A 121123-nucleotide genomic window follows, 5' to 3' on the forward strand; every position below is an offset into this window, starting at 1 on the left:
TTACATACTCGTGCCAATGACCCTCCCCTCCTCCCTTGTCTGGAGAAGCCCCTGGGTCCCCCGAAAGCGGATCCCGCCCCCTGCTCTGGCTTTGACGAGCCCCTTTCGCTTTCCCCTGGGGGCCTTTACCTGGGGGCAGAACAGCCCCCCAGTCCAGCAGTGGGGGGGGCCTGCCCGCCAATCCTGCCCGTTGCATCTGCTGTCGTGGTGCTGGGGGAGGGGAGGGGGTAGTGGGGCGGGGTGGGGGGGGCCGTCCTGTCCCTTTAAATTCCGCCCGCCCCACTCCCGCATGGGACTTGTAAACACGCTGCCCCCGCTCGCCAGGGCCCCGCCCGGCTGCCATTGGCCCGGCCCCTCGCATCTCATTAGCATACATTACGGCTGGAGCAGCCCCAGTGCAGGTGCAGCCGGGCCGGGCGCGCAGCGGGTGCGATGGGGCCGGCGCGGTGGGGCCGGGGCCGGGACCGGGACCGGGACCGGGCGATGCTGGCGGCGCTGGGGCTGCTCTGGGCAGCCGGGCGAGGTAGGGGGGCGACCCGGGGGGGAGGGCGCGGGGGGCTGTGGGGCTGGGCAGTGGGGCGCAGCCCTCCTCCATTGGCCATGCCAGATGCGCGGCTCTCCGGCCCCCTAGCCCGCTCCCGGGGGGGGCGGGTCCCTTTGCAGCAGTGCGTGATGGGCAGTGGGGGGCCCCCAAGCAGCCGCGTTTTTTGAGGGGGGCTCTTGGCTCAACCCCCCCCCCCCAGTTCTGCAATGTGCGGGCCCCTGTAACGTTTGCAGCTGTTGCGACGTAGGGCTGGGGTGGGGGGAACAATGCCCCCCCCGCCTGCCATTCTGCAGCGGTGCCACCTCTGGGCTTTGTTAGATTCCCCCCCGCCTTCAAATGATCCTTCGTGCCCCCCCCCCCGCATGAGGCAGGTTTGTGGGATTAGACCCCCCCTCGCCTGGGCTGGGAGCCCTGTCTTACTCGCCCCCCACCCTCCTAGGCCTGCCTCTTGCCAGCTTAGCATTCAGAGCCCATAGCAACCCTGCCAGCATCCTTCCTGGGCACCCCACTTCCTGACTGTCTCCCATGTATCCCCTGCCTTGCATCCCTGTGCACCCCACTTCATTCCAGCATCCCCCCATGCACCCCCTGCCTTGCATCCCTGAGCACCCCACTTCATTCCAACATCTCCCCATGCACCCCTGCATTGCATCGCATCCCTGTGCACCCCACTTCATTCCAACATCTTCCCATGCACCTCGTGTATCACATCCCCATGAACACCTATTTTTGGCATGTCTGTGCACCCCACTTCAGTCTGGCATCTCCCCTCGCTGCTCCGGCCTCGGCCCGTCCCTTGTATTTCTGCGCCCAGACCGTCCATTCCCGATCTGCTTGTGCCTGGCTTGCTGGTGGGAGTTGGGTCCCGACCAGCTGCCGCATCCATCCCCACCCCCCTGCTCCCCCTTTCTTCCTCTGCCCTGTTCTGCTCCTGCCTCTGTCCCAGCCTGGCTCCATGGGCACGGAAACGGCCGAGCGATTTGTCCCTGGATCCTGCCGCGGCCCGGAGCCAGGGTCAGGGAGCCAGGGTCAGGGTTGGGGAGCCGGGCAGCCCAAGCGTTGGGCATTGGGTTATTTTCATACACGATTAACGGGGACGCTGAAAAGAAAAAGCGGGAGGAAAATGGCGTTTCTCCCCCCTCCCCCCTGAATCCCGCTGGCTGCAGATTTCCAGCCTTTGTTCTCCCGGCCCAGCGCAGGGCACCAGCCGCGTCTCCTGGCAGGGCCCAGCCCCCCCGGCTGTGGGTACCAGCTCCGGCTTTAACCTGGCTCTTTGCCCAGCTTCCCTGGCCCGTGGTAGCATTTCTGTGCCCTCTGGCCTAGGCCTGGCCCAGCCCTCTGCAGCCACGGTCCCGGTGCTGAGGGGGCTCCCAGCAGGTATCCCTCGCATGGCAGATTGTTCCCTGCCCCCCCCGCCCCATTGCAGCTGTGGGGCGGCTCCAGGATGGAGCATCGTGGGGGGGGGAACTCAAGCTGCAGGTGGGGGGGGGGTTAGTGATTATGGGGATCATCTTTGCCTTCTTCCTGTCCCCTAGCAGGGTTTTGGGGCTGAACTGGGGGGAAGTGGGACCCAGGTGTCCTGGTCCAGCTCCCCCAAGACATTCTGACACCTCCCTCCCACGGATTGTGTCAGCTGGAGCTGGAAGCCCCAGCTGGGCTGTGGGGGGCTCTGATCCCTGCCCCCCCCCACTTGTGTGGGACACTCTGATTATTTGAAGCCATAAATTGCTCCTGAGAGGCCGTGAATTTCCGAGCATCCGGGTTTGCTTTGGGAGGGGAAAATTGGGGGGAAGCTGCTCCAGGGTCAGCCCTGCGGTGTGGGGGGCTGGGCTCAGAGGAGAACCCCCCACTCCCTTGGGAGGTTTGCAAGATACCAGATTGGGGGGGGACATGTTTGCAGCCACATGGGGGGGGATCCTCGGGGTCCAGAAGGGCGTTTGAAAGACGCAGCCTCCCCCAGCAGCATGTGGAGATGTGAGGAGCAGGTGGTCTGCGACACAGTGGGGGGGGGCGTGCTTATCTTGCCGAGCCAGGCGTCCGTTTGGGGTTAGCGGGGGGGACGGGGACGGCCCACAGCACAAGGTGCATCTCCCCTGTGCAGCGCTGGGCAGGGTTTGGGGTGCTGGGATCCCTGCTTCGATCCGCATGGGGTATCTGGTGCAGGGCCTGGGCTCCAGGGGCTGGAGGTGTGCGGGGGTCTCTGCAGGCCTGGGTCCCCCGGCCCCAGGCCTGGCTGCTGGGCCCAAGGAGCCAGCCTTGACGCTGACCCCTGGGACCAGCTGTCGGCCCCTGGGTGTCACCCTCCCCCCGTGTCCCAGCCCTGTGAGCCGAGGGGGGGGAGCTGGAGCCCGGTGGGGTTCCTGCCCCAGCACTGGGGGGTTCTGGTAGGGCTGGCAGGTGCTGCTGATCTTGGGGACAGCCGGATGCCCAGACCCACAGTGAGAGATGGGCCCTGCCCTCAAAGGGCTTCCCACCCGGGGAGGGCCCATGTCACACAGCTAGTCAGTGGCAGAGAAGGAACCCGAGTCCCCGCTCTGGCCACTCGCTCCCACTCCCTCCTAGGGCCGGGGAGAGAACCCGGGAGTCCTGGGTCCAGCCCCCCCCAGTTCTAACCATCCCAGCAGGGGATGTTGTGGGGGGGCGGAGTGTGGGGGCTGTGGGGGGAAGGTTGCTGGCTCTGGGGGGCAGGGTGCTGGCTCCGAGGGGGCTCCCAGCAGGAGGTGGGGTGGGGGCTGTGGAGGCAGTGTGCTGTGGGGGGCAGGGTGCTGGCTCCGGGGAAAGCTTCCAGCAGGAGGGGGGTGGGGGCTGTGGGGGGCAGCACGCTGTGGGGGTTGGGGCGCTGGCTCTGGGGGGTGCTCGCCCTGGGGGGCAGGGTGCTGGCTCCGGGGCGTGTGGGGCTCTCTGTGATGCTCAGCGGGAGCCGTGCCCACTGGCAGCTCCTGGCGCGCGGGGCCAGCTCGTCCCAATTATCTCTTGTAATGAAATCGCCTCTGGGCCAGTGCCCGGCTGACACGTGCCACCCCCACACCTGTGCTGCCCCATGGTGCCAGCTCCCCCACCCTTGGGAGCCCTGCTGCCCCCACCCTGGCAGCCTTTCCCCGCTGGCACGCAGCGGGGAACCCGGCCTGAAGAGATGCTCGCTCGGCCTGCCAGCGCCCGGGGGCCAGGTCCAGCGAGCTCTGAACACATCTGCCATCTTCGGGGAGCTGGGACGCAGCCCCTCTGGGGTGGGGGGGCTGGTTATGCAGAGACTCCTTGCACGGCGCAGGATGTAGCCCCTCTGGGATGCGGGGGCTGGTTATACAGAGACCCCCTCGCCCGGCCCTGGGATGCTGCCCCTGTAGGGTCGGGGGGGAGGCTGTTTTGAAGGGGATGCAGGGGGAATATAGTCTCTGTATAAAACACCGAACTCCTGGTATGACAGGGAGCTAGTTGCTTAGAGCAGGCGGAGCTGGGAGCCAGGACTCCTGGGTTCTCTCCTGGGGGGTCACCTGGACCGGTCCGTGCCTCAGTTTCCATCCCCCCAGTGGTGTGTCCCCGGGGGCTGTGCCAGGAGGAGATGGCCCGTGTAGGCCGCGGGGCTGACAGGCGGCTCTCTCCCCGCCAGGCAGTGGAGAAAAGGCCATTGTCACCCAATGGCGCCAGCTCCCCCAGGCACTAGCCCTTCCTCTGCCCATCCCCTTGCTATGGCAACCGGCCCCCCCACTAGCCCACTCGGGGAGTTCATTCCCTGAACTCCCAACCCCCTTGCTCTAACCACTAGCCCCCCCACCTCCCAGATGCAGGGAGAGAACCCAGGAGCCCTGGCTCCCAACCCCCTTTGCTCTAACCATTAGCCCCCCACCTCCCAGAGCTGGGGAGAGAAGTCCTGCTCCAAGCCCCACACTGGTCTGACCCACTAGACCCCACTCCCCTTCCAGAGCTAGCAGGGGGCTGTGGGTCTGGACTGAGGGGCACTGGCAGAGGTGAGGTGGGGTGGGGGGAGTCCCCCCTTGTTTTACTTGGCTGCTTTGGCCCATGTGTGTGCATGGGGCAGCCTCAACTGGAGTTAGGGACCTGGGTGTCCTGGGGACGGAGGGGTCTGATGGGGATGCAGCAGCCTGATCCAGACCAAGGGACCCAGGCATCCGGGGTGGGGGTGGGATGCTGGGAGCTCGCTGGCAGTGGAACAAAGGCCCTTTGTCCATTCCCATCTTGGCGGTTCAGTGGGCAGTGGCGGGTGCTCCTGGCTTGGCAGGAATGTGTGGGTCAGGGCTGCACCCATGGGGGGTGCCAGCATCCCCCCCTCTGCTGTCCTGCAAGGAATCTGCCCCTGAAGGGGGTGGCCTGACATCCCTGGGCCCCAGGCCTCTATATGGGCCCCTGGGGGGTGGCTGGTCCTAGTTTCCCCTCCCCCCAGGGGTTGCTGGGGCACCAGGGCTGGATGGGGTCCAACAGCCTGGACCTGCTGCCAGAGCTGGAATGGCCTTGGCGCTGGCATAGAGCGGGGGACTGGGAGCCAGGACTCCTGGGTTCTCTCCCCAGCTCTGGGAGAGGAGTGGGGGCTGATGGGTTAGAGCAGAGGGGGCTGGGAGCCAGGACTCCTGGGTTCTCTCCCCAGCCCTGGGAGGGGAGTGGCGGCTGACAGAACAAGGAGCAAAGGTCTCCAGTTGCAGTGGGATCAGGAAACACTATTTCACGGGGAGGGTGCTGAAGCCTGGAATGGGTCACCGAGGGAGGGGGAGGAATCTCCATCCTTAGAGGTTTTTAAGGCCCGGCTTGACAAAGCCCCGGCTGGGATGATTTAGTTGGGGTTGGTCCTGCTTGGAGCAGGGGGTTGGACTAGAACCTCCTGAGTCTCTTCCAACCCTGATCTATGATGCATCAGAGTAGGGGCGCTGGGAGCCAGGACTCCTGGGTTCTATTCCTGTTATTGCCTCACTCCATGATCTTAGTGCCATGTGCCTCAGTTTCCCCACCCAGGTGGGGGCAGTGCTGGGCAGTGGCTGGAGGTGGATGGGAGCTGCAGACCGAAGGGCAGCTCTGGAGTGGGGGGTTTCACTGGCCCCGGGAGAGTTCGCCCCCCTGGGTCACGAGGGCTGAACTGATCCTCTCCCACCCAGGGGAAGGGGGGCTGGGAACCCGGGCAGTTCCTCTCTCTCCTTGTGGGGAAGGGGGCTTGAGCTGGCAGAAAAATGGGCCCCATTGTTGGCACTGGCAGAGGGGGGTACGGCCCAAAATATGCCAGGAATCCAGTGCTGGGTGGCTGGGCCAGCAGCACAGAGTTAACTTAGGGCATGGAGGAGGCCAGGACTGGGCTAGCAGGGGGCTGCGGGTCGGGAGCGAGGGGCACCGGCAGGGCCGGGGGGGGGCTGCGGGTCAGGAGCGAGGGGCACCGGCAGGGCCGGGGGGGGGCTGCGGGTCGGGAGCGAGGGGCACCAGCAGGGCTGGGGGGGGGCTGCGGGTCGGGAGCGAGGGGCACCGGCAGGGCTGGGGGGGGGCACGGGAGTGGTGACCTTGGTGGTGTGAGTGACCTTGACAGTCACAGCTGGCTGAACCGCCGTCGCCGTGGAAACCCTGCCGGAGGTGGGGGGGGCCTGGGGAACAAGCTGACACAGCAATAAACCGCCCCCCTCCGCACACCAGGGAGTCCTACAGTCTTGGTGCTTAGCAACGGGCGATGGGGGTGTTGCCACGGCAACCCTGGCTGGCATAGCTGGGATGGTGAGGACACAGCTGCATGGGGGCACGGGGGGCCCCCAACTCTGCTGGCCCGGTCGCCCCCAGCAGGGGGCGCTGGGGGGACGGGGGGCGGTGTTGGCTGCGAGGGCTGCCGTGGGGAGAAGGGGTGTGAACTACGGCCCCAGGGGTACCCTGCTCTGACCACCGGGCCTTGCTCCCCTCCCAGAGCCGGGAGAGAACCCAGGAGTCCTGGTTGCGGCCTCCCCACCCCCCCAGTAACAGCTGGTGTTTGCACAGGCCCCGTCCTGCCCCGAGTCCCATTCCCTGGCCCCTGAGCCAGCCAGTGCCCCCCCGGGCCGGATCGGGGCCAGCGCCCCAGAGGGGAAAGGCCCCGGGTCGGTTCAGTGGGACATGCAGGTGGTGGTGGCTGGAATATCAATAAGTCCCTGGTGGCGGGGGGGGGGGGGGGACGGCAGGCTGTGGGGGGGGCCTGGGGCCTTCCCCTTGGCTTTTCCAGGCTCTCTGCGTCCCTCTGGTCAGAGCCCAGGAGCGGGGCGGGAGCTGTATGGGGCACCCCCAGGCCTGGGGGGGGGACGCTCGTTGGGGGGCTGCAACCCCAGGCTCCCTGCGTTGTGCGTCGCCTTCATTCCTCTGGGTCCAGCTCTTCCGACCCCCCCGGGTCATGGTTTCCCTTTGCTGCTGGCTGCCTGGGGGCTCTGCCTCCTGTGCCTGCCCTGACCCCCGCCACAGTCCCCCCGCCTCCCCCACTTCCTTCCCATCTGCTGCCCCTCGGCTCTGGCCCCAGGAGGGACCCCTGGCTGGAGCGCGGGAGCGACTGGATGGAACCAGCGACGATTTGTCCATTCAGCCCTTCCTGCCCCCCCATTACCCCCTGTCCTGCCCCCCTGTACCCCCTCCTGCCCCCTGTATCCTCCCCACCTGTCCCCTTCCTGACATTTCTCCCAGCTCGTTCCCGTCCTCCATGGCTTCTGCCCCCTTTCTTCTCTGCTCCGGCCCCTTCGCTGGCCCGTCTTCACCTGCCCGCTGTGCCCACGAGCCACCCCAGTGCCAGGCCCCTCCAGTTACCCCTCACCCCACTGCCCCTGGCGAGCCACTCCTATGCCTGGCCCCTCCAGTTACCCCCCACTTCCCCCCAGTGCCAGGCCCCTCCAATTACCCCTCACCCCACTGCCCCGGCGAGCCACTCCTGTGCCTGGCCCCTCCAGTTACCCCCCACTTCCCCCCAGTGCCTGGCTCCTCCAGTTACCCCCCAGGCCACCCCACTGCCTCCCAGTGCCAGGCTTGGCCTCCGTCGAGGGGTGTTAACCTGGGGGGAGGGGCCATGTGGGTCCCAGGCCCCAGTTCTCTGCACCCCCCAATCTCCAGCCCCCTCCCCAATCTCCGCCTCTCAGCCAAATATTTAAGGACTCGGATATGCAAATCTTGGTGGCTGGCTGCCATGGCAACGCCTGATTAGCTGGAGCTGAATGGAGCGTGGGGTGGGGGATCCCAGCCATGGGGGCTGCAGCCCAGGGCCCCTCATCAGCCTGGGGATTACCCACAATTCTTCACTGATGCCGCCACTGGGGGGGGCGTTGCAGTCTGGTGGGGATCTGTGAGGGGGGGTCTAGGACCATGGGGTGAGGTTATTTGGGGGGTTCTCTCCCATCCCCCCAGCTGCCATTACCACCCCCTCCCCCGGCCTTTTGCCCAGGCCCCCCCACCTGGCTATCGACCCCCCCCAGCTCAATCCCCCACTGACAGCACCAGCTGATCAGAGCCGTTCCCATGACAACCCATTATGATATCAAAGGACGAGGAGACAAAACCTCAAGGGACTTAAAGGGGCTGCACAACCCACAGCCCCCCTCCCACAGCCCCCCAGCTCAACCCGCGCCCCCCACCCACAGCCCCCAACGCAACCCGCAGCGCCCCCCGCTCCCCACCCGCAGCCCCCCAGCTCAACCCGCAGCGCTCCCCACCCACAGCCCCAAATCAACCCGCAGTGCCCCTGCTCCTCACCCGCAGCCCCCCAGCTCAACCCGTGCCCCCCGCTCCCCACCCACAGCCCCCCCACAGCCCCCCAGCTCAACCCGCGCCCCCCACCCACAGCCCCCAACGCAACCCGCAGCGCCACCCGCTCCCCACCCACAGCCCCCAACTCAACCCGCAGCGCCCCCGCTCCCCACCCACAGCCCCCCCGCAGCCCCCAGCTCAACCCGCACCCCCCGCTCCCCACCCACAGCCCCCAACTCAACCCGCAGCCCCCCAGCTGAACCCGCGCCCCCCGCACTCCACCTGCAGCCCCCCGCAACCCCCCAGCTCAACCTGCACCCCCCACCCACAGTCCCCCAGCTCAAACCGCACCCCCCACCCGCAGCCCCTGCAGCTCAAACCGCGCCCCCCACCCACAGCCCCCCAACTCAACCCACAGCCCCATCCACAGCCCCCCAACTCAACCCGCAGTGCCCCCCGCCGCCCCCCAGCTCAGCCCACACCCCCCGCTCCCCACCCGCAGCCCCCCAGCTCAACCCATGCCCCGTGCTCCCCACCTGCAGCCCCAATATCGGCAGCCATGTTGGTCCGAGTTGCCAAGGAGCAGCCATGTTTGTCTGTGTTGCCAAGTGTCTGTGTCGCTAAGGGGAGGCCATGTTTGTTGCTAGGTGACTATAGCAAGATGGCAGCCGTTTCTGTTGACATGGCCCTTGGATGGCCATGTTTGTTGGAGCAAGTGAAGAGCAGACATCTTTCTGTCCGTCCCAGAGGGGCAGCCGTGTTTGCACGGATGGAGAAAGAGGGCAGCCACGGAGGGGCGGCCATGTTTGTTTCTGTTTCACAAGGACGAGGAAGCCATTTGTGTCTCGCGGGCGGAGAGCATGATAGGGCCGCCGTGTTTTTTTACATTGTGATGTTTGTTGACATCACTTGGAGAGAGAAAACGACCATTTGTGTTGACGCTGAAGAGACAGGGTGGCCATTTGGGTCAACGTCGCGTTGACAGAAAGGCGGCCATTTGGGTCTACATTGTCCAAAGGGTAGTGTGGCCATTTTGATTGATGCTGAAGAGACAGGGTGGCCATTTTGGTTGACATCACATTGAGGGTAGGGCGGCTGTTGGGTTGACGGACGTCGCGTTGAGGGAAGGGCGGCCATTTGGATCGACGTTGCCCAGCGAGAGGACGGCCATTTTGGCGGATGCGAGAGGTGGTGTGAGAGGTGTCGGCCATTGTAATTTACACTGCATAACGCACAGGCACGGGTGGGAGTGAAGCAGGAAGTGACACGAGGCATGGCTTCCTGGGTACGCACCGGGAGAGGGGTTGGGCCAAAGACAGGAAGTGGCCTCATGGCAGGGGTCAAAGGTCACATGACCGTTGCCATCGGCCTCTTTTGTGGGCTGGGAAAGCGGCGGAAATAGCAGCATGAACTGGCCCTGGGCTCTTTATGGGCCAATCGGGAATCAAGGATGTTTTAGCCCCACCTTATCCGTATAGGACACGCCCCTGTTCCAACAAGCCACGCCCCCTACTTCCGTGCCACATGTAACCAATCACTGCAAAATCTCGGAGGTGGGGAGCTGGCGGCCCTGGGTCTGGGTGGGGGCTGTGGGGGGGATCCTCTCCCCAGGGGCTGGGGTCATTGCAAACCAGGAGGCCTGCACAGTGGGGTGGGGGGGCACACGATGGTGCCCCCTGTATGGCGGAGATGCCACCCCCCTCCCCGGTCCCAGGCCGGCCCCAGGATCGGTTCCCCCGGCGCTACCTGCAGCGTGTCCCTCCCGGGCCGTTCACCAGCTAACGTTGGTGCAGCGCCGGTGCCAGGGGGCGGCTCAGGAGGGCAGAGGGCCCGGGCCCGTCTGTTCCACTCCACACACCCCGTACGGTCATCACCGCGTCGGGCGGGACCGGGTCAACCTGGACCAGCCAGGCAGGGGTTTGTCCCTAAACCCTGCAGTGCCGGGGTCTCACAGAGCCTGCACCGGGCTCAACGCCCCGGGAGCGGGAGGGTTTTTGCTAACGCCCTGCCTGGCTTGTCCTGCCGTGATCCCCGGCCTCACGAGAATGGCCCCCGGCCTTGGTGGACCAGTCAGCCGCCCGCTCGGCCAGGTGTGCCCCGGGATTTCCCCTTTGCTCCTCGGTCGGCTCTGAGCACTTCTGTTGCTTTCTGGGGACACTCTCCAGGGCTGTCCCCCTCCTCCCGAAAGCGCGACCCCCCCCATGAACTGGACCCAGGAGTCCGTCTGGGGCCTTGCCAGTGCTGAGCAGAGTGGGGGCAGCAACCTCCTGTGTCTCGCCCCCCTCTGCCGGTCTCAGCCTTGCTCCGGCGGCCTGGCACCGCGGGCGCCCGGTCAGTCAGCTCCCGTTCCCTGACCCCGGGCTGGGTTTGGCACGTGTCCTCAGGGAGTTGGTTTGGGCCCAGTTCTCCCGCGCGTCGAGGTCGTTGTGACGCTGGCGGGTTTGATGAGGTCCCTCAGTGCCATAGGGGTCCGTGGAGGGGTGTGGGAGTGTCCGCGTGGCAGCGTGGCTCCCCCCAGGTCTCTCCCTGACCCCCGCTCTCGCCCACCCAGCCCTGGCGCAGGAGGTGCAGACAGAGAACATGACGGTGGTGGAGGGCGGCGTGGCCGAGATCAACTGCCGGCTGCACCGGTACGACAGCTCCATCGTGGTGATCCAGAACCCAGCCCGGCAGACGCTCTTCTTTAACGGCACGCGGGGTAAGGGGCCGCCGGACGGGGTGGGGTGGGGAACACGGGGTAAGGCAGGGGGCGGGCAGGGGGCCAGGCATGCAGGTAAGGGGTTGCCGGGTGGGGGGGCCATGCACGCAAGGTAAGGGGTCACCGGCCGGGGGGGAAGTGGGGGGTCTGGGGGCAGCTGCTGAGCCCATCCCTGTCTCCCCAGCCCTGAAGGACGAGCGGTTCCAGCTGGTGGAGTTCACCCAGAAGCAGGTGCGGATCCTGCTCTCCGACGTCCGGCTGGAGGACGAGGGCGGCTATTTCTGCCAGCTGTACACCGAAGACACGCACCACCAGATCGCCTCGCTCACCGTGCTGGGTGCGCGGGGCCAGGGCTGGGCCGGGCGGGGTGGGCGGCTGTGGGGTCGGGGGGGCTGGGATGGGGAGGGGGTGTAGCTGGGGGCCCCGGGGTTTGAAATGGGAGGGGTGGGTGGCTGCGGGGTCTGGGGGGCTGGGACGGGGAGGGGGTGTGGCTATCAGCCCCTGGGGGGCTGTTTAAAAGGACAGGGACCGGCTGCCCTGGGAGATTCTAGGTAGGGATGGGGAAGCGGCTGCCCTGGGAATTATGGGAAGGGATCGGGGGTGGCTGTCCCAGGGGGAAGGGGGGTGCTATGCGAAGGGACAAGAAGTGGCTGCCCCAAGGGCCTCTGGGAAGTGATGGGGAGCGGCTGCCCTGGGGGATTCTGGGAAGGGATAGGGGGGTGGCTGCCCTGGGGGGGATTCTGGGATGGGACATGTGGGGGGTGGCAGCCCTGGGGGATTCTGGGAAGGGGCGAGGGCCCAGCCCCAGTGACCCCCCGTGTCTCTGTAGTGGCCCCCGAGAACCCCACGGTGGAGGTGAAGGAGCAGGCGGTGGAGGGCGGGGAGGTCGAGCTGACGTGCGTTGTGCCCCGGTCGCGTCCCGCGGCCACCCTGCGCTGGTACCGGGACCGGCGGGAGCTGCGAGGTGAGGGGGGCAAGGGGCCTATCCCCCCTAGGGGGTGTGGGCCGGCTGGGGGGGCCGGGGAATGGGGCAGGGGGCCTGTCCCCTCCGGGAGGAGGAGGCTGGCTCAGGGGCTTGGGGGTGGGGCAGGGCTGTCCCCTGCAGTGTGGGGGGCTGGCTGGGGGGCTGGGGGCCAGCTGGGGTCCCCCTGAGTTGCTCACCCCTGGGCGCGCCGTGGCAGGACTCAGCAGCCGGGAGCAGCTGGGGAAGGTTTTCCGGGTCAGCACGTCGGTGCGGCTGCGGGTCGAGCGCCGGGACCACGGCACCATCGTGACGTGCGAGGCCACGCACCCCGCCCTGCGCGGGCAGCGGAAGCAGACGCAGTACGTGCTAGACGTGCAGTGTAAGTGTGGGGGGAGAAACGGGGGGCCGGGTGGGGGGCAGGGCGCAGATGGGGGTGGGGGTAAGGAGAATGGGGGGTGAGGTGAGGGGAGTTGGGGCGAGGGGGTAAAGGGAAGGAGGGGGGAGAGGGGTGGAGGGCAGGGAGTGCCTGGAGATGGGGCTGCCCTGGGTGGCACATTCCTCATGTTACAGTCATGTGTAGGGTTGGGGTGGGAGCTGTGGCGGTGGGTCGGGGGCGGTGTGTGGCTGTGGGCTGCTTTGGGTTGTGAATGTGCAGAGGGACAAGTTGTGGGGTGGTTTTGGGTGCACGGGGTGTGGGGGGGGCTGGGGCTGAGTTGTGAGAAGCTGGAGCCATGTTGTGTTGTCCTGTGTGTGTTGGGTGTTGCAGGGGCAGCGTGTTGTTGTTTTGTGTGGGTTGTCGGAGGGTCATAGGCTGTCATGTTGCTGAGGGAGTTCAGGGGCTGATGGCAGAGGCGGTGAGTTGTCGTGTTGTGGTGTCATGCTGGGGGGCGCGCTGGGCGTGTGCAGGGGTTGTGCGGATGGAGTGAGCTGTGCTGTTTTGGGGGAGTGTCGTATTGCGGTGGTGTCGGGTTGTTGTGATGCTGGGGGTCACGGGGTTGTGGTGTTTGGGTTGCTGGCGGGGGGATGGGGGTGTTGCTGGGTTGTGAGGTTGTTGTGTTGTGATGTCATGCTGGGGGGCGCACTGGGCGTGTGGTGGAGTTGTGTGGCTAGGGTAGGCTGGGCTGTTTTTAGGGGGGGGGGTTGGGTTGTCGTGTTGTGGGGTTGCTGGGTTGTCAGGTTGCCCAGCTGCCGGGCTCCCCATGCAGCTGCCCTTGTCTTCTCCCCGCAGACTCGCCCACGGCGCGGATCCAGCCCAGCCAGGCCGTGCTGCGTGAGGGTGACACCCTGCTCCTCACCTGCGTCGTCAACGGCAACCCGCTGTGAGTGACCCGCAGGGGGCCACGAGCTGTGTGTCCCGGGGCACTGCTGCAGGGAAGCTCGCAGCGCCAGGGTCTCATCTGGGGGCACTGCTGGGGGGAAGTTTGCAGCACCAGGTGTGACCTGAGGTGCCTGGGGCAGCTCTCCCTGGAAATGCCAAGGTCAGGGCCTGGGCCCCAAGGTGAAGTCGGAGGGCTTCAGCCCAGGGCAGTGGGGCTCAGGCGGGTCCCGGGGTCCTTAGTAATTTTCGTTGTCAGAAGGGGCTCGCGGTGCGATGACGTTTGAGACCCCGTTACAGGAGAAAGAACAGGGAGACAGTTGTCAAATGATAAAGCAACCAGATACCTACAGACACTTCAGAGTCCCGAGATCAGGATCCCAGCAGTAGTGGTGAGTTTGCTGGCTTGCAGGTCCCTCTGGAACACAACCACACACAGCTGGGAGGGCTCGTTGAGTCCTCTGCTCAGAGCTCCCTTTGTAGAGAAGTTGCTCCGGTAAGACGCGGGACTGACGACAAGATGGAGAAGATGCAGCTGCCCTTTATATTTAGGGCCCTACCAAATCCAGGGCCACGTATCATGAAATCTGGTCTCCTGTGGGCTTTCACCCTATATGATACAGATATCTCGGGGGAGGCCAGCGTTTCTCGAATTGGGGGTCCTGACCCGAAAGGGAGTTGCAGGGGGGTCCAAAGGTTATTTTAGGGGGGTCGCAGTATTGCCACCCTTACTTCTGTGCTGCCTTCAGAGCTGGGCAGCTGGAGAGCCGTGCCTGGTGGCCAGACAGTGGTGGCTGGTGGCCGGGCGCCCCGCTCTGGAGGCAGCGCCCCACCAGCAGCCACGCAGAAGTAAGGGTGGCAGCACTGCACCCACCCCCTACAATAACCTTGCGTGCCCCCTCCAACTCCTTTTTGGGTCAGGACCCCAACAAGTACAACGCCGTGAACTTTCAGTAGTTGAAATCATGACATTTATGATTTTTAAAATCCAATGACCGTGAAATTGAGCAAAGTGGACCATGAAGTTGGGAGGGCCCCATTTATATTCCTTTTCCCGCGTGGCTGGCACTTCCTGTGTCCCAAACACAAGCTGCCCAGCACATGGCATGGAAAAGCCTGTCCACCGGACGTGCCTTGCTGACCCGTCACGTGTATCCCCGGCTCCTTTCAATGGGTTCATTGTGCAGCTGATGACCCTTGATGGGCCATGGAACAGGCTGGGCAGTGCTGATGTGTCGCCCAGAAACACAGCACAAGTTTGGAAATACAGCTATATCCTGTGTATCTATAACTCACACTACAAAGGTGATACAAACATAGAAACCAGATTGTCACACTTCGCAAATCATATCATTGTCAGACACCTCACACAGCAGATCTGGCACCAGTCATTGCAATGTTCTGACACTGGTATCAATAATATCATAAAGTGTCCCCCATATTTCATTCAGCGTCACACCAGAGTCTCCAGATGTGGGCACTGCTGCGGGGAAGCTCACAGTGCCAGATGTTCCCAGAGGCTGGGATATGGGGGGGCCGCATGTCTCAGTGCCGGAGGTGTGTGTGTCAGGAATCCTGCATCAGCCGGTGATCCGTGCTGCTGCCCATCACCCTGGTATGGGGCTGGCCCTGCCCGCTGGCGCCAGGGGACGGATCGCAGGTCTGTGAGCTGGGCCGGGCCTGGCCCAGCTCACCCCCTCCCCCCCCGGTGTCTGTCCCCACAGCCCCACTGAGATCACGTGGAGCCGGGCGAACGACTCGCTGCCCGAGCGGGTGCAGATCCAGGGTGCGGAGCTGACACTGCCAGCGCTGAACCCGGGGGACAACGGCACCTATGCCTGCCAAGCAGCCAACAAACACGGCCGCGCCTCCGACCAGTATGTGCTGGTGGTCTACGGTAAGGAGCCCCAGTGCCCCTCACTCCTGACCCACAGCCCCCCGCACCCCTCACTCCCAACCTGCAGCCGTTGGCGCCCCGCACTCCTGACTCACAGCCCCCCGTTGACCTGAATTTATGGGGCTAGCTTATCACGGCTCGCCAATGAGCTGACCAGAAGATATTTAGGTTCTTGTCCTGTTTCAGGCTGCAGGGTGGGAGAACACAGAGTTTTCCACATTGTGGGTGGGCTCTCGGGGTGTGTGGCCAGGACACTTATACTGAGGACAATACCAAAATTTCAAGATCTTTATTCAAATGAATGGAAGGGTAATCAAAGGTATAAAGCAATCACAAAGCAGTCACGCACTGCTGTGGGGCCTGTTGGGAACAGCTCTATTCTCAAAGGCGATTTAAACGAGCAAACTCACCCCCTTCCCTGGAGACCTGGTCGGGGCAGACAGAGGAGCAGCCTTGTCTCTGGCACAGCCGATGAATTCGATGGTCCAGGTTCCCCCAGTTGGCAGAGATCGGGGTCGAGTGGCTAAGCTGTATAGTCAAAGCTGAGCTAATAGCTTAGCAGAAGATAGAAAGAGCGACCCCTCGACATGGTTTTATAGGGTCCTGGCACTGCCAGGCCCAAAGCTTATATCCTCACCCAGCTAAATCTTTGGGGTCCCTTATTCTATAGGCTAACACATATTCATGCACATTAATATCGATTATCATCCCCGAAACCGTTATCTTTGGCCTAAACCATGATGACCATGCTCGGCGGTGTCCCCTGTGGTTACCGGTCTGTTCCAAACGCGTGGGAAACGCGTTCAGGTCTCTCTGCCAGTCTCCACTTCCCCAAACACAAAAGGGGAACCGAGGCTGTTTCTCTAGGCCAAAGGTTACAAACACTTCTACCGACTCGCTGGAGCTCAGGGGACAGGACACAGACCTGGAGGTTCCTTGTTTTACAGCCAAGTATTATGAGTAACAGATGAATTTGCAAAAAGAAAAGGAGGACTTGTGGCACCTTAGAGATTAACAAATTTATTAGAGCATAAGCTTTCATGAGCTACAGCTCACTTCATCGGATGAATTCGGTATAAACAAAACCCAAAGAAAATAACAATAGAATCAGTCAAACCAGTGAAGAAAACACATTATGCAAACTAGCCTCAATGGCTGGCCCCCCGGCGCCCCTCACTCCCGACCTGCAGCCCCTTGCCCCTCTGGTGCCCCTCACTCACATCCCGGCCCCCCAGCACCCCTCAGTCCTGACCCGCACCCCCACCAGCATGGCCGGTGCCCCTGATGTGCCTAGGGCACAGTGCAGAGCAATGGGGAGCTGTGGGGGGCAGCACCGGCAGGAGGGGGGCAGCCCGACACAGGGCGAGTGAATGGTGCCATGTAGCCCAGGCCTGCGTCTCCCCGACGGGCTCACTGCTGGGGACCCCCACCTTCCCCATCCTGGAACCCTGGGTTCTGCCCCCCCCGGACAGCGCCCGCCGGCCTGGCTCCCTCGCTGGCAGCGGCCCCGAGCCCGCAGGGCCAGACCCGACTCTGCACCAGTCGCTTGGCAGCGCCGGTTCCAGAGACCCAGGAGACGCCCCAGCCGGGGCCATGGGGCCTGAACTCCCCCTCCCATCTCCTGTGCAGAGTGGGGGGGGTCCAGGCCTGGTCCCCCCTGACCTCTCCTTCCCACCCCCAGACCCCGGAGCCATTGTGGAGGCCCAGACCTCGGTGCCCTACGCCATCGTGGGCGGCATCCTGGCCCTGCTGGTCTTCACCATCATCTGTGTCCTGATCGGCATGGTGTGGTGCTCCGTCCGGCAGAAAGGTGCAGGGCGGGGCACAGCGTGGGGCCGTGGGGGGGGCAGGGCAGGTGGGGGGGCAGGGAGGAGGATGAAGGGGGAGGGGCAGTGGGGGAGGGTTAGGGGGAGGATGAAGGGGGATGGAATGGGGTGTGGCATGGGGCAGTGGGGGAGGGGCGGGGCATTGGGGGTGGGGCCGGGGCCGGAGGGGGCGGGGCAGTGGGGCCGGACCGCCCCCCCCTCACCTCTCCCCCCGGCAGGCTCCTACCTGACGCACGAGGCCAGCGGGCTGGACGAGCACGGCGAGGTGCGCGAGGCCTTTCTCAACGGCGGGGGCAGCCACAAGCGCAAGGAGGAGTTCTTCATCTGAGCCGGGGGGCGCGGAGCCGGGGCGACTTTGGACCAGCCCATCGAGCTGCGGCCGAACCACGGGACTGGGGGGGGAGGGGTTGGTTTAATTTTTGAAACCGAGGCCTATGTGCCAGCAGCCTGGGGTTCAAGCCCTGCCCCTGGGCTGTGAGGCCCCGCCTCTGACAAGGAGCCCCGCCCCTATGCAGTAAAACCACGCCCCTGGGCTGTGAGGCCCCGCCTCTGACAAGGAGCCCCGCCCCTATGCAGTAAAACCACGCCCCTGGTCCGTGAGGCCCCGCCTCTGACAAGGAGCCCCGCCCCTATGCAGTAAAACCACACCCTTGGGCTGTGGCCCCACCCACCCTGTGTGAAGGTCCCCACTCCAGGGACCCCAAGTGGTGCCCTTTGCCCAGGCAGATGGGGGTCGGGTGGGGTGGGGGGGCTGAAGCAGGGGATTCTGGCCTTACCAACGATACAATTGGGGTGGCCATGCCCCTTTGATAGGGGGGCAGGTCTCCAGGGAAATGGGGAAGGGGTGGAGACCATGGGGTGCTTTTGTAAACAGCTTCACAATGGGGCCCGGACCCCTGGGTTCTATCCCCGGCTCCAGGAGGGCGTGGGGGGGGTTACTGGGGTGGAGGGGAGGGCTGGGAGCCCGGACTCCTGGGTTCCATCCAGGGCTCCTGTATTCCTGCTGTAGGCCTTAAAAGCAGGTTGGACTCTTTCTTTAAAGCCATGATTGTTCGGGGGGGGGGGGGGGGAGGGTCTCTCTGTCTGTCAGTGTCTGTCCGTCCTCGTCATGTGACATCCTCACCAAGCACAACAGCCTGAGATGGGGCCGGGGGGGGCAGAGGAGCTGGGGGGGCCGGGGCTTCTTGCCCCACCCCCAGGAACTCCCCTGCCATGGGGCACCTCCAGGCCCAGAGGGGGCGAATGGGGCAAATCCGGATTTCACCCTCCTGCCCGCCAGTGCACCAGCCCCTCGGATGCCCCCAGCACTGGGGGTGCTGCCGGGGTGGGGAACGCTCACCCCTCACAGGTGGGGCCACAGCACCCCCCCCGGCATTGGAGAAGCCGGACCCTGAATCCCCTGGGTTACATTGGGAAACAGCTTCCCTGTCACGGCCTACTGGCGAGCAGGGACCCCCCCCCTCAGCGAGGGGTCCCCCTATAACCTGCCCCCATCCCACCCCAGAGGGGCCGTGTCCTGCACCAGGCCAGGGGTCCCCCTATAACCCACCCCTACCCCAGAGGGGCCGTGTCCTGCACTGGGCCAGGGGTCCCCCTATAACCCACCCCTACCCCAGAGGGGCCGTGTCCTGCGCAGGGCGAGAGGGTCCCCCTATAACCCACCCCCAACCCAGAGGGGCCATGTCCCAGTGCCAGGTGAGGGGTCCTTGTATTACTAGACCCCAACCCACACCAGCGGGGCCGCGTCTGCAGCGTGGGCATCTCCTCCCCGATCCTCTCTGAGCCCCCCCACTTCCCTGACTTCCCTCCAGATCCTCATGTCCCCCCAGCCCCCCCCTTTGTCCGTAAGAACCCCCCGTTGGGTCCCAACCCTGTCTCTGGCTCGAGGTTATTTTCTAGCGTGTGTGTCGGGGGAGGGGAGAAGGGAAACGAATGGGAGAGATAATAATTAATATATAACTGGGGTGGGGGGAGGGGGCTCTGTGGGGGGGCCAGGTCCCCCCACCCCGAGACTGTTCCCCCGCCGCAGCCTGAACGTTAATATATATGTAAATATCTGTCACCTTTTAACCGCCTTTGATACTTCAATAAACTCCCCGATTAATTCTTTTAACCTGAGTGGGGGCAGAGACCTGGTTTGTCGGGTCCGTCCTGTGGGGCCCCTGTTCTGCCTTCAGAAAGTGTCAGAGGGGGGCCTAAAAATCACAGCTTGGGCTTGAGAAATGAGGGACGCAGGTTGAGTGAGATCGCGGGTTTCTTCGAGGCAAAATCCCGAGGGGGCTGAAGAAAAATCACAGGCTGCCCCAAAATCACGGGCCCCCCCTCCAGACTCGTGGGGGGCCAATGGGCAGAACCAGGCTGCACCAGACAAACGTGACCCAAGGTGGCCCTTCCTCGGGCCAGGGCAGCTTCCAGCGCTGGGGCCTGGCCTCCTACCCCACTGCCCCGCTCAGCCTCCCCACGCCCCCGGGGAGCAGCGCCAGGAGCCGGCTGGGTGACGGGGCTTGAGGCAGTGGCTGAGAACAGGAGTGGTGGGACCCCCACCCCAGAAACCCCCCCATGGTGGGGACACAGGGCAGGGCCCCAGCTAGCAAGGGGGTGGGGGGGCTTGGAGCCAGGACTCCTGGGTTCTCTCCCCAGTTCTGGGAGGGGAGTGGGGTCGAGTGGTCAGAATGGGGGCAGAGGTGGGGCTGGGAGCCAGGACGCCTAAATTCTCTCCCCAGTTCTGGGAGGGGAGTGGGGTTTAGGGGGCAACGACCGACTCCAGGGCTGCCCCACAGCCCTGCTGGTGCTCCTCAATCCCAACCCCCAGCCCCATGACGGGGGCGGGGGGTTATTCAAGCGCCAGTGCTCGTGTCCAGAGTTTTAAAGTGTAATTTTAATCACGTTTAAACCAGGGGCGCTGGCCCATGCTCCCCCCCCACCCCCCATTTAAAGGGCCAGGCCCCTCCCACAGAACTACAATCCCCAGATTTTAAGCAATAAGAAATGAAACCCCCCACCCCCCACCCTGCAGAAATAACACAGCCCCCGGCCCTGCAAGGATTTACACACAGAGATGAAATTAAAGGGCTGAGAGCAGATTGCAGGGAATCAGCATGGGGTGGCGCAGTTTAGGGGGACCCCCCTCAGGCTGCCCTAGCCCCTCCCCCACCACATTGATTATAGTCTCCCAATTAAAAACGCAAATTAAATCAGTTTAGATGTTAACGGGGGGGGGGGATCCAGGCCTCTGGAGATTGGGGGGGTCTCTGGTGACCCCTACAGGGGTGAATTTGGGGTGGAGGGAGGTTTGCATATTGGGAGGTTCCATGAACAACCCCCTGCCCCATAACAAAACTGGGGGTTGGCTCCCACCTCAAATGCCGATATCCCCAAAACCAAGCTCCCAGCCCCCTAAAATCAGAGCCCCCCCAATAGATCACCCGGGGGGGCTCTTGAACTGCAAGGGGAGTTGGGCTGGTCAAACTGCCCCCCAAGATCAGGGGAACCAGCGCCCCAAGATCCACCCCCAATCCAAAATGATACAAGCCCCCCCCATCCAAAGTAGCTCCTCACCCCCCATACTGTGCATCTACTAAGTATAGAAACTGCCCCATAATAAGCCTCCCCTCAGAAAACACAGCTAAGCCCCCAATAATTTCCTGCCCCCCCATAACGGCCCCCTGCTGATTCTAGAAGTGGCTGAATCTTGTCCATGATGACCGTTGCAGTTCTGCCTGGGGGGAGAAGAGAGAGATCAATGGGGGGGTGAGAAATTGGGGCCCGTGGGGGGGCTGCAGTCCCCAAAGGATTATGGGAGGAGCGAATCCCCTGCCCCGCTACCAACCTGTGGTGGGAGGCAGGTCCCATCTCACAGCACCAGGGGCTGCTGGTCCCCCACGACTGAGGGGACCGACTCCAGGCTGCCTTTGTAGATTGGGGTGCGCTGGCCGGGCTCCTCCCTGAAACCGGGGGACAGACAGACAGGGTGAGTGATACCTACAAACCAGCCCCCATCCAGGCAGGGGGGTGGCACCCCAAAACCAGCCCCTGGGATCCCAACATCCCCCATTCCACCTTCCCTGTGGGGAGACCCCCATTAGTTTCCCCTGCACCCCCCAAATCTTCTTGGGACTGAGCTGAGGGAGGGGAAATGAGAGAAGAACGCCCCCCACCCCCATGCAAACACCCGGATCCCCGAGGGGACTTTACATTGGGTGGGGGGGAAGAGGGGGCTTGATGCCCTGGAGGGCAGGGCCCATGGCCAGATCAGACCCCACTCCCGGTCCCCTGGAGGGCAGGCCCCACGCCCGGTCCCCTGGAGGGCAGGCCCCACGCCCGGCCCTGGCCGGATCAGACCCCGCACCCAGCCCCTGGATAGCAGGACCCATGCCTGGCCCCGGCCGGATCAGACCCGGCGACCCCTGGCGGGCAGGCCCCACGCCCGGCTCCCCGTACTCACCCGGCTGGGATCTTGGCGGCGTTGCGGTGCCGCAGAAGGAAGGCGCCGAGCCCCAGCACCAGCAGCAGGAGCAGCAGGGCCGGCAGCCCCACGGCCAGCAGCAGCATGGGGGTGCTCAGCCCCGGCTCTGGGGGCGGAGAGAGGGGTCAGCATGGGGCGGCCGGGACCCAGCCCGCCGGGGGAGGGCGGGGGGGACCCCCCGACTCACCCAGCTGGTAGCTGCTCTGCGCCCCCTGCACGTCCAGCCGCACGGCCCGGCTGCTCGCGAGCTGGGGCAGGCCCGGGTGCCGCGCCAGGCACATGTAGGTCCCGGCTTGCTCCCGGCTCACCTGGGGCAGGCTCAGCGAGCTGGACGCCACCACCCAGTCGTCGCCCTGCAACGAGGGCCAGACGCTTAGGGGGCAGGGCCCTCGCGGCACCCCTGCTGAGCCCCTGCCCCACAGTGCTCCTGACTGGGCCCCTGATCCCTGCCCCACGGCATCCCTGCTGAGCTCCTGTCCCACAGTGCTCCCGCCTGGGCCCCTGATCCCTGCCCCACGGCGTCCCTGCTGACCCCCTGCCCCACAGCGCCCCCCACTGACCCTCCGCCCCGCTCCCTGCCCCACAGTGCTCCCGACTGGGCCTCTGATCCCTGCCCCACGGCGTCCCTGCTGACCGCCTGCCCCACAGTGCTCCCTACTGAGCCCCTGTTCTCTGCCCCACAGCGTCCCTGCTGAACCCCTGCCCCACAGTGCCCCCTACTGACCCTCCGCCCCGCTCCCTGCCCCACAGTGCTCCCTACTGAGAGCCCGTTCCCTGCCCCACGGCATCTCTGCCGAGCCCCTACCCCACAGTGCTTCCTACTGAGCCCCCATTCCCTGCCCCACAGCGCCCCTGCTGAGCCCCTGCCCCACAGTGCCCCCTACTGACCTTCCGCCCCACTCCCTGCCCCACAGTGCCCCCCATTGACCCTCCGCCCCACTCCCTGCCCCACGGCGTCCCTGCCGAGCCCCTGCCCCACAGTGCTCCCTACTGAGCGCATGTTCCCTGCCCCACGGCATCCCTCCTGACCCCCTGCCCCACTGTGCTCCCTACTGAGCCCCCGTTCCCTGCCCCACAGTGCCCCCTACTGACCCTCCGCCCCACTCCCTGACCCACAGTGCTCCCTACTGAGCCCCCATTCCCTGCCCCATGGCGTCCCTGCTGACCGCCTGCCCCACAGTGCTCCCTACTGAGCCCTTGTTCTCTGCCCCACAGCGTCCCTGCTGACCCCCTGCCCCACAGTGCCCCCTACTGACCCTCCGCCCCACTCCCTGCCCCACAGTGTTCCTTACTGGGCCCCCATTCCCTACCCCATGGCGTCCCTGCTGAGCCCCTGCCCCACAGTGCCCCTACTGACCCTCCGCCCCACTCCCTGCCCCACAGTGCTCCCGACTGGGCCCCGATCCCTGCCCTATGGCGTCCCTGCTTACCGCCTGCCCCACAGTGCTCCCTACTGAGCCCCTGTCCTCTGCCCCACAGCGTCCCTGTTGCCCCCCCGCCCCACAGTGCCCCCTACTGACACTCCGCCCCACTCCCTGCCCCACAGTGCTCCCTACTGAGCCCCCATTCCCTGCCCCACGGCCTCCCTGCTGACCCCCTGCCCTCCAGTGCTCCCTACTGAGTGCCCGTTCCTTGCCCCACGGCGTCCCTGCTAACTCCCTGCCCCACAGTGCTCCCTATTGATCGCCCGTTCCCTGCCCCATGGCGTCCCTGTTGACCCCCTGCCCCACAGTGCCCCCTACTGACCCTCCGCCCCACTCCCTGCCCCACAGTGTTCCCTACTGAGTGCCCGTTCCCTGCCCCACGGTGTCCCTGCTGACCCCCTGCCCCACAGTGCTCCCTACTGAGCGCCCGTTCCCTGCCCCACGGTGTCCCTGCTGACCCCCTGCCCCACTGTGCTCCCTACTGAGCCCCCGTTCCCTGTCGCACGGCCTCTCTGCCGACCCACTGCCCCACAGTGCTCCCTACTGAGTGCCCGTTCCCTGCCCCACAGCATCCCTGCTGAGCCCCTGCCCCACAGAGCTCCCTACTGAGCGCCTGTTCTCTGCCCCACAGTGTCCCTGCTGACCCCCTGCCCCACAGTGCCCCCTACTGACCCTCCGCCCCACTCCCTGCCCAACAGTGCTCCCTACTGAGCCCCCATTCCCTGCCCCATGGCATCCCTGCTGACCCCCTGCCCTCCAGTGCTCCCTACTGTGCACCCGTTCCCTGCCCCACGGCGTCCCTGCTGACTCCCTACCCCACAGTGCCCCCTACTGACCCTCCATCCTGCTCCCTGTCCCACAGTGCCCCTTACTGAGCTCCCAGCCCTGCTTCTGTCCCACAGCACCCCCTGCTGAGCCCCCCGCTCCCTGCCCCATGGTGCCCCCACTGAGCCCCCCGCTCCCTGGCCAGGTCTACTGTGTTACACCCCATGTCTATCCTTGATATTTTGGGGTATGCTCCCCCTCATGGGTGGGGGTCCTGCCCAGCCCCTCACCTGGCGGCTCCACTCGTACTCGGGGGGCTGGGAGGCGTCCGCCGAGCACTGCAGCTCCAGATCCTCGCCCTCCATCACGGCCAGGGAGTCGCCCAGGGTCCCGCACCAGGTGTGGGCGCGGGTCACGTAGACGCTCCGCAGATCTGGGGAGGAAACATGGTGTCAGGCCCCGCTGGTGCTGCGCCCTGAAATCCTCTCTCCCGCCCGCCCAGCTGCTGGAGAGTTAACCGCCCCCCCCAATGGTGCAGGCACCTAGGGTTACAATTCGGGTGTCCCGCTGCACCCCACTCGGGTAGACACCCCCATCAAACTACCCCCTCCATGCTGGCCACTATACCCTTCCCCTGCCTGCCCCATAGACGTACCCCCAAACTGATGCTATTTCCCCACTCTGGGCTCCCTGCTGCACCCGTGACCCCCACCCCCTGTGTCCATCCCCTCCCACCCAGCCTGGGGGACCAAGGGGCAAATGGGGAGGGTTATGCTCAAATATGACCAGGGTTAACCCCTCATGGCCCCCCCAAGAGGCAGACACGTGTGTCCCCCCCTTCCACTGGCAGAGCCAGATTCACGTGTGTAATGAGGGGCCAGTTCTCAACGACAGCGTGTAGTTCTGGGGGCCGGGTCCCCCCCAAATCAGGGCCCGCTGCAGCGTGGGGGTTTAGGGGAGCCCAGGGTGGGCGCCACCCACACTCCACGCGCAGGCTGATCTCGGCGGAGGCGGTGGTGTTGCCGGTGGTGTTGGCGGCCATGCAGCGGTAGGCCCCGGCATGCCAGGACTGCAGGGCCTTGATGGCCAGCAGGAGGCGCCCGCCCGCCCGCGTCACGTTCACGTCGAAGAACCAGCAGCGCAGCCGGTCGGGTCGGTCCAGGGAGACCCAGGTGTGGAGCCACTGCGGAGAGACGCCCCCATGTCGCCGTCAAACCCCGATGGCCGGCCCCCCGCGGCAGGGACCCCCAGCACTGCCCCCTGCGGCACAGACCCCCGGCCTGCCCCCTGGCTCCCCCATGGACCCCGTGCCCTGCCCCCCATGGCATGGACCCCCGGTGCCCCCTATAGATCCCCAGCACTGCCCCCTGCGGCATGGACCCCCTACCTGCCCCCCAGCACCCCCTATAGAACCCCAGCACTGTCCCCTGCTGCACAGAGCCCCGGCCTGCCCCCCAGCGCCCCCACGGATCCACTGCCCTGACCCCCGTGGCAGGGACCCCTGGCCTGCCCCCCGGGCAACCCCACAGATCCACTGGCCTGCCCCCCAGGCGACCCCATGGATCCAGTGTCCTGGCCCCCCGTGGCATGGCCCCCCAGCGCCCCCTATAGAACCCCAGCACTGTCCCCTGCTGCACAGACCCCCGACCTGCCCCCCGATGCCCCCACGGATCCAGTTCCCTGCTCCCCATGGCAGGGGCCCCGGCCTGCCCCCCGGCGCCCCCATGGATCCAGTGCCCTGCCCCCCACGGCATGGACCCCCGGTGCCCTCTATAGATCCCCAGCACTGCCTCCTGCGGCATGGACCACCTGCCTGCCCCCCGGGCGCCCCCACGGATCCAGTGTCCTGGCCGCTGTGGCACGGCCCCCCCAGCGCCCCCTGAACCCCAGCACTGTCCCCTGCTGCACAGACCCACGGCCTGCCCCCCGGCGCCCCCACGGACCCAGTGCCCTGCCCCCCACAGCACGGCCCCCAGCACCCCCATATAGATCCCCAGCACTGCCCCCTGCGGCACGGATCCCCTGCCTGCCCCATGGTGGCCCTTATGGAGCCCCTGCCTGCCTGCCCTTCCCTCTGTGGCACAGACCCCTGCCTGCCCCACGGCATCTCCTGCTGACCCCGTGCTCTGGCCCCTGCGGCATGGACCCCTCTGCCTGCCGCCTGCCCCACAGTGCCCCCTGCTGACCCCACACCATGCCCCCTTCAGCTTGGCACCCCTTAGTGATGGGTGAGGGGCAGGTTCGTCCCTGGCGGGGCAGGGCTGGGGCTGGGGCAGGCGTCCTGACCCGACTGTATTTCTGGAAGGTGAATTGGCTCATGTCAGCTCCGTCCTCGTCCGTCAGACACTCCATGGTCACGTAGCTGCCCTCCAGGATCGGGCCCTCTTGGTCAAGCAGGCGGACGGTGGGTCTCTCTGGAACAGCCCATGGGGCAGAGTCTGAGCACCCCCTAGAGGGGAAAGGCCCCATTCCCTGCCCCCCTGAGCCAGCCAGTCCCCCGCCTTGGGGCCGAATGCCATGGGGGGAAAGGCCCCAGGCCCCATTCCTGACCCTGCCCCCCAACCAGCCACCCCCCCTGCCCTGGGGTCGGCATTCCCGAGAGGGGACAGGCCCCAGGCCCCATTCCCTGCCCCCCCTGAGCCGGCCAGTCCCCGCCCTGGGGTGGACGGGAGCCGGCGCCCCCTAGAGGGGGCAGGCCCCCCAGCCCTGCTGCCCCCAATCGCGGTGGGTTCTCCTGCCCCACCTGGGCCCGTCTGGCAGAACAGGGCCTAAGGGGGCGGGTGTTGGGGGGGAGGAGCCCCGGCCCCCCTGCGAGGAAGGGAGGCCGCAGGCCGGGGCGAGGGGCACGGCTCTGACCCACTCACCCCCGTGGGCCCAGCACAGGGCGAGGGCGGCGAGCAGGACCCGGGGGGCTGGCAGGGCCATGGCAGCTGGCGAGAGCCGTCCGGGCAGACTCTGGCCTCCCGCTTCCGTGTTGCAGCAGGAGGAGGAAGGCCGGGGGGGGAGCCGGGGTTCCGCCTGCCTCGCACCCTGCCTCTGAACGCACCTGCGGGGGGGGGGAGCAGAGACGCCAGGGCCCAGGCCCCTCCGGGGGCGGAAAGTCAATAAAAACCGCCTGCAGCTGACTCCCAGCAACCGCACGTGATGGTGCAATTCCAACACACAATGCACGGGGGGGGCAGCCCAGGGCTGGGGGAGCAGGGGGCTGCGGGTCGGGAGTGAGGGGCACTGGCAGAGCTGGGGGGCAGGGCTGGGGGGGCTGCGGGTCGGGAGTGAGGGGCACTGGCAGAGCTGGGGGGCAGGGCTGGGGGGGCTGCGGGTCGGGAGTGAGGGGCACTGGCAGAGCTGGGGGGCAGGGCTGGGGGGGCTGCGGGTCGGGAGTGAGGGGCACTGGCAGAGCTGGGGGGGCAGGGCTGGGGGGGGCTGTGGATCGGGAGTGAGGGGCACTGGCAGAGCTGGGGGGGCAGGGCTGGGGGGGGCTGTGGATCGGGAGTGAGGGGCACTGGCAGAGCTGGGGGGGCAGCGGGTCGGGAGTGAGGGGCACCGGCAGGGCTGGGGGGGCAGGGCTGGGCTAGCAGGGGCTGCGGGTCGGGAGTGAGGGGCACCGGCAGGGCTGGGGGGGCAGGGCTGGGCTAGCAGGGGGCTGCGGGTCGGGAGTGAGGGGCACCGGCAGAACGGGGGGGCAGGGCTGGGGGGGGCTGTGGATCGGGAGTGAGGGGCACTGGCAGAGCTGGGGGGCTGCGGGTCGGGAGTGAGGGGCACCGGCAGAGCTGGGGGGAGGGCTGGGCTAGCAGGGGGCTGCGGGTCGGGAGTGAGGGGCACTGGCAGAACTGGGGGAGCAGGGCTGGGGGGGGCTGCGGGTCGGGAGTGAGGGGCACCGGCAGAGCTGGTGGGGCAATCCGAGGACTCCTCCTCCCCCCCATGGGGATTTCTGGGGGGGGTGACCCAGGGCGTGGGGAAGGGAACCGGGCAGCTGCGGTCACCCCCTGCCGAGAACTGGCCGGGCGGGGGCGGGGGCGGGGGGGTGTAACTCATCCCCTCCCCCCAGCCACCTCCATCGCAGGGCGGGGGGCGGGGCCGCCGGCTGGACCGGTCCGGCCGGTTCCGGGCCCCACGGGGAGTGTTGGGGGCGGGGAGCTCAGCCCCAGTGGCATGGCGGGGGGAGGGGGAGGAGCTGAGCTGGAGGGATGGGCAGGGGCACTCGGTGGGGGTCTGGGGGTACCAGGCTGGGGGTGGGTGGGCAGGGCAGGGCAGGGGCACTGGGGGGGCAGGGGGCACAGGGGCTGGGAGACACCAGGCAGGAGGGATGGGCGGGGCAGGGGGCACCGGGCAGGGTGGGGCAGGGGGCACAGGGGCTAGGAGACACCAGGTTGCGGGGGGGCAGGGGACACAGGGGGGGCTGGGAGACATCAGGATGGGGCAGGGGGTACGGGGGGGGGGCTGGGAGACACCAGGCGGGGGGGGCAGGGGCATGGGGGGGCTGAGCTGGGGGGCAGGAAGAGGGTTACCGGACACCCAGCTATTGGGGTTCTGTCTGCAGCTATTGCCCCCCCTCAGCCCCCGGGGTCCGGATTTCACACTTGCTCTCTGGTTTCAGAGTAGCAGCCCTGTTAGTCTGTTTCCACTAAAAGAACAGGAGGACTTGTGGCACCGTAGAGACGAACAAATGTATTTGAGCATCAGCTTTCCTGAGCATCCGATGCAGGGAGCTGTAGCTCGGGAAAGCTGATGCCCAAATACATTTGTTCATCTCTAAGGTACCACAAGTCCTCCTGTTCTTTTTGTCATGTTTCTGTTAAACAGCCCCCGCACCCCACCCCAGAGGTGGCTGCATCTCTGCTCTGTACATTTCCTTGGGATCTTGAGGCAGGAAGGAGCTGTGGGAATATTTGTTTCTCTTATGAAGACAAACGCCTGGACAGCTAACGAGTGAAGCTTCTCTCCTGCCTCCTCCACTTCACGCCTCATCACCGGCCCTTTAAAACCAGCGGGAGGATTTGGTTTAAGGCTAATTGAACAAATGGGAACTAAAAGCTGATCCGTCCACTGGGTTGAAGTGTCACTGGGCTGCAGGCGGCCTCTCAACACGCACCCCCTCCCACCGATCTCCCCGCAGAGTGGGAAGGGGAAGGCCAGAGCTGGGTGGATGTGAGCCACGCCCAGGAAGCCCCCTTGAACTCCACTGCTCCGACCCACCCAGATTTCACCCCCCATCTCAGCTCCCGACTCCCCCATCTCTAACCACTAGCCCCCACTCCCCTCCTAGAGCTGGGGAGAGAACCCAGGAGTCCTGGCTTCCAGCCCCCTGCTCCCTAATTTACCCTAATTGTGAGCTTAACTGTACAAGGGAAGTGAAAGTTCGTTACACCAAGCTCCGTTGATGGGAAAAGGGGCCGAAGGGAGGCCAAGCCGGAATTAGCAGTAGTCAGGGGGCAAGTCACCGCTAATGGCCCAGCCAGAAGCTGCCTCGTCCCATTGGGGTCCAGCCCTTTAACTGTTCCCCGGCTGTGGGGACAGACCCGACTGGTGTTTCCAAGGTGCGACACTGGCTGACGTCTCTGCAGCCCAACCCTCTCCTTGAGCCCTGTTTGAAGTTGGACAGTTTCGGGCTCGTGTGAACACCTTGAACTCGGGCAGCTACTGCCCAGAAAGTGGGGTTCTGCCCCTCTGGCCGCTCGGGTCCAAGGAGCAGTGAAGCCAGCAGGGCGACGCAGTGGCTGGTGTCTAGCCTATAGGGTGAACTTCAGCAGCCAACCCCCGTTGAAAGCCAAGGTGCTGCCCTGGCACTGCTGATGTAACCCGGGATGGCTAACGCGAGAACACGGCCACGTGGCCACGCTCGGTGGCCGGGTTATAGCCAGGTGCTGGCCAGCAGCCATCTCCGCTGTGTCTGGTGAATACCCCGGATAACGGCATGGGCTTAAAATGGAGCTGCAACCAGGGACGCGGCCCGAGCAGGGTGTTTCCAGTGGATCCGGCCTGGGCCCTTCGCTAGTTACCATCTCAGTGAATGCTCTGGAAACCTACAACCTGCAGCGAACCCCTAAACTGGGGGAGTGGGAAATCCTGATGAGGACACGGCCCCGATACCGAGCCAGGCAGGTCACTTGGGAAACAAACAACGGGTCACGTGGGCTACAGCCCACGAAAGCTTATGCTCTAATAAATTTCTTAGTCTCTAAAGTGCCACAAGTGCTCCTGTTCTTTCCCGTAAGACCCCCACCCCCGCCCAAAGACCCAGGGCGCAGGAGGACCGAGCTCAGACAAAGTCAAAGGCTCAGGGGCTGTCAAGGGGATGGGGGGCTGGACAAATTGGGGGGCTGGGCTGTGGTGGCTGCTGCCGATCTGCCCTTGCCCAGCTGGCTGGGTGTGAAAGATAGTCGCAGTCCCTGCCATGAATGGAGAGTCTGGCACGGTGGATACTGAAGATGGGAGGATGGGCTGTGGACATGGGAGGGAGGGAAGAGGCCGAAGGGTGGCCCAGGGGGAAAGGGCCCGGGGGAAATGGGTCAGGGGCACGGAAGGGAACAATGGGGCCACTGGCACGGGAGGCGTTGGCTGGACGTATCTCTTCCCTGAGGCCCGAGATCTTGTCCTCCATCGGCCTGGCTTTCTCCACAAAGCCCTTCTGCAGCATGGCCTCCTGCTCCTTCAGCTTGCTCTCCAGCACCCGCTCTGCCTCCTGCCGGGCACTGGCCAGCTCCTCCGCCACCTTGGCCTCCAGCTGCTTCATGTTCTCCTGGTGGCTGCGCTCCTGGTCCTTCAGCAGCTGCTCCGTCTGCAGCCGCTTCTCCTCTGCCGCCTTCCACTGCTGCTCCAGCATCTCCACATCCTGCTTCTCCTGCACATTGGGACGAAGGCTTAAAACAAACAATCCCGATGTAAAGGCCAGTGAAACGGTGCCGCTCGCCCATCGCAGACACAACGTTTACATGAGAACGGGCAGCATTTGGGGCAGATCTGCCGGAGTCTGATTCTCAGACACCTGAAGATCCCCCATTTCCTGCCTACGTCCTGTTGGGCTTAGAGCTGCCACTGCCTGGAGTTGAGTGAAGAACTGAGTGTTTGGGGTGGGAGCCCAACCAAATCATCAAAAAGAAAAATTGTTTTGGATCAAAGTGGAACGAAAAACTTTCAGATTTCCCTGCAAAATGAAAATAGTTGGAAAAAAATTATTTGGGGTCAAACTAAACATTTCATTCAACCTGAAACAAATGTTTGTCTCTTTTTCTTTTTTGTTTCGTGTTGTTTTAAATTATTTTTAAAAATAAAATGTTAGTCCAGCCCAGCCCAACCTGCCCTTCTGAAACAAAAAGTTGAAATATTTTAACCTTTTTAGAATTGTTGTTGTTGTTAAGACCATAAGAGCGGCCAGACTGGGTCAGCCCAAAGGTCCATCCAGCCGAATGTCCTGGCTGCCGACAGTGGCCAGTGCCCGGTGCCCAGAGGGAATGAACAGAACAGGGCAATTATCGAGTGATCCATCCTGCTGTCAGGTCCCTGCATCTGCACTCAGAGGTTTAGGGACACCCAGAGCGAGGGGTTGTGTCCCTGCCCACCCTGGCTAATGGCCTTTGAGGGACTCATCCTCCAGGAACGTATCTAGTTCTTTTCTGAACCCTGGTATTCCTCTGCTCTTCACCACATCCCCTGGTAGTGAGTCCCACAGGTTGGCTAAGAGTTGTGTGAGGAAATACTTCCTGTTGTTTGTTTTAAACCTGCTGCCTGTTAATTTCATTGGGTGACCCCTGGTTCTTGTATTACATGAAGGAGTAAACAACGCTTCCTTCTTCGCTTTCCCCTCACCTGTCATGATTTGGAAGACCTCAATCAAGTCCCCCCTTCGTCGTCTCTTTTCCAGGTGGAACAGTCTCTGTCTTCTTCATCTCTCCTCGCATGGAAGCTGTTCCTTCCCCCTCATCATGTATGTTGCCTTTCACTGCACTTTTCCCAGGTCTAACAGCTCTTGTCATTGACCAGAATGATTTGCAACAAATTGGCCTAAATTACCACTAGCTTTGGTTGCCCTGAATCTGGGGGAAAAAAAAACTTTCCGCAAAAAATGTCTTCTAACTCTACTAATGTCTGCTAGTGAGAGCGGGGTTTCCCTGGTTGCCGGTGATAGGAGATCGGCAGCTGGAGGGAGTTCAACACGGAGAGCGGAGAGATTTTCTTGGGCACAGAGCCTGCCGGAGAGGCAGGCGTGGGGATTTATGAGGAAGGGAACTTCCTGCTGCTGTACAGGCCCCTGTGCCAATCCTTTATAAGGAAGCAAGAGGATACCAATTAATACCCCTGCAAGGTCAGGAATTCTGGCGAACCCCTGGGCCCAAAGGGCGACAATCTCTAATCTATCTCCAAAAAGAAAAGGAGGACTTGTGGCACCTTAGAGACTAACAAATTTATTTGAGCATAAGCTTTCGTGAGCTACAGCTTACTTCACTGGATGCATTTGGTGGAAAATACAGAGGGGAGATTTATATACACACACAGAGAACATGAACCAATGGGTTTTATCATACACACTGTAAGGAGAGTGATCACTTAAGATGAGCCATCACCAGCAGCAGGGGGGGAAGGAGGAAAACCTTTCATGGTGATAATCAAGGTGGGCCATTTCCAGCAGTTAACAAGAACGTCTGAGGAACAGTGGGGGGCGGGGTGGGGGGGAGAAATAACATGGGGAAATAGTTTTACTTTGTGTAATGACTCATCCACTCCCAGTCCCACCTTGCTTGTCACCATGAAAGGTTTTCCTCCTTCCCCCCCCTCCTGCTGGTGATGGCTCATCTTAAGTGATCACTCTCCTTACAGTGTGTATGATAAACCCATTGTTTCATGTTCTCTGTGTGTGTATATAAATCTCCCCACTGTATTTTCCACCGAATGCATCCGATGCAGTGAGCTTTAGCTCACGAAAGCTTATGCTCAAATAAATTTGTTAGTCTCTAAGGTGCCACAAGTCCTCCTGTTCTTTTTGCGAATACAGACTAACGCGGCTGCTACTCTGAAACCTAATCTATCTCCAGTGATCCTGCTGTGTGGAGCTTAGCTAAGGAGCTAAACACGGAAGTGTTATTGCTGCGGCATCCTGCCACAACCCGTGACCGGGGGTTCAGACTGTGTAAAATGATGCTGTAGCACATAGGACTAAGCCAGCCCCTCCACCCCTCCAAGACCTACATACGCGATGCATGTTACCTGTGGTCATTTGATGGATTGATCCATCCAGGAGACCAGTTGCCGGTTGGCTGGAGTTTATCAGACTCTGGGCTGGGGTTATCAAAATAGGCCCCTAAATCATTTAGATGCTTTTGAAAAATCTCACCCCTGGTTTTGATTTTTTCCCTGTACAAGTGAGCAGTGATTTGAAGTTGCTATGGGAATTTCGCGCCATTATTTTAGTTCCTGTGGGGCCTTACATTAAAAACGGATATTTTCCCCCTATTTTTCTTTTAAATTCTCCTGAGGCTTGCTTGGTTTTTGCTTCTCCTTCACACTATTTGAGTCTATGCCCCATAGTTCACGCGCGCTAGACTGCCTTGTGACAGGCAGCAAATAATTCAAGGATGAAGAGGTATTTAAATCCAATGCAGTATTGATTTATAGTAAGTGAATTTCACGTGGGTGGAAAATACTGGTTCAGTGACCCCTAAGAGACACACACACACACACACACACACACACACACACACACCCCCTTGAGTGTTTAATCTCTTTGGCCACTATTCATTCCGGCTGCAGGGGTTTTTTTAGAATGTTATTAGAGGTTTAACTGCCACCTTTTGTTTCAGATAGCTGCAAGAGACAGATAAGCACAAGTCATTGCCCGAAGCAACTCAGAAATTGCAAACATCTTGGCGGAGGGGCATCACTGAATATTGCTTTGGCTTAAGAGTCTGTGTGTAAGACATGGCAGAAGGGGAGAGACACTCAGAGACAGAAGGAGCAGAAAGCGAGACGCAGCCCGAACAAGCAACTGATAGCACAACCCTGAGAGAAGCCCAGAGAGGGAGCTTTTGGGCACAATACTGGCTGAAAGAGGCTTCGAATTGTGAGCAAGGAAATTGTCTCCTGTTAGAATCATAGAAGATCAGGGTTGGAAGAGACCTCAGGAGGTATCTAGTCCAACCCCCCGCTCAAAGCAGGACCAACAGCAACTAAATCATCCCAGCCGGGGGTCAAGCCAGGCCTTAAAAACCTCTAAGGATGGAGATTCCACCTCTTCCCTAGGGAACCCATTCCAGCGCTTCACCACCCTCGCAGTGAAATAGTGTTTCCTGATCTCCAACCTAGACCTCCCCCACTGCAACTTGAGACCATTGCTCCTCGTTCTGTCATCTGCCACCACTGAGACCAGCCGAGCTCTGTCCTCTTTGGAACCCCCCCTTAGGGAGTTGAAGGCTGCTATCAAATCCCCCCTCACTCTTCTCTTCTGCAGACTAAACAAGCCCAGTTCCCTCAGCCTCCCCTCGTAAGTCATGTGCTCCAGCCTCCTGATCGTTTCTGTTGCCCTCCGCTGGACTCTCTCCAATTTGTCCACATCCCTTCTGGAGTGGAGGGCTCTGTTTTTCAAGTCCTCCTGTGTTCAGGAAAACTGAATTTGGTCCATGCTTGGTAAATAAACGGGATTGTACCAAAGGTACCAGACTCCATCCTCAATTTCTCCTCCCAACTGGAACAACGCACAAGATTCCAAATTCTGGCGAGCCCCTTGGGTCAGCGAGGCTAACGCTAGGGACACAGCGAACTATTTAATCCTGTGCATGGGGCATCACAAGCACCATCACAACGCAGTGGGGGCGCGAGTCTCTCTAGTTTTGTGCTGCTAAAGAACCTCTCCTGCCCAATCCTTTGAAATAACCTTCTTCATGGAACTGAAAAATTGTTTCCTAAGACGGCGGAGGAAATGAGGGAATTTATAGGTCCCGTTCGATCAGAAATCCCCCAGGCTAGAGCAACGCACTGGATTTCTCCTCCTCTGCTTCCACCAACTTTTTATCTGCTCTGAGGACGGCGCCTGTCGCGGCCAGGAACTGGTCCAGCACCTCTTCTGCCTGGGAAGAAGAGATCACATAGTGCTGAATTATTCATGAGCTCTCATGAATATGCTAATCACCCAGGTCTCCCAGGGGACTGCGGCCAATAAAACAGGTTTCCTCTTAGCAAGGGCCGTTGCTGTAGTTTTAAAACAAACATCAGGGGGGATGAGGTAGGAAAGCCCTGCGGTGGATACAAGGGCGACGGAAGGTCACTAAAAGTGGGGGGGCCACCAGCGCCCGAACCGTGGCCCCGCCCCTGCACTACCCTTCCCCTGAGACCCCACCCCCACTTTGCCCCTTCCTTTTAAAAGTGATGGGGCTATGGCCCCCCAGCCCCCCATTCTGCCGCCCCTGTGTGGATAGTTACGCCCACTTTCCAATGAAGCGGTTGTCACCCACTCACCTTGACCCCATTGTTGGATTTTGCCCAGAAGTTCACCACGCGGCTCTGGTCTCGGAGGTCTTGGTAGCCGCCAGGTAGCATGTAAACCCCGTCCGTGTGCTTCTTCCACACAGCGGCTGAGAGCTCCTCCCGCAACACGAGGCAAAGATCCTTGGAGATGCTTCATTTCTGCTAAAGACGTTGCCAAAGGCCTAGCCAAGAAAAGGAAAAAACCTCATTTCTGTCCTCTGCAGCCTCCTCTCTGCTCTCGCCTATAGCTTGCGGGCGGCCCCTGCCCCGCTGGAGAGAAGGACACGGTCCTGGCCTTTCTAGCCCTTTTGCCAGCAGGTAACTTACTCCCACTGCTCGAGCCAAGCTCACCTCGAGCAGTGCGAGCTCACAGCGGTTTCAATCCTAGACAGGCCCCAGCACGGCTGCCCCAGGGGATTGAACCAGGGACCTCTAGAGCTAAAAGCACGACTGCGTTACCATAAGCTCTTGCTGATACCTCACCTTCTCAGCCTTGACGGAGCGCTGCATGAAAAGCTGCAGAGCATCCGACAGAGCTCCAACATGGTCGCCGGGAATGTCACCCGCATCTCTGTCTCAGCCACGTAGTAAGCCAGCGCCTCCATGATGCCCATCTCGTTCTCTGTAGCCATCATGGCGTCCTCCAGGCAGGGCACGTTCCCGCTGTGTATCGTGTCCACATAGCTTTTGACCAAGGCGCTGAGCACTGGGAGGAGAAAGGAGCAGAGGGTTAGGTCGCTGGGAGGCTTTTTCTGGGCCCTCCAGGGCTGATGGTCTATGCGGGGGACTGGTCCCTTCCTCTTTTGTCCCTGGGCCAGACAAGCAGCCCTTCGAAGACAGCAATGGACAGGAAACAACTGGCCCCTGCAGGGTGGGAAATGATCATGCGATTAGGAGAGGAGGTGATCCCACTATCAGCTGCCAACCCACTGGTAATCTGGCCCTGCACCAGGCTCAAACGGCTCATGCGATCCTGCCCAAACAGGGGAATCTCTGGAAAATGGATCTTACTCTTCATACCAGCATTAGCTGTTTTTAGCCTGAGTGGCTGGCCATATTTGGGGTCTCGTGTGTTGTTTCTGTTATGGGGGGGAACATTACTGATGGAATCAGGGTATTTCTTTGCTACTTCTTTATTTACACAGCAAGAGGCAGTTTTTTTTACTCACAATCCCAAGCCTCTTTCCAGCCAGCACGCTGGCCAAAAGATCTCACTTGCTCTTAGCCTTTTTCAGGGTCATGTTAGAAGCACATCTCTGGGGCTTGCTGGCTTCCTTCTGTCTCTGCTTCAGTGGTGATTCTGCTGCTTCTCTGCCACACCCTCCCCTCACACACACACACACACACACTTCCACCAAAAACAACACCCGTATAGCTCAGATTCCTGAGCAGCCTTGTATATGTCCCACATTTTAGGTGATGGCTTCTTTAGTCTCAGCTGCCTGGTTCCATAAAAGGAGGTGAATTGCTTCTTTGACACTTATCCTGATTGAAGGGCAGCTGTGACCCCACCGGGTTTCACCCTGTATACCAATGTTGTGTTTCAGAAATTTGCTACTGGGGCAGCCCCCAGGCACTCGGAGCAGGGAGCTTAGCTGGGCGCGCTCATTAGGGAGTACCAGAAAGCAAAGCGGGTGTGTGGGTCTGTGGCTTTCCAAAGGGGCTGCATGTGAAGCACCCTATTGATCCCTTTTGTTTCACAGCCCATTAATCGATCTGTTAAGCACCTGTATTAGCACAGCTCTTTGTGTCTGGCTGCTCTGCTGCAAACAGATCACTGGCTGCTCCTCTTTGCTGTCTCTGAGCTGGGACATGACACCACTTTTTGCACCAGGACATTCATTCTCTGTAACGGCTTCAAGCCAGTGGGTGCTGTGAAAGTCCAGGGGAGATTTATTTGCTACTCCTTTCTGCTAAGAATTGGCAGGGATGGGACTCGCGGCTGATTAGATTTCAGGTGACAGAGTTCGGGTATGTGGAAGTTGCTGGGCCCGAAACCCCCCCACGCAGTGCAAATAGCTCTGTGTCAAATGGAAACTAAAAGCAGGCCAGGAAAGCAGTCTCCCTTCGTATAACAGGAGCTGATGCTGGGAATTCAGCGTCATGCCGACACAAAGCCTGTCTTGTGTTTCACTCTAAGCTGTGGGGAAAAGGCACAGCACCATCCCATAAAGTGAGGCGTAAACAGTACCCTTCCTTTCCCCACAGACACTCGCAGGAGTTTTACTGCCCATGGGTTCCTGGGCCGCCCTCTCCACCCTTTTTAAATATTGGCATAAGAGCTTTTTCCAGTCCTCTGGGACCTCCCTTGAATGCCAATATGTTTTGCATATCAACATCAATGGTTCAGGGAGATCCTCGGCCAATTCTTTTGCTACTCTTCCATAAAGGGTACCTGGTCCTGCTGATTTAGAGATGTGTAACTTTAGCATCTGGTATTTAACATCCCCCCCAGTCACTGGTCGAACAGAAAACCTATTACTGCTGCTGGAGCTGAATGCCTTGGCCCCCTTCCTTCCACTCCAGGGCAGGAATATTCACAGAACCCGTCTGCCTTCTTCGCATCCCTCATGAGGCTTTTCCCAGCTGTGACTATTAGGGTGCCTGGGGGTCACATTTTGTAGCTTTCTCCACAGACATGAGGGCTCAAAGATTCCTTTTTCTTTAAGCCTGAAACCAGCCCAGATCTACCTGACTCCAGGAGCTGGGGCTTAAAGGAAAATGATAATACTCATAAGTATTGCCAGCACTGGTCCCTGCTGCCCCCTGGTACAACTAGCCGGGTGTATAAAGGGGCTGTAGCAGCTACGGGAAGGCCTTGAAAATAACAGGTTCAAAGGACATGGCATCCAGCAGGACATGCTTTTGGGGGGGGGGTGCCACGCTGGGGAGGTGGCTCAGGGGATAAGAAGCGTCTCTCTGGGGAAAGGGGCCTTGCCATGACCGAAGGCGGGTGTGATAAATGATGGGGGGTGGGGAGCTCCCTTTTATGGACACCCAGCCAGCCAGTAGCTATAAAGTCCTTCTGAGTAACTGTTCTCTAATTACTCTACCTGTAAAGGGTTAAAAAGTCTCACTGCTATGGCCTAGGTAAAAGGAAGTGAGTGGGCACCTGGCCAAACGAGCCAAGGGAAGGCTAGAACTTTAACAATTGAATGGAGACTCCCCTTCGGTCTGTCTGTGGTTGTTCTCCCGGGGAGAGGAGACAGGGCAGCAGCGATGCTATAAGACGCTTGGGGCCAGGTATGAAAAATCCTCAGTACCATACCTAGAAGCTCCTCATCTGAAACCCAGATACGTAAGTAGGTCAGGAAATGTCTCGGAAGACGTGATCAGGTTTATCCCTTTTTACTTCTTAATGGCTTGTGGACTCCTGCCTGCTAACACTGGGTGTTTTTGTTTTGCTTGTAACCTTTAAACTGGACCTCAAGAAAACTAGTTTTGGTGCTTAATCCTTGTAGTTACTCTTTTAAAATTTAGAAAATGCATAAATTACCAGATGAATTTTCTTTTCTTTTTTTTATTAATAAAACGTATCTTTTTTAAGAACAGGATTGGATATTTTTGTCCTAAGAGGTTTGTGCACATGTTGTTTAATTAGCTGGTGGCAGCAGCTGATTTCCTTTGTTTTCTTTCTCAGCTCTTCCCCAGAGGGGGTGTGAAAGGGCTTGAGGATACCCCCAGGGAGGAATTCCCAAGTGCGTCTTCCTGGTCTCTCAAAGGGGTTTTTTGCACTTGGGGGTGGCAGCATCTACCAATCCAAGGTCAGACACAAGCGGTGACCTTGGGAGTTTAATACCAGCATGGAGTGGCCAGTATTAATTTTTAGAGTCCTTGTGGGCTCCACCTTCTGCACTCAAAGTGCCAGAGTGGGTAATCAGCCTTGACATGGTGATAGAAGTGGGATCATTTTGAACCAGAGGCACAGACCTCAGGATTTTAAAAGGACACATTTTTCCTTTTTGCAGCCTGCAAAGCCAGGGAGGTTTTTTTCTTTCTTTTCCTTGCTTTGCTGCCTGAGGGGGACAGGCACACAGAGAGTTCAGCCTGCCAAGCCAGGGAGTCCAACAAGCATACTTTTTTTCTAGCTTCGTGGCAATGAAATAGCTAGGCTAGCGTTGGGCAGACTGAGCAGAAGGTTGCGGTCGGGCACCGACGGCCGAGAGAACCCAGTCTTCCCAAAGCGGCACGCCACGGAGCAGACAGACCCAGATCCAGCCCAGACCCCCCTGCAAGGGAAGGGTCAGCCCTCCCCTCCCTGGGATCCAGCTGCCAAGCGGGAGGGATGCCCTTAACCCAGACCAAGTTCTGACTGCAGAAGACAGGAATTTCTTCCCGCAGATGAAGCGCTTGGACGCGGAAGCGGAGGAGAAGCGCGTAGAGCTGGAAAGGGTGAAGCTGGGTCAACCAGGTAGCCCTACAGTCCTCCTCCAGGTACCGCTCTCAGCGGGTGTGATGGGCTGTCACCCCGGGATGCAGTCTGGGAGCCGTGGGAACAGCTGTTGGCTCTAACCCCCAAGCTGGGGAGGCCTCTCCCACACTGCTTTGTTGGAGATTCAGCCAGCCTCACCAGGCCCTGTTATCACCCAACATGAGAGCAGGTGGTGCCACATACCCAGCTCAGCGACCTGAGTGCTTTACCGCAGCCACTCAAGGACAAAGTGCCCATTTCCCAGCTCTCCCGCCTTGCACCCTTGCTGGAGTGTGACCCCGGAATCAGACCATCATGTACTGCACAGGGATCTGTACAATCTAAGCTCATTAATAATCCTCCCTCTCCCGCTCCAAACCCCTTGATCCCAGCCCGGAGCACCCTCCTGCATCCCAAACCTCTCATCCCCAGCCCCACCCCAGAGCCTGCACCCCTTTTTGTGCCCCGACCCCTTGCCCCAGCCCAGAGCCCCCTTCCACACCCTGAACTCCTCATTTCTGGCTCCACCCCAGAACCCACACCCCCAACCAGAGCCCTCACCCCCTCCCGCACCCCAACCCCAGTTTTGTGAGCATTCATGGTCCGCCATAGAATTTCTCAAAAAGAAAAGGAGTACTTGTGGCACCTTAGAGACTAACAAATTTATTAGAGCATAAGCTTTCGTGAGCTACAGCTCACTTCATCGGATGCATTGAGCTGTAGCTCACGAAAGCTTATGCTCTAATAAATTTGTTAGTCTCTAAGGTGCCACAAGTACTCCTTTTCTTTTTGCGAATACAGACTAACACGGCTGCTACTCTGAAACATAGAATTTCTATTTCCAGATGTGGCCCTTGGGCCAAAAAGTTTGCCCACCCCTGGGCCAGGCTGTCTCTCCGCAGACTGACTCGGGTTGCACGCTTCCTTACGGGGCCCCCGACCTGCCACCAGGCCCAGGAACCCCCCTGAGGATTTAAAGCTAACGCAGCATGGTACAAAGTGCCTGGGCCGGGTCTGCCCTGGCATGGCCAGTGAAATCAATGGGCATCTGGCCCCACCCGCCTCAGGCCGGGCTGAGCATCCCACTAAGTGCCTAAAGCCCTTTGGCAATCTGCCCCCTCGGCCTGGTTTAAGGGGTGGGGCTGAGCCCCCACAGCACCTGTCAAGTTGAAAATCAGCCCCCAAGTGCCTTAAGGGGAGAGGGGTCAGAGATGCCCCCAGGTGCCCTCTGCAAGCCAGCAGCTGGAGTGAACCTACAACTTGCAAATACCACAACCGATCCAGTTATTTCAATGTGCCAGTAGATGGTGGTCTTCACAGCAGGGCTCAGCCCCACCAGCAGCGGGCGTACCCACACACACCCACACACGCACACACACGCACGCGCACACCAGGCTCAACCGTGCACAGCTTTCAGTTAAAAGTCGATTTTTCAGCACGCTTGGCAGTGCTCGCACCCCGGCAGGTTGCCTCGCACCCGGCTCTGCAGCACAGAGTCCCTGGTGCACATTCGGGGTGTTCTGGTCAAAGCGGTACGAGTTAAATGCCCAGACTACGCCCCGCCCCTGCTCAGGAGTGGGGATCCTGCCGTCTGATGCCCCCGCGGAGTCCCTGTCTGTCTCGCCGACACACTTGCTGTTTGAACTTGGGAGGGGAAAATGGCAGCTGAGGAAAGGCTCAATGCTTGCTCAGAAAGAGGGCGACCGGGTGACTTGATCCCAATGTGTACGACTGGTCACAGGGAGTATCTCCCAGGCACCCGAGGGCTCCGTGAGCCGATGGAGAAAGACAGAACAAGAACTGCTGGCTGGGAGCTAAAGCCAGACATGATACAGCTGGAAATAAGACCAATATATTTAACCGGGCGGGTGATTAGCCACGGGAAGACGCTCCCAAGGGAAGTGCTGGATTCTCTAACTTTGCAGGGCCCCAGAGTCAGACCGGCTGCCATTCAGAAAGCTGCTGCTGCCCTTCTGGCCCATGCGGTTGGCTGATTATTGGGGCATCCCAGGGTTGTTTCTATTAAGAGGAGAAATCGAAGCTATGAGTCAGGTCTGTTCTTGGGTGTGATCCTGTGTCTTTACAACGAACGCCCACCCAGGCCTGCCTCCCGGACCGGAGGGGAGACGTACAATAGTGGAAAGTTTCCTTGCTCAGACATCCCCAGTGTGCCTCTCCAGCTGGATCTGTGCCTAAGAAGCTGTCTCTTTGCTTCCAGCTCGGGGTCACGCTCGCTCACCATTGCTTCTCTCCCTTTCGCCTGGATTTTCTGTACTAAACACCCACAGACACATCAGCCCAAAACCTCAGCCACTGCCTTTGCAACCAGGGAAACTACCTACCTTTAATTTTTGCTCTAGCCTCGGCCTGTGGCCCAGTGCCTTGGACAGTGGCTTCTGTAATTTCTGGCCATCTCACTCCATGAAGGGGCTAAATTGCTCTTTCCATTTAGCTCGGATTGTAGGATCTTCTCCATATCGGTATCTGTCTATGTGCGAGGGGGATCTAATGCTGCAAAGCCTCGTGGAACAGCTGCGTGGTTCCACTGGAGAAGAGAAATAGCCCCTCCAACTCTATGTTTTCTCAGTGTCGCTGGTGGAGGAAGAGCGACCGCAATCGACTCAAGAGTGTCAATACAGACACGGGGACAGGGCTGCTCCAGCAGATGCAAACCTGTTTAATTCATACCCGGGCTGCAGGGCACAGAGTCTCCTGGCGCAGGGAGATACAGGCGTTGGAGAGCTTTTAGCCACCTGCCGGCAGCTCCAGTTACAGACGGAGGGATAATGACCTAGCTCTCAGCATGCTGAGTCGGGGAAAGGAGACATTCCCACAGCTGCCTCACCCTAGACACACAGCAGCCCTGTTCCAGCGCCGGCAGGGGGGAGAGCCCTGGGAATGGGGTTGCATTTACACAGTTATAGGGGCACAGAGGGAAATCAGAGCCATTCGCTGGAGATCCCTGTGTTACCACTGTGCATATAGATAGCACCATCCGCTCAGCACCTAACAGACAAACAGCACTTTGTCCTCCCGACCCAGAGGGAAGGTCCCCATTTCACAGGGGGAAACTGAAGCACAGAACAGTAATGTGATCAGCACAAAGTTACAGAGAATTACAGTGCAGGAGGTGGGGAGAGAACCCAGACATCCTGGTTCCCAGCCCACCTGCTCTGACCACTAGACCCTGCTCCCCTCCCAGAGCTGGGGACAGAACCCAGGCACCCTGTGATTTCCTTTTGCAGACAGCTCCAGGCCGTGTTAGTAGCTGTGGGGGCTGGCAGATTGCAGGAATTAGTCAGAAGCAGCTTTTGATTCTAAAGGGAAGCAGCGTTTGTGGGACTTGCTGTTGGGGGGACCCCACAGGGGCCTGGCTACTTTCATCTCTGGGTTTTACTCGGGTTACTCGTCCCCTTCCCACGCTGGTGCCTGGATCTCAGGTAATCGGACACGCAGGTGACGGTTCTCAGCGCCTCTCTGATGGTGCCGAAAAGGTCTGACAGAAAATCAGTTTTGCTGGCAGAGCTGATCTCCCGCTTGAGCCCAGAGATCTTGTCCTCCATCAGCCTGGCTTTCTCCACGAAGCCCTTCTGCAGCATGGCCTCCTGCTCCTTCAGCTTGCTCTCCAGCGCCCGCTCTGCCTCCTGCCGGGCACTGGCCAGCTCCTCCGCCACCTTGGCCTCCAGCTGCTTCACGTTCTCCTGGTGGCTGCGCTCCTGGTCCTTCAGCAGCTGCTCCGTCTGCAGCTGCTTCTCCTCTGCCACCTTCCACTGCTGCTCCAGCAGCTCAGCCTTCTGCTTCTCCTCTTTGGGGGGAAAGAAAGGGGGAAATAGAGGCACAATCCCTCCCCAAACCGCCCGGAGCAGCCCCCGGCACCATGCAAACCCGCACCCCCGGACTAGGTTGGCATGAGACAGGGGTGGGTAACTAGGGAGCCATCCCCTTGCCACCAGCGTCTCAGCATGGGACCTACCTAACCACGTCTTGAAGGGCAGTTTGGATGGGGACCCACAGAGCCATGGGCATGGGGGGAGTAGGAGGCATGCAGAGCCCCGGGTGTAGGAAGACGTGATGGGCATTCAGATCACCTGGCATGGGAGGAGGGGCAGGGAGTTTAGGGAGTCTCTAAAATAAAGGGGGTTGGGAGGGGGCACCCAGGGAGTTAACTGGGGGAGGGGATGCAGGGAGCTCCTGTTGGGTGCAATGAGTTTGGCTGACAGATGCTTTGCAGCGTGTGACCCCGGTATTATTTGCAGTCTGCATGGCTGTAGCACCCAGAAGCCCCAGTCCTGGCCCAGGGCCCCGTGGCACCAGGCACTGCACAGACATGCTGCAGTGATGGAAACTGGTTCTGCTGCAAAGAAAAGGGGGCAGGGACTTGTTTGTGGGGTCTCACCGGCCACGTGCTTCTCCGCCTCCGTCAGCAGCTTGTCGGCCTTCAGCACGGCCTCCGCCTGGACCAGAGAAGGCCAAGGGCTGGATTGTTCATCCAATCGATATGCTAATGAGCTCCTTCCTTTCTCAGGGGAGCAGGCCTCTCAGGGGGACTCTATTCCGCCTCGGGGCAAAATGTTCTCCCCATGAAGCCGGGGGGATCGCAGGGGCCGGAGTCTGGGGTGGTGAGATGGGAGCTGAGCTGCAGCACAGGGGTTGATCCCACCTCTCTGTGGCCTCATCCCCTTGGCGGAGGAAAATCGATGCTTTGGTGGGGGTTTCCTGACAGTGCAGCAGACCTCCGGGTTAGAAAGCAAGTGACTGGGTTGAGAGGAAAATGCTCGCACCCGCTGGGGAATGTGGGGTGTTTCTCTGTGAGAGCTGCTCTCATTAAACAGGAATCGCTTCAGGGATGTCCTACGCCCTGTGCTATGTAGGAGGTCGGACCCACTAATTACAGGGGTCCCTCAGTGGGCTAAGAATTGATGAACCTTCTCCCGGAGCTGTGCGTGCTGTTGTGACTGCCAGGCTGGAGGTGGGATGGGGGGCTAATTTCAGACACTCACCTTGACCCCTTTCTTGGCCTTCGCCCAGTAATTCTCCACCACCCGGTTCTGGTCCCTGTCGTAGGCCTGGTACCCGCCAGGCTGGGAGTAAAGCCCAGCGCTGAGTTTCTGCTGCATGGCGGCTGAGAGCTCCTCCAGCAGCGCGCGGCAGGTCTGCTCCGAAACGGCCTCGTTTTCTGCAAGGAGGTTTCCGTATCGCTCCGTGATCCCGGCCTGGGCAAGGAAAGGGAGAAACCCCATCGCAGAGCCATGGCTGGGGCTGGATTCCGGTGCCATCCCGCCTCCTCCGGCTGACGCCTGCACCTGACTGTGGGTCACTGGCCAGTCGGGGGATTGGGGGAGCCGAAGGCTCACTGGCCACTCGGGGGATCAGAGGGTCACAGATTCATTGGCCAGTCGGGGGATTGGGAGTGCCAATGGTCCACTGGCCAGTTGGGTCACCCGGGGATTGGACGGTCCCTGGAGCAGGCACCAGGTTTCAGTTGGGTATCTGTACAGCACGTGGCACTACGGGGCCCTGACCCACCACTGGTGCCCAGCAGGCCCCCCTGCAGTGCAAATCCATCCCAGCAATGCTCTCCTTGCTGCTGAGCCTGGCTTGGGACCCCCCCACCTACCACCAGCTGCTTCTGGAACCCCTGCTCCTCGTCCTTGACGGAGCGCTGCATGAAGAGCCACAGGGCGTCCGCTTCGCACCTCCCGTGCAGCGCCGAGAGCTCACCCAGCTCCACCGGCAGCCGCAGCCCCCCCATCCCGTCCGCGTAGTGAGCCAGCGCCTCCCTGAGGGCCGCCTCATTCTCGATGGCGGCCTGGGAGGTCACCACGTTGTTCCCCTGCTTGTACCCATCCTGCTCCCTGTCAGCACTGTCCCCCACCAGGCACATGGGCACCTCCATGGCCACAGGCTGAAGAGAGGGAGCAGTGGAGACCCGAGCAGGAAGAGTGGGGGGGTATGTGAACAGCTGGTGTCCAAAGTGCTCCGCCCCAGAGGCGGACGCGAAGCGAGCATTTATCCCACAGCCCCCTGTCACAGAGTGTGGGGGAGTCCGGGGCCTGCACCCCTCTTCCTGGGATTCTCTGTGACTCTCAGCCAGCCAGTAAAACTGAAGGTTTATTGGACAATAGGAACCCAGTCTAAAACAGAGCGTGGGGGTACAACCAGGACACCTCAGTCAAGTCCTTCTGGAGGAGCAGGGAGCTTAGACCCTGGCCCTGAGGTTCCCTGCGTTCCACCACCCAGCCCCAAACTGAAAACTAACCCCCCCCCCAAGCAGGCTCCCTCCTGCAGCCTTTGTCCACGTTCCCAGGGCAGAGGTGTTACCTCCCCCTTCCCCTCCTGGGTCAGGTTACAGGCTCTCAGGTCTCCCATCCACAGGGAGTGCAACCCCCCCGCCACATTCCCAGGTCAACACTCCCCCTCCCTGCTGCATCCCATCTCTCCCCCCTTCGAGACTGAACTGAGCAGGGTCTCTCTGACCAGTGACCTGGGGAAGTTCAGGGCCCCCTCTCCAGGACAACGCATCCGCTATCATGTTGGCACTTCCCTTCACGTGGGGTCCACGTCATAATCCTGCAGGAGCAGGCTCCACCTCAGGAGTTTGGTGCTGGCTCCCTTCATCTGGTGCAGCCAGGTCGGGGAGAGTGGTCGGTGTATGCGGTGAAACGTCGCCCGAAGAGATATGGGTCTAGTTTCTTGAGGGCCCACACCATGGCCAGGCACTCCTTCTCGATGCCCGCGTAATGTTGCTCCCGGGGCAGCAACTTCTTGCTCAGGTACACGATGGGGCGTCTCTCCCCCTTTTCCCCCTCTCCTGCATTAATACCCCCCCAGTCCCATGTCTGAGGCGTCGGTGAACACCATAAAGGGTTTGTCAAAGTCTGGGTTTGCCAGAACTGGGCCACTGGCCAGAGCCTCCTGCCCTATAACAGTTCGAAAGGTGAAAATCCGGTAGACTCCTGGGGCACCTCCCTGTACGCGAACAGCAGGTGAGGTAAGTACTTGTCCCAATCCTGTGGGTGCTGGTTCATAAAGGTTTTCAGCATCATCTTTAGCGTCCCACTGAACCTCTCCACCAGCCCATTGGATGGGGGGTGATAAGCTGAGGCCCAGTTGTGCTGGACCCCACATTTCTCCCACAAGCACCGGAGCAGGGCCGACATGAAGTTGATTCTTGGTCTGTCAAGACTTCCTTGGGGAACCCCATTCGGCTGAAAATGGTCAGCAGCGCATCTGCCACGGTGTCTGCTTCAGTGGAAGCTCAGGGCTCTGCCTCGGGATAGCGGGTGGCAAAATCTACCACCACCAGAATGTATTTCTTCCCTGACTGGGTCGTCTTGCTGAGAGGCCCCACTATGTCCATGGCCCCCTTCTGGAAAGGTTCCTCTATGATGGGCAAAAGTTTCAAAGCCGCTTTCCCCTTGTCCCGGGCCTTCCCCACCCTCTGACAGGGGTCACAGGATCGGCAACACTGCCGGAGAGCGGTAAAGACCCCAGGCCAGTAAAAGTTCTGTAGCAGCCTCGGCCGGGTGCGCCAGATTCCCTGGTGCCCTGAGAGGGGGATGTCATGGGCCAGGTACAGGAGCTTGCGGCGATACTTCTGGGGGACCCACCAGCTGCCTCTTGACCCCACAGGACTCCACTTCCCCTGGGGGAGCCCATTCTCGGTACAGGAACCCCTCCTCCCACAGGAACCTCTACTGGCAACCTCTCCTCATGGTCTGTACTGCACTGAGGTCGGCCAGGTCCCTGAGCTTCCGCAAGGAGGGATCTTTCTGCAACTCGGCCTGGAACTCAGCGGCTGGGGAAGGGATGGGGCCCGGTTCCCTCTCATTGGCTGGGTCTGAGGCCACAGCCTCTCTGAGCCATGCCCCTCGGCGCTCCCTCCCCACCAGGGTAAGGTCCTGCACCTCCGGTGTGGTACCCTCCCCAAGGTCGGGGTGCAGTGCCCCTCGCCGGCTCTGGCTATGGGTCACAACCAGGGTGGTCTGGGGGTTGCTTGGCCAGTCCTCTAGGTCCCCCCCATCAAAACCTCAGTGGGCAAATGGTGGTGCACCCCCACATCCTTGGGGCCCTCCTTGGGCCCCCATTTCAGGTATACCCTTGCCACGGGCACCTTGAATGGGGTCCCGCCCACCCCCGTCAGGGTCAGGTAGGTGTTGGGCACCATCCGATCTGGGGCCACCACCTCGGGCCGGGCCGGCGTCACCTCCGCGCCCGTATCCCAGTATCCATTGACTTTCCTCCCATCGACCTCCAGGGGAACAAGGCCCTCTCTCCGGAGGGACAGCCCCGCGCCCACCCTGTAAACCGAGAACCCTGAGTCCAGAGCCTCCAGCCCTCTGGCGGAGCTGGCCTGGGGTACTCCCCTCCTCAGCAGGTGGTAAGCTGGCAGCCCCCCTTGCCTGGGCCGTCTGCCCCTCGTCCAGCTGGGTCCCTACCCAGTTAACCCTGGGTAGGTTGGGTCTGCTCAGTCTGTCCCTGAGCCTGCAGCACTGGGTCCGTACGTGGCCTCTCTGGCCACAGTGATAGCAGCTCAGGTCACATTGGTCCCCTCTAGCGGGTCAGAGGGTCCCAACGCCAGGCGTTTCCCTTGGGAGGGGGTTCTCCATATTTCCCCGCCAGAAGGTCCCATGGTGACTCTCTCTGCATTGTGGGGGGCCTGTTCTTTTGGGACTCCTCCCTGCTACCCCTGGACCAACTGTTCACAAGCTCGTTGGCCAGCTGCCCTGCATGCTGTGGGTTCTCTAGCTTTTTGTCCACCAACCGTAGCCTCCGGTCGGAGGGGCACCGTTCATACAGTTGCTCCAGTACGATTAGGTCAAGCAGGTCCTCTTTAGCGTGGGCCCCAGCTGCCCACTTGCGGGCATATCCCTGCATTTGGTTGACCAGTTTTAGGTATGTGACCTCAGGGGTTTTACGCTGACTCCGGAACCTTTTCTGGTACATCTCGGGGGTCAGCCCAAACTCACGGAGCAGGCCCTTTCTGAACAGTTTGTAGTCCCCTGCCTTCGCCCCTGTCATTCGGCTGTACACCTCCACGGCTTTGGGGTCAAGTAAAGGGGTGAGAAACTGGAGCTTGTCTGCAGGGTCAACCCTGTGCATCTCGCAGGCATTCTCAAAGGCCGTCCGGAAGTTATCTGTGTCCTCCCCGTCCTTACGCTGGGCCAGGAAGCACTTATCAAAGCTCCTTGTAATCTTGGGTCCCCTCTCACTCACCGCAGCTGGGGCCCCACTGCTCCTCAGCCTGGCCAGTTGCAGTTCATGCTGCCTCTGTTTCTCCTTCTCTTCCTGCTCATGCTGACGCTGCTTTTCATGATCCTCCAGCTCCTTCATTTTCATCTCCCTCTCCCATTCCAGCCGCCTCCACTCCAGGGTTGGGGAGTTCCGCTGGGAGGTTCCTCTGCTGGCTGCCGGGGTCAGGGTGCCCTCAGTATTCACTGGGCTTCCCCCAACCCCTCCCCCAGGCATAGGTAGGCAGGGTCTTGGCATGTCCTCGGCATCAGTCTGACCCCTCCCAGCCTAGTCAGGCCCTGGGGCCCACGCTGCATCCACCGGGCAGCTTCCCTCAGGGACAGGGATCGGGTCATCCAAGCAATCCCTCTCCTCCAACTGGGCAATCAGCTGTTCCTTGGTGGACCTCCCAATGCGCAGCCCCCTCTGCCTGCACAGCTCCACCAAGTCTCTCTTAAGGCGTTTAGCAAACATCTCCCTGCTGGCCACTCGCAGGCCTGGGCAGCTTTCCACGGTTTCCAGGGAGAACCCCTAGAGTGCCAGTCCTTATTGAGGTCACCCCCTCTTTGCCAGGGTCGAGCTGCAGACTCCTCCGCCCCTGGGACCACTCGCTGCAATCCCCCGGGGAACCCTATTACTGCAAAAGTCTTTCTCTCTAGTCACACACCCCCAGGGTTAACTGCCCCCGGAAACCGTCTCTCTCTGAATCTCCAGCATGCCTGGTCCCTGTCAATGCCCCTTCGTTTTACTGTTCCCAGTCACTTACTGCAGGAAGCGCCATTCACGGCATGCAGTAGATCCCACCGCTAACACCAGTTGTCACGGAGTGAGGGGGAGTCCGGGGCCTGCACCCCTCTTCCTGGGATTCACTGTGACTCTCAGCCAGCCAGTAAAATGGAAAGTTTATTGGACAATAGGAACACAGTCTAAAACAGAGCTTGGGGGTACAACCAGGACCCCTCAGTCAAGTCCTTCTGGGGGAGCAGGGAGCTTAGACACTGGCCCTGGGGTTCCCTGCGTTCCACCACCCAGCCCCAAACTGAAAACTAAAACCCCCCAGCAGGCTCTCTCCTGCAGCCATTTGTCCACATTCCCAGGGCAGAGGTGTCACCTCCCCCTCCCACTCCTGGCTCAGGTTACAGGCTCTCGGGTATCCCATCTGCAGGGAGTGAAACTCCCCTGCCACATTCCCAGGTCAACACTCCCCCCTCCCTGCTGCGTCACACCCCACCCCCCCAGCAACGAATGGCTCCAACCTTAAGTGCTACACCCGGGCTGACCGATAGCTGGAATGATCAGGAAAATGGGTCAGTGTGTGATCATTACGTTTCAGAGTTAACTGACTGTCACTAGAAATGGGGCAGTGGACGCCACTCACAGGGCTTTCGGCTGAGTTAAGGCTCTTTGCACACTGAGGCAGAAAATCCTGCCTGGAAGAGGTAACATTTGGAAGTTTTCTTTGCAGCCACAAAAGCTGGCAAGGCAGGGCTGGATTCTCACTGGTGCTAGGGCCCCTTTACACATCTCAGGAAGGACAGAGTGTTTTATTTTCACCCACTTCCACAGGGCCCCCATGTTCATGAGAATCTGGCCCCGTACTTCTACAGAACCTTCCCAGTGTGACCCGAATCCACCTGGTTTCCTGGCTGTGTCTGCAGGGAGCCAGACCCCAGTGTGAGTTGTGTCTTTCATAGCAATGGCATGTTACCCCTGGAACCTAATGATTGCTTTGTTATCTGTGTCACTGATTATCGTTTCAGCAGGAACACCCAGCTCCGGTGTTTATTCCGTGTCATTGTGGGAAATGGGACAGATCTCGGAGTCTTGAATGGAGCAGGCTAAACAACACATGGCCAGCTGGCGACAGCAAGGTGATCCCCCCCCCCCAGGACCCTGACCGGGTCGGGATTTCACACAGCAGGGGGCTTGGCTCCGTGTCCATTTCTTGATGCCCCCTGCCAGTGCCAGCCCATCCCACTGCTTAAACTGTCTGCCAGCATTTGTGCTGCTGGTACCTCCCTGGGTATTTCACTAATAAGCATGGGAGAACTCTATGCCCTGACGGGCCCTATCCTCGCGCCCAACGCACCTACTGTAACCACTAGACACCACACCCCTCCCAGAGCTGGGGATAGAACCCAGGAGTTCTGGCTCCCTGCCCCCTCCGTTGTAACTACTAGCCAATCTTACAGCACTGACCCTGCCTTGACAGCCCACATTCAGGGCAGCTAGGGCGGGTTCGCAGCTTGTCCCGGCACGCCGGCATCCGTCCCATGTTGCTTCATGTCAGGGGCGTCGATTCACGTCACCAGAGAGCAGCAAAGAGACCCAGACACGTGAGTGACATTCATGAGGAGGTTTATTTCAGTGCAGAGTTTAAAGCCGTGTGGCTGCAAGGCAGGGAGAGAGGCATCCTGCGCCCATGCCACCTCCCATCCCTCGGCCTGGGGCTGGGGAGGTACCCGGGGCAGAAGGCCGTCTCAGCTCTAGGTGTGGGCAGCATCTCACTCCCCCAGGGGGTGGTGTCCCGGTGGCCACCTCTCTTGGGTCCTGCCCCACAGACCAGGCTAATAGGCCCAACCATCCCGGTATCCGATGGTTGAGGACTTCAATAGCTCAGACACAGGTGAGAGGTTTTTTGCAGGAGTGGGTGGGTGAGATTCTGTGGCCTGCCTTGTGCAGGAGGTCGGACTAGACGATCAGAATGGTCCCTTCTGACCTTAATATCTATGAATCTATCCCTCTCCAACAAGTCCTCCGCATCTTGAGGTAGCACAGCTCCCACAATGCACCCTCCCTGCAAGGCCCTGTGGGGTAAGATATTTCTTCCTGACCCCACCAGTGGGGTGGGGGGATAGCCCAGGCCATGAAGCGTGGCAGTTGGGAGCCCTCAGTGTTGCAGTCAGAATCACCCAATGCTTTGCTGGACGTTACTAAGTTGCTCGCTGGTGGCGCATCCTGTGGCGGGGGGTTCCGTGGTTGAACAGGCGAGCGGGAGGCCAGAGGCCCCTCAGAACAGGCGCCGGACAAGGTTGGTGACGACCCCGGCAGCCTTGCTAGCGAAGCCGGGTAGCATGAGGGAGGCCACGTCGCCCAGCATCCCCAGTGCCGATTGGATCCATGACGGCTTCTGGATCTCCTCGTTTTGCTGCTGCAGGCCCCGGATCTCATTCTCCAGGCGTCGGGCCTCCTCCCGGAAACCCTCCCTCAGGAGGGCCTCCTGCTCCTGGGGACAGCGACAGCGTGAGGGGGATCCCCAGCCCACCCCATGGGACAGCTCCTGCCCCATAGGCGGGGGGGGCAGGGATCCTGCCCCTTGCCTGCCATTTGCTAGTGCCCCAGCTACCCCATGCATGGAAGTCCCACCCCTGGGCAGGCTGAAGCTGGTGGCAGGGGCGCCCTTTGCTGGGCTGTGCCCATCCTGTCCCCCCAGAGCCAAGCCCCCACAGCCCCCACGGGTACCTTCAGTTTCTGATCCATCATTTTGCCCTGCTCCTCCAGCAGCTTCTTCCTCTCGTCCTCCAGCTTCTCCTCCAGCTGCCGCAGGTTCTCCTGGTAGCTGCGGTCCTGGTCCTCCAGCTTCTGCTGCAGCTCAGCCTCCTTCTGCTTCAAGACCTCCTGCTCCCGCTCAGCCATTTCGGCCCGGGCTCGCTCGGCTGGGACCGGGAGAGGGAGGTGGGTCGGCACCGGGAGGGCCATGGTGACTCTGCCGGCCCGGGCTGCAGCCCAAGCACCCCCCCCACCCCGCCCCAGCGGCGCGACGTCCTAAGGTGGGTACCTGCCGTCTCCTTCTCCTTCTCCGTCAGGGCCTGGTCCGTCTGCAGGATGGTCTGGGCCACGGCCTCCTTGGACTGGAGGAACTCCTGCAGCACCTCCTCGGCCTGGGGATGGAGAGTGAGAGCCACAGGGTCAAGGGGGTTTGTCCTGTGGGGCTGGATCCAGGTTGGGATTCTGGATCGCGGCACCGGAGAGTAATGGGGCTGGCTAGGCAGCGGGGGGCTGGGAGACAGGACCTTTCCCGTCTAGGGGTTGCTGGCTCTGATCCCGTCTCAGGGCAGGGGACTGGCTGGCTTAGGGGGGTTTGGAAGGGGGCAAGGGGCCTTTCCCCTCTAGGGGACACCAGCTCCATAGTTAGCATGTCCTTCCCACTCGACACGCTCGGCGCCTGTTCCGGATGGGCTGGGGGCTGAACCCGGTTTGTAACAGAACAAACGGCCTCATCACCTGGACACTAACTGGCCCCCTGCCAGCAGCCCCAGCAGAGTGGCTGAGGACTGGGTTGGCCACGGGAACCTGGCCGGGGCCACGCTGACAGCGGGGGTGGGGGCGGCTATGAGGGTGGGGTAGACGCATTCTGATGCTGCCCCGATCCCTGGTTCTCAGCAGGGCTTCCTGGGCTGCAGAATGAGGGGACGTACAGACAGACAGAGCCAGGCTCCAGCCCTCTCCTACCTTTACCCCCTTCCCTGGCACCTGCCAGTATCTCTCAACCACACGCCGCTGGTCTTCCAAAAAGCGCTGGTAGCCCCCGGGCACCAGGTAAACTCTCTGGCCGATCCAGTCACCCAGCTTGTCAGACAGCTCCAGCAGGGTGGCCGTGCAGCGATCCAACGACGCCAGCTCATTGCGCCGGCAGAGCTCCTGCTTCTGCTCCTCCAGGCGGTGCTGCCAGGTTGGGCACAGACAGGGCAGGGGTGAGCGAGGACAGGGCCCAAATGGGGCAGGGGTGTGAGCCAATCCGCATGCAGCTGGGGCTGGAGATTAGGCCCGGTCCCCTTGGCCTTGCATCTTTGGTCTCCAGCTAAGCAGGGGCCGGGGTTGGGAGATACCCAGTATCAGGGGAGCCCCATCCTCGCCCACCTTGCAGAGGGGCAGCTATCCCATAACCCCTGAGGCCAGCGTGAGGGGCCGTACCATGAGCTCCCCTTGGAAGCTGCGGTCGTCGTCCTTGAAGGCGCGCGCCATGAACGCCCGCAGCGCTTCCCGCTCGCACTGGGCGTGCAGCTCCAGCAGCTCCTGCACGCTCTCTGTGGGCAGCGCCGCCCGCAACCCCAGCTGCTCCTCGTAGACAGCCACGGCCTCCCCCACCGCCGCCGAGTTCTCGATCTGTGCCAGGGCCAGCACCGCGCTCTCCATGCAGGGCACCACCCCACTGCGGATGGCATCTACCTAGGTCACCGCCAGGTTCCCCAGCACTGCCGGAGGAGCAGGGTCAGTGCCAGGGTCCCCAGCACGGCCGGAGGGGGGCAGTGTCAGAGCCAAGGTGCCCAGCACTGCCGGAGGGGCAGGGTCAGCTCCAGGGTGCCCTGCCCCTCCCAGAGCCTCCCCACAACCTCCAGGACCCCGGCTGCTCCCTCCCAGATGTGTACCAGTCCCCCCATCCCAGTCGGAAATGCACCCCTGTCCCCCTGAGCAATTAGTGCCTCATCTCTCGGGAGGCGCTTGGCTTCACCCCCACCCCTACCCCAGCCGCAGGGCCCTGCTCTGCCTTTCTCTGCAGCCCAAACGGCCCTTTGGGACCTGGGTGTCCCTCCCCGGGGAGACGTGCCCACCCTGCTATCTAGGCCTCTCCCATTTCCCCTGGGATCCACTAACCAGATCTGCTCTTTTGGGCTCCTCCCGACCCGGGCCGTCTCCCGCTGCGGGTTGTTTCCGTGGCTTTGTTCCACCTCTTGACAATTTTCCAGCGATCCTCCTAACCGCACACCCCAGAGCTCGGCACAGGCTCCAGCGTTGGCCCCACCAGTGCTGGCCATAGGGGACCCCCTCCCGGCTTGGTTCATCCCACCCACGAGCCCCGTTGGCCCCAGCATCGCATGGGGAGCTGGTGACCCCGTAATGAAGTAGGTTTTTCCTCATTATGTTGTATGTGAGCCTATGTGAGCCTGACTGTTTTCCATGAATGTTGTGTGTGCCTCAGTTTCCCTGTGTATTGCACCAATGCCTCGGTGGTGGGAATAAGGGTGTCTGACTTTTGCTGAGATCCTCGGGGCAGGTGAAGCGGCTCCAGCTGCCTGCATGTAGGCGATGGCCCGTGCCCTTCATAACCTGAGACCCAAGAGGGGGATGCAACCAGGTGACACTGTGCCTGGGGGGGGGCAGGGCCCTTTGGCTGCGGGGACTCGCTGCAGGGAGAACAGAGGGCTGAATGCTCCGAGGTCAGACCCAGGAAGGCCGAAGCTGTGTAGCCTTCTTGCCCGGGTGACAGAGGCTCAAACAGAGTCCTGGCTGGCTTCGTTCGGAGCAGTTCCAGGGCATCGGCCCTCTGACTCCGGGACAGCCCCGGCCCAAGGGTTATGGACACTCACTGGCCCCAGTCACCGCGTGGCCGCCTGGGATGGTCTTGGGCTTCAACGTCTCCCAGACGTGGTGGCAGAACCGGGCCACCTGCTCTGAGAACTCAGGCTCCAGCTCGTCCTCCTGCAGCTCCTCCAGCCGGGGCAGGTCCCTCCTGCCGGCCGGTGGGACAAAGACGAAGCATTTCCGGGCCGGGAAGAACTGGCGGATGCACTCGCGGGGCAGGTTGTAGAGCTGGGCTCGCTGGCTGCTGCCTGGGGAGGAGAAGGAAATGGGCATCAGCCCTGCGCTGACAGGTGGCTGCTTCTGGGGGGCAGCACGGCGGCTGTTGGACAGATTCCCCTGTGGGAAAGAGACCCCAATATCCACAGGGGATTGAGGGGAGCCGGGGAACTGTCCAAGCTGGAATGTGGCTGGGACAGCGAACGCCCCAACTCCCAGAGACCGGTAACACCCACAAGGTGTCAACAGACTGGGTTTGTGTCTCAAGCAAAAGTCACCCCCTCTGCAAGCACGGTGCCCCCCAGTGCCACCCTGGGGCCAGCCCTGACTGCCAGGGGAGAGCCTTGTCCCTCCCCCTGCAGCACGGCGCCCCCAGCGCCACCCTGGGGCCAGCACCACTGCCCTACCTGGCTTTAGTTTCAGGGCGTTCTCCAGATACTCGTCCTCGGTGATCTCCTGCCCATCCAGCTCCAGCTGCAGCGCGAAATCCCGCACGGCCCACACAAAGAACCGGGAAGAACCGCAGGAACTCGGCCGAATCCTCCCCCTCCTGCCGGCCGCCCTCGCCTGCCGCCTTCACCTTGATGTGCTCCGTCAGCTCCGTCACATAGCTGGGGGCCGGTTAAGGAACTGGACACATGGTGCCCCCCGAAGGAGGGTCCCGATCCCTCAGGGCCCCCCAACCCACATGCAATGGGGGCTCAGAAGGGACCGGGGGAAGGGGAGGATATTCCATCACAACACCAGGAAGCAGGGCCACCACCATCACCACGAACCCACCACCTCCAGGGTCCAGAGCAGCCCCCTGCAACACTGCAGCTGAAGCAGTGACTCTGCCAGCTGGTGGCAGTAGTGGGTTGTTACCCTCCACGCAGAGAGGCCGCTAGAGGGGGCCGTGGTGCACACCCTGCCCGTGGGTCATGATTTCGCTGGGGGTGATGAATTTGGATGGAACCACGGGGCTGTTCTCCGGGGACATGGGGCCCCCCAGAAAAGGATACTGCAGCTGGTCCATGGCCTGCTGGTTGATGGTGCCTTGGCTGTTATAGACCAGGGTGCTGCTGAGCAGTACGGCCAGTGCGAAGATCCACGCGTCGTTCTTCGTGTTGCCCTGGAATGACACCCACCATCACTGGCCCAAGCGCGTCCCAGCCACAGAGCTCACAGACCATCGCAGAGCATGGCGGGATCCCCAACCCCGTGGTACAGATGGGGAAACTGAGGCATGGGGGGATGGCCAGTAGAACAGCTCCCAGCTCTCTGGAATCCCAGTCCAGGCCACAATGAATTCCCATTCTTGGAGCCAGGAGAGTCGCTATTTGGGGTTGGCATATTCCCCTCCCCCACCCCATTAAATCCGCAGCTCCCGGATGCACGGGATGGCGCAGGAGCTCCCATTGCTCTTCTTTTACTGAAGTATGTTTCTAACCCACGTGGTTCCATTTAAACTTTGGGAAGGCGACAAGCCCCTCCCGTCATTGGGTCCAGCTGCTCTCATGCATTTTTTGGATCCCAACTTTTTTTTGCCCCCTGGTGGCTGGCGATGCCAACTCTTCCCTCCACCTACAGCAGAGCGATACCGACATATAAACTGAGTCCAAGGTCACACCGGGGGTCTGTGGAGCAGGGATTTGAAGCAGGCTCCCCAAAATCCCAGGCCTGCCCTCCCCAACTAGAAGGGGGCATGAAATTGTCACTGGAGACCGTTGAATTGTTGACACCAAATCACTGGTGAAACAGGGTCGGTTAAGGTGAATTTCCCGACTTGAAAAATTATTGGGGGAAAAATTTCAGAATTGTGGAAACGGCCCGACTGGCTGTTTGTCTAACTGAAAACTGGCCGTTTCTCAAGGCAAAGTGACGTCTTGCTGCCAACATTTTGGTAAATTTAGACCCAGTTAAGAAAGAAAGAAAGAAAGATGGAAAATCAAAATGTTTGAAAATGATCCAAGTTTTTGCGTGACCTGGATCCAGGACACGTTTCCAATTTTCAGGCCCTGGCACTTCCCCCCATTTTGACTTTTCATCACGATTCGGGACAGGAAACATTTTCGCTATCTCAACAGTTTTCCCCGGCCACGACAGATGTTTCCAACCATGCCCCTGGGCCTCCCTTCCCAGCCCCACCACGGCATCCCCAGCCCTCCCGGCGTTGGCACTGCCCCCCTCAGAGGGTGTCAATCCTACATCAGACAGCCCCTCCTTCCCCTACATGGGGCTTCTATGAATCTGGCCCTTAGCAGAGAGAGCTCCTTAAATACTCCATCCCCTTTCCCAGCATGCCTTGCCCTGAACTACAATGCCCAGCATCCCTTGGGAACTATAAGTCCCAGCAGCCCGTGTGCCGAGGGCCGTTCCATCCTGCTCTGCAAATTGGCTGATTGTTATACACTGCCCCCCGCCCCCACTCACCTTCTCCACGTCCCCCAGCCCCTCGGTGTCCAGCAGCACCAGGGTGTGGCCGGCCCGGTAGGGATAGGGCAGGCACCACATCCAGATGCCCTTGGTGTGAGACTGCACCGTGGTGCCCAGCGAAAACCCTGGGGAAAGAGGGGCGGAGCTGGGACAGACGCAGAGCCATGGAACCCAGGAGTCCTGCCTCCCAGCTCCTCCCCCCCCGCTCTAACCACTAGACACCACTCCCCTCCCAGAGCCAGGGAGAGAACCCAGGAGTCCTGTCTCCCAGCCCCCCTGCTCTGACCCACTAGACCCCTTTCCCCTGCCGGCGCCAGGGAGAGAACCCAGGAGTCCTGCCGCCCAGCGGCAGGGCTCACGTCTCTCACCTGTTCTCTGGCCAGCCAGTTTGTTCATGAGATAGGACTTGCCGGTGCGGTACAGCCCGGCGATGGCCACCACCACCACGGGCTGGGAGATCTCTGCCAGCAGCTGCAGCGCCTCCTGCTGCACCTGCAGCTCCCCGTTCGGGCTGTTCTCGATCAGGCAGATGGGGGCCAGCATGGGGATTTCCATTGCGCTGTGGGGGGCAGCCTGCGGGACACAGAGCGGGGAGGGTCAGTGCTGGGGGGAGGGTGAAACACGGGGGGTGGCCCAATGAGACACAGAGCCAGGCCCCAAACTGTGGGAGACCCTTCCACCTGCCCCGGGTACAGCGTATGGACCCCAGCATTGCCCGTGGCAGCTCACCCTGGGGCAGACAAGCCCTGGCGCTCCTGGCCATCGCTGCAGACCTCCAGCTGGTGCCCTTGTATCACACCTGGCGGGGCTGCTGCTGGACAGGTAGGACAGTCCAGTGGTTACAGCAAGACTCCCCGCCACTTGGGCTAGGTTTTGAAAGGTGTTTTAGCATTGCTGCACTCAACATTGCAAGGCCTGACCATCTCCGGTCTCAACTGCTCTGTGCCTCAGTTTCCCCGTCCGTACAATAGGGATGACAGCACTGCCCTGCCCCCCTAGGTGAAGTGAGGGTCAATACATGAGGCTGCGGTGATGGGGCCCCTAGAAGGACCATAGAAGGGCAGCCAGAGCCACGGGGATGGAGCCATGGGGGCACGTGGAGGTCTCTTGCCTCAGTTGCACCCCATTTCCAAGCTCTCTCCAGCTGCCCGGAAGCCGTGGGCTGAGCTAAGGTCGATTTTTTTTGGCCAGAAAATCCAGGGGAAAGAATTGTTTCGACTCCATCCAAGAGGGGAACGTGTCTGGTGGTCTTGCCGAAGCAAAACCCTGCAAAATAAATCCGTCTGGGGGCTGAATGAAATGTTTAACCTTTTTAATTTTTTTTTAGAAGAATCTCACCCGTTTGCGAACTTCGGTTCCAAATGAATCCCTTGATCCCAAACTGCCCCCCCCCCTTTCCATGGCATTTCTAGGCAGTTTTTTTTACCCTTTCTGGCCCTTTGGTTTTAGCACAACCCAGCTCCGTTTGGACACAAACTGGCCTTTCGAAACAAAATGCTGCCATCGTTTTCCCCTTCGGTTTTGTTCCAGCTGAAAATTGTCGGTGACCCTCTGACACTGCACCCCGCAGTCTTCACAGTGATATTATGATGATAGGATTATGGCATAATTCTGATGCATTTTCTACAAGTCATGTGAGGGGTCATTGGACAAGTGATGGTTTGCTGAACAGGATTATCCTATTTGTGTGCATGTAACGTTTTGGTACCTGAACTTATAAATATTGACTATGTGTCTGTACATCAAATGTAGTTACAACTGGGGAACGCCCACTAGGCAAGATAGCTGGTGGGGAAGGGCCTATTCAGAGCAATGGGCCATTAGGAAAAAACAACCTGGGGAGCCTTCCTGAGAACACCACAGACAGCCTGGGAGTGATGGCTGTTATGACTCTACAAGGACAGGTGACCAGGCCACATGATTCTGGACTCCATCTTGGGATGTCAGTGTTTTCCCACAGACTGGTCTGGGAACCATGTTTTGGAACAAAGGGCTCCCGCCAGATGTAAAAGCTACATAAAGCAGGGAGTGACGTCATCTGGGGTTCTTCACTCCCCACCCAAAAGGACTCCTGGAAACACCTGAGGAACAAAGACTGAACGGGAGGACGTGCTGGACCCAGGCTAAAGGGATTTCTAGCCTGTGTATGAAACACCTGGGTGCAGCTTTCCCCTTACAAATCTGCAGCCTGCTTGTATCATCCATCAGGGTGAGAATCTGCTAGTTCATATCCTCTTTCTTAAACTTACTTTGCGTTTTTTGTTTATTTGCCAGGTAATCTGCTTTGATCTGTTTGCTATCCCTATAATCACTTAAAATTGATATTTTGTAGTTAATAAACTCATTTTATGTTTTAATCCAAACCTGTGAGCTTTGCCTGGAGTGCTTGGGGAAAATCTCGGCTTGGTTTGCATAGGTGTGCATTGTTCTCTTCACATTGAGGGAGAGGCAGACGGGGTGTTAAACCCATATTCTGCCCAGATTTGACCAGGGCAGAAGGGCAGTGCTCTGAGGCCCCAGGCTGGGAGGCTGGTGGTGAGAGACCCTGCGTGTAACTGCCCCTCCCTGTGTGAATGCTGATGAAAGTGAAGCTGGAGGACTTTGCAGCTTGTCACAGCAGTACAGTGCGAGGGGGAGCCCAGGATGGTGGGTCAAGGGGCTCAGTGGTACCCCAGTTCCAGGTGGCTCCCTAGGGGGAACCTGTCACAATCCCAACCTGCATTTCCAGCCAGAACCATCCCCCAGCTTGAGCCAGGGCTCTGCTTGTGTGGCCTGACGGCCCCGCAGCACTGCTGGACCAGGACAGCCCAGCCTTGGCACCCGCGGGCATTGAGCAGAGCCGTCCAAAGAGGGGCAGAGCCCAGGGAGATGGCGCAGCAGCAGGGGCTTTGGGAAGGAAGCGGGTTTCACTGCAGACGCAGCCCCCAGCAGCAGAGAAAGGGGCACTAGGGTCTGCGGGCCCATTCCCAGCCATTGTGACGGAGTTAGGGCTATGGGGTTAGGGCTATGGGGCTAGGAGTACAGAGTTAGAGCTATGGGGTTAGGGCTATGGGGTGGGGACAGAGTTATGGGGTTAGGGCTATGGGGCGAGGGGTACGGTGAAGGAGGCTAGGTGAGTGTCAGAGGTTAGGGTTGAGGTCTGAGGGCCAGGGTCAGACCCTGCTCTCCACCCCCTCCCCCAATGCTGACCCCACCCGCTGGCTCATCCAGTCCAGATCGACCTTGGGCCCCAGCCCCGTGCTAGCAGCGGCTCCCTTTGCTCTCAGCTCCACACCCAGGCGATGGCCCCTGCCCGGGGACGCCAGCCCCGTGCTTTGAGCCGAGCCGATCTGAGCCCCAGGGGGGAACAGGGGGGCAGCCGGGGCCCTACCTGCCCTGGGGCGAGGGTGGCCAGCTGTGCTCGGTGTCCGCTCGGTCTCCCTCCCGCGCCCTCCGTGTGGCTCAGAGCTGGGCTTTCCCCGCAGCTGGTCCAGGGAAAGGGGGACAAGTCAGATGGAAACTGAAAGTGGAGGCTGGCGCTGGTTTAACTGCTTCAGACTCAGGGCTAGGCACCCCCACAGGGACCCGCGGGATCTAGTCTGACCCCCTGCACGGTGAAGGCCACAGCCCCTCACCCAGCCCCCCGTAACAGGCCCCGACCTCGGGCCGAGACACTGATGGCCCCAAATGACAGGTTATGGACTCCAAGTGACGGAGGACCCACTGTTTACACTAGTTCAAACCTGCGAATGCCCCGTACCCCGGGCTGCAGAGGAAAGCAACCCCCTCCCTGCCCCCCACTGCATTTCCCAGAATCAGCCCCGGGCCAGGAAAGGCTCTGACTGCTTTCGGTTTCCATTGGACTGAGGTGTTCAGGGGATTTAGAGCTGCCAGCCCCAGCTCGTCCCCCAGCCCCAGTACGTGGGTCGGCACCATGGACAGTTGTCTGACAGAGGCGGTGTACGGAGAGACAGACAGAGAGCGGCAGTGTACGGGGATAGGCAGGCAGACAGACAGACAGGCGGTGTCTGGGGATAGACAGAGGCGGTGTACGGGGACAGTCAGACAAACAGATGCGGTGTACGGGGACAGACAGACAGAGAGCAGCGGTGTACGGGGACAGACAGACAGAGTCGGTATATGGAGACAGAAAGACAGACAAGCAGACAGAGGCAGTGGACAGGGTTAGCTATGTGGATGGTCACCCACTAGCCAGCACACATTGGTCACAGGTTGGACAAACCCCCATCCCGGTCGCTCTCGGTTCCTGGCCCTGCCTCCGCGCCGGGGGCTGCACGTGACGACCCCGCGAGGTCCCTTCCAGCCCCACGTTCCTGAGGCTCGATAACAGACTCATGTGCCCCACTGTGAGTGAGCTGCGGGGGGTTCACGGCTGGCCCAGAGGGGGAGGTGAAGGATCCCGGACGGGGTCGGGAAGCAGAAGGTCTCTCACCTGTTCTCCTGCCGGCCAGCTGGTTCGGGAGGTAGGACTTGCCGGTGCGGTACAGCCCGGCCACCGCCACCACCACCACGGGCTGGGCCACGCCGCGCAGGGCCTCCAGCACCTGCTCCGTCCCCTCCAGCCCCCCGTCAGCCGGGTTGGCGATGAGGCACACGGGCTGCTCCATCGCTCACCTGTGGAACGGCAGGCGCAGAGCTGGAGCCGGGGGGAAAGTGGGGGAGGGCGGCTCTGGCGCTTCCCTCCGGCCCAAAGCCCCGTTCTCAGGCCGCTCCGCAGGGGCCGCAGCCCCCAGCGGGAGAATCATCGTCAGACACGCGACCGCGCACCGGCAGAGCGCTGCACGAACGCTGCCTCGCGACCCTCCCCAGGGAGACGCTGCCTCCCTCTCACCCCGGGGAACCCAGGCCCTGCGGGGGGATGTGACTTGCTGAAGATTGCATATGTAGTCAGTGGCACAACAGGGACAAAACCCATGAGTCCTGGCTCCCAGTTCCCTTGCTCTAACCCATTAGACCCCCCTTCCCTCCCAGAGCCAGGGAGAGAACCCAGGAGTCCTGGCACCCACAGTTCTGCTTTAACCACATCCTACCTTAGGAAATTAAGGTGGCAAGAGATAAAACTTTCCCTCCCCCTTGTTCTTTATTCCATCAGACCCCCCCGAGACCTTTATTCCAGACACTTCTCTGCACTTCCCGCTTCCTTCCCTTTCCACCCCATCAGCTCCATGAGCTACTGACCAGCCCGGCTGGGATCCCTCAGCACAGAGAAGCTGCTGATCAAATACTGGAGCGTGACTGGACTGGTCACAGAGCAAGAGCATCCCCTGCCCTAGGAGGGAAGCAAGGTCTAGTGGTCAGAACGGGGGGGAGGGAGGGGGCTGGGAGCCAGGACTCCTGGGTTCTATCTGAAAGCCAGGACTCTGGCCAGCTGCTCCAAGGCAAATGAGCATGCCAGAGGCGCCAGGCCCAGCTCAGGGCTTCTGCTAGCACACACAGGGTCCCCCGAGCAGCCAGCCTGAGGCCCCCCAGTGGCAATGCCCTCGTCACCTGGTCGGCCCCCTATGGTGGGCATGTTCCTTGCTGGTCTGGAGCCAGGCCATGTTAGTATCTGGCACCCAGGGTACTGCACAGCTGTGTCCCCTTTCCCGGGCACCGCCGGGTTCCCCACAATCCTCCTGGGCCAGGGGCCAGACTGCTCCGAACAGGGACTTTCTAGAGCGATCTGGATGAGAGCGACCCCAGCTCCTGCCTGAGGCATGGCAGGCCCGAGCGCAGGGCCCTTTGCCACCCAGCCAGCTCGCTCGTGGTGTGTCGTGCCCCCAAGCAGGTGCCCGACTCCCACCCTGCCAGCACATCACAGGCCCCTGGAATGTGGCATCCTCCACTGTGAGCACTTGGGACCCATGCACCAGCTCCCCCTAGTCTACAGACTGGTCCATTGCACCGCCGTGCATTGCACCAGCTCCCCCTAGTTTACAGACTGGTCCACTGCGCCGCTGTGCGTTGCACCAGCTTCCCCCAGTCTATGGACTGGTCATTGCACCGCCGTGCGTTGCACCAGCTCCCCCTAGTTTACAGACTGGTCCACTGCACCGCTGTGCATTGCACCAGCTCCCCCTAGTTTACAGACTGGTCCACTGCACTGCTGTGCGTTGCACCAGCTCCCCCTAATCTACGGACTGGTCCATTACACTGCCGTGCGTTGCACCAGCTCCCCCTAGTTTACAGACTGGTCCATTACACTGCCGTGCGTTGCACCAGCTCCCCCTAGTTTACAGACTGGTCCACTGCGCCGCTGTGCGTTGCACCAGCTCCCCCTAATCTACGGACTGGTCCATTACACCGCCGTGCGTTGCACAAGCTCCCCCTAGTTTACAGACTGGTCCATTACACCGCCGTGCATTGCACCAGCTCCCCCTAGTTTACAGACTGGTCCACTGCGCTGCTGTGCGTTGCACCAGCTCCCCCTAATCTACGGACTGGTCCATTACACCGCCGTGTGTTGCACCAGCTCCCTCTAGTTTACAGACTGGTTCGTTGCACCAGCCCCTAATTTATGGACCGGTCCTTTGCACCCCCAGTGGTGCATTGCACGAGAGCCCAGATCTGGACCATTCCAAGTATCAGCCCTAGATGGGGGGGGAATAGAGATTATTCCCTCCACAGCAAGGGTAAAATGGCATACTCCGTTGCGCATGCGCAGAACCCTCCATGGGGACCAAGTCGCTTCTGCTTCACCTCCTCCACACGGCGCAGGCGCATCGACTCAGGCGAGACTTCGCGTGCGCAAAGCCCCGAAGTTCGACTCCCCTCATCATTGCGCATGCGCAAGACCTCGCGACCAGGCCGCTCCGGCCCAGGGCGCAGACGTAAATGGGCGGCCCGCGCACGCGCAAAGACCCACGTCGGAGGCGCTGCCGGGGCCCCGCCCCCCGCCTCGCTCCCACTGCGCCCGCGCAGCTCGGTCCTGCCGCGGCGGCCAGACGGGACCGGCTCAGGCCCGGAGGAGCCGGTGAGCGACGGGCGGCGCGGTGCATGGCGGGATAGGGCGGGCCTCCTGCCCCTCCCCTCGGGGCACAGCGCCCCGGTGCATTGTGGGGTCGGACCCCTCGACCCCCCCCCGGTTCTTTTAGCCCTAGCCCAGTGCATTGTGGGATGGGACCCTCCTCCCCCCCGCTCCATATACCCCCAGCCCGGTGCATTGTGGGATGGGACCCTCCTCCCCCCCGGTCCATATACCCCCAACCCGGTGCATTGTGGGATGGGACCCTCCTCCCCCCCGCTCCATATACCCCCAGCCCGGTGCATTGTGGGATGGGACCCTCCTCCCCCCCGGTCCATATACCCTCAGCCCGGTGCATTGTGGGATGGGACCCTCCTCCCCCCCGGTCCATATACCCCCAACCCGGTGCATTGTGGGATGGGACCCTCCTCCCCCCCGGTCCATATACCCCCAACCCAGTGCATTGTGGGATGGGACCCTCCTCCCCCCCGGTCCATATACCCCCAGCCCGGTGCATTGTGGGATGGGACCCTCCTCCCCCCCGGTCCATATACCCCCAACCCGGTGCATTGTGGGTTGGGACCCTCTCCCCTAGTCCATATAGCCCCAGCCCATTGAGGCAGTGTCCCCCGCCCCTTGGTCCATATAGCTCCAGTGCAAGGTAGGTTTGGATCCTCACATTTCTCCTAATCTGTGTAGCCCCGGTGCATTGTGGCGCATTGGGGGGTCGGCTCCCCTGTGACAGAGCAGGGACTCCACGAGCGAGGCTCTCGCCCAAGCCAGGCTGATCACCGAGGGATGATGTCTGAAACACACAAGCACGCGGACGTGGGGGGGAGCGAGGACGTGATCTTTGAGGAGGAGGATGGGACTTCAACTGGTGAGGGCAGGGTAGCTGCTGGTGGGGTGGCTTAGTGGGGAGGGGCATTGTGGAGGCTGGGATTCACACTCCCCCTCCCCCTGGTCTTTATAACATCAGGCCCAGTGCCTTGTGGGCTTGGAATTCCCTGTCCCCTGGTCAATATAATGCCAGTCCCAAAGCATAATGGGGTTGGAATTCCCCCTTCCCGTGGTCCTGAGCTGCTGGGAGGGTGGTCGCACACAGGAGAGGGGCCCAGTGTGCTGTGATTGGACAACCTCTCATGCTAAACAGGGTCAAGCCTGGTTATGATTGGGGTGGGAAATCTGCCGTTCAACCCAGGGTGATGCTGGGTATATCCGTGTGTGTCCTGGGCTTCAGTCTTTTGTTTTTGGTCCTAAATCACCGTGCTGTGTGGTGGTTAAACACCCACCGTGTCCCACCCCAGAAGGGCCACATCTCAGTGCACAGCGTTCACCTAGTGCTTTAATAGGTCTTTGTCTCCACCCCTTTCCCCGGCTCTCTTTTGATTGGTCCCTGTGCTGGAAGGGGTGGAGCCCAGGGGTTGCTTGGTGTTGAAGCTCTCTGGTGCCATTAACCCTTTGTGCTCCCTGAGTAGCTGCCTGAGTGTGTGGGGAGAAGGGGGATTAGCTGCATCTTCCCCGTGCACAATCTCGTGCTTCCCAGAACAAGGGGCTCTGGGGAAAACGCCTATAGCTCAGGGACTGAGGGGCATGGGCAGAGCTGTGGGGAGCCCGGGGCTGTGGGTTGGAGTTGAGGGGCACCGCCAGTGGGTTGGGTGGGTGGGAAAAAGCAGCCTCTCACCTGCAGTGGATATTGCAGGCGTCTCCACGGTGCAGGAGGAAGAGGATGAATCGGAAGCAACCTCAGTGTCATCTGGAGAGAGCCGTCCATCCACGCCCTCTGCCAATGGGTACCCAGGTAGGTGGGCGGCTCTGCCTAGGGCCGGGCATCTCATGCTGTGGAGCTGGGAGCCAGGACTCCTGGGTTCTCCTCCGACGGAGATTCAGCAGAGTATTGCTACTAGCCAGACCCCTGTCCGGCGGCCCAGCAGACAGGCTCAGGGCTGGATGGGCCATGTAGGTCAGCCCCTTCTCTAGGGTTGGGGGGTGCTGGGGTGTGTGTTCTGGGGCTGCCCGAAGGCTGTGGCCATGTGGATCAGGGACAGTTTGCTGACACCCCCCCATCTCTCTCTAGGTCCCAGGAGCAAGGAGCTGAGGTCAGCAGTATCGGAGCCCCAGCAGGAGGTGGCGGCAGAGGAGGGGGATGCTGGCCAGGGTCGCTTGGGCTCCCCGCAGACCCCCAGCCCCGAGTGGCATGAATGCCCCGAGTGCGGGCGCGGCTTCGGCACCTCGCGGGCCCTGAAGGTCCATCGCAGCTACCACGTGGGCCGGAAACGGCCGCACACCTCCTCCAAGCCGCCCCCGCCCCGGCCGGCCCCACCCTCTGCTGGGGATCCAGAGGGCCGTGACGCCAGGCCTGTGCCCCCCTCACCCCGAGCTGGAGCCTTCCACTACATCTGCGCTGAATGTGGCCTGGGCTTCGCCTCGCCTGCCTCCCTGGAGGCTCACCGCTGTGAACATGGCTGGCGCCGCAGCCCCCCGGCCCCTCCCCGCAACAAGGGGCCTCCCGCCCCACCCCGCGAGGCCAATGGCGCCCGGGACACCGAGGGGGCAGACGGACCTTACCACTGCACCGAGTGCCCAGGCGAGTTCGGCTTGGTGGCGGATTTGCATGAGCACTACATGCTGCATGCCCGAGGGGAGCTGTAGCCCCCTACCTTGCTGTGGGGCCAGGGGGTGGGGAAAGTGGGAGTGAGATGGATGGTGACAGTGGTGTGATCTGTGGGTTGGAAGGTGGCGGCAGTGGGTTCCACAGGCTGGGGGTTGGTGTTTGCGGTGGGATTTGTGGGTTGGATGGTGGCTGGATGGGGATCTGTGGGAGGATATGAGAGAGCCAGAATGGTGGTTGTAGTGGGATCCACAGATGAGGGTTGGTGGTTGCCGTAGGATCTGTTGGAGTAGAAGAGAGGACGGTGGGTGCCGTGGGATTCATGGGTTGGGTGATGTTTGCAGTGGTTTCTGCAGGCTGGGGGTTGGTGGCAGTGATGGGATCCGGGGTCCTGAGCCTCTGAGACAGAAATGGGGGCAGGGGACCTTCCCCTCCCCTTTCTTTATTCTAGTTGATTTGTAGATTCAAGTGAATCTGACCAGGGCCCCAGCCACCCTAGCCCCATCTTTGCCTCCCCCCCAGAGCGGGGCCTGTTATCATCCCTCCCAACCTGCCCCCCAGACCTCAGAGCGGGGAGCCCCATCAGGGGCTTAGACCTGGCAATCTCGAATCACCCTTGGGGCTGCAAGATTGTGGAGCTGGAGGGCCCCGGACCCCCTTTCCCCTCCCTTGAGGGCCGTAGAGGGGGAAGGCCCCATCACTCATTTCCTGCCCCTCTGCCCCACGCAGATTAGGCCGGCAGCCACTCAGGTGCCTCTTCCACTAGCCCCGGGCGTGTTTGGAACCCAGCGCCCCCAAGGTTTTGGGTGGGACAGATCCCTCCTGCACTCCCTGTCTGCTTTGCCTTGGAGAGAGCGGGTTGTGAGGGGGCGAGCCATCAGCAGATTGATGAATATTAACGAGCTCATTGAAATAGCTGGGGGGGGTGGGGACCTTGTTTAATAATAAAAGTGATTCTGTATCTCTGCCGTACTCTGTCCCCTGCGCCGGTGTCTGTTGGTCTGTCTGGCCTGCACTGGGGGGGGCAAGTTGGGGGGACACCTGGCATCAGCGGCAGGGCTGGGGCAGGAGCGTGGGGAGGAGGGGGACTGTCTCCCAGGATATTTGGGCCTGTGCTTCCACTGTGACAGCGTCACGGCATCACCCTGCCGATGGGTAACAGCGGTGGGGACGCTGCACCTGGCTGCCCCCCTGCCAAGCTGGTGGTCAGGTGGGTGACAACAGTGGGCAGGCCTGCCCTGTGGCAGTGATACCGTGCCCGTGAGTGGCATTTTATTCAGGGGTGGGAGGGCCTGGGGCCCTGTGATGATGTCAGAACCAAGGCTGTAGCCCCTGGCTTCACTGAGAACTACAACTCCCAGCATGCACCTGGCTGGGCATTGTTCTGGGCTGAGAACTGCAAATCCCAATGTGCCACTCACCCAGCCTCTGCTCCTCTGAAAGAACTTCAACTCCCAGACTGCATTTGGTTCGGTCATTTCTCCGCTAAAAACTACAGCACCCAGCATGCACGTGGTTTGGGGGCGAGAGTGAGCGAGCACCCCTCAGGTGTGGAGCAACTGCCCCCCTGGGGGTGGGGGGGATTTGTGCACCAGGGGGCCCTGAAGCACCAGCTCTAGGTGCGGGACAGGGGTCCTTTCCCCTCTAGGGGGGACACCCTAGGCTGTGTGTCTAATTCATCTCTCCCCTCCCCACTGCCCAATCCCAGGGCTCCAGCCAGCCCCCTACCCCCTCTCCCCACCACTGGCCCAGGATCTGCCCTGGGAGATGGTGGCTAGGGGTGGCCCTGGCCAAGCTGCTTTATGGGGGAGACAGGCTGGATGGGACTGTTGTGCAAGACATGGGGCCAAGGCCACACATCTGGGGCAGAGCGTTCAGCGACTGAGTCATCCACTGCTGGCCCCTCCTAGCTTGTCACTATTCTGCTGGCTGCCCACCCTATGGCCAAGGTGCCCCCTGGGCTGCCCCATGCCCCCAAAGGGGGGAGGAGGAGGGACTGAGGGAGTTGGGGCCTAGGGATTGTCACTCTGTGGGGTCTCATTCAGGGCCTGGGCCCTACAGGAAGTCCATGATCCTATATAGCGCTTCAGGACCGAGGGCCCCCCTGCCCTATGGACCCAGTGCAAGGGCAGGGCCTGTGGGGGCAGCAGCAGGGCCAAGTGCAGTGACCAAGCCATGAAACCCTCCCTCATGGTTATGGAGGGGCCCAGGGCCCGTCTGCGCAAAGTCTAGGAGCATCAGAGCCTGAGGCTGCAGCTCCAGAGATAAGGGGTGGGAGAAGCTGGAGTCACAGCCCTGAGGTCCTCCAGATTGTGGGGGGACAGTTTCAGCCCCATGGGCTGTGGGGAGAAGCAGAGGCAATGAGACAAATCCTGGGATTGGTACATTGTCAAGAAAGGAAAACAAACCGCCCCGAGATTTTTCTTTAGAGGGGTAGAAGATGGGTCAACTGGAGGGCCGGATGAAGGGGCACCAGCTGAGCTGGTGGGGCAGGGCTGGGATGGCACCAGGCTGTGGGTTGGGATTGATGGGCACCCATAGAGTGGGGGGGCAGGGGGCAAGGCTGGGCCTGATGGAACATTTTGATTTGCTGTAGCTGAGATGGGGGGGGAGCACTTTGTGACAGGAAGTGAAGCTGCGTTCTGGACCAACACACATCCCTCAGCAGCTGAGGCCATCATCCCAACACCGCTGATCAGCTGAGCAGGGTCCTGGTGCCACGGCCCCTGTGTCACCGCCCTCACCCCCACCCCGCTGTGGGGCAGAGCTCACAGCTGGGAACTAGAGCCCTTGAGTTCTTGCTGCATCCCAGCCTCCTGCCCCGGGGCCAGCGCCCCCTAGAGGGGAAGGGGAAAGGCCCCTGGCCCATTCCCCTTCCTGATTTTGAAATCAGGATTTGCGGTTCCCACGTGCCCCCAGCAGCTGAAGGCAGAGCCTTTCCCATTCCCCCAGCCCTGGGGCTACGTGCACACACCCGCTTGTAGCCTTCCCCTGCCCTGCGGCCAGACCCGCCCAGCTCCAGTCCACCCCAGGAGACAGACACCCTGTCCTGTGCTCAGCTTCCAACTCTTTATTGTTTCCATATGAAAAATAGGACCTTCCCCTCACCCCAGTGCCCCCGCAGCCTGGTGGGGGAGCCTGGCTCTTTTCACCACCCCATGTCTCCCCCCTTCCGCTCCGAACTGCCGCCGAAAGCTTCCTTCCCATGGCTGCCCAGCTCCGCCCCAAAGCATGTAGTGAAGATGCACGCCCCCTTGGGGAGCGGTCAAGTGCCCCTGGCATCAGGTCTATGACCCTGCAGCACTGGACAGTTATACTGGTTAGCTTGGTGCCCACCCACTGGCATAATGGCCCTTCGTACTGGAGTAAGTGCCTCCATGCCAGGGGCTGCACTGGGATGACCATAGCAGGGTAAAAGTCACCCCCCCCGCTGACACGGCTTTTCCAGGGTAAGATCTGGGGATCCAGCTACACTCGGGAAGTCAGAGAGATCACGCCACTCTGCAAGGTAATGGCCCAGGGACCGGAGACACGGGCTCTGGAAAGCAGCCCGCCGCCCCAAGCACAGAAAGAGGACATGTTCAGGTTAGGTCCTCTCCTGCCAGGACTCCAGTGGGGGGCACTGCAGACTCCACCCGGGCTAGGGAGTGACGGCCAGTGCCGTGGAGTGCTTGGCTGCAGGGGAGGCGCGAGGGGTTTATGGGAAGAAGAGCAGGGTGTGTGGAGAGAGATGCTGTGAGGTGCGTGTGTCGCACACTGACACAGGGGGAGGGGGAGGCGTTTCAGAGGTACAGCCTGATCTCTGCAGCCCCTGAGCCAGCTAGGCCTCCCGCCCTGGGACCGGATAGGAGCCTGTGCTCCCTAGAGGGCACAGGTCCTGTGCCCCATTCCCCGCCCCCATGAGCTAGCCGGATGGGGCCAGATGGAGCTGGTGCCCTCTAGGGGGGAAAGGCCCCAGGTCCTGCTCCATCCAATCCGCTCAGTCCCATCAACGTCCTTCCAGTCCCATTCTAGCTCCACTTCCTGCCAGGCGGCGCCTGCTGTCCCAGCGCCCGGAGCCGATCGGAGAGGGCTTGGTGGCAGAAGAGGGGGACAGTCTGCTGCGGTCCCAGCTCTCCCCACTGGGGCTGGAGGGGGCGCTAGAGCTCGCCACGGGCGTGCCGGATGTAGTGTTCGTGCAGGCCGGCCTCCTGGGCGAAGCTCTCGCCGCACTCCGTGCAGGAGTAGGGGCGGGAGGGCAGCAGCTCCAGGGGGCGCTGGTGGGAGGCCTGGTGGCGGCGCAGGTTGGAGAGCTGGCGGAAGCTCTTGCCGCAGTCGGGGCACTGGTGGGGCAGGCTGCGGCCGGCGGCATGGCCCAGCTGGTGGCGCCGGTAGCTGGCGAGCTGGCCGAAGCGGCGGCCGCAGTGGGGGCACTGGAAGGCAGGGTGCGGGCAGTCGGGGCAGTCGGGGGGCGGGGCGGGGGCGTGCCCGCGCTGGTGGCAGATGAGGGCGCGGGAGCTCTGGAAAGCCTTGCTGCAGACGAAGCAGACGAAGAGGGCGTCACGCAGATTCTCCTGCACAAAGTCCTCGGGGTGCTCCCGTTTCATGTGTCGCTCCTTGAACTTCTCGTCCGGGAAGGTGATCAGGCAGTGGAAGCACTGGTTGGAACCCAGGCGATCTGGGAGCAAGGGGCGGGGGGAGGGAGGGAGAGCTCAAGGCTCCAGCCTGGGCTGACCCCCACCTGCAACCCCCTGCCCAGGCTGGGCTCCCCACGCCACCCTCCGCTGCCAGGATCCCCAGCGGCTTCCGACCTGCACACCCCAGCAGTGGGAAAAGGGAACGGGGCTCCCCTCCCTGAGGGAAGAGCCGGAGCCCTGGCATGGGGGGGATCTGGAAGCTGGGGTGCGGTTCCCCAAGGGAAGGGTCAGGAGCCCTGGCATGGGGGATCTGGAAGCTGGGGTGCGGTTCCCCAAGGGAAGGGCCGGGAGCCCTGGCATGGGGGGATATGGGGGCTGGGGTGCGGTTCCCCAAGGGAAGGGCTGGGAGCTCTGGCATGGGGGGATCTAGAAGCTGGGGTGCGGTTCCCCAAGGGAAGGGCCGGGAGCCCTGGCATTGGGGGGGATCTGGAAGCTGGGGTGCAGTTCCCCAAGGGAAGGGCCGGGAGCCCTGGCATTGGGGGGATCTGGAAGCTGGGATGCAGTTCCCCAAGGGAAGGGCCGGGAGTCCTGGCATTGAGGGGGATCTGGAAGCTGGGGTGCAGTTCCCCAAGGGAAGGGCCGGGAGCCCCGGCATGGGGGGATCTGGAAGCTGGGGTGCGGTTCCCCAAGGGAAGGGCCAGGAGCCCCAGCGCTGTGGCATTTAAAGCCCTAGAGAACAGACACAGGGAAAGGCTGTGAGCACCCCCGATACTTACAGACAGGGCTATTGCTGGAAGAGGCCTTGACCTTCCCCTTGGGGCTGGGCTGGGCAGGTTCGTCCTCAACGCAGATCGGTTCCAGGTCGGAGCTGGGGCACCGTGTCCGGGCCGGGGCAGCCTCCTGCTTGGCAGGGAGCGCAGGCCGCGCCGGGATCTCCTGCGGGAGCGGTTCAGCCAGGGGCTGCTTCTCTGCTGTGACTTCAGACATCTTCTCTCTGCGAGGGGAGGGGTGAGAGCACACTCGCCCCCTGGATCAGCCCTGTGGGCCCAGCTAGCTCCATTTCCCACCCCCTTCCTGTCCCCCCCAGCTCAGACCCACAGGCCCATCTAGGCCCCATCCAGCCCCCGCCCTGCCACCCCGGATCAGCCCCATGGTTTCTTCACCCCTCACCATGATGCACCTCAGCTTCCCACAGGGCCCCTCACTGCAGTGTCTTGGCCCCTTGCTCCACCAACCCCCTGCATTTCCTCCCGTCGCTCCCCCCAAAGAGCCCCCTACTGTCCAACCCTCTCTCAATGCAGGCTCCCAGCTGCCCCCCCCCCATGCAGGCTCCCCCACTCCACATGTACTCCAAAGGCTCCCCACAAGAAGCCACTACTGCCTGTGGACTCCTCTCCACAGGCCTCCCCTCCACATGGAGGCCCCCCCAACTTCTTTCCCCCCTACAAATCCTTCTCCCTCCCCCCACATGGAGCCACCCAAACTCCCCTCAATTCTTCCCATGGACCCCTCCTCTTCCCACCTCCCATGGAGTCCTCGCTGTCTAAATCCCCCTCTCATGGACTCCTTCGCCACCTTCATGTAGAGCCCCCGGCCCCTCCCCCCACAACACAAAGCTACCCTCCCCATAGCGCCTTTCTCACAACCCTCATGTGCAGCCTCCCAAAGCCCCTCAACCCTCCCCTCCCAAAGCCAGATCCCTATGGACCCCCTCAGCCACCCCTCTCCCCATGGAGACCCCCCTCAGCCTGCCCTCCCCCCACGGACCCCTCCCAGCCTGCCCTCCCCCCACGGACAGCCCCCTCAGCCACCCCTCCCCCCACGGACCCCTCCCAGCCTCACCTCCCCCACGGAGACCCCCCTCAGACACCCTTCCCCCCACGGACCCCTCCCAGCCTCACCTCCCCCACGGAGACCCCCCTCAGACACCCTTCCCCCCACGGACCCCTCCCAGCCTGCCCTCCCCCCACGGAGACCCCCCTCAGCCTCCCCTCCCCCCACGGACCCCTCCCAGCCTCCCCCCACGGAGACCCCCCTCAGCCACCCCTCCCCCCACGGACCCCTCCCAGCCTCCCCCCACGGAGACCCCCCTCAGCCACCCCTCCCCCCACGGAGACCCCTCCCAGCCTCCCCCCACGGAGACCCCCCTCAGCCACCCCTCCCCCCACGGACCCCTCCCAGCCTCCCCCCACGGAGACCCCCCTCAGCCACCCCTCCCCCCACGGACCCCTCCCAGCCTCCCCCCACGGAGACCCCCCTCAGCCACCCCTCCCCCCACGGACCCCTCCCAGCCTCCCCCCACGGAGACCCCCCTCAGCCACCCCTCCCCCCACGGACACCCCCCTCAGCCACCCCTCCCCCCACGGACCCCTCCCAGCCTCCCCCCACGGAGACCCCCCTCAGCCTCCCCTCCCCCCACGGACACCCCCCTCAGCCATCCCTCCACGGACCCCTCCCAGCCTCCCCCCATAAAGATCCCCCTCAGCCACCCCTCCCCACATGGAGACCCCCCCTCAGCCACCCCTCCCCCCACGGACCTCTCTCTCTCTCTCTCTCTCTCTCTCTCCTCCGCCCTCGGCTGTTTCGCCTTCCTGTTTCCGATGCCCACCCAGCCAGGACCCCTCCCTGTTTCCGGTGGGGCTGCCCCTGCCCGCGCCTGACCCAAGCTACCACCCCCCGGGACTGCTCCCTTCCCTTCCCCTCTTACCCCCATGTGGGCTCCCCCCCAACCCTGCCCCCGGATATGGGTAATTTTACTCAGGCATTCATCAGGGCAACCCAAAAGACAGGAGGACGCGGGGTCCTTCTGTCCCCAGCGTCGCGCTACTCCGGCAGGTGCGTGCGCATACGCGTTGAGACTGGCGCGAGGCAAGTGGACTGCGCATGCGCAACATAGATCGTGCGCCATGGCTCCCACGCTTATAGGTTCCACTCATTGCGTCGCGGCAACGATGCTAAGACTAAAGGTCTGCGCATGCGTGATACTTCTTGGGGGCCGTTAGTCACGCGCATGCGCAGTCCGCCGGGAAAGCATCTCCAATGAGGGGCGAGACAATTTAGGGGCAGCTGCAGGTTACGGGCTCCTGCGGGAGGCGACCCACCATGATATCCCAGGGTGCACCGGGGCATGGAGAGGCCTCGTTCCCAGCGCGCACCGAGGCATCCACCCCCCCAAATTCCCATGATGCACCGGGGAATGGCGTGCCCCCATATTCCCAGAATGCACTGGGGTGTTCAGCGCCCCAACTTCCCAGAATGTACTGGGGCATGGAGATCCCCAAATTCCCAGGGTTGACTATGGTGCCAGGACCCCCAAATTCCCATGATGCACTGGGGCATAGAAAGCCCCAAATTCCCAGGGGGCACCAGGGTGTCCAGAGCCTCAAATTCCCAGGGTGCAGTGGGGCATCCACTGCCCTGCTGCAGGGTGGAGGTCAGCAAGGGCGCCCCCTTTCCTCTCCCAGGCAGGGCCAGCCCCAGTGTGGCCCTGGGGTGGCGCGGCGCTGCCAGCAGTGCCCCAGCCAGCAGCCACGCTTTCATCGTTAAAATTTTTCCATCAACACAGAGCAAAGGTCCTGTCCGAGGCTCCATTTTATTTCTGATTGAAGGAAAATAGACAAGAAAGAACTAATACGAAGTCTGCACTGCGGAGGGCCCCGTGTGTGTGACCCTGGCTATAACATCAGCTTTGTTGAGCTCAGTAGGGCACCCCTAGATGGGCAGGTCGCACCTTATTCTCACTAGTGCAGGACACAGGAAAGAACCATGCAATGACATAGCTGTATAATCACACTCAGCAACCCCTGTGTCACACAGCCTCCCTGGCTGTCTCTCAGCACCAGGAGAGGGATCCCCACATAAACAGCCCCTGAGCCCCACCCCAGAGGGGGCTGCATCTCAGCACTGGGTGAGGAAATGCTCTACAAACAGCTCCCTCCCCCTACTCCTTGGCATAGGCTCGGCGCAGCATCCGCTCTGCGTCCTCTGTCATCTCTACCAGAGCCTGTGTCAGCACCCTGTAGGTGGCCTCCAGGGAGATCTCGGGCTGCCCCGCGGCCCCGTGGCCCCAGTAGGGCACCAAGCTCCACATCCGGGAGGAGAAGGGCACTGGCTTAGTGATCTGCTTCAGCACCTGCTTCGGGTCGGGCTGCTTGAGCCAGGGGCTCCGGATCTCGGCCTGGAGCAGTCTGGCGGGCTTCCCTGTGGCTTTGGCCACCTGGGCCAAGGACTCCTCAACCAGGCCCAGCTCGATGGAGAAAGCCGAGGCTGCGTTGATGAGGCTGGTGGCCACGTCTGGGCCAGGTATCTCTGCAGAGTAGAGGCAGCTCTGCAGGGTCTTGTGCCAGACGTCCTTCATCAGTGCCTTGCTCTTCCTCCTCACCAGGCGGCTCAAGGCCATGGGGATGGCCTTCTCCAGTGCCTCCCTCTTCAAGGCTGGGGCATCGTTCTCTAGGGCCGCCCGGAGGGCCGGCAGGTCGTAGGCCTCGCGGAGAAGGCTGGAGACGAGGAAGACCCTTGGGGAGCTCATGCCATCCTTCTGGAGGGCGTCCACGCAGCTGCTCCGGATCTCCTCCACGGGGCCAGGCTCGGGGCCAGGTTGGGCGTCCACATCCACCTTGGTCCTAATGAAGAAGAACCGCTTCCCGGCCGCGCTGACGGCCCGGGCGAGCTGGCTCTGGGCGTGGCGGTAGCGCTCCGAGGCTGTCAGCAGGAAGAAGTCGTAATGGGACAGATCCAGCCGCCCCACGTCCTCCTCCGTCACCCCCACTCCCGGCAAGTCCCACAGATACAGGTTGGGCACAGTGGGGTGGGCGTAAGCTGTGGCTTTCTGGGTAGTGGCTGTCACCCCCATGGGGGCTGCCCCTGGCTCCCTGCAGCCCACCCCCCTCAGGGCGTTCACCAGCGCCGACTTGCCCGAGCCGGCCTCCCCCAGCACTGCCACGTCCAGCCGGATCTGCGAGGGCTCCTCCAGTGCTGAGCAGATGATGGCAGGCACCTCTGTTAGTCTCCCCGTGGCGCAGGCCTGGTACAGCTCCTGGATCTTCCCCGGGCTCACGGCCCTCAGGTCCTCCAGCTCCCCATCATGGGCCCTGCACAGAGAGGACGGGACAGGGGGATTGGAGCCCCTCTGCTGTGCTTTGGGTAGAGAGGAAGCTTGTACCTGGTGATAGCGGAACCCAGGACACTGGGGGTCTGGTCCCAGCTCAGCCACAGACTCCCTGTGAGTCACTGCCTCTCTCTGGGCCTCAGTTTCCCCACCTGTATAATGTGGGAGAAGGAGCCTTCTTTTGTCTATGCAGATTGGAAGCTCCACCTCTTGGAGGACATGGGGCAGGGACTATGTGTTGGGCGGGGTCCATGCAGCGCCCCCCAGTGGAGCCCCTGATCCCGGGCGGGGTCTGTGCAGCGCCTGGCACAATGCGGTGGGGGGGTCTGTGCAACACTTACTGTGATGAGGCCCCTCAATACCCAGTGTGGAAGTTTTACTGCAGTTTCTGTTAAAAAGCTGATTTTTCAAAGTGCTGTAAAATTTTCCCAACTCCCCTTCCAGAGCCAGAACCCAGGAGTCCTGGCTCCTGCCCCGCCCTGCCCCGCTAGACCCCACTCCCTTCCCCAAGTTGGGGAGAGAACCCAGGAGTCTTGGCTTCCGGCCCCCCTGCTCTGACCTGCTAGACCCCACTCCCCTCTGAGAGCTGGGGAAAGAACTCAGGAGTCCTGGCTACTAGCCCCAACCCGCTCACCTCTTCAACTGGATTAGCTCCTCCTCCAGCTTGTCCTGGAACTGGCTGAACTGGTACCTGTCCGTCTCCAGGCCCGAGACCAGGAAAACCCTGCCGGTCTCCAGCCCGTTCTTGGCCAGCGCCTCGGCCACCCCCTTCCGGGCCAGCGCCAGTGCCTCCGCCGAGCTGTACCGGGCCCGGAACCGTCTCTTGGCCGTGTGCATGTCCAGGTCCACCTTGGTGCGCACCACATAATAGGGCTTCCGCTTCTTCTGGAAGGCCTTGAGGAGCTGCAGGTGGGGATCTGCCGGGCTTCCCTCGGCCACCACCAGGACCAGGCAGCCGTACTTCCCCAGGTCCCCCAGCCGCTTCGTGTAGTCGCCCGGCTTCTCTGGCTCCTGGAAGCCCGGGAGATCCCACAGTGCCAGGTTGGGGTAGGTGGGGTGGGTGTAGCCGGCCGGCTGCCCTGGGGGCTCCGGCGCCTGCTGGAAGAAGGCCTGGGGGTCGTCCAAGCCGGGGCGTTTTCCCATGAGGGCGTGGATCAGCGTGGTGACCCCGGCGCCCCGGCGGCCCACCACAGCCACGTCGGCCTTCAGGGCATTGACCGAGTCCACCAGGGTCTGGAGGCGGGCAGCAGCCGTGCCGGGGTCCTGGGCTTCGTAGTGGGCCTGCAGATCCCGGAGGAAAGCGTCGTCCAAGCCCGCCGGGGCTGCCATGGCCACAGCTGCGAGGAGAAGCAAGCTGGAGTCAGGACTCCTGGGTTCTCTCCCTGGCTCTGGCAGGGGAGTGGGGTCTAGTGGTTAGTGGGGTCGCTGGTGGTTGGGGCGGGGAGTTAAAGTGGGGTCTAGTGGTTAAAAAGGGGGCAGGGAGGTGAGCCAGGACACCTGGGTCCTCTTGGGCTCTGGGAGGGGTATGGGGTCCAGTGGTTGGGGGGGACGGGCAGGGAGCCAGGACGCCTGGGTTCTCTGGGAGGCTGGTGGTCAGGATGCCTGGGTCCTCTCGGGCTCTGGGAGGGGAGTGGGGTCCAGTGGTTGGGGGGGGGGGGGTGGTCCAGCCGCTCACCCGCAGTGGGTCTCTCCAGGCCGAAGGGACAGCGGGGCCGGGAAACAGAAACCGACACTGCGGCTCCTCCCCGGGGGCCGGGCCGAGCCGAGCCAGGCCGGAGGGGGAGGAACCGGGAGAGACGCCGGCGGAGCCGTGAGTGCGGGAGGGAGCCTTCGTGTGACTCCCCCACCCCGATCCATCCCCTGCACCCCCTCCCCTGCACCTCCTGCCCCATCCCCCGACCCCCTAATCTGTCCCCTGCACCCCCGATCCGTCCCCTGCACCTCCTGCCCCATCCCCCGACCCCCTAATCCGTCCCCTGCACCCCCGATCCGTCCCCTGCACCTCCTGCCCCATCCCCCGACCCCCTAATCCGTCCCCTGCACCCCCGATCCGTCCCCTGCACCTCCTGCCCCATCCCCCGACCCCCTAATCCGTCCCCTGCACCCCCGATCCGTCCCCTGCACCTCCTGCCCCATCCCCCGACCCCCTAATCCGTCCCCTGCACCCCCGATCCGTCCCCTGCACCTCCTGCCCCATCCCCCGACCCCCTAATCCGTCCCCTGCACCCCCGATCCGTCCCCTGCACCTCTTGCCCCATCCCCCGACCCCCTAATCCGTCCCCTGCACCCCCGATCCGTCCCCTGCACCTCCTGCCCCATCCCCCGACCCCCTAATCCGTCCCCTGCACCCCCGATCCGTCCCCTGCACCTCCTGCCCCATCCCCCGACCCCCTAATCCGTCCCCTGCACCCCGATCCGTCCCCTGCACCTCCTGCCCCATCCCCCGACCCCCTAATCCGTCCCCTGCAACCCCGATCCGTCCCCTGCACCTCCTGCCCCATCCCCCGACCCCCTAATCCGTCCCCTGCACCCCCGATCCGTCCCCTGCACCTCCTGCCCCATCCCCCGACCCCCTAATCCGTCCCCTGCACCCCCGATCCGTCCCCTGCACCTCCTGCCCCATCCCCCGACCCCCTAATCCGTCCCCTGCACCCCCGATCCGTCCCCTGCACCTCCTGCCCCATCCCCCGACCCCCTAATCCGTCCCCTGCACCCCCGATCCGTCCCCTGCACCTCCTGCCCCATCCCCCGACCCCCTAATCCGTCCCCTGCACCCCCGATCCGTCCCCTGCACCTCCTGTCCCATCCCCCGACCCCCTAATCCGTCCCCTGCACCCCCGATCCGTCCCCTGCACCTCCTGCCCCATCCCCCGACCCCCTAATCCGTTCCCTGCACCCCCGATCCGTCCCCTGCACCTCCTGCCCCATCCCCCGACCCCCTAATCCGTCCCCTGCACCCCCGATCCGTCCCCTGCACCTCCTGCCCCATCCCCCGACCCCCTAATCCGTCCCCTGCAGCCCCGATCCGTCCCCTGCACCTCCTGCCCCATCCCCCGACCCCCTAATCCGTCCCCTGCACCCCCGATCCGTCCCCTGCACCCCCTCCCCTGCACGTCCTGCCCCGACCCCCTAATCCGTCCCCTGCACCACCCTCTATCCGCCCCTTCGCCCCCGTCCCCTGCACCCCCAGATCCATCCCCTGGGCCCCACTCTGTCCGCCTGTCCCCCTGGGTCCCCCGATCTTTCACCTGATCTTTTCACGATCAGACCCCCCTCCGTCTGCCCCCTGGACTCCTCTGTCCGCCCCATGCACCCCCGCCCTTGCCCCTCCCCTGTCCCCCTGCACACCTGATCCATCCCCCTTCATCTCTCTTTGTCTGCCCCATGCACGCCCCTATCCACCCCCTGCTCCCTCCTCTGTCCCCCTGCACCCCCCGTCCGACCCCAGGCACCCCCTATCCAGCCCCCTGGACCCCCCGATCCGTCTCCTGCACCCCCCCAATCCATCCCCCTGTACTCTCCTCTGTCTGTCCCTGTGCACCCCTTATGTAACCCCCTCTGTTTGTCCATCCTTGTGCACACCTCTCTATCTGGTTCAAGAGAGGGGCTGGGATCAGGGCGGGGTGGGTCAGGGTCAGGAGGGGATGGGATGTCAGGGGTTGGGAGCGTCGGGGTAGGGGACCGACCCCTGGAACCACCCCCCTGACAATCCCGTCTCCTTCTGTCTCTGCAGCACCCAGATGAACGAAGCCCCGGACCCCGAAATGCCCCTGCAGGCCCCGACGGACGCCTCGCCGGGCTCCCCAGACCGGGGCGATGTCTCGGTCGTGATTGTGGGAGTGCCGGGCTGCGGCAAGTCAGCCCTGCTCAACGCCGCACGGGGCCTGGCGGAGGACGACGCCCGTGCGGCCCCGCTGGGGGCCCCGGCTAGCTCCGGGGGGCCCATGCTGTACCCTGACCCAGCCCAGCCCAACCTGCTCCTCTGGGAGCTGCCCCTGACGGAGGGCGAGGGGCCGGCGCGCTGGCTGGCCGAGGGGGACGTGGTGGTCCTGGCCACCGATGGGCTCTTCAGCGCCAGCCACGTCCGTCTTGCCCAGGAGGCCCGCGGTGCCGGCAAGACGGTCCACTTTGCCCGCACGAAAGCTGACCTGGACCTGCACACCCTCCGGCGGCTTCTGGGCGGGCGCTACGACCGGGCCCGGGCCCTCAATGCCCTCCGGGCCGCCTGCACCCAGTCTCTGGTGGCCCATGGCCTCGGGGAGCCCTCGCCCGTCATCTTCCTCGTCTCTGGCCACGAGCCCCAGGAGCTGGACGGGCCCCTGCTGCGCCAGGCTTTGGTGGGAGACGTCAGGGTGTACGAGAGGTGCGGCTTGTTTATTGTAGGGTCTCCCTGGTGGGCTGCTAGAGTGGGCATGCTCGGGGGAGGTAGGGCTGGCTTGTTATTGTAGGGTTTCTTGAGGAGGCGGCTTTGGTTGTTGCCGGGGGAAGGGCCTCAAGTGGGGTTTTATTGTAGGGTCTCTTTAGAGGGCTGCATGCAGTGCTTGGGTTCTTTTTATAGGGTCTCAGGTGGTTTGTTATTTTAGGGTCTCCCAGAGATTCCAACACCCAGACAGTCCCACCCATGTCTCACACTCACTGGTCCCCCCACTCCTCACCCCAAGTCTCCCCTGCTCTGCCTCCCCCCCACTCCAGCCCCTCTCCCCGTACTCCCCGGTCCTTTCTTACTCTGTTCAGTCCCCCCCAGCATCTCATGCCCCTTATATCCCCCCCCGGTGCCACCATTGTCTCACGCCCCCATGCCCCCCGGTGCCACTCATTGTCTCACGCCCCCTGTGCCTGCAGGGTGCTGCACCCGGTGCTCTCCGGCTTTGAGCAGATCAGCGAGCGGGAGGTGGCCGAGATCCAGGAGGCCTATGAGCTGGGTGGCCTGGCAGAGGTGGTGACCCGGGTCCAGTGCAGCCTGGAGACCCTCTGGAACGCCCGGCTGGATGTGGCCATCACCGGGGAGTCGGGGGCCGGCAAGTCCACCTTTGTCAATGCCCTGCGAGGCCTGGGCGACGAGGACGAGGGGGCGGCCCAGACCGGTGTGACTGAGACCACGGCCCAGCCCACGGCCTACCCCTACCCCGGCTACCCCAACGTGACGCTGTGGGACCTGCCCGGCATTGGGACGCCCAGCTTCCGGGCCGACTGCTACCTCAAGGCCGTGGAGTTCCCTCGCTACGACTTCTTCATCATCCTGGCCTCGGAGAGGTTCAAGGAGAACCACGTCCGCCTGGCCCAGGCCATCGTGGAGCAAGGCAAACGCTTCTACTTTGTGCGTGCCAAGGTCGACAACGACCTGGAGGCCACGCGGAGGAGGAAGAACCCACCCGAGGAGGAGGAGGTGCTGGAGGAGATCAGGAGGGACTGCCGGGAACGGCTGAGCCAGGCCGGGCTGGGCGACACCAAGGTCTTTCTCCTCAGCAGCTTCAAGATAGAGAAATACGACTTCCAGGCCTTCGAGGACACCTTGGAGCGGGAGCTGCCTGGGCACAAGCGTCACGCCTTCCTCCTCTCCCTGCCCAACCTCTCGGGGGCCATCATCGAGAAGAAGCGGCAGCTGCTCCACCAGGAGGTCTGGAAGGTGGCCTTGGTCTCCAGCCTGGTGGCCGCCGTGCCCTTGCCGGGGCTGGCCTTCACCTGCGACGTCTCCATCCTGCTGAGGAAGCTGGCTGCCTACCGGCAGGATTTTGGGCTGGACGCGGCTTCCCTGGCCCGGCTGGCGGAGAGGGCCGGGAAGCCGATGGAGGCGCTGCGGGCCGAGGTGCACAGCGTGCTGGGGCGCGGCATCAACAAGGAGGTGGTGATTGGGCTGCTGGGGAAGGCCACCGGTGGGGGCTTGGTGGTGGTCAACTTCTTCTTCCACCGGATCCCCATCTACGGGGCACTGGCCTCCGGGGGCATCTCCTTCCACACCACCTACTCCATGCTCAGCCAGTGCCTGGAGGAGTTGGCGGCTGACTCCCAGCGGGTTCTGGTCAAGGCCTTCGACAGCGAGGTCTGAGGGGGCTTCCAGACAAACTAGGCGATCCCCTCCCTCAGTTAAGGCAGAATGGCCATGTTATTGTAGGGTCTCTTGGGCAGGCTGGGGCCATGTGCATTGCTTGGTTATTGTAGGGTCTCTCAGGCGAGCGGGGGGCCGCGTGTACTGCTTGGTTATTGTAGGGTCTCCTGAAAGGGGCCTCCACTCCCAATCCTCTTCTGAAATCTGTGGTTCTTCCCCCCCCGGATTCCCATGGCTACCGTCTCAGCCCAGCCACCCTTATAGCAACCGCCTCGCTGGGTCAATGGGCCATAGCTCCACTGTCGTCAATGGGGCCAGGTCCCCAGCTGGCCCCGATTCCCTAGCGTGGTGCTAGGGGGTGCTGTGCTGCCGGGGGTGGGGTTGGGGGCGATTCTCCTTGCAGTTCTCCCCCCACAGCACCCGAAATCCCCGAGGTCGCTAACACAGACCCCGTCCCTGCCCTGCCCCATGGCTGCTCCGGCTCATGCAGGGATCTTGGTGTGAAGCAGGCCCACGGATGAGGCCTCTCCCAGTCCAGGGGTGGGTCTGACCTGGCTTGTGGGGCTTGGGTCCAGCCCAGTTCCCTGGCTTTTGGGGGGCACTGGGACAGCCCTGAAATTCGGGGGGGGTGTTCTGCATGGGGTCCTGATGGTCCTTGAAAGGGGCAATGTTGGGGGGGTGATTCCTTCCATAGCTCTGCTAAGAACACCTGTACGGTGTATGGAACACCTGTACAGCACCTAGCACTACCGTAACGCTCCTAATAAATAGCAATCGTGATATACCACAGCCAGTGCTACTGTACTGCACCTAATACAGTGGTTTTCAAACTTTTTTTCTGGCAACCCAGTTGAAAAAAACTGTTCATGCCCACGACCGAATGGAGCTGGGGATGAGGGGTGGGGTGTGGGAGGAGCTCAGGGCTGGGGAAGAGGGTTGGAGTGCAGAGGTGGGGCCAGGAATGAGGTGTTCAGAGTGTCGGAGGGGGCTCAGGACAGGAGGGTGGGGTGGGGAGAGGGTCAGCGCTCTGGGCTGGGGCCGGGGATGAGAGGTTTGGGGTGCAGGAAGGGGCTCTGGGTTTTGGGGGGCTCTGGGCTGGGGCACGGGATTGGGGCACGGGCTTACCTTGGGCGGCTCCCGGGCAGCGTTGCAGCTGGGGTGTAGAGGCAGCTCTTCCCAACTGTCTTGGCACCGTGGACCACACTGCTCCCCAGAAGCAGCAGGTCCGGCTCCTGGACGGAGGCATGCAAATGGCTCCGTGAGACTTGCCCACAGGCATTGTCCCCCAGCTCCCATTGGCTGGGAACCAGTGCGGAGCCGGTGCTTGGGGCGAGGGCAGCACGCGGAGCCCCCTGGCCCCGTCCCGCTACTTAAAGGGCGCAGGGTGGTGACAGACCAGGTAGGGACTAGCCTGCCTTAGACGGGCAGCACCGCGACCCAGTGCCTTCCATTTCGTGACCCAAACCACTGACCGAAAAAATAGCAATCGGGATGTACCGCACCCAGCACTACCGTAATGCACCTAATACATAGATGCTGTACAGCACAATGGCTAGCACCATGGGTCCTGGGCCTGGACTGACGCTACTGAATGCTACCGTAATGCACCTAATAATTAGCAATGGTAATGCATGCCCTCCGTCTGCGCAGGGGCTGGATCCTTAGCCCCAGAGAGAGACAGAGTCTGGTGCCCGGTTCCTGTGTGTAGGACAAAGGTCACGTCATGGAGAATCCTCCCTGCCCCTGGATCTCTGCCTGGCTCCTCAGCCAGGACTCCTGGGTTCTCTCCCCAGCTCTGGGAGGGGAGTGGGGGCTGGTGGTTAGAACAGGGGGGCTGGGAGCCAGGACTCCTGGGTTCTCTCCCTGGCTCTGGGAGGGGAGTGGGGGCTGGTGGTTAGAGCAGGGGGGCTGGGAGCCAGGACTCCTGGGTTCTCTCCCCAGCTCTGGGAGGGGAGTGGGGGCTGGTGGTTAGAGCAGGGGGGCTGGGAGCCAGGACTCCTGGGTTCTCTCCCCGGCTCTGGGAGGGGAGTGGGGGCTGGTGATTAGAGCAGGGGGGCTGGGAGCCAGGACTCCTGGGTTCTCTCCCCAGCTCTGGGAGGGGAGTGGGGGCTGGTGGTTAGAGCAGGGGGGCTGGGAGCCAGGACTCCTGGGTTCTCTCCCCAGCTCTGGGAGGGGAGTGGGGGCTGGTGGTTAGAGCAGGGGGGCTGGGAGCCAGGACTCCTGGGTTCTCTCCCCGGCTCTGGGAGGGGAGTGGGGACTGGTGGTTAGAGCAGGGGGGCTGGGAGCCAGGACTCCTGGGTTCTCTCCCCGGCTCAAGGAGGGGAGGGAGGAGGAAGAAGGAGTCACTTGCAGTAAAGAGCCACATTGTGCCTCAATAAACTGACCTTCCCTGAGACTCAGGCTATTTTTAGGCTGCTCTTTCCTGTGGGGGGAAGGGGGAGCAGTTCGCACACATCTGATGGCTGAATTACAATCGGCCCCACATCACCTTCCCTGCCCCACTGAGCCACCTACCCAGTGCCCCCTAGCACCGGCCTGAAGGCCAGGGGACAACCCCCCACTCCACTCCCTGCAGCACAGAGCCCCTGAGGGGACTGAAATCAAGGCCCCGATTCTGCTCTGATTCCTGCTAGACCAGTCTGCCCAGATTCTTGGCATCACCTGGGGAGCAGCCGTGCCCTTCTCGCCTGGCACCATGGGATGCTGCTGTGGGTTTGACGTTGCATGCGGGGGTTGGGGACAGCGAATCCCAGCAGCAGCTCCTGCCTCTGGGTGCTCAGCCAGGCCCTGTTCCCCAGCCAAGCCCCCCTGCTCTAACCACTAGTCCCCACTCCCCTCCAAGAGCTGGGGATGCAACCCTCCATGGCATTGGCCCAGGCTGCCAGGAGCTTCCCCAGCTGCCCTGCAAGGTGCCCCTGGTGCAGTTATGGGCCCCACCCTGGGTGTAGCAGGGATAGGGTTAAACACGCCTAGGACCCAGGTTCTGTATTTGCCTGATATAGGATCTGGGTCTAGTGGTTAGGGAGGGGGGCTGGGAGCCAGGACTCCTGGGTTCTCTCCCCAGCTCTGGGAGGGAAGTGGGGGCTGGTGGTTAGAGCAGGGCGGTTGGGAGCCCGGACTCCTGGGTTCTCTCCCCGGCTCAGGGAAGGAGTGTAGTGGGTTGGAGTTGGAGGCCTAGATGGCCAGGCCTGGAGAATGACTAAGGGGCATGGAGCTGTGGGGAGGGGGAGGGCTGGAATCCTGGGGGCTGCAGATCGGGACTGAGGGGCGCCGGTGGGGGCTCTGCTAATTCCCGTGGTACAGGTCCATCGCCCTGGGCCTTGGGTCTCTTGCTCTACGGCTTCTGGATGACACAGTCGCTGCCTTTGGAACAAATCAGCCACGCAGCGAGGGGCAGCCAGTATGTCTCTGTTCACACCTAGCCCTGGGTGCAGCCAGTGCCACTGCCCAGCCTACCGCTGCTCTAACCCATGAGACCCCACTCCCCTCCAAGAGCCGGGGAGAGAACCCAGGAGTCCTGGCTCCCAGGCCCCCCACAAGCCACTAGATCCCACTCCCCTCCCAGAGCCGGGGAGAGAACCCAGGAGTCCTGGCTCCCAGGCCCCCCACAAGCCACTAGATCCCACTCCCCTCCCAGAGCCGGGGAGAGAACCCAGGAGTCCTGCCTCCCAGCCCCCCCCAAACCACTAGACCCCACTCCTCCACTGATCTTCCCTACAGAAATACCCCTAAGTGCTGCGAACTTTCCCCCAGCAGTGCCACCGGCCTCTCAGACCTGTGGAGGTTGAGTACATTCCTGTGGTGGGGCTGGGGGATTGAATTGCACCGGGGGCGGGGGGGGGAACAGGTAGAGCCGGGCCCCAGGAGTTTTCCAACCAAGCCCAGCCCAGCCCGGGGCCGCCCCTGGGTCTGCCGGCCCAGCCCAGCTCTATAACAGCCCCCAGAGGCAGTGCTGGCCCCACAGCCGGCCCGAGCCTGCGAGACAGCATGGGGGAGTTGCCGAGCCTCTGCGTGCTGGTTGCACTGCTGGGCACAGGTGAGTGACTGGGGGGCCGTGCACACTCCAGGGCACCCCTGTCTCCTGCCCCAGGGACACCTCAGCCCCCAGGAACCCCTGTCCCCTGCCCCAGGGACACCCCTGTCCCCTCCCCCAGTCCCAGGGCACTCCTGTCCCCTGCCCCCAGGGCACCCCTGTATCCAGCACCCATAGACACCCTCCCATTACCCAGCCCTCAGAACACCCCCCAATCCACAGCCATCGGGCACCCCTGTACCCAGTCCCCAGCCCCAGGGAACCCCTGTCCCCAGCCCCAGGGACACTTGCCAATGCCCAGCCCCCAGGAATCCCTGGACCCAGCCCCAGCCCAGCCCCGGGGCACCCCTGTATCCAGCACTCATGGACACCCCCCATTCCCCAGCCATGGGGCACCCCTGTACTCATCCCCCAGCCCCCAGGAACCCCTGTACCTAGCCCCAGGCTCCCCCTATACCCAGCCCCCCAGCCCCCGAGCCCCCCTGTGCCCAGCCCTGGGGCACCTTGTACCCCTGCACCCATCCCCCAGGGCCACCCCCTGTACCCAGCCCCCAGGGCACCACTGTACCAAGCCCCATGGACACCCCTCCCCTCCCCGCTACTCAGTCCGTGCACCCCAGAACACCCCTGTACCCATTGTCAGATCGTCATAGACACTCACTATCTATCCCCCATCTATCCCCATACACATGATCTAGCTAGCCCCACAGATACCTCCTCTAGCTACCTACTGGGGGGAGGGGTTGCGTGGGGATAGGTATGGGCAGGGGAGAGGATGGATCCTGTTGCCACTTCACCCAGTGAATTTTGGTTATTTAATGTCTAACAGATCCCCAGGTCTGGGAGGGGAGTGGGGTCTAGTGGTCAGAGCAGGGGGGCTGGGAGCCAGGACTCCTGGGTTCTCTCCCCAGGTCTGGGAGGGGAGTGGGGTCTAGTGGTTAGGGTGGGGGGGCTGGGAGCCAGGACTCCTGGGTTCATTCTGGGGCCATCCGTCGGTGAGAAGGCATGCAGCGATACAGGCTGAACAAGTGATTCGTTCCCCTGGCTGCAGGGCCACTGTGTCCATGGGGGCAGGATAGAATTTCCCCAACACAGGCAGGTTGATGGGCCCCTGGGGCCGATCTGGGGGGTGGGGGGGCCCGGAGGCGGGATGCCCGGTGAGATGGGCCCGTTGGAGGGCCTCTGACTGCGCTTCCCTCCCCTGTGCCTAGGGAGCGCCATCTCCTGCTATAACTGCACCAGCTCGGAGGGCTACAACTGCACCACGGACCAGGCCACCTGCCCGGGCACCGTCAACAGCTGCATCACCATCGCCTGCGTCGAGGAGCACGGTAGGGCCTGGCCTGTGGGGCTGGGGGAGTGGGGACAGCAGCGCTGCGAGCTTCCCCCCACCAATGCCCCCTGGAGCTGCAGGCCTCCCCTGACAGCAGTGCCCCCCAGCACTCCAAGTTTCCCGTCAGCCGTGCCCCCCGGCTGCTGCGAGCTTCCCTCCAGCAGTGCCCCGTTTGACATTGTGGACACCTCCCCAGCAGTGCCCGCCCACCCCAGTGCTGCGAGCTTCCCCCCAGCAGTGCCCCCCCAATGCCATAGGTAGACTGAGGGGGGTGCGGGTACAAACACCGCGTGTGGCCTAGCCTCTTGACTGCTCCATCCCAGGGGAATTCTCCCCACAAATCAGGGCTTGCACGATCCCTGTACCCCTCGCCTCACCCCCGGTGCCTGCCATGTCCTTCCAGGGGACGAGGACAAGGAGAAGACCATGTATGAGAAGAAATGCAACTCAGACGACCGGCTTTGCAACCAGTTCTACGGGCTGACGGCTGGCGCCTACCGTCTGCGCTGGAACTCAACTTGCTGCCGGGCGGACCGCTGCAACCTGCCCGAGATCACCGGTAGGGAGTCTCCTGGGCAGCGCCAGGACACCTGGGTTCTCGCCCCAGCTCTGGGAGGGGAGTGAGGGCTGGTGGTTAGCGCGAGAGGGAGGCTGGGAGTCAGGACTCCTGGGTTTTCTCTCCAGCTGTCAGAGGGGAGTGGGGTCTGGTGGTTAGAGATGGGGGGCTCGGAGCCAGGACTCCTGGGTTCTTGCCCCGGCTCTGGGAGGGGAGTAGGGGTCTAGTGGCTCAGAGCAGAGTGGGCTGGGAGCCAGGACTCCTGGGTTCTCTCCCCGGCTTGGGGAGGGGAGTGGGGGTTAGTGGTTAGAGCGAGGGGAAGGCTGGGAGCCAAGATTTGTGGGTTCCATCCCCAACTCTGGGCAGGGAATGGGGCCTCATCGTCAGAGTGGGGCTGGGAGGTGGGAGCCAGGACTCCTGGGTTCTATTCCTGGCTCTGGCAGGGGAGTGGGGTCTGTGGTTGGGGGGGGCCGGGAGCCAGGATGCCTGGGTTCCATCTCCAGCTCTGTCTCACCCCTTGTTGTGTCTCCTTCCCACAGTGCAGCCCAGCTCTGCGGTGCCCAACGGGCTGCAGTGCCGCTCGTGCTTTGCCCGGGGTTCGGATGTCTGCGTGCCCAGTGAGGTGCTGAACTGCACAGGCCTGCAGACTCAGTGCATCCAATTCGCAGCCACCGCTGGCGCAGGTACCGGGGCGGGCACTCTGCTGGGGGAGGGGAGTTGAGGTTCAGTCGTGTGTGTTTGGGGGGCTCTTGTGCCTATGAGGGGTCATGGCCATGGCGTGGCTGCGGGTCTGTTGCCCATGGGATGGTTGGTGGGCTGGTGCACATGGGGGGCTGGTGCCCAAGGGGTAGTTGCGGGGTTGTGTGGGGCGCTGGTGCCCATGGGATAGTTGGGGGGCTGATTTCCAAAGGGCAGGTGGGGGGCTGGTGCTCATGGAGCAGTTGGAGGCTGCATGGGGGGGAAGGTGCACATGGGGGGTGGTGCCCAAGGGGTGGTTGGGAACTGAGTGGGGGGCTGGTACCCATGCGGCGGTTGGGGGGCGGTGTGGGGGGCTGGTATCCATGCGGCGGTTGGGGGACTGTGTGGGAGGGTTGGTCCCCAGAGCGTGGTTGGGGGGCTGTGTGGGGGGCTGGTGTCCATAGGGCGGTTGGGGGGCTGCATTAGGGGGTAGTGCCCAAGGGGCGATTGGGGGGCTGTGTTGGGGGTCTCTTTCACCCCTAACTCTCTCCCCTCCCCCCAGGGTTCGAGGGTCTCCGCGTGGCCTTCATGGGCTGTGCCACCCGCAGCCTGTGTGACGTGGGCGCCATGGCCCTGTTCGCCCCCCAGCGCCAGGCCGTGCTCAAGACCAACCTGTGCAGCGCGGGGGGCCTGCCCTGGGGGAGGCTGCCCCTCCTTGGCCTCGGGGGGCTGCTCCTCTGGGCGCTGCGCCCCTGAGTGTATCGTCCCCTCAGTGCAGTGCCCCTCCTTTGGTGGGGAGCTCCCCCCCGATTGACCTCCCCCCCGCATAGGTCTGGGAAGTAGCCCATTCCCTGGCTGTGGCTCCCGGTTATCCTCCCCCCAGCCTGGCACTGCCCCCCATCACACCCCCAAAGCTGGGTGCTGCCCCCTTAAATGCAACCTGTGGATGGAGCTACGCCCCTCCTCACCTGCCCCAGCGCTCCCCCCCATCATCCCTCCCCCGACACGGTAGTTCCCACGGCCCAATTCTGTGTCCTCTTCCCTGGGTTGGATCGGGGCTGGAGCCCCCTAGCGGGGACAGGCCCCATGCCCGCATCCCCTGAGCCAGCCAGTCCTGCCTTGGGGCTGGATGGAGCCAGCACCCCCTAGAGGGGACAGGCCCTGTGTCTGTTCGCTGGCAGTGATTGCTAACCCACTGCTTGCAGGAGTTTCTTTCTGATCCGGGATCCGGATTGATTTTCCGGTTTCATTCTCTTCTCACCAATCCAGCTCACGCACTGGGAATGGCCATTTTGAGCCAATAATGCAGTTGCAGAGTTTTATATAATAAAGTTACAAATATGAACAAGTTTGTGTTTGTGTAAGCGGGGGAATAGTCCCGCTCTTGTGGGGAACTTTCCTGGCTTCTGTACGACCCCGGTGAAGTGGGCTAGCGAAAGGATCTGAGTCCTCGCTCCCAATTCCTTTACCCAATGGCCTCCCTGCCCTCGAGGACTCCCCTTCCCCTCTCTCGCCTGGCAGAGTCCTCGTAACCCCGACAAGGCAGGGCCCAGGATTCCTGGGGGGCTCGTCCCCCAACCCAGCTGTGGTCACCTAGGACAGGGGCTAGGGTGTCACCACTCCGAGGGGCTCTCTCTGCACTGGGCACTTCTCACCCACTGACCATTACATACAAGTTAAAGCAAATGCAAGTTATTTAATCGACAATTAATGTTAAAAAGAGTCAAGGGAAATGGGAAGGTTAAAGGAAACCCATCACCCCGCTCGGTGGCAGGGAACATCACAAACCGTGTCTCTGGAAGGTCAGGGCAGTTCACAGTCTGCTCCTTGTAAGCCCCAGGCCTCCTGCTCCGGCCCTGGCTGGGCTGCAGGGATGCTGTGGGCTGGACACTCGCTCTGGGGGTGGCCACAGGCTCTAGGTGGCAGGACCCTTCTTCCCAGCGTCGCCCCTGCCCTGTCGGGGTTACCAATCCCTTCTCCCCAACTGAATGTTAGTAAGGGGGCAACAGTCCCCTTACATTTAGGTGCAGGAGGGGTGAGAGGTCGGTTTTTGGAAGGGCGTTTAGGTGTCGGAGGGAGTGCGGGGGGCAGGCTCTGGGCTGGGGCAGAGGGTTGGAGTGAGGGAAGGGGTGCGGGGGGCAGGCTCTGGGCCAGGGCAGGTGGTTGGCATGAGGGAGAGGCTGAGGGGTGTGGCGACAACCTCCAGCGGCTCCCAAAAGCGACATGCACACCCCTCTGGCAGCGGCTACTAGTCAAGGGGCCTGCGGGGTCTCTGTGTGCTGCTGCCCGCAGGCAATGTCCCCGCTGCTCCCATTGGCTGCAATTCCCAGCCAATGGGAGCTGCGGAGTCGGCACTCAGGTTGGGAGCAGCGCGTGGAGACACTCCCCAGCTCTCCCCGGCAGGTGGGGCCCGGAGACACTCCAAGGGAGGAGTGTCAGGGCAGCAGGCAGGAAAGGGGCGGAGACCTGGCCCCGAACATTGGTGGAGCTGGGTCCCCAGGCCCTGAATATTCCTGGAGCCTGGGCACCACAGGCCCATATAACTTGCCGCCCCTGGGGGGGCCTGGGGGACAGGTGGATAAGATGTGGGGACTTGGGGGAGAGGCTGAGAAGGGAGCCGGGCGCCGGGGTGGGAGGAATTCCCCCGGGGAATGTGCCACTGCCAAAGGCGGATGCTGGGGTCAGGATGGAATTTGTGGCTAACACCAGCGAGAGGAAAACCTGGTGCCACATCCCCCGGCTGACTCGGGGAGAGCGGGGATTGGAGCCTGGGACTCCCACAGCCCATGCGAGGGGCCTGGCCAGCGGGCTGTGGGTCAGAATGCGGTGTTGGGTTAGGGTCTGAGTCCGTCTTTCTTCCTCCACCTCGATCCTCCTTCACTTCTGACGGGGCTTGGGGTCATCCTGATGAGGAGCAGGAAATGTTTGGAAATCACAGAAAATTCTCAGGAGCCAGGAAAACCGTCCCCCACCCTTGTAATCCTGCTTGGAAATGTTCCCCTGCCCCAGCGCTGAGATTCTTGCCAGGACCCCTGGGTTCATTGCCCGCCTCTGGGAGGGAGTGGGGAGTCTCTTCTGGGATGTATGTACCCCATGCTGGCCCAGCGAGTGCAGGGAGAAAAGGGCCGAGCAGCAGAGAGGGTTTTGCAGATCCTGGGCACAGGGACTAGCGTGAGGGCCGCGCTGAGCTGGGTGAGCTGGGACTGCAGCGTGCTTGGCCAGGAGGAGACACTTTTGCACCATCGCACTGACTCACATGGTCTCATTTCTGGGAGGCAGGACTCCTGGGTTCTATCCCCAGGTCAGGGACGGGGTGGGTCTAGAATGGGCTGGAAGGCAGCAGCAAGTGGACTCCTTGGTTAAAAGAACAGGAGTACTTGTAAAAAAGAAAAGGAGTACTTGTGGCACCTTAGAGACTAAAAAATTTATTTGAGCATAAGCTTTCGTGAGCTACAGCTCACTTCAGCGGATGCATTCGGTGGAAAAAACAGAGGGGAGATTTATATACACACACAGAGAACATGAACCAACGGGTTTATCATACACGCTGTAAGGAGAGTGATCACTTAAGATGAGCCATCACCAGCGGGGGTGGGGGGTGGGGAAGGAGGAAAAGCTTTCATGGTAACAAGCAAGGTGGGCCATTTCCAGCAGTTAACAAGAACGTCTGAGGAACAGTGGGGGGTGGGGTGGGGGGAGAAATAACATGGGGAAATAATTTTACTTTATGTAATGACCCATCTACTCCCAGTCTCTATTCAAGCCTAAGTTAATTGTATCCAGTTTGCAAATTAATTCCAATTCAGCAGTCTCTCGTTGGAGTCTGTTTTTGAAGGTTTTTTGTTGAAGGATAGCCACTCTCAGGTCTGTAATCGTGTGACCGTAGAGATTGAAGTGTTCTCCGACTGGTTTTTGAATGTTATAATTCTTGTTATAACATGGCTGTTACTCTGAAATCTGACTCCTTGGTTGTATTCGTGGCTCTGAGTCTGACACCACCTCTTTGTGCCTCAGTTTTCCTGTTTATAAGATGGGGGATGTGACGAAGCAGGACTGTTCTTAATGTCTCCTCTGAATATTGTGGGGGTGCCTCAGTTTCCCCTATGCAATTCTTAAGTATCTAGGTGGTGGGATAAGGGTGTATGATCCTTGCAGAGCCCTAGAGGGCAGGTGTGTGCAGGGGTCTGGACACAGAGAATGGCCGACACCCTGTTTCCTGGCACCTGATGGCCTGGGCCCTTCCCCCCTGCAAGGTGAGAGCTAAAGGGTTGGAGAACAAAGGAATCAGGTGCCCTCCTGGCCTGGGAAAGGGACAAGGCCCAGAGGAGGGGGGGCTGGAGAGAGTTTCAGTTTGGGGCTGGCTGGGGACATGGAGTGAAGTGCAGACGTGGTTGTCTGGCTCACTGCCCCCCAAAATGGACCCAGCTGAGGGCTCCTATTCTCTGCACCTCCAAGCTCTGTGTTAGACCATGTTCCTGTCGTCTAATAAACCTTCTGTTTTACCAGCTGGCTGAGAGTCCCGTCTGATTGCGGAGTTGGGGGGGCAGGACACTCTGGCCCCCCCAGGACCCCACCTGGGCGGACTCGCTGTGAGAAGCGCACGGGGGGCAGAGGATGCTGGATGCTCCAAGGTCAGACCCAGGAAGCGGGGAGCCGGGTGATCTGTGTGTCCTGCAGACAGGCTGCGCCCAGAGAGGAGACTTCCCCAGAGTCCTGCCTGGCTTCGTAGGGAGCAGCTCCAGAGCATCACCTGGGGACTCCGTGACAGGGATAATGTTCCCTTCCTCCCACCTGGGACTCTGGCAAAGGCAGAGAGAAGGCATTTGGAGGCTGAAGTGATGTTTCCAGAGGAAAGCTCTGAAAAAAAAAAACAAGTGGACCAATTCGTTTTCTTTCTTTCTTCAATTAAAAAATTATGTTCACTTACTGAATTGAAACTCTCCCAAGCTCTGGACAGGAAAGAGTTAAGGATCATGAAAAGAAAAGGAGTACTTGTGGCACCTTAGAGACTAACTAAGGATCATGGGATCTCTTCAGCCAGCCCAGAGTTTTTGCATGCATGATGGAGGTGTGAAGCCATCAGTGGCAAGGGTTAATGATCACCAAACAAATTCGGAAGAAGAGAGTTGAAGTCGACACTTTTCTGGTGCTAAAGTTCTTCATTAGCATCCCTGGGCGTCTTTGCTGGGTCACTGAGTCCCAGGGCTGTGCTCAGGGTGAATGTTTCTTATTCCGTTATAACAGCAGATGGGGAAAGGAAAGCCATACGATGGCTCATTGGTTTTCATGAAATCGAAACTCCAAACACACTGTTCTCCCTTCGCCAAGCCTTTGATCTAGGCCAGTGACTCTCAACCTTTCCAGACAGCTGTACCCCTTGTGGGAGTCTGATATGTCTTGGGTACCCCAAGTTTCCCCTCACTTAAAAGCTACTTGCTCACAAAACCAGCCATAAAAATGCACAGTGTCACGGCCATACTGCTGCTGACAAACTGCTTCCTTTCTCATTTCCACCATTATAAAATAACTCGGCTGGAATGCACTATAAATATTGTACTTGAATTTTAGTGTCGATATAGAGCAATATGAACAAGGGGTCGACATTTTAGCTCGTACTGACTTCACTAGTGCCTTTAATGTGGCCTGTTGTAAAAGGAGGCTAATATCTAGATGAGCTGATGGACCCCTGGAAGACCTGTGCGTTCCTGCAGGGTACACGGACCCGTGGCTGAGAACCACTGATCTCCACTAATGCACAAGTGAATTGGTCTCAGTACATATTGGCATCACCTCATCAGCCAGTGTCACATGCAGGGCTGTGAAATCTGCCATCTCCGGGCCCATCAGGATGTCATGGGGCAGCCCCAGCTGGTCCCTCAGGGGGCAGGTATTTGCCAACCTGTGTGATAAAACCACAACCAGATGCTTTGTTGCTATTCTGCTCACTGCAGCAAATCCCCGGGCACCGTGTGGGTGGCTCTGCCCCTTTGCCTGCTGTCCGTTCTCCTGGCCTCAGGTGGGTCCCATCCGTCCCCAGGCACAGGGAGCCAGGTGGTGGGGGCAGGAATTCAGCTGGGGAACGTGCCGCTGTCGATGGCGGATTCTGGGGTCAGGATGGAATTTGTGGGTAAAACCAGCAAGAGGAAATCCCGGGGCCACATCTCCCAGCTGACTCGGGGAGAGCAGGGATCGGAGCCTGGGACTCCCACAGCCCACGCTAGGGGCCTGGCCAGCAGGTCTGAGTCCGTCTGTCCTTCCTTCTTCTCGTTCCTCCTCCAGCTCTCGCCCGGGCTTGGGGTCATCCCGATGTGGAGCACCACCCCTGTCCACATGTAATCCTTCTTGGAAATGTTCCCCTTCCCGTCAGCGCTGAGATTCCTGCCAGGACTCTTGGGTTCATTTCCCGGGTTTGAAAGGGGAATGGGGGTGCAACGGGTGGGGGCTGGGAGCCAGGAACCTTTGCTTTGAACTCACTTAGCTTGTGAAGGGAGCGTCGCTTGCCTTTGAGCTTTGATTTCTTTGTACCTATCTTGGGGCATATGCACCCCATGGTGTCCCAGAGACTGAAGGGTTAAAGCGTGCCCTGCTAACCACAGCTGGGAGGAATAAAGGGGCTGGGAAGCCATGGGGCAGAGCAGCTGCAGCTGCCAGAGAGGAGGGAGCAGCTGGCTGCAAGCCGCAAAGGTTCAGGGACGCAGAGCCCTGGGGGGAGGTAGGGAGGTGCTCAGGGCTCTGGCAGGGTGGGAGGTCCTCTGATCCCGTGTATTTAGTTGGAGGGCACTGAGCCGGCCCGTCAGAGGAGTGGGCAGGCCTGGGATCCCCCCTGCCCCGATTGGGCTACGTGAACCATGGGGCTGTGCCACATCTGACCAGAGGGAGGCGCTGTCACTCCCCTCACATGGACCATTTCTGCCTTTTATGGCTTGTAATCACTTAGCACCTGCCCTTCCCTGGTTCTCAGTGTTTGATCTAAACCATGGTGTGTCTGGGACCTTCCCTTGGGCTGACAGGATCCTAACGCCTCCTTTCAAGGAATCAGCAATGGACTTTCTAGGAGCTTGTGTTGGCCAGGAGGACACTGGGAGTTCTGGGTTGGGGGGTTCGCTGGTCTGGGGGGTTGGCTGGTGTCGCTCTGCAGTGTGATTCTCGGGGAGTGGGGGAGGGGGCTGGCTGCAATATAACTGGGAGTGATTTACAGGCTGGAACAGCGGTGGGCAAACTTTTTGGCCCGAGGGCCACAACTGGGTATGGAAATTGTATGGCAGGCAATGACTGCTCATGAAATTGGGGGTGAGGGGCTGAGGGCTCTGGCTGGGGATGAGGGGTTGGGGGTGCAGGAGGGTGCTCCAGGCTGGGACCCAGGAGTTAAGACGGAGGGACGGGGATCAGGGCTTGGGCAGGGGGCTTGGGTGCAGGTGGGGTTCAGGGGTGCAGGCTCCGGGCAGCGCTTACCTCAAGCAGCTCCCCGAAGCTGTGGCATGTCCGCACTCTGGCTCCTACACCGAGGCTCTGCGCGCCACCCTGTCCACAGGCGCCGCCCCTGCAGCTCTCATGGGCCACAGTTCCCGGCCAATGGGCACTGCGGGGGTCCCTACGCATAGGAGCTGGAGGGGGGACCTGCTGCTGCTTCTGGAAACAGTATGGAGCGGGCCAAGCCCCCCAACCCACTCCCTGGCTGGAGCACCAGAGCGGGGTAAGCCCTGGACCCCACTCCTCGGTGGGGACTCGAGGGCTGGATTAAACCATCTGGAGGGCTGGATGCGGCCCCCGGGTCGTAGTTTGCCCACCCCTGGGCTGGAGGCTGGGTGTGAGCAGCACTCGAGTGGTGGCTCTAACAGTGAATCTCCCTGGGCTGGAGAACTGAGGGGCCATGGCAAGTCATGGGTCCAGACTGTAGGCTGGGGAATGTCCCAGGGACGCCCTTTGCACGGAAGGATAAAGAGGAGAAAGAACAAAGGAGACCCCTTCCCCCTCCCCGCCTCTTTAGTCTCTGGGAGCTGAGGCTGGGATATTGGATTAAGCTCGGCGGAGCTTAATCCAATATCCCAGCTCCCAGAGACCGGGGGTGTGTGTGCCAGGACACCTGGGTTCAGTGCAGATGCGGGCAGCGGTGTGGCAACTTGTCCAAACACACACACGCACTCTGGGGAATTTAAGTTTAGGACCCGACTTTATTCAGTGCCTTGACTTCTGGAAATACACAGCGTTAAATCAGGGAGTGCTGGGTGTCAGGGCTCCTGGGTTCTATCCCTGGCTCTACGAAGGGAGTGGTGTGTAGTGGTTAGAGCGGGGTGGCTGGAAGCCAGGACTCCTGGGTTCTATCCCAGCTCTGGGAGAGGAGTGGGGGCTGATGGGATAGAGCAGTGGGGGCTGGGAGCCCAGACTGCTGGGTTGTCCCCATGCTGGACTCTCGGGGGCTGCTGTGGAATACAATAAGACTCAGCACTGTTCCACAGCACGTCACAGTCTGTCCAGAGACACACCCGCCCCCTCCTCCCAATCTGGCTGTAATGGGCTTTGCCTGGGGCCCTGACTCCCTGGACCTTTGCAAAAGCAGTTCAGCTTCATTATCCTTTGGGCATAGATGGGGAAACTGAGGCTTGGGTGGGTGTGGGGAGAGGAGAGAGACCCACGGACCATGAGGGCATCATTCAGCTGTTGGGTGGCTCCCCCTGGCGGGGGGGTAATACAGAGGGGGTGTTAGGAGAGGAATTTCACTGCCAGGAGCCCAGCCAGACTGGGCAAGATGCTGCCCAGGACGAAGGGGCCCAGCATCCGTTGAGCACTGCTGGGCGTGTAACACTCAATCTGTGTTATTTTGTAGGTGAACACTCCCGAATTTAGAATCTCTCCCTTCTTGAGTTCGCAGGCATTTGGGGTAGCGCAGCCGCTGGCTGCAAAGGGTATCGTGATGTCATCTGTGCAGAGAAAGAGACGCTGATCAGACATGGGGCATCCCAGCTCTGCTGAGCCAACATAACCACCGCCCCCACACACACCTGCAGCCTGGAACCCCCCCTCCCACATTGCATCTTTAGCACTGAGTGGCACCAAGATGCCAATAGTAATTAGTAGGCGTCAGAGTCAACACCTTGTTGAGACAGAACGGGCATGTGTCACCTCCTGGGGCCTGTGGGTTTGAGCCTGCCTGGATACTCACTGCTAGTTGCGGGGTTCTCTTGGGCCTGGGGGGAAAAGGCAAGTTCTTAACTCCCATTAGCTAATGCCTAGTGATGTAGGCAGCGATGTAGGCAGTGGGCCTGTCTGAGTTGCTCTGAATGGAGTATCAAGAACTGGTCGCTGTGACGCTGGCAGGCAGGTTCCAGCTCATGTCAGGGCCTCAGGCCACTTTACTTGCGAGTTAGTGTCGGTCAAAGTGATGGTGAAGCTAGAACAGCGTCTTTGGCGTTGAAACTTCATGAAAATGAATGGGGAATTACTTGCATGGTTTGCACTTATCCTCCTCTTAGTTATTATTAAGGTCAGAAGGGACCATTATGATCATCTAGTCTGACCTCCTGCACAACGCAGGCCACAGAATCTCACTCACTCTCTCCTGTGATAAACCTCTCACCTACGTCTGAGCTATTGAAGTCCTCAAATCATGGTTTAAAGACTTCAAGGTGTAGAGAATCCTCCAGCAAGTGACCTGTGCTCCATGCTACAGAGGAAGGCGAAAAACCTCCAGGGCCTCTTCCAATCTGCCCTGGAGGAAAATTCCTTCCCGACCCCAAATATGGCAATCAGCTAAACCCTGAGCATATGGGCAAGATTCACCAGCCAGATACCCAAAAAAGAATTCTCTGTAGTAACTCAGATCCCACCCCATCCAACATCCCATCACAGGCCATTAAGCCTATCTACCATGAACAGCCAAAGATCAATCAATTGCCAAAATCATGCCATCCCATCACACCATCTCCTCCCCAAACCCACCGAGTTTAATCCCGAAGCCAGACAGGTCCCCTGCCCCCACTGCCTCCCCTGGAAGGCCACTCCAGAACTTCACCCCTCCGATGGCTAGAAACCTTCATCCAATTTCAAGTCCAAACTTCCCGATGCCCAGTCCACATCCATCTGCTCTTGTGTCCACACTGGCGCTGAGCCCAAATAACTCCTCTCCCTCTCCGGCACTCATCCCTCTGATACATCCACAGAGAGCAACCATATCTCCCCTCAACCCTCCCCCGGCTAGGCCAAACAAGCCAAGCTCCCCGAGTCTCCCCCCACAATGTCAAAGCAAATGTTTACACCATGTCTCCCCTGCAACTAACAGAGAAGGGTTAATTCCAAAGCAAGTGGCCACTGCGTGTGAGGATGGGCAGGTAAAGACTCAGAGTGCGTTCCTCGCTCTCCACCATCGAAGGAAGAGCCCACGTGGGTGGGGACCCTGGCGGCTTGTTCTCTGTGAGCAGGAGCTGGAAGTTTGGCTTCAGGAAAAGATCCTGCATCTCTGGCCGGTTTGGCGTCTCACAGGGCGGAATAGCTGGACGAAAAGATGGCGATTCCCCAGGGTTATTCTGGGCAGCCCTGAGTGACACTTGGGAACCTGGCAGGTTGAAACGTCTCTGCTACCGTTGGGGGTTACAGACTGACTCACCTGGGCTTATATTGTACCTGCTATAAGCACTTTTACTAGCTAATAAACCTTTAGGTATTTACTCCAGAGTTGGCTGCCAGTGTTGCCTTTGATGTGAGATCTAAAGTACCAGCAGAGCTGGGATAAGTGACTGGGAGCAACCTGCTGTGGGGTGATTTTTGGTGTAAGTGACCATTGATCATAAGTGCAGTTTGTTTGGGTGGCCAGACAGAACTGGAGCGTCTCAGGGGAGGGGCTGTGACTCCACGGTAAGACTGTTTCAGCGAGCCAGGAAATCTCGCTTGGTAAAATCGTATCAGAGAACACGCCATCTACTCGGGGGGGTCTGTCCTGTGTCTGTCAGTCCGCCCTGAGATAGGCACTCACGGTCACAAGCCGCTCCAGACAGCGTGACAGCCACCTAGCCGGGTAACTGCCCTGGACAGAAGAAAACCCCAGCAACCAGGCATTGATTTGTAACATCCGGCAAGGGGAGGGACGGCATCCACGCGACAGCAACCGGGACCCCAGGGCAGGTCACAGCGGTGAGAGCTCAGCTGCCCGGCCCTGGGGAGCAGCTGGCCACACGCCGCATGGTGGACGTCTTTTGTTCTTCCATCGGCGGCGGTTGCTACTTCAGGCTCATGGTGGCCAACAAGAAGCCGGGAAGGCTGGGCTGTGCAGGCCCTGGGGCCGCCTGCCCCTTCTGCCTGCCGTCCTACCCCTGTTCTGTCCCTTCCCCCGTGGCCCTGTCCCAGTCCACCCACCCCATTGCAGCCCCCCCGCCCACGTCCCCAAGACCAGGAAAGATCTGTCCCGCCGCCATGCGGCAGGGGGTGAGAGCTCTTCCAATCCCCGGGCCACAGCTGCAACTGGGATCCGGGCACTGGGGCTTCCCCCGCCACCCGGCACTTCTGCCAGGGACCAGGGTTGGGACGCGGGGGTGCCCATTTTCCAGGGGTCTCCAATTGGCTGAGGCTGCTGGGCACAGGCCCTGAGGTCCCATTGGCTAATCCGCCACAGCTGCATGCAGGTAGGGGTGCAGGCTCCCCTGGCTGAGTTGGCCTGGCAGGGCGGGGCAGGTACAGGCAGGGGGCTCTGTGTGTGGACGGAGTGGGGTTTGGATTTAAACACAGGTCAGAGCCATGTCCACAGGGAGAGGGGGAAGCCGGCTGGCTTTGGAACAGGGGACCGTGGCTCCAAACGCGCTTGCAAAACCACAGGGTGTGACAGGAGGCTCTGGCCCCATAGGGAACCTGGGGCTGAGCCTCGCACAGAGCTGGGCCAAGGGCGTAGCCAGTTAAAGCGGGCACTGCCGGGAGGCTGCGGGAGCCTGGCACACTGGAAATCCCAGCCCCGGGCCTCCCTTTGTCCTAGTGCCGATGGGCCTGGAGAGCTGGGGCTGGAAGGAATCCGGGACATGCGCTCACCTTCCAAGATCTGCCCGCTGATGGAAATGCACTGGCTGGCGCGGCCCTCGCACTGCAGGGTCTCCTTGCTGGAACAGCTGCTCTGACCCGGGGAAAAGCAGATCGGGCACCGGCCTCCCGTGTAGACGGTGTTGATGATCGGCCCTGCAAGACCCCCAGAGAGAGGGTTGTCGGGGGTTGACGGGCTGGGCTGGGGACAGGTGCCTTCTCTACTTTGTTACCACTTATTTCTAGCGCAGCAATAACTGAGATCAGGGACCCCTTTGTGCCAAGCGCTGCACAGACTCCCCCCCTCCAGATCAGGGTCCCCTGTCGGGTGCTGTACGCCCCCTGCCCCAGAGCAGGGGCCCTGATTGCACTGGGCACTGCATAGATCCCCCCCAGCCTGCTACTGGGGGGCCCCCATTGTGCCAGGCACTGCACACCTGCCTCCCCTGAGATCAGGATCCCCCCTATGGCACCAGGTGCTACATGGGACTCTACCCTTCTCCAGAAAAGAACCTTTTCTGAACCAGTTTGACACTCAGTCAGTGCCTGTGCCACTGGGAACAAGCAGGGAGAGATGCAGAGACGTACAGACAGGAGAGAAATTGTCATTGCATTCGTTCGTAGAGCAGGTCTGGGATTGAATCTTCACAAAGACCCCGTTCCCGAAGAAAAGGGAGATGTTCCTGGGCGTGGCGGAGGATACACAGGAGATGGAAAGGCCTGTATTTCGCACCGCTCCTGGTTAGAAGCGAAACAGTTACAAAAATTATTTACAGATGAAACCAGTGCCCCGAGGGCTGGTGATTCCTGGGAGCCAACTCACCCCTTTTCCTGGTGTCCCAGGCCAGAAGGGCCAATTCCAGCATCTAGTCTGACCTGCCGCATAGCCCAGGCTGGAGAAGTCCTCCCGACATGGGGCCCGATCACGTGTGTTTGATGAAGGCATCTTCCAGGAGGGCAGCCAGCCTGGCCTGGGGGATGCCAAGGGACGACGCATACACCGCATCCCTGGGGAGCTTGTTAACCACCCTCCCCAGCATGTCTAGCTAAATACTTATCTGGCACCCATCACCATGGTATCTGAACCCTTCATCATCTTTAATGTATTATCCACACAGCCACCCTCTGGGATGGGGCAGGGCTGTCACCCCTGTATAACAGATGGGGGAAACTGAGGCACAGATCTTCAGCAGTACCTAACTCTTTGAAGCTCTGGGCCTAAGTGGTGTGTCCCAGGTCACACAGGGTGGCTGGCAGAGAGGGGTCTGGAGCCCAGGTGTGCTAAGCCCTCGGCTCGCACGTCCCACCCCGCCCACAGCCAGCAAACGGTTGGTACGGAGACGATGGTGGAAAGTCAGCGCCACCCACCTTTGACCAGTGTGTTTTCTTCCCAGACACTGAGGCAGGTGCTGTGACCAGCCGGGCAGGGCTGTGCCTGAGCAGGGCAACTACTCACAATATTTTTCCTGCACTGGTAACAGGACATAGGATCTGGTGAGGAGAGAAATAAAGCAGTGTTTCCATTTTAATTTCTGGTGCCGCCATCCCCCCTTTCCCGTCCGGTCCCCGCAGGTCTAGGGCTTGTGGAGGTGGCCTTAGCTGGGTTGATCTCACTCCCCCCATTAAAGTCAGTGTCTGGGATCAGTGCCAGCAGCAGCAGGGTGCACCGGCCAGTATCTGCAGCATTTTGGGGTACAGAGGGATGCGACAAAGTGGGAACTGAGCTCCTAGTTCTACGATCCCGCGGCATGCCTCAGTTTCCCTCTGTGCTTTGCAAGGCTGTGCAGGGCACGCCCGTCCATCCATCCCCCTACACACCCATCCATCCGTCCGTCCATCCTCCTACCCTCCACCCTTCCCCCCCCACACCCATCCATCCATTCCCCTACATGACTGTCTGTCCAGCCATCCATCCATCCATCCATCCGCCTTCACGCCTTTCCATCCATTCCCCTACACACCCATCCACCCATAATTTCATCCGTCTCTCCACCTCCCTGCCCCTTGACGCCCATCCATCCATCCCCCTGCTCACCCATCCATTTATCCATCCCCTACATATTCACTCTTCCCCCCACATGCCCACCCATCCTTCTCTCCATCTCTCCATCCATCTGTCCCTTACATGCCCCTCCATCCATCCATCCATCCATCCATCCATCCATCCATCCATCCATCCATTCCCCCTACATGCCTATCCCTCCACCCATCCATCCCTTGTGCATCCCTCCATCCGTCCCCCTGTATGGCTATCCATCTGTCCATCTATTCATCTCTCCCTCCCTCACCACATGTCCCATCTATCCATCCATCTATTCATCCCCACACTCTCTTCTATCCAATGACCCAACCATCCCCACACATGTTCCTCCGTCTCCCCACTTCCCAGAGCTGCTGTCCCGCTGACATGCCCCCTGTGTCTCAGGGATACACCGGCACCACGGCTCCCCTGGAAACCAGAGACACACCTGCTGTCGCCTGGGCCTCAGCCACAGCCAGGAGAGCGGCGAGCAGGCAGAGGACGCGTGGGGCAGGCATGGCACGGGTCTCTGATGCTGCCGGCTCCCCCGCCAGGAGGTTTTATGCACAGAGCAGGGAGTGGTGCCGGGACATGGGAAATCACCAGACAGGATCCAGGAAACACGGGGAATGAAAATACCTCATGTGGCTGCCCATCACCGGGCGCCTCCCAGTCTTCAATGCATCCATCCCCCAGTGAGGCAGGCGGTGCTGTGATGGGCAAAGTACAAGGACGGGCTCAAACCTGGGGCAGGGCACCAGGGAATGGGAGTAGGGTTAGTTGCGTGCAGGGGCCGAATTGCAGTGGGGTGGGGAAGTAAAAGGGGAATGGCTAGGTAAACAGAGGCAGGGAGAGTACGTGGCATGGGGCAGCAGGTGAAAGATGCTGCCTTTATGGGGTGTTTTACAGCTAGTGCAATAGCGATGGGATAAAAGTCCAGGTGTCATACGTGGCTAGCTTTTTATGGTACATCCCTGCCTGGGCCGCCAGTTCCTCGGTTTCAGTCAGAATCACAGTTTCCCTTTTCAAAGAAATAAGAAGGAAATTTCTAGCCTTTGTGGTTGGGGAGAAAAGTGAAGAAATGTGCATGACTTACATTTTCCTGAGTTTGCTGAGAGCCTGAGCCCATTGCTGTGGAGGGAGGAGATGCTCTGTTCATCTCAATGGGCTGTTAAGTCCCAGACCTGGGGTCTGGAGGCCCCACCTGCAGAGGGCTCTGGATGGTCAGATGGGGTGCATGGGAGGATGGATGGAGAGACAGACGGCAGGGCCCCTGTCTTGCCAGGCACGGCCCAGATACACAGCCCCTGCCCCCAAAGGCTCATGGTGTGAGTTGACAATGGATGGGAGGGATGGGAGGCATGGGGGGGAATGTGATTTCCCCAAGGTCACCCAGCAGAGTCCAGAATAGAATCCAGGAGCCCTGACCTCTGACACTGTGCTCCAAGCCGCCAGCCAGCACTGTGGGGGGAGTGGCTGTGGGGGAGGACTGTGGGGGGAGTGAGGACAAGTGAAGACATCACTTCCCCACCTTTACAGGTTCCTCCAGCTGGCTGGAAAGAGCTTTTGCTGTGATGTGAGTCAAGCAGCCCCCACTGTCTCCATGCTCCCTCTGAGCAGGGCCGATCATCATCACCATCGTATCCAGTTCCTAGGTTTGTCTTTGGGAGTGTGGAGTCCCCTAAATGGGCCATCATCAATGTCTGGTTTCTCCACTGTTGTACCTGAAAGGCTGATTGTGGGTGTTTCCAATTTCACAACATATTTCAATAGCAGCAAAACAGCAAAACTCCATAGCTCCCCATACAATGACAGCACATACAATCCAACAGGATATTAGTGTTCAACAGATCAAGACTTTTAAAATGATCCCTCACAAGGCAGACTGTGTACAAAACATAACATAATCCTATCACCATGGTAAATATAGGGGTGCCGGAGTGTTGCTTTGGGGTGCAGAGTGTCATACCTCCCCGCTTAGTTTACTGCAGTTCACTGATTAATGCCGAGGCCTTGAGCCCAAGTTTCTCTTTCAGTCATAGCATACAACTTCCAAGTGTTGCTAAACCTCGTAACATTATGCACACAAGCTCTTGCAAAGTTCTGTGTCCCATTTAACATTTTGTGGCTCAGTTTAGTGATCTCAGAAGCAAGCCAGTGTGCCTCCTGCTAGAAAACATCTCTGTATCTGTGCAGCATTGTTAAACATTGTGCTTTTGCAACTGCTGTTAACTCAGTGGAGATATTAATGTTTTCTGGAGTGTAGGTATCTTAGCATTTAGCCATCAATGCCATGAGGTGGCGTGTCTTGGTTTCCCCTTCCACACAGCAGGCCAGGTTTATTATGGTTTTTCTGCTCTGCCAAGCTTCATGGCTGCTTCCAGGTAGTAGCTGAGAAGTTGTATTTCCACAGGGCCTCTTCACACAGGGTGTGTTCTTATTTACCATCCTAGCATGTCCAAAAGCTTTTTCCCAGAATCATGCCTGTTGCATCTTTTCATAGGATTTACCCTCAGTACCAAATTCCTTGTTGTAAGGTTTACCATTACCGTCTAACGTTTTATCATGAGATTTAACAGTACCACCAAATCTTTTATCACAGGGGGGCATTTCCAAGCATCTTTCTCATACCATGCCTTCTGTTTAGACAGCCTGGTTTGTTCCATTCCCATTGTGTCTTGCAACTCCTCCCTGAACCTTAGCATGTGTTCAGTGACTGGGTTTTTCTTTCCCTTCAGTGTCCCCTTCAGTGTGGGATCTCAGTCCCTTCATGCTTTTGCGGGTTTGGCATTCCAGGGACTGGTGAGGTGAGGATGTCAGGAGGCTTTGCGTGTTGGCTGGCCCTCTGTGGAGCTGCTTCTCAGCCCCAGGGTTATGCCCAGGCAAAAAATCCACCTGCCCTGGGGGTTACCCTGAGATCCTCACTCTCAGCACTGGGACCTTCCCTGGCCCCTTCTCCCGGAGGGTTGTGAGCTGGGCTGTCTGGGCTAAGAGGAATAAACAGCTGCTACTCTGTGTCTTCCTCCCTTCCCCTCTGTCAGTAGGATCTGCCTCCTGTCTTAAAGAGACAGAGGGCTTGTCTACTGAGGAACTTTACAGTGCTGCAACTTTCTCGCTTGGGCTGTGAACCCCCCTGCCCCCGAGTGCTGCAAGTCTCAGCGCTGTGCCCCAGCACTGGGAGCCGCGCGCCGCGTGGTAAGTAGAGCGCTGGGAGAGCTCTCTGCCACAGCTACACATGCACCGTTAAAGTGCTGCCATGGCAGGGCTTTAGCGTTACCAGTGTAGACCAGCCCAGAGTTCGTTTTCACAAGCCCGTCAGGAACAGCCTCCTGAAAACCTGGGAGCTGGAGTGCGGTACCTTCCGTCACCCCCCCTCTATCCCGAGAGGTCAGGTGTGTGACAACTCCCCTCTGGGAGGTCAGTTCCCCAGTTCCTACTATTCCTTCCCGTTTCCTCCTTTAAGACACCCAGCTCTGTGTTCTCTAAGTGGGATCTATCCCCCGTTCAGCTGTGTAGGGCTCACAGCTAACAGCCTGGACAGTTGTGTCACTGACAAGTGCTACACCCCTCTCCCTTCCTGAGCTGGTGTTGTCTCCAGCTGCAATGCAGGAGGGGGGCTCAACCACCCCCACCACTGGAAGCAGGCCCCTTCCCCCCAGATGCAGAGGAATCAATGAGACTCCCTCCCATTCGTTCAGCAGTTCCTGGGACCTTGCCCTTCCCCTCTGGGTCCCAGCAGAATGCTCCTTCCTGGGGCAGGACGACCCCTAACAGCCTGAGGTACAAGGAAGAAATCATTACCGATGGGCATATCAGTGGGGCTATTGTCCACCACTCCCACTGATAATACAGCTTCTCTCCCCTCAGTTTCTATATGTGCACTTTGGCCAAAGGCACAAGGATTTTGTAGCCTCCTACTAATACAAGCTCTGCCAGCTGCCCTGGCAGTATGTCACCCTCTCCTACTATTCTCAGCCCGATCACAGACATTTCTACACCCGTATCTTCCCATCCATGGTGTTCCCTGCCATTAACGCTGACAGCCTTTATGTACTTCCTGCCTGGTTCTGCAGAGGCTGGAGCAGCCATCTGCCCCACCCCCCCCGCCCAGCGCCTCCTGCCTGCCGGTGGCCCCGCCGATCAGAACCTCCCCCTCCCTCCAAGTGCCTCCTGCCCCCCTGCGTGGATCAGCTGTTGCGAGGCGTGCAGGAGGCACTGGGGGTGGGGGAGCAAAGGCAGGGCACGCTCAAGGGTGGTGGCAGATTGGGGGGTGTGAAGAGGCAGAGCAGGGTGGGGGTGTCGGGGAAAGGGTGGAGTGGGGGCAAGGCCTGGGACTGAAACTCGGGGTTGAGCCCCCCCCCCCGGCAGATTAGAAGCTCAGCTTGGTGGAGGGGAATTACAGGGATAGCAGCTTCTGGGCGCTCCTGGTTCCCCGGGAGATCTGGGACCAGGATTTCCCCGCATAAAATACATTTGGACCAAGAAGCGCTGCAGTTCTGCCCTGTGCCCATAGGGGCCGCTCTGGCGCCAGACCAGTCAGCTGTGTTTCTCGGGCCACAGCAGCCTCTGGTGGGCCCAGGGCGGGACTGCAGCGCTTCTGGGGCAGGAAAACACAAAACTCTCTGCCCAGGGCTGCAGAATTGCCCCCAGAGCAGAGCTCAGCACCGCCCCCTGCCCGCAGAGCCAGGATAGGACAGAGGGGCACCCAGGGCTGCTGGGGGGGTCACAGACTGGGGCTCAGGAGCTAGTGGGGGGCCAGGATTGAGCCTGGGGATGGGGGAGAGGGCTGCAGAGATCCATGGGGATGAGGAGTGCGGGGACAGGGGCAAATGTGCCTGACTGAACGGGAGAGGCTTGGGGTCAGGCGGGGTCTGCATGGGGGAGGCTCCCCAACTCCCTAACAATCCCCCTTCCCCAAAGAAAAACCTCCCTCCCCCCAACAGCCTCCAGGTTCATTCCCAGGCTCCTTCCCCCTCCCTCAGCTCCTCCGTTACCCTGACTGCCCCCGGCCTTTGCCCTGCTTCTGACAGGTGCGGGACATACAGGTCTGTAGTGTCGTTTAAATGAATTACACAAAGTTCAGTATTAAAATGCCTCGTAAGGAATCTATTTGTCCAAAAAAAAAAATCAGAATCTTTTTTGGGGGGGTCTGTATTATTATGGCCATACTTGCTGACCGATATTTTGAAATAAATGACCAAAATCATTGAAACTGGCATGATTCTATTGTGTTAATTTGACAAATAAATATGCAGAATTTTGTATTTTGCATCATGAATGGCAGCCGAGGTCATCCATGGAAATCTCATTCTCTCATGCTGAGTGGAACGTTCTCACAGTGTCCAGAACCGTCCTCCAGCTGCTGCTTGTTCAGAGCTGGATGATCTGGCCGTCACTGCGGTTCTGGATCCGGACATTTGTACTGATGCACCAACACTGGATGAAGTGAAGTGCATCATCTCCAAACTGAAAAATGGACGCACAGCCGGTGCCGATGGCATCCCCTCAGAGCTGCTAAAATGTGCTATTGATCCAGGAGCAACATCACTTCTGGCCATCTTTCGCCTGGTGTGGAGAACTGGAGCCCTGCCAGCTGCCTGGAAGGACAGGATTGTGATCTCACTCCATAAGGGCAAGGCACTGCACAGTGAATGTAAGAGCTACCGGCTGATCTCCTTGCTCTCTGTTCCAGGGAAGGTGTTTGTGCATGTTTTTCTGGAATGCCTGGAGCCTTTGCTATATCGGAAGCATCATCCCCAACAGTCAGGCTTTACGAGGAACAGGTCCATATTAGATGCCATTTTGGCCCTTCGCTTGTTGTCACAGATACATCGCGAGTTCAGGAAGCCCCTGCACGTACTGTATGTTGATGTTAAGGCTGCATTTGATTCAGTAGACCATGTCACGTTATGGAAGGCCTTAAAGGGCGTAGGTGCCCCTACCACTCTGTTGGACTTGATTAGAGAGCTGCTTAATGGAACCACTGCCCGTGTTCTTCTGGGGAACCGGACATCAGCACTTTTTAAATCAGTATCTGGTGTTAGGCAGGGCTGCGTTCTGGCCCCTGCACTCTCTTGTCGGGCAATGGATTTCATAATGCAGCATTCCGTCAGGTCCATGGGCACTGAGATTGGTGATCTCTTTCTCACAGACCCTGACTACTCTGATGACATTGGTTTTTTAGTATGGAGCCCTGACAGGTTTGGTGAGGCACTCCAGCATATGGAGGAGAAGTCATCAAAGGTTGGTCTCCATGTTTCATGGTCAAAGACAAAACTGCAAAATGTAGGACCAGGTCCACCGGCGACTCCAATCTCTTTGAACAACGAAACCGTCAAATCAGTTTCCAGCTTTTGCTATCTGGGTTCTATACTTACCAGCTCCTCCAGTTTTCACACGGAGGTTCTCCATTGGATTGGCATCGCAGCATCTGCCACGGGCTGTTTACAATGGATATGGAATCCACATCATCTTAGTGTGACAACCAAGTTCACGATTTATTCGAGCTGTATCCTTCCCATACTGTTGTACGGCTGTGAAACATGGACACTACGCCATGCAGACTGGACAAAGCTGGAAGCTTTCCACACAAAATGTCAATGTCGTATCCTGGGCATAAAGTGGAATGACTTCATCTGTAATGCAGATGTTTATGGTCGCTCTGGTCTACAGACTACTGGGGTCACTGTCTACAGGTGGCACCTTACGCTTTTCGGACATGTCCCAAGGATGCCACAAGACATTCCAGTGAACGCCGTTCTCCAGGTGGCTTGTAACATCCGGGATAAAATCCCACCAACCGAAGGGTGGAGGCGGCTCAGAGGCAGACCCCCTATTACATGGGTTCAACAAGTCTGTTCCAATGTTGGACTCTCAGCCTGTCAAGCCTTTGTGGTTGTGCAGGAATGGACCAAAGGGCGAACGATTGCCATGGCCAACTGTCTGGCTAAGTGTTGAAGAAGAAGAGAAGAATTTTGTAGAATTTTCAAATGTTGTGTGCAAAGTGTTAAATTTTTTGGTGCAGAATTCCCCCAGGAGTACTGTGTGCAGCCTCCTCTCTGGCAGTGTCTGCCAGCTTTAGCTCCAAAATTCGCCTGTGTTCTTTTTCTTTTTCTGCTGCCTGCAATCTGAACAGCTCCAGCTTCTCAATGGTTTTACTGTTTTCACTCATCTTGCTGCTTTTCTGTCCCTACGTCCCTTTCCCAAAATAAGCAAACAGAAAATAACAAACTGGTAACCTCTTTGACTGTTCTTAGCCACCACACTTAACATCTTGCTTCAAATCTCTACACTAGCGTATGAAGTGCAAGTCTCACTCAGAACAACAAGCTGTGCATTTCACACTGCTCGCTGCCCAATTGTGACAGGTTCCCCGGGGTGCAACCTAGAACTGGGGTACCACTGAGCCCTCTGTCACACCAGCTTGGGCTCCCTCTCACATTGTGATGCTGTGACGAGCTGCAAACCCCTCCAGGTTCCTGCACTTACCCAGACATTCACAGGTAAGGATACTCCGAGCTGAGTTACATGAATGCTTTTCCCAGTCACTCATAAACCACCAATAGAGAGGCTGCAGCCAATTCCCCCGGCTCCCCATTGTAGGACCCCTGGGATGTACTGTCCTGCCTTGGTCAGAAGCCTGCCAGTGTAAGTTCATTTCCCAGGCTGCCACTTCTACAAAGGAAAGTGGACGTGCACCAGCTTTTGTGCAGATTCCCCAAACACTTCAAGCAAAACCCACTGTTATAGGTAAAGTATAAAACCAATTTATTAACTGCAGACAGAGAGATGCTCAGTGACTGTAAGGAGTGAGTGTGCACATCAAAGCTGGTCACCTACGAAATAAAAAGTAAAATCGCAGGCTGAGTTCTAGAAACTAGCCAGGGTTTGAATCAGGCTGTGTCTCACCCTGACAGTACAGTATCCTTGATACACAGACTGGGATTCTCCTTTCCAACCCGGGACCCCCTCCCTCGTTCAGTCTTTGTCCTCCAGACGTGTTTCCAGGTGTTGGGTTGTGGGGGGAGTGAAGACAAGTGAAGACGTCACTTCCCCCCCTTTACAGGTTCCTCCAGTTGGATGGAAAAAGCTTTTGCTGTGACGTGAGTCAAGCAGCCTCCATTGTCTCTGTGCTCTCCCTGAGAGGTCTCCATTGTATTCAGTTCCTGGGGTCGTCCTTGGGAGTGTGGAGTTCCTTCAATGGGCCCTCAACACTGTCTGGCTGCTCCATTGTTGCACCTGAAAGGCTGGTTGTGGGTGTTCCCAACCTCACAACCTATTTCAGTAACACATAAGTAACAAAATGTTATAACGCCCCATACAATGCTAGAATACACAATCCAACAGGATATTAATGCTCAACAGATCAAGACTTTTAGAATGATACCTCACAAGGCAGACTGTGTACAAAATACATCACAATGCTATCACCATGGTAAATAAGGGGGTGCGAGGGTGTTGCTTTGGGGTACAGGGTGTCACAATGGGGTGCTGGGGACCACAGACCCCAACTGAGGTGGGGGCCCTATTATGCCGGTTCTGCCCAGACCCCCGGGCTGAGATCAGGGAACCCCTGTTGTGCCAGGCACTGCCCAGACACACACTGAGAGCCAGCCCCTGCCTTGGCGAGCTTCCAATCTAAACAGACAAAGAAAAAGATGATTGCACAGAAGGGGAAACTGAGACTCAGAGTGACAAAGTGGCTGATTTTCTAGACAGCTGTTTCTTTGCTGTCCCTCTCAAACCCCGCCCAGACCTGCACTCGGGAGTGTGGAGGCTGGAGTTCGCCTGTCCAATGTTCCTTCCATTCCCCCCCTTTGGGGGGGTGTTGGAAACAGGGTTACAGTGACAAGCTGTCCTTGAAATTCTCCGGGGGTTTCCAGTCACACTGGCAGGCTCGGGGGCACTGCAAGGACGGATGTGGCCTGAGTCAGTCTGCGGAGAGCCAGACTAGAGAAAGGCGAGGAGGTGAGCTGGGCCTCTCTGCCTTAGGGAGCAGCCTGCTCTGTCTCTCTCTGGTTTGGGATGGTTCTTGGGTGTGAGCGTCCTGAATTCTAAGGGGTTGCCTGTTAGGGTTGGCAACCTGGTAATATTTAAAAACCGGACACTCCAGCAGGAGTGCTGGAATCTCCCCTGACCTGCCTCTTCCCTCTGACGCCCCACCCCTGCCCGGCCTCTTCCCCCAAGGCTCCACCCTGTCCACTCCTCTTCCTCCCTCCCCCCTTCACTCACTGCTTTTCTCCTGCCACCCCCGGCTGGGGTCAGGAGGGACTCACCTGCAGAGCCGGGGCTGGGAGCTGCAGCCCCCACCGGTGAAGGTAGGAGGCAGCCCCGGCTCAGTAGGGGCTGGCACGGGTGATGAGTCTGACCCAGTGCCTCCCCACCTTCCCCGCCTGCAGACTTTGGCGTCCGGTCAGTAGATCTGACCGGACACTGTCAGGTCCCGTTTTCGACAGGACTGGACTTTCCGGTCAAAAATCAGGCACCTGGCCATCCTAATGTCCACTTGAAATGCGGCCACTGTGCCATTGTAGCGCTTCAGTGTAGACACGACTACGCCAAGGGGCGGGGTGCGTCTGTTGCCGGAGTTAGTCCTTCTCCCCGAGAGGTGGGAGCTGGGACGTATGGATTCTCCCCACTGACCCAGCACCGGCTACACCAGGCCTAGGTCGGCTTCCGAATGGCCCCCAGAGTGTGGATGGTTCACACGCCAGAGCGATGCAGCCGGCTCACCCCAAGTGTTTAGTGTAGAGCTGCTCTTGGCAATACTGTCGTGTGATGCGAGTCCCCGTTAGTCTCTGGGAGGTGGGGGTGGGGGCCAAGGACTCCTGGGTCCGGCGCAGACGGGGGCAGCTGTACGGACACATGCGCTCTGCAGGGAATTTGGATTTAGGGTCCAGCTTTATTCAATGCATGGGCGTGTGGACATACAAAAGGTGAGAACAGAGTGTGGAGGGGTGGCGGGATGCCTGGGTTCTGTTCTTGGATCTGGGAGGGGAGTGGGGTCTAGTGGTTAGAGCGGGGGGGGAGGTTGGGACCCAGGACTCCTGGGTTCTCTCTCTGGCTCTGGGAGGGGAGTGGGGGCTGGTGGGTTAGAATAGGAGGGCGGGGAGCCAGGACTCCTGGGTTCTACCCCTGAGAGCACTCTCTGGGGAGAAGCTGCTGCTGAGTCTTTCTAATACTCAGGCCTGTCACGCTCAGTGCAAAGCCCATAATGGGGCTTTGGCTTGGGCCCTGCACTGATGGTTCTCAAAGCTCTTCATGAAGGCGGCTCGGCAGCGTTATTCCCCGCATGGGGGTGGGGGGGTTACTGAATCACAGTTAGGGGGCCAGTCACAGACATGCCTGGGGGGTGGAGGGAGGGAATAGCTCCAAGCGGGGGCAAGTCAGTGGGATGGAGCTCAGCAGGTCCTTGGTCTCCATTCTGGTGGCCGGGCTTAACTGGATGTTCTTGATTCGATAGATGAATACGCCCAACATCAGGACGTCCCCGACTTTGATCTTGGACACATCCTTGGTAGCTCATCCTGTGGCTGCAAAAGGGATTTGGATGTCTTCTGTCCAGAGAAATTGGCTTTATTATCCGGCATGGGGGTGTGTGTGTGCCCAGAGCCCCTGGCACAGGAGAGGCACAGAGCCCCTGGCATAGGGGCATAGAGCCCCTGGCATGCAGGGCACAGAGCCCCTGGCACAGGAGAGGCATAGAGCTCCTGGCATGCAGGACACAGAGTCCCTGGCATGGGGGTTACAGAGCCCCTGGCACAGGAGAGGCATAGAGCCCCTGGCATGGGGGCACAGAGCCCCTGGCACAGGAGAGGCACAGATCCCCTGGCATGGGGGCACAGAGCCCCTGGCACAGGAGAGGCACAGAGCCCCTGGCATGCGGGGCACAGAGTCCCTGGCATGCAGGGCACAGAGTCCCTGGCATGGGGGGCACAGAGCCCCTGGCACAGGAGAGGCACAGAGCCCCTGGCATACAGGGCACAGAGTCCCTGGCATGGGGGGTACAGAGCCCCTGGCACAGAAGAGGCACAGAGCCCCTGGCATGGGGGCACAGAGCCCCTGGCACAGGAGAGGCACAGAGCCCCTGGCATGGGGGCACAGAGCCCCTGGCACAGGAGAGGCACAGAGCCCCTGGCATGCAGGGCACAGAGCCCCTGGCATGGGGGCACAGAGACCCTGGCATGGGGGGCACAGAGACCCTGGCACAGGAGAGGCACAGAGCCTGTGGCATGCAGGGCACAGAGTCCCTGGCATGGGGGGCACAGAGCCCCTGGCACAGGAGAGGCACAGAGCCCCTGGCATGCAGGGCACAGAGTCCCTGGCATGGGGGGCACAGAGACCCTGGCACAGGAGAGGCACAGAGCCCCTGGCATGCAGAGCACAGAGTCCCTGGCATGGGGGGCACAAAGCCCCTGGCACAGGAGAGGCACAGAGCCCCTGGCATGCAGGGCACAGAGTCCCTGGCATGGGGGGCACAGAGACCCTGGCACAGGAATGGCACAGAACCCCTGGCATGCAGGGCACAGAGTCCCTGGCATGGGGGGTACAGAGCCCCTGGCACAGAGGAGGCACAGAGCCTGTGGCATGGGGGGCACAGAGCCTGTGGCATGGGGGGCACAGAGCCCCACTGCACCAGGTGCTGGCCAAGCAGCTGAGAGACGGCCCCTGCTCCCCAGATCTTCCAGTCTGAGCGTAAAACAAGAGACGCCAGCTGGAGACAGACGGCTGGCCAGGGGCCCGGGGGCGGGCGGAAGAGGAAACAAGGAGACAATTCTGGTTGGTGTGGGGCCATTTCGAAAATCCCCAGGAAAAGAGAGGGGGGAGTTTCCCAAAATGGGGAGTCAGGAAGGGGGAAGAAGGAGGAAATGGACAGGAAGGAAAGACGACAAGAGGAAAGAGAAGGAAAGAAGAAAAAGACGGGAAAACAATCAGGAAAAGATGGCAGAAGTGGATTAAGGTTTCCTGGGGCCCTGTGTGGGACCCGTCCCCACCCCTTCGGCTTGCGGTCCCGCCCCCGTTCTGCCCCTTCTGCCTGTGGGCCCGCCCACAGCCCCATCCCTTTCTGCCCCTTCCCTGGGGCCCCGCCCCTGTTCCACCCAGGGTCCCCCCCGCATTCCACCTGCCCCACAACCCGTGTGCTCCTTTCTGTCCCCAGCCCCACTGCGGCCCCAAGAGTGGAGAAGCTCTAACTCTGCGTCACGGCCCCAGGGCGCAGCAGGGAGTGAGAGCTCCGGCAGTCCCAGGGCCGCAGCAGGGTCCAGGTGCTGGGGCTTCCCCCGCCACGGGGCAAGCGACCCCAAGGACGGAGGGGAAAGGCGGGAAGAATGGAAGGAGAAAAGAAGGAGAAGATGAAGTAGTTCTGAACGATCCACCTGCTGGACCCCTTTTTCGTTTGCAGATTTTGAACACAGGCCCTTTCTCCCCACAGCCCCGCCCAGGTACTGTACAACCTGCCCCACTTGTGGGGGGGAAGTGCTTGGTCCGGTGCCCGCTGGCAGGCCCGGGCGTCCCCTGAGCAGATTTGGCCTCGGGGGGCCTATGGGGAACTCACTCTCTAACAGCCCCCCGACAATGTCAATGCACTGGCTGGCGCCCCTCTGGCAGTGCAGAATGATGTTGTGGAGGCAGCGGTGGGATCCCGGGGCAAAGCACGATGGGCACTGTCCTCCGTTGGGCACGGTGCTGATTTTGGGGCCTGCAGACAAAGAGGGGGGAATCAGAATCAGGGCTGAAGTGGGAAGCCGCTCCTTGTGTCTTGGTGTTTCCAGGGTGGGTGGGCTGCAGTGAAGGCACAGGGCTGGGCATCAGGATGCCTGGGTTCTCTTCCTCCCAACTCTGCTGCTGACTGGCAGGGGGAGCTTGGACCTTCCTGGGCCTCAGTTTCCCCAACGGGAACATGGTAAGAATGATCCTACCTTGGCACAGGAGCTGTGTCTCCTTGTGTGTCTGGGCAGCGCCCGACATGATGGGGGGCCCTGATCTCAGTCAGGGGGGTCTGGGCAACGTCCGACATGATGGGGGGCCCTGATCTCAGTCAGGGGGGTCTGGGCAGCGCCCGACATGATGGGGGGCCCTGATCTGAGTCCAGCGGATCGAGGCAGTGCCTGGTGCAATGGGTCCCTGATCTCCAAGGGTGCAGGGAAGTGGAGGGAAAGGGCAGGGCAGCGAGGAGGTGTGAAGTGCCAGGGTGGGGGTGCAGGCCCGGGTACGTACGGTGCTTTATCACCCCCGTGTTGCAGGTGGTCTCTCTGCAGACCTCGGAGCGGATCCTCACGTAGACGCCACCCCCGAACTCGAAGTTCGGTTTACTCTCCGTGGTATATATGCTGCTGGTGCATGACTGGATAATGCCCATATTCACCCCCCCTTAGTGGGGAGGGGAAAGAACGACTGTCAAGGGGTGAAAGCAAGATAGCGCCCTGACTCCTCAACCCCTGCCTGCTCCTTCCAGTTGGATTAAGGCCACACACCCCGCCCCACGTGGCTCTGACTCAGTGTTTGATTCAACCCCCCTACCCAGGGGGACAGTGTGTTCAAACTGATGGCAGTGGTGGGATTCCACAGGCCTTACCCTGGCAGCTGGGGATCTCTACTTTGGGGGAGGGAGGGCAGGCCTGTTGTGCTCTGCCCCTCATGCAGGACCCCCTAGCAGAGGGAGGGGGGGTTGATAGGGTACCCCTAGGGCCAAGGGGCTTGGAGTTAAAACCCCATTGAGATGTCTGGGGCATTTTTCTCTCCTCCTGGCAATTGATTCAGGCTCTCGGCAGACCCAGGCAGTGTCCCTGCGTCGGTCACACTCCGAGCAGCTTCTCCCCCTCCTGGCAATGGGCTCAGGCTCTCGGCAGACCCTGGCAGCGTCGCTGCGTTGGTCACACTGACTATGAAGGCCTGAGAGCTGCTGTTTTGTTTTGCTGAAAGCCGCGATTTTGCTCTAATCTGCTGCTTCAGGATGTCCGGCCTCGAGAGCCCGCGCCTTGCTCTGTGTCACGGCACCGTGCCACGTACCGTGGGGAGCTCACTTCCCGAATAGCGATGCAAGAATCTTCCTCACACCTACAGCTCCTCGCTACGCCGCTTTCCCCAGGGATGCCGCGGGAACGGCTGGAAGGACGTGCTGTGAAAGGAATTCCTCCCGACTTCCGGCAAACAGTGATTCCTCATCCACTCCTTGGCCACCATTTACTGGTTTGCCAGGACCTTTCCTGACCACTGGGACGGATCAGACCCCGTGAACGGGGTTCTCGGGCCCCCAGCTGGCCGCCCTGCGAGTCATTTTGAGTCATTTCTGCTGACTCCCTCCAGCCGCCAGACCAGGAAGGTCCCCGTGGTTGTGGGAGGGGTAGCTCAGTGGTTTGACCATTGGTCCACTAAACCCAGGGTTGTAAGTTCAATCCTTGAGGGGGCCATTTAGGGATCTGGGGCAAAAATTGGGGAATGGTCCTGCTTTGAGCAGGGGGTTGGACTAGGTGACCTCCTGAGGTCCCTTCCCACCCTGATATTCTATGATTCTGTCTGGAAAATGAGAATGTTTCCCATGGTGATTTTCTCCAGGGAAAAACCCATGTGATGCTTTCCTAAGAGCTGCACGGACCCTGTCAGCCCCTCGTCGTGCCAGGCGCTGCACAAACCTTTGCCAAGATTGGGGCCCACCCCCCGCCGTGCCAGGCGCTGCACAGACCCACATTGAGAAATGGTTCCTCCCCAAAGAGTTTATGGTAAATAGACAAAGTGGTGGGGGAAACTGAGGCATGGAGCAGGGTCTTGCTCACTGGCAGAGCTGGGGATAGAACCCATTATACCCCACTCCCCCTCCAGGAATTGGGACAGAACCCAGGAGTCCTGGCTCCCCCCACTATAATCCGTTAGACCTCCAGAAACAAACACCACACACCGTTGGCCGTAGCTAGAAGAGTCCAGAGGCGACACAAGACAAGACGAATGTCCATGGCTCTGGAGAGGGCGGGGGGCTGGGGTCGGAGCTGCGACAGAGCCACCTCACCTGGAACACAGGAAACATCACAGAACAGAGTCTGCTTTTCTGGCCCCAGCTCTGGGAGGGGAGCGGGGTCTAGTGGTTAGAGTAGAGGGGGCTGGAAGCCAGGACTCCTGGGTTCTCTCCTCAGCTCTGAGAGAACCCCCCCCTTCCCGCACTAAAAAACCTTGATATTCTGTAGGGGGCCGTGGCGTTGTGCGGCTGTCTCTGGGGAGTGCCCTGCCCGAGCAAGCAGGGCTGGCAGCCTTGCCTGCTAAGCCCAGCCATCGAGGAAATTCCCAGAGCCAGTCTCCTCGCACTCTGCCCAGTGGCCCCCTGGCACCCGCCACCTGCCTTTCTCCTGCCCCGAGCATTGGGTTTAATCCAGCTCGGGCAGGGGCAGGGGCAGGGGCCTGGCACAGGAGCCAGGGACAGCGGCTGGAGGGGCAATTCTCACCTCGGGCAGCGGAGGGTTCAGGGGTGGGTTTGCAGCTCTGTCCCAGGGCCGCGGAGATGCCGGGGTTAGCTGGCGGCTGGGCAAGCGGGCGGGGGCAGGCTGCTTAAATAGATGGTTCTGCGTGGCGGGCACCATGCCAGACCGGGGCACTTCTCCAAAGACCTACCCTGTTCCCACCCTGCTGAAGGGCGGCCCCCAGAGCTGGTGTAAACAGAAGCAGCCTCGCTGAGTTACTCCTGATTTACCCTGGGGGAAGTGAGAGGGGAATGGGCCCAGTGACTCCAGTAGAGTGACTCCTGATTTACACAGGGGAGTGGGCCCCAGTGGGGTGACTCCTGATTTCCCCAGTTCCCACTGGGCACTGGCTGATCTGGAGGCTTTGCTGAGGGGCGCAGGTGAGGCGTGGGTGGCCGGCAGGATGCCAGGGTAACCGCCAGGCCCCCGGCACAGACGGCCACGCCACCCTCCCAGGTTGTTTGTCTCAGCTCCGGGCACGTGGGCTGGGCCTGGCCCCAGAAGATCACCGCTGCAAAGGCAGATGTGCGTGGTGGGGCCGGGGGAACGCTCAGGGCCCCCATCCCAGCCCTGCTGGCACCAGATCAAGGCTGTTGCAGCCATAGGCATCATCTGACATCTATATTTGGGGGGACAAGGGGTGAGGGGGGCAGGCTCATGGAGGATCTGGGGGGCGGGATCTGGGGCTGAGGCTCGGCAGGGGAGGGATTCAAGTGTGGGGAGGGGTTCGTCAGAGGGTCTGGGGGGGCCTCAGTGCGGGAGGTTCTGGGTGTGTGTGGGGGAGGTCCCAGCTCCCAAACAAGACTGGAGACCCCTTCACACCAGACACTGCCAAGACTCCCTGGGCGCTGCCTAAACCTCGCACAAGGCCAGGGTCCCCACTGTGTCAGGTACTGTCCAGACCCCAGCCGAGATTGGGGTACTGTGTGATGAAGTGGGGAGGGGGTTTCTTGGTTTTTCCTTGGTTTTTCCAATGGGTTGCATGCAGGGGGGTGAGACTCAGTTTCCCTGGGTGTTACGGGTTTAAGGAGGGGATGGGAGAGGGAGTTTGTTGGGACACAAGACCAGCGATGGCACTTGGGACCCCGGCCAATGGCCTGGAGAATGGAGACCCCAGCAACTGGGGACCCGGTGACCTGAAGCCCAGCTCGGGAGTCCCAGCCAGGTCTGGCCAGCGGGAGGACAAAGGGCTGCTGAGAGAGGACCCCGGTGACCGGACCAGCCGGGTCCAGCCAGAGGGGCCAGAGGACAGAAGAGGGGAGAGGGGGTCCAGGTGTGACGCAGCAGGGAGGGGGGAGTGTTGACCTGGGAATGTGGCAGGGGGGTTTCATTGGGGATGGGAGACCTGAGAGCCTGTCACCTGATCCAGGAGGGGGAGGTAACACCTCTGCCCGGGAAACTGGACAAAGGCTACAGGAGAGAGCCTGCTGAGGCGGGGGGGGGGGGGTTGGTTTCAGTTTTGGGCTGGGTGCTGGAATGCAGGGAACCCCAGGGCTGGGGTCTAAGCTCCCTGCCCCCCAGAAGGACTTGCCTGAGGGGTCCTGGTTGTACCCCCAAGCTCTGTTTTAGGCTGTGTTCCTATTGTCCAATAAACCTTCTGCTTTACTGGCTGGCTGAGAGTCACAGTGATTCCCAGGAAGAGGGGTGCAGGCCCCGGACTCCCCCACACTCCATGACACCAGGCAACCCTGTTTACCGGGAGAGGAGACAATGGACAGAGCAGGGGCTTGGGGCCGGTGATAGCAAATGCCCAGCGGGGAAGCAGGGGGGCTCGGGGCTGGAGGGAGGGAGCAGGCAGAGCCCCCCTAGATGCAGGGGAGACTGGGATGTGCTGGGCTGGGGGAGGCCAGGCCTGAGGTTGGAGAGTTTCCTATGCTGGTTCAGACGCTCAATAAAGCCTCCTGTGTTACGCTGGCTGAAAGTCGCTCCGGGCTAGAGAACAGGGGGCATTATTCCCTCTGGGAGTGGGGAGACAGGTGTGCTAAGGTTCAGAGAGGTGCGGCTCCAGGAGATGGAGGGGCTTAACCCCCGAGAGAGAGTGGCCCCCCCGAGAGGGGCTGTCACACCGAAGGGGGGTCCCCCCAGGGACCGTACGGGGCCAGAAGTGGGCACCACCTGCTAGGCCCTGTTGT

The 121123-nt window shown here is 60.7% G+C and overlaps 11 protein-coding genes, 1 long non-coding RNA gene and 1 pseudogene across 21 annotated transcripts; 5 read left to right on the forward strand and 8 right to left on the reverse strand.

Moving 5' to 3' along the window:
* Positions 1-385: 385 nt before the first annotated feature.
* CADM4 (cell adhesion molecule 4) lies at positions 386-17653 on the forward strand. The gene is made up of 9 exons (XM_038382881.2): positions 386-523; positions 10773-10919; positions 11104-11256; positions 11749-11883; positions 12101-12262; positions 13112-13202; positions 14923-15095; positions 16777-16905; positions 17140-17653. The coding sequence occupies exons 1-9, from the start codon at positions 433-435 to the stop codon at positions 17247-17249; spliced, it is 1191 nt and encodes a 396-aa protein (XP_038238809.1). The 5' UTR covers positions 386-432; the 3' UTR covers positions 17250-17653.
* Positions 17654-17661: 8 nt separating this feature from the next.
* On the forward strand, positions 17662-19036 carry LOC122457353. Its single transcript, XR_006276859.1, has 2 exons — positions 17662-18392; positions 18447-19036. It is a non-coding gene; the product is annotated as an uncharacterized LOC122457353 (long non-coding RNA).
* A 741-nt stretch (positions 19037-19777) lies between these two features.
* Positions 19778-26755, reverse strand: LOC119847802 (sialic acid-binding Ig-like lectin 11). 3 transcript variants are annotated; one of them, XM_038382892.2, is made up of 8 exons: positions 26440-26755; positions 25862-25989; positions 24557-24758; positions 23866-24008; positions 21574-21739; positions 21366-21492; positions 20751-20865; positions 19778-20640 (listed from the first exon to the last, which is right to left on the reverse strand). In XM_038382892.2, the coding sequence occupies exons 1-7, from the start codon at positions 26498-26500 to the stop codon at positions 20775-20777; spliced, it is 918 nt and encodes a 305-aa protein (XP_038238820.1). In that variant the 5' UTR covers positions 26501-26755; the 3' UTR covers positions 19778-20640; positions 20751-20774. The 3 variants fall into 3 exon arrangements, with proteins under 3 accessions (XP_038238820.1, XP_038238823.1, XP_038238821.1); XM_038382895.2 differs by having other exon boundaries at positions 26622-26753; XM_038382893.2 differs by having other exon boundaries at positions 19778-20636; positions 26440-26615.
* A 15342-nt stretch (positions 26756-42097) lies between these two features.
* On the reverse strand, positions 42098-44116 carry LOC122457426 (guanylate-binding protein 1-like). The gene is made up of 3 exons (XM_043502284.1): positions 44101-44116; positions 43837-43956; positions 42098-43245 (listed from the first exon to the last, which is right to left on the reverse strand). The coding sequence occupies exons 1-3, from the start codon at positions 44114-44116 to the stop codon at positions 42821-42823; spliced, it is 561 nt and encodes a 186-aa protein (XP_043358219.1). The 3' UTR covers positions 42098-42820.
* Positions 44117-44413: 297 nt separating this feature from the next.
* On the reverse strand, positions 44414-45343 carry LOC122457354 (guanylate-binding protein 4-like). The gene is made up of 2 exons (XM_043501914.1): positions 45058-45343; positions 44414-44653 (listed from the first exon to the last, which is right to left on the reverse strand). The coding sequence occupies exons 1-2, from the start codon at positions 45334-45336 to the stop codon at positions 44429-44431; spliced, it is 504 nt and encodes a 167-aa protein (XP_043357849.1). The 5' UTR covers positions 45337-45343; the 3' UTR covers positions 44414-44428.
* Positions 45344-51102: 5759 nt separating this feature from the next.
* LOC119847983 (guanylate-binding protein 1-like) lies at positions 51103-61093 on the reverse strand. The gene is given in 12 exon segments (XM_038383296.2): positions 51103-51897; positions 52134-52327; positions 52450-52552; positions 53124-53336; positions 53586-53866; positions 54980-55222; positions 55598-55700; positions 55702-55801; positions 56192-56301; positions 57603-57730; positions 57974-58178; positions 60976-61093. Coding segments are annotated over 11 exon segments (1878 nt in total). The 5' UTR covers positions 58161-58178; positions 60976-61093; the 3' UTR covers positions 51103-51681.
* A 3113-nt stretch (positions 61094-64206) lies between these two features.
* LOC119847778 (replication initiator 1-like) lies at positions 64207-68120 on the forward strand. Of its 2 annotated transcripts, XM_043502043.1 has the most exons (5): positions 64404-64555; positions 64626-64644; positions 65257-65428; positions 66251-66349; positions 66626-68120. In XM_043502043.1, exons 1-5 carry the CDS (start codon positions 64419-64421, stop codon positions 67198-67200), a joined length of 1002 nt encoding a protein of 333 aa, XP_043357978.1. In that variant the 5' UTR covers positions 64404-64418; the 3' UTR covers positions 67201-68120. The 2 variants fall into 2 exon arrangements, with proteins under 2 accessions (XP_038238774.2, XP_043357978.1); XM_038382846.2 differs by lacking the exon at positions 64626-64644 and having other exon boundaries at positions 64207-64557; positions 65248-65428.
* A 2094-nt stretch (positions 68121-70214) lies between these two features.
* Positions 70215-74698, reverse strand: ZNF576 (zinc finger protein 576). 7 transcript variants are annotated; one of them, XM_038382836.2, is made up of 4 exons: positions 74313-74357; positions 73063-73066; positions 72552-72771; positions 70215-71816 (listed from the first exon to the last, which is right to left on the reverse strand). In XM_038382836.2, the coding sequence occupies exons 3-4, from the start codon at positions 72760-72762 to the stop codon at positions 71299-71301; spliced, it is 729 nt and encodes a 242-aa protein (XP_038238764.1). In that variant the 5' UTR covers positions 72763-72771; positions 73063-73066; positions 74313-74357; the 3' UTR covers positions 70215-71298. The 7 variants fall into 7 exon arrangements, with proteins under 7 accessions (XP_038238764.1, XP_038238760.1, XP_038238762.1 ...); XM_038382832.2 differs by lacking the exons at positions 73063-73066; positions 74313-74357 and adding an exon at positions 74625-74698 and having other exon boundaries at positions 72552-72769; XM_038382834.2 differs by lacking the exons at positions 73063-73066; positions 74313-74357 and adding an exon at positions 74533-74682 and having other exon boundaries at positions 72552-72769.
* A 650-nt stretch (positions 74699-75348) lies between these two features.
* LOC119847948 (interferon-inducible GTPase 5-like) lies at positions 75349-78717 on the reverse strand. Its single transcript, XM_038383213.2, has 3 exons — positions 78558-78717; positions 77517-78219; positions 75349-76865 (listed from the first exon to the last, which is right to left on the reverse strand). The coding sequence occupies exons 2-3, from the start codon at positions 78209-78211 to the stop codon at positions 75716-75718; spliced, it is 1845 nt and encodes a 614-aa protein (XP_038239141.1). The 5' UTR covers positions 78212-78219; positions 78558-78717; the 3' UTR covers positions 75349-75715.
* Positions 78538-83764, forward strand: LOC119847949 (interferon-inducible GTPase 5-like). The gene is made up of 3 exons (XM_038383215.2): positions 78538-78692; positions 80616-81245; positions 81725-83764. The coding sequence occupies exons 2-3, from the start codon at positions 80623-80625 to the stop codon at positions 82926-82928; spliced, it is 1827 nt and encodes a 608-aa protein (XP_038239143.1). The 5' UTR covers positions 78538-78692; positions 80616-80622; the 3' UTR covers positions 82929-83764.
* A 3151-nt stretch (positions 83765-86915) lies between these two features.
* On the forward strand, positions 86916-90451 carry LOC119848141 (phospholipase A2 inhibitor and Ly6/PLAUR domain-containing protein-like). The gene is made up of 5 exons (XM_038383545.2): positions 86916-86964; positions 88173-88292; positions 88698-88853; positions 89390-89533; positions 90091-90451. The coding sequence occupies exons 1-5, from the start codon at positions 86916-86918 to the stop codon at positions 90282-90284; spliced, it is 663 nt and encodes a 220-aa protein (XP_038239473.1). The 3' UTR covers positions 90285-90451.
* Positions 90452-97715: 7264 nt separating this feature from the next.
* Positions 97716-102253, reverse strand: LOC119847558 (phospholipase A2 inhibitor and Ly6/PLAUR domain-containing protein-like). The gene is made up of 3 exons (XM_043501891.1): positions 102050-102253; positions 101538-101681; positions 97716-98446 (listed from the first exon to the last, which is right to left on the reverse strand). The coding sequence occupies exons 1-3, from the start codon at positions 102132-102134 to the stop codon at positions 98229-98231; spliced, it is 447 nt and encodes a 148-aa protein (XP_043357826.1). The 5' UTR covers positions 102135-102253; the 3' UTR covers positions 97716-98228.
* A 10704-nt stretch (positions 102254-112957) lies between these two features.
* Positions 112958-118493, reverse strand: LOC119848072 (annotated as a pseudogene).
* Between the last annotated feature and the right edge of the window lie 2630 nt (positions 118494-121123).

Source organism: Dermochelys coriacea, chromosome 24 (genome assembly GCF_009764565.3).
Source record: "Dermochelys coriacea isolate rDerCor1 chromosome 24, rDerCor1.pri.v4, whole genome shotgun sequence".
Classification (NCBI taxonomy): domain Eukaryota; kingdom Metazoa; phylum Chordata; order Testudines; family Dermochelyidae; genus Dermochelys; species Dermochelys coriacea.

Bases quoted from the DNA above. Each gene is read 5' to 3' on its own strand.
- CADM4 (XM_038382881.2), top strand. From the start codon at position 433: ATGGGGCCGGCGCGGTGGGGCCGGGGCCGGGACCGGGACCGGGACCGG. The intron at 13,203-14,922 runs GTGAGTGACCCG...CTGTCCCCACAG, and splicing joins GTCGTCAACGGCAACCCGCT to CCCCACTGAGATCACGTGGA. The intron at 16,906-17,139 runs GTGCAGGGCGGG...TCCCCCCGGCAG, and splicing joins GTGCTCCGTCCGGCAGAAAG to GCTCCTACCTGACGCACGAG.
- LOC119847802 (XM_038382892.2), bottom strand. From the start codon at position 26,500: ATGGCCCTGCCAGCCCCCCGGGTCCTGCTCGCCGCCCTCGCCCTGTGC. The intron at 21,740-23,865 runs GTGAGGGGCTGG...CCCTCGTTGCAG, and splicing joins AGTACGAGTGGAGCCGCCAG to GGCGACGACTGGGTGGTGGC. The intron at 21,493-21,573 runs GTGAGTCGGGGG...CTCCGCCCCCAG, and splicing joins GCAGAGCAGCTACCAGCTGG to AGCCGGGGCTGAGCACCCCC.
- LOC122457426 (XM_043502284.1), bottom strand. The intron at 43,246-43,836 runs GTGAGACCCCAC...TTCCCCCCAAAG, and splicing joins GGCGGAGAAGCACGTGGCCG to AGGAGAAGCAGAAGGCTGAG.
- LOC122457354 (XM_043501914.1), bottom strand. From the start codon at position 45,336: ATGGAGGTGCCCATGTGCCTGGTGGGGGACAGTGCTGACAGGGAGCAG. The intron at 44,654-45,057 runs GTAGGTGGGGGG...TTCCTTGCCCAG, and splicing joins GGTTCCAGAAGCAGCTGGTG to GCCGGGATCACGGAGCGATA.
- LOC119847778 (XM_038382846.2), top strand. From the start codon at position 64,222: ATGGCATACTCCGTTGCGCATGCGCAGAACCCTCCATGGGGACCAAGT. The intron at 64,558-65,247 runs GTGAGCGACGGG...TAATCTGTGTAG, and splicing joins GCTCAGGCCCGGAGGAGCCG to CCCCGGTGCATTGTGGCGCA. The intron at 66,350-66,625 runs GTAGGTGGGCGG...ATCTCTCTCTAG, and splicing joins CTCTGCCAATGGGTACCCAG to GTCCCAGGAGCAAGGAGCTG.
- ZNF576 (XM_038382832.2), bottom strand. From the start codon at position 74,683: ATGGCGCACGATCTATGTTGCGCATGCGCAGTCCACTTGCCTCGCGCC. The intron at 72,770-74,624 runs GTATGCGCACGC...CTCCCCTCGCAG, and splicing joins CCTCGCGCCAGTCTCAACGC to AGAGAAGATGTCTGAAGTCA. The intron at 71,817-72,551 runs GTAAGTATCGGG...CCTTGCTCCCAG, and splicing joins TTCCAGCAATAGCCCTGTCT to ATCGCCTGGGTTCCAACCAG.
- LOC119847948 (XM_038383213.2), bottom strand. From the start codon at position 78,211: ATGGCAGCCCCGGCGGGCTTGGACGACGCTTTCCTCCGGGATCTGCAG. The intron at 76,866-77,516 runs GTGAGCGGGTTG...CTCTCTGTGCAG, and splicing joins GAGCTAATCCAGTTGAAGAG to GGCCCATGATGGGGAGCTGG.
- LOC119847949 (XM_038383215.2), top strand. From the start codon at position 80,623: ATGAACGAAGCCCCGGACCCCGAAATGCCCCTGCAGGCCCCGACGGAC. The intron at 81,246-81,724 runs GTGCGGCTTGTT...CTGTGCCTGCAG, and splicing joins GACGTCAGGGTGTACGAGAG to GGTGCTGCACCCGGTGCTCT.
- LOC119848141 (XM_038383545.2), top strand. From the start codon at position 86,916: ATGGGGGAGTTGCCGAGCCTCTGCGTGCTGGTTGCACTGCTGGGCACA. The intron at 86,965-88,172 runs GTGAGTGACTGG...CCCTGTGCCTAG, and splicing joins GGTTGCACTGCTGGGCACAG to GGAGCGCCATCTCCTGCTAT. The intron at 88,293-88,697 runs GTAGGGCCTGGC...ATGTCCTTCCAG, and splicing joins CGCCTGCGTCGAGGAGCACG to GGGACGAGGACAAGGAGAAG.
- LOC119847558 (XM_043501891.1), bottom strand. From the start codon at position 102,134: ATGACAATTTCTCTCCTGTCTGTACGTCTCTGCATCTCTCCCTGCTTG. The intron at 101,682-102,049 runs GTTCAGAAAAGG...GGGGTCTTGCAG, and splicing joins ACTGACTGAGTGTCAAACTG to GGCCGATCATCAACACCGTC. The intron at 98,447-101,537 runs GTGAGCGCATGT...TTCTCTGCACAG, and splicing joins CAGCGGGCAGATCTTGGAAG to ATGACATCACGATACCCTTT.